Genomic DNA, 144,179 nt, shown 5'->3' with positions numbered 1-144,179 from the left:
AAGTCATTAACCTAAATTTATTTATTCTTAAATAAAATACTTAAGTACACAGACATGTTCGGGTCTGACGATCAATTTGGAGGTTTTTGGGTTCGAATTTGACAAAACGAATTTTGTATTCGGACTAAAGACGTTGAAAAACATAAAATATGACTTCTCAGAAAAATTGATTTTTTAGACAAAGTCAAATTTAATGCTGCTCGAAGTCAAAGTCAACGGTCAGATCAATGGCCAAGTCAACAGTCAGTCAAAGTCAACGAGACGACTCTATTCGAGTAAACTCAACCGGGTTGACTCAGCTACTTGACTCAGTGAGTTGACTTAGTTCGACCCAATTCTGTCTGACTAAACCGATTCCAGAAGACTCCTGGACCAAAAAAGGAGCCCCACGTGCACTTTCGAAGCGTGGTGGCACATGAGACGATGGAAAGGGTTGGGTCGGGCCAGTCGAGCACTCCGATTGTAACCTAGTCTTCAAACAACTCGAACCTATCTAAAAATAAGCAAAACCGAGAGAAAAATTAACTGGAAATTAAACTTGAGCTTACTCATGCCAACGACGAAGAAAACAGTGACAACGGTACGACCCAAGGGTTGGGTTTCGAGCGTAAGGGGTCGGTGAGACCAGCTACAATGGCAGTGAGGCGAGCGGTGACTAAATCAACAACAATCGCCGAAAATAGCGGTGCGATTTAATGTTTTTCATCTCGCATCCAAGCGTTGATTTTGCGACGAACAACATCATTACTCGGTGCAATGGTGTTCAGGTTTTGGTCGTCGATCGATGACAAGTTGAATGGAGGTGGTAGCGACGGTTGTAGAGGTTGAACGGAAGTGAATCAGGGTGGAGAGGGTGACGATTGCTAGGGATTGGGGTTGGGAATTTTTTGGTGTTATAATTTGAGTTTTAAACGTTAAAAATAATATTATACTAAAAATATCACAAATAGTGCCCTGGCCTAAACAACTAAGGCATGGGCGATCTTACTTAGGGACAGGGGTTTAAAACCCTCAGCCGCTTAATCCAATTTTTTTCTTTATCAGTAAAAAAATAGAAAATTTAGGGCTAAGTCCATGAAATTTCTACATATTTAAAACCGAGATGCAAGCTTCAAAAACTAACAATTTAATCCCTAAATTAACTAAATTAATTTTAAAATTTTCATTTTTATTTTAAAATGAGGTTGTGAAAATTCTCTCCTAGAAGAAATTTCATCCTCAAAATTTACCTAAAGCAGACAGATACAGGAATTGAGTCTTCATTGATTTCTCTGTCTCCCAGATAGCTTATGCATGACCATATTTACTCATCTAAACCTTTACCATCGGAATACGCTTGCTCCTCAACACTTTATTATCTCGATCCAAAATCTGAATAGGCTCATCATCATAGGATAAATATGGCCTCAACTCAATATCCTCTAACTAAATAATATGGCTAGGGTCTAATCGATAGAGCCTCAACATTGATACGTGAAAGACATCATGAATACGACTGAGTTGGGGAGACAACTCGAGCTGATATACAACAGGTCTTACTCTCTTCAGGATACAATATTGCCCAATAAATCTTTGACTCAATTTACATTTGCGCCCAAATCTCAACACTTTTTTCCATGGAGATACCTTCAAAAAGACATGATCTTCAGCCTCAACTCGATCTAAACAATAATAAAATCCAAACGAGTAAAGATAAAATCTTAAGTAATTGAGTGAAGTAAATGTGTCATAATCTGTATCACAACAAATCAAACATCATTAGCAAAATCAGTAAAAGTTATAAATTAAATATTTCAAATAAAGGCACGTCACCGAAATTGAAGGCATTTCGGAAGATAGAACATTACAACAAAATTTTTGTATGTGACAACTCAGGGGTGTTTATCCAAAAGTATTTGAAAAAGGAAAAATTTAGAGAGTGAGCTGGGGAGCTCAATGTGTCCCAATAGTGCAAATAAAATGTTGTATTAAAGTTTTCATAAAATGATTCAATAACGTAGCATAAGGTATTCAATGAGATTTTATAGTTTAAAATTAATATATATACTCCTCCCGTATATCGAAATGCAATCCCCCAGAACTGCATCCATAAGGACTTACACGAGCCAACCTAAGAGAACAACTTGGGTCATGAGGTCTTACCCTAGCTGAAACATAGGAGCCCACCTGGGGGTAGTGCCCCAGACCATAAGATCTTACTCAATGCATGAAGCAAATGAACCACCCTAAGGGAGTATCTTAGGGTCCATAAGGTCTTACCACTAGGCCCATTGGGCTTAGGAGCCCACACAAGGATCACCTTAGGTCCATAAGGATTTACCAGCTTGATCAAAGTTGTACCTCGGAGACTCCAGGTAACATCCCAGAAGTATCCCAATAAAGTGGTGCATAAAGTATTAGTAAAGATAATAAAATTTAAATTCATAAAATAATCATTTCTCAGTAAAATAAGTAACCAGAGAGCATGTATCATTCAAACAAGAATCATAAATCAGGATTTAAATTCAGATAGTTTATTCACAAGTCAAAACATGTAGAACAATCATATAAAAGCAATCATATAGCACAACGGGAACACACCTCGTAAAAATGGGGTCAGTTAGAGAGCTTACTGAGCACTTGCATCGCCACGCTCTGCAATAGTGCTCGAACCTAATCCATAATAAAAGTGAGTCACTATCAAAGTAACATTTTTAACCTATGAAATCATAAAGTTTATGGGTCATATGAGTAATCATTGGCTCGCGGGGTCGAATGGATTGAGAGGAGCTGGGTCGAGCTGTCGAACGGTCAGGAGAGTCTCGTGTACCTTCAAATACCAATATATTAGATCATTTATTAACCTTAATTTAATTATTTTTAAATAAAATACTTAAGTACATATGCATGCTCGGGTTTGACGATCAATTTGGAGGTTTTTCAAGGTCGAATTTGACAAAACAAACTTTAGATTCAAACTCATGACGTCGAGAAACATAAAATATGACTTTTCATGAAAATTGACTTTTTGGTCAAAATCAAATATTGGTCAAAGTCAGCTCTAGTCAACGGTCAGTCAAAGTTAACGAATCAGCTCTATTTGAGTTGACTCAACCGGGTTGACTCAACTCGAACCAATTCGTTCTGACTGGACTGGTTCGGTCTGACTCCTGGACCAATGAAGGAGCCCCACGCGTACTTTTGGTGCGTGGCGACGTGTGAGACGAAGGAAAGGGTCGGGTCGGTCGACCGAGCACTCTGTTGCAACCTAGTCTTCAAACAACTCGAACCTATCCAAAAATAAAGCAAAACCGATAGAAAAATTAATCAAAAATAAAACCCGAGCTTACCCACGCCGGCGAGAAAGAAAATGTCGACAACATTACGACCCAAGGGTTGGGTTTCGACCGCACGAGATAGTGAGTCCAGCTACGATGGCAGTGAGGCGAGCATGTGGCTAGATCGACAACAATCATCGAAAATAGTAGCGCGATTAAGGTTTTTCGTCGCACGTTTGAGCGTTGATTTCGTGACGAAATGTGACGTTACTCGGTAAGATGGTGTTTAGGTTTTGGTTGTCGGCCTATGACGAGTCAAATGGAGGTGGTAGCGATGGTTATGGAGGTTGAATGACGGTGAATCGGGGTAGAGAGGGTGACAACTGCTAGGGATTGAAGTTGGGAAATTTAGGAATTTTTTGGTGTTATAACCCGAGTTTTAATTGTTAAAAATATTATTATATTAAAAATATCACAAACAATACATGGGTGACCTTACCCAAGGAAAGGGGTTTGAAACCCCTCAACCATTTAATCAAATTTTTCATTTTTCTCCTCTATCGACAAAAAGGGTAAATTTAGAGCTAAGTCCCTAAACTTCCTATAGATTTAAAATCGACCTACAAGCTTTAAAAACTTGCAATTTAGTCCCTAAACTAACTAAATTTATTTTAAAATTTTCATTTTCATTTTAAAATGGGGTTGTGACAAATGGTTTGGTCAAATTCAGGCCATTTTTGCTAGTTTGATTAATTATGTTCTCATATCAACCTCACGAAGACACGGTGTCATTAGGGTTTAGGAAACTTTACGAAGATCTTGAATTTCATTTACATATTCAAATAAATGTTGGTATTGATCGAAATAACTGAAAACACATTAAAATTTTAATTGAAATGAAACTTAAAGTATTTTTAGAAATATATAAAAAAAATTTAATAAAAAATACAAAAATATATTTTCAATAAAAGATACATAAAAATTTAAAATTTTTAGAGGAGGTGATCACCGTCACTTGCCCCACTGTACTCATCCTTGATTACACCATGGTACTGCAAGACATGTGAAGTATGATCTAAGATACCGTAGAATTTTTATATATGCAGCTAATTAGCTACACAGCCTATGAGGCTTTAAGGAGAAGTGAGTCAAAATGAGGAGAAGGGGACAACATGGATGAACTGTCTTCAATTTTGATTGTTGTGTAATGACTTGAATTTCATTTTAATATTTGGTCTGAAAATGAAGCAAGTGGCCACTAGGACAGCCACTGGGTTTCACTCAAAACCAGTCAAAGATGAAGGCAGATTTAAATCTTGATCTTGTTTTTGACAATATTGCAGCCTATTGTTAGCTTATCCTCTTTGAAAATACACACAATGGATATTGTAGAAGCTGTCAAAACAAGTGAAAAAAATTTGGAAACAGAGACAAACGTAAAGTTTTATGTTATAAGAATGAATCTTTTAAAATTTTAGGAGGGGACATATTTATAAAATTCTAAGAGATGAAAAAAAATTCAATAGAAAATATATAAAGAATCTAAAATATATAATAATTTTAAATTTTCGGAAGGAGCGACACTCTCGTTTGCTCCCTCGATTCATCCTGCTTTGAAAAGTTTAACAAATATACCTTATTTCTACTTGTTTCCAAAATTGCAGTGACTAACATTGTCATTGGAGATTAAGCAAAGTTTATACATGTATTCATAGTCAAAATTTGTTAACTTGTCTATTTCATAAGGTCTGAATCATACATGTTATGGATCTGTCTTTTCAATAATTAGGTTAATGTAAATGTCTTGATTCATTCACACACTATAAAACATTTTAATTTTATACATATTTTGAATAATATGAGAATGAAATATATGGTTAAAATTAATTAATTATTTTTTCTGTGAATATATTTTATTTCATGCCGTAATTTCAACTGGTTATTTCACTCATCCAATTATCATAAATCTATATATTTTAAAAAAAATAGATTATGTAATTAGATCTTATCCTATTTTAAATTATATATTATATATTTGAATTTATGAAAAATATATCTAAATTCATTAAAAATAGATAATTAAGATTTAAATCTACTTAAAATAACTATATTTACTAATTTTTTAATTTGATCATGAAATCTAAATTTATAATAATCAGATTAAACATCTACAAATATTCGAATCTATAATCTAAATGGTCATCCCTACTCTTTTTGAGATGACAATGTTAGGACTTTGGGGGTTTGGAACTCAACATTATTTTTTTGGGAGTCATTTTAAAATATGTGTATATTAGTTAAAATATTTTATTACCTTCGACTGAAATGAAATTAAAGTTAAATATCTAATAATTTAATTGAAGTCCTCAACTAAAAAAAATGAATAGCCAAATAAAAAAAAAGACAAAAATTTTGTAATTTAATATCAAAAACAATACAGGAGAATATTTTCATTCATTTAAAGAAATGAATGTTAACTCTTTTTAATAATGATAACTAAATTTTAAAGCAGTATACATATTTTTTTTATAACTACTTGTAATAACGTGTTATATATACTTTTTAAGGATCAACTTAAGAATTTAATATATATTAATATATATCAAAGATAAATTGAACTAATGAGATGAAACACTAGATCCCTTAATAAGGTTATGTTTCCAAATTTTGGCGTTTGTGAATCGATCAAATTGGGTTGGGAGGGTTGCTTTCACCTATGCAGTACTTGATTCGAATTTATCAATTAGTAAAATAGATACAAATGATTACTATAAATATATATATAAACTAAAAAATAAACAAAAACTAAACTTTAAGTATGATTTTGAAAAAAATAAAAGTTTAAGTACTAAAACGGATCAAAACTGATAGTTTAAATACGAAATTTATAGTTTATCTTAAAATTGAGGCCCATGGCCCCATCTAGCCCTTTAGTAGTTCTGCTTCTGATTTCCTTGGTTGTGTTTGTTTGGCCCAAAATTAAAAATTTATGTATTAAAACGGATCAAAATAAATTTCGTTTTGTTGATAAAGAATTAAATTGAAAAAAAATACTTGTTAAAATATCCTAAAATGTTTTTAAGATAGTAAAAATCGAGGAGATTTGAATATTCTCTGACTAATTTTCTCATATAATAGTAATTAAGATAAATTATGTATGTAATCACCCATCTATTATTTTACTTCCATTTTGGTCACTCAACTATTTTTATTTTAAAATCATACCTAATGTTTGTAAAAATCTCCAAAATATTTGTTAGCACCTTAATATCTCTTAAGCAAGTTTCGAGTTCGTGGCCTCCTATATGTAGAAAATTCTCGTTGGGAGACTCACCCACCAAAGCCTGGTGTACAACACGGGTCGGTTCGAATTAATCAGGACAAAGTCCTAAAAACCATGAGGGTAACTAAAAAAGTCATACCTAATGTTACATTTTAACTATATATGATTTTGAGAAAAAAGTTAAAAGACTAAAACATAACCAAAATGATAGTTGGATGACTAAATACGTAGTTACCCTAATAATTAATGTAAGATTGAAGCAATCTTCCCTGTAGAAAAAGAAACCAAATCAAAGAGATTTTTAAATGTTCTTCGAGTATTCCTGTCTCATAACTTGTCCTCTCATCTACTTATAAATTCTAAAGAATTTGCATGTTATTTTCTGAATTGAGCACCGTATTTAACTAAAAAGAAAGAAAATGTATGAAAAGTTTGAAGGTGTATGCCATTTTCATGTTGATTCTTCTTTTGTAGCAGGTAAAAAAGTAGGTGTAGGACGAAATTCTTGTTGTACGATATAATTTTATTTGATTAAAATATTATATTCTCCTTAAAAACATTTAGGATGCGTTTGGTTCACAGAATGTAAGATTACTGGTGGAAATAGAATTACAGGCGAGAATAAGATTACTGAAAATATTGTATTTTGTGTTTGGTTCGTTTAGCAGGAATGTAAGATTACAGTGTTTAGTTAAATGAATAAAAGATTATTTGAATGTATATTTTACCAAATTGTCCTTGTTATATATTTGTTTTTTTAACAAGTTGAATTATATTATAATTTTACTATAATTAATTTATATATATTTTTTTAAAAAATTAAAATCATAAAATTTATATATATATATATATATATATATATATATATATATATATTACAAATTGAAAAGATAAATACGTTTAATGAATTGATAAAATTTATTTTAACCCCTGAACTTCATATAAATTTTTAATTATGGATTTTTTTTTAAAGTTTAAGGATAAATTTGTAATTACCCTTCTTAGAATTTTTTTATTATAGTAATGATATTATTTTAGTCAAAAACGTCGAGAATGTAACAATACCTAAGAGAAAGGGTAATCACATTCTCGGTAATATACCCAAAAATACCACTACTGGGAATAACTTATTATCAGAAGTTGAGAATGTTTACCAATCAAATGGAAGAATGGCATTCTATTCCCCCGGTAATGTGAGATACACTGAACTAAACTCCCCTTATGCTCCCGTCTTACTTTAGCATTAGAATCTAATGTAATGGCTTTAGCCTTCATTGTTATCTTAATAGAAGGAATAATCAATAATGATTTTATGTCTGAATGTACTTTAAATTATGAATAGAAAATATAAAAATATAATTAAATTATATATAATTTTAAAAATTTTAAGAAAATGATTATCTTCACCGTCCGTTGATCTATCTTCATGAATATTATATATTAAATAAATGTTTAAATATTAATGCATATAGGAAAAGAAGCAACAGGAGAGGTAACATGCCTATCCTATCAATTTTTGGTGGCTGCAAAAACTTATATTGCTTGATAAGGTGCAAAAATTCGTATGGAATTGAAGCTGTAGGACATTGTATTGGGCTTGCCACCTCCTGTCCATGTACTTGTCCTTTTTATTTTTTTTAAATGGTCTATGATTTGACCAAATTTCGCTAATAATAAAGTGAATATCCTATTAAATTCTCGGATTAATCTATTATTAATTTTTTTAAAAATTTTAAATCTAATCCTGATTTTACTTATATGAAAGGAGAAAAATGAAGAGAAGTTCTCTTAATGAATTTAAAATTCATGTTCTAAGAAAATACGTGAGAACAAAGATAAGTAATTTGATGAATCGATCAAATGTGTTTATTCTATTAAAGTTAAACTTTGTAAAATGTGAATTCATCAGACAACCTCGGTGGTTAAAAGGAAATTTATTCTCTCTTGAGGTCCTGAGTTCGAGCAATTGCATTTGCATGGTGTGTGCGCATTATCAATAAATAAAAAAGATTTTGAACATATATACTACTCTTATAATCACTCCAGACTATTAAATTCCTTTTATTGAGGTCTTGAGTTCGAGCAATTGCATTTGCATGGTGTGTGCGCGTTATCAATAAATAAGAAAGATTTTGAACATATATATTACTCTTATAATCACTCTAGACTATTAAATTCATTTTATTCAATAATTAAAATAGTACATATATATATTTTAAATCATAAAGTAAACAAATTCCTAATAATATAATTTATGATGGGGTATTTATAACTTTTTTAATTTTTTTAATTTTTTTCAACAATTAGTTTTAGTGTCCAAATAGTTTCGATACTAAAAAATATTTTAGAATTTCAGCATCAAAACTCAACCTACTAATTTCGAAACTATCTTACCTATAAAACGCATGCAAATTACTTCTTAAAACACTTTTTACCCATACAACACATGCAGACATACATACTTTAAGAACATGCTTCAACCATATAGAATATGACAAGTATATCTACAACACTTGCACAAATAATTTCTCAAAACATTTATACTCCAATACAATATCACATACTTATATCACTAATTCTTATATACATTCTATTAATACAAATAAGAAAAATAAGATAATACTCGTATTAAAATATTGGCAAAAGGATCACCTTACCCCTGTAGTAGATCCATTTTATCATTTTAGCCCCTATCATATTTTCACATCAATTTAGCCCTTGAAGTTATTCAATTGTATCATTCTATATCCAACTATTGAGAGTTTTAAGCATAGTTTAATATTTAGGGTTTATGATTTAGGAGTTATGAGGTCATGATTTAGGGTTTAGGGTAGGGTTTTTTAGAATTTAAGATTTAGGGCTTAAGATTTAGAGGTTATGGGAATATGGTTTAGGGTAGGAATTTAAGTCAGGGGTAGGTATAGAATGATGTAATTAAACAACTTTGAGGGCTAAATTGATGTGAAAATACAATAGAGATGAAAATGATAAATTAAATCTATTATAGGGACACTTGTTGTAGCTCCCGAATAATTTTTTGTATTTAACTTTTATTGAGCATCGTTGGAGAAAACATTGGACATATTAAAATGTAAAATATTAGGCACATAACTGCATATAATTAGGCATGTATAGTGTTATACATTCGAAAATCATTCTTGGAGTTCGATTTTCCTATGCTCCTCTGATCTTTCATTCTCACTTACCAGAACATCGAATGAATTCATATTCTCTGGATAAAAGCTTTCAAATCAACCTAAATATATGAACAAAACTTTTAGATTAAACATCTGTCAGACTCACGTGACCTAACAAGACAAACAGACTTGACTAATTTGTCAGCCTATGAATAGTTATTACTACCTTATATTTGACACTGTCAGCTAAGATTATAATAAATACTTTCATGCTACAGTTAAAAATAGGGACCTCTCTCCAAGTTATCACAAAGAAAGGGATGTCTTCTTCTTTTTCTCTGTGTCACCCTCATTCTAACATAGAAAAACACCGATAAACGATAAATTCTCTATTAACTACGATTTTCCATCTAAATTAAAGGAATAATTCACTAACTGTCGGCGAAACTAAATTTATTTTCATTGACGTATAATATAATATCATTAATATCGAGAGAATTTTAATTATATGACATACCAATTATAACATACATAACTATTATAAATGCACCAAACATTAATTTCTTCCTTGTTTCTCCTCCTCAAAACATCAAACGTAAATCAACTTATTCATTAAGTTATGGTTTTCACGCAGGAAAGAAAGAAGAAGCCTTTACTTAGCATCAACTTTCTAATAGATTGTAAATCTTTGATTGAATAATTCTACTTTAACTATTAACTTATAAGTGATTTTAATTTTTTAATGATATAATTTGATTAAATTAAAAATTTATATTCTATTAAAAATTAAAATTAAAATAATATAAAGTACTAGTTTAAAACAAAAATTGACTATATTTTTGAATTTTGATTTTTACATAAATAAAAAACCAGTATAAAACAAGCATTTTACCCTAATTAATGTAAAGTTGGAAACAATCTTATTAATTTGGATGAAAGCGATCAACTTATTATTATTTAAAAAAATCAGATAATTATTTTATAATTTTTTTAATAATACGATGGTTCAATATAAATAATCGGGTGAGTATTTTAAAATATTTATTAATATTTTAAATATGTTTTTAAAATTATTTTCAATATTGATAATGCATTAAATAATTATTTTTTAACAGTAAGATTATCCTGATAAAATTTAAATTTGTTGTATGTACAACAACAATTTTAAGTCGAATACAAAAAAGGCAAATCAACACTAGAATTAGGCTAAACGACGGCGTTTTAATGATGTAAGCTTCATATAGGGTTCACTCTTGTGTATATTTTTTAATTGGAGCCCAAAGGTTTAATTTTGGCGCGTTGATTTAATAGGGTTGTATATATTTTTGCCGGCAAAAAAATTGCAATTCAGCCATTGAAGAAAAAAGAAGGATTTTTGAATCCCAAAATTTCTCGGATCTAAAGCGCCTCTGAGATAGGTTAGAATTCTGCACTTATTTGCCTAATTTTGTAGTACGATTTCAATATTTTTCATTAAATTCCGTTTTTGTCCTTTCTTTTAAATCCCTTAACTTCTGTGCTTGCTTGATTTTGTGTACTGTGATGAAGTTCGCGTCACTATATTGAATGCGTTACGAATTTGTTTATTTCTTTTTTAAAAAAGTTCTATTGTTTGTCTCTCTAAATTACTTTTGCCTGCACTGGTGAAAGATTTGGGTTTCTAGGTTACAACTAATGTTAAGTGTGTTAGAAACTTTAGAAAATGGGAAAAAAGAAAGAAAGATATAGAACTCGGCTGAACCAACTAGCTTTTGCTTTATTTGTATATTTGAAGTATGTTTGACCCTAAGATGGATTTTGTTTGCTCTTTGGTTGACAGTCCTTATGACATGGGTGGAAACGAAGTGTCCTCTGATCAAGTTATTGAAAAACTTATTGAAATGGGGTTTGAAAATTCTGATGCTGTAGAAGCTGTAAAAGCCGTAGGACCATCAGTTGATGCTGCGGTTGAGTATGTTTTGAATGGTTGTGGTAGGGATACTCTTGGTTTGTCCACTAGTTCTCAATGTTCTCCAAGCGATTTAAAGAGTTCGGGTAAGAGAGTTATGACCTCTTCCCAATGTAAAAGTCAAGTGCGACAATCCACGATATGGGATCATTTTCAATCCACAAGCAAAAGTAAGCGAAGCAGAGGTAATGATACAACTGATGGGGTTGTGTCCAGAACCCAGGGGCTGCCTAGTCTTGAGGAAGAACAAAAGGGACCATTCCTCCTTATAAATAATCAATTAGAAAATGTGGCAGAACCATTCCAAGTTAGCTGTTCCGAGGAGCTGGATGTTGGATCAAATTGGGAACCAAAGGTTAACTGTTTATTAAGAAAGCATTTTGGTTATTCATCTTTGAAGAGTTTCCAGATGGAAGCCTTGGCTGCATGGCTTGCTCACCAAGACTGTCTTGTTCTTGCTGCAACAGGAGCTGGTTAATCTTTATTCTCTTGTGTTTTCTTGTTATTTTTCCCGTTCACTTTGTTATTTCATAACTTGGAGAGTACTAATAGTTTTGCCTTCTGCAGGGAAGTCTCTCTGTTTCCAGATTCCGGCATTATTAACAGGAAAAGTTGTAGTTGTGGTTTCTCCTTTGATAAGCTTAATGCATGATCAATGCTTAAAATTATCAAAACATGGGGTCTCTGCTTGTTTTCTTGGATCTGGACAACCAGACAGCAGTGTGGAGAAGAAAGCGATGAGAGGAATGTATAGTATTATATATGTTTGTCCAGAAACAATTCTGAGGTAGGTGCATACATTGCATCTTGTATGTCTCTGAACATTTTAATTCTTTATCTTGTTTGTAATTGAGAACTACTAGTACTTTTGTGCAGACTAATAAAACCTCTTCAAAGGCTAGCAGAAAACCGCGGAATCACATTGTTTGCAATTGATGAAGTCCATTGTATATCTAAGTGGGGCCATGATTTTCGGCCTGACTATGGGTATGTATTCCTTTGTATTATTTATTTGGTGCTTTCTCATTTTTAATGTCTCATATCTTTTTATAATTTGTAATTTCATTTAATCACTTCTTTTTAAGTTGTATGTATATGTTCCACTGTCAGGCGATTGTCTACTTTGCGAGAGAATTTCAGTGCTAGAAGTTTGAAATTCTTGAAGTATAACATCCCAATTATGGCACTGACTGCAACTGCAACAGTTCGGGTTCGACAAGACATTCTTGATTCTTTGTGCATGTCAAAGGAGACAAAGTTTGTGGTCACCTCATTCTTCCGTCCAAATTTACGATTCTCAGTGAGTGTTCACTTGTTTGGACGTGTGTTAATCACATTTGGTTTTTCTCTTCTGCTTTCTCCATCCTTTTTTCAAACTTACACTTATATTATTATATTTTGTTCAATTTTTTTTCTAATTCACATACTGAACTTCTCTACTAGTATCTCTTATCATGAAATCCTGTGTTTTGGTGGAACCTTAAAAAAATATTTCTGCTTTTTACAGGTGAAACACAGTAGAACATCGGCGTCTTCATATAGGACGGATTTCTGTCAACTAATAGATGTTTATGCTAGAAAGAAAAAGATTGATGGAATGAAACAACCTCCAACCTCTCATGAATTTCATTGTCAATCTGATTTAGATAATTTTTCTGCAAGTGATTTTAATGACATCGAAGAAAGTGATGATGAGAATTCAGAAAAGGAAAATGGTCCAATTTCTTCGAGGGATAGGCAAATGTCAGCGGAGTACTTAGAAAATGATGTCGATATCTTTCAGAGTGTGGAAGATTGGGACGGTATAATCTTATGAGACTTTAATTTTATCTTCTATGTATGCTATTATTTGGCTTATGCTATAGACATGAAAAGATTCCAGCTTCACAGCATTTCAGCTATATATTAATTGCTTTTATTTTTCAGTTGCCTATGGTGAATTTGGAGGACAAGTTCTTTGTGAAGAATGGAATTCACATGGGCCATCTGAGACAATTGATCCACCAAATAAACTAGAAGAAAGACGGAGTCTTCTGCAAGAGCCTTTGGAACAAGGGCCGACCATCATTTATGTTCCCACAAGAAAAGAAACACTGAGCATTGCAAAGTATCTTTGCAAATTTGGAGTAAAGGCTGCTGCTTTCAATGCAGCGGTAAATATTTATGGAAAATTTACTCTGTTTCTGCATTGATGCATATCATATCATTGCAATCGTTAAGCACTAGTTCTTTGAACTTTCAAGTAGTTTTTTGACAATGTCTTTTTTTCATCTTCATTCTTAGCAAATCACACATCAATTTCTTGCAATCATAAAGCTCTAATTGTCATGTGCTTTTGGACTGTGTGCCTGTTTGGTTCTTGTTTACTTGTTAGTATGGCATTGCTTCTCTGTCATAGATACTGTTTTCCATGTTTCTTTTTTTTACTCACTGTTCTTGCTAAGGAATCATCCTGATGTACATTCTAATAAAACTGTCTTGGAATATTTTTCTGGTTATTTGTCTGGTATTTTCACCGGTAAAATCTTGCATGCTAAGTTCTACACACTCATGATAAAGAGTTTTAATGTCTCTGATAAGCTGCTATTTATAAGTTTACCCCCTCGTTTCTTCTCAGTTGCCAAAATCACATTTAAGGCAGGTTCACAAGGAATTTCATGAATACTCCCTACAGGTAAGGTTTGTCATGTTTGACCTAGATAATTAATTGGATCTGTGTAATTCTTCTATATTTTTGTTTTATTCGGTATCTAAAATTTTCCAGAAATGCATTGCTTTTCCCAAGATTAGATTTCTTTAAAAAATTCAGTCAGTTACTTTTTTGGTTCTCAAAAGTCGAAACCACTTATTTCCTATAGGTTGCAGCCTAGATGTGATTGCATATCCAATTATAAGCTTCCTCTCTCTGTATGAAATGGTGGTTACGTAGCTAATGATGAATCCACTTTCGTTTGTTCTGCAGTATTCTTCTCTGTTTAGACCCTTTACATCCTTTTCATTTTATTTCTTGTTTTTTTTATTGGGATCAAATGGAACTGTGTAGATGAACTACTGTTTGTGATCTTATCCAACCATCTAACAGGCAAGGTTTCTATGCAGGTTGTTGTTGCGACAATGGCTTTTGGAATGGGGATTGACAAGTTAAATGTTCGAAGAATCATACATTATGGTTGGCCACAGGTTCATCTTCTGGCTTTGATGTATTTGTTCATTTTCTGTTGTAACTTTTATGCCTATTATTTTACAGGTTTATGTCATAATTGATGGGATATAGTTCTCTCTTTCTGGTCACTTGAGTTGAGCATTAAAGCTTGATTCTGCTTGCAGAGTTTGGAAGCATATTATCAAGAAGCTGGTCGAGCCGGAAGGGACGGAAAATTAGCAGATTGCAGTAAGCCTGTTTTCTAATTTAGAATATATGTCGCAGTCATTGTCGAAGGAAAAACATATGTACTGTTTTTTCTAATTGAGAACTAATACATTTTACCCTTAACAGTATTATCTGAAGCTTGTTTTTTAACAGCTTCTTTACCCTCTATTTTTGGGTACATTCTTAATGTGAAATTGACCTGTACTCTTTCTTCTAGCAGTTTATATGCAAACTTATCAAGAGTTCCAACACTTCTGCCTAGTAAAAGAAGCGAAGAACAGTCAAGACGGGCATATAAAATGTTATCTGAAATTTTCAGGTTTGCACAAAATATGTTCTTGTTTTGCTCTCTTTCTTCTTCGATGTTTAATCACAACTTTTTATTCTCTTGCAGATATGGAATGAATACTTCTTGCTGTCGAGCCAAAATACTTGTCGAGTACTTTGGGGAGGATTTCGGTGATGAGAAGTGCATCTTGTATGTAAGCTTATTTTAAGGTTTTGTATGGTACTATATGCAATGTTATTTTGGGATTTTCGTATGGATACTTATTATATATTTGAAAGGGAAATCAATCTAGAACTGTAAAAAAAAGTTTATAAATGTTTGTGTATGTGTGCATATATACATATATATATAGAGAGAGGGATAGGATCATGTTACACAATGTAATTTTTTTAATTTTACACAGATTTAGGACTGTTGAATGAGTGAAAATAGATGATTGAGATTAACAGTAGGAGATGAGAAGATATTCACTAAAAAAAAACCTAGGAGTCAATCTCAACCATTTATTTTCATTCATCTAACGAGAGTAAATCTGTGTAAAACTAAATAGTTTTACACTGATGTAGGATCAATGGATGAATATAATGGATGGCTGAGATACCCAATGATTCTCACCTATTTACACACACACATCATAATCTTTTAAATTTCAAGCAAATAGAGCCTTTTTGTGCCAAACGATAAGGTTATTCACAGACCTATATATATATATATATATAATTCTTTAGTTTTACATTGATGTAGGATCAATGGATGAATATAATGGATGGCTGAGATACCCAATGATTCTCAGCTATATATATACACACACACACACACACACACACACACAAACATCATAATCTTTTAAATTTCGAGCAAATAGAGCCTCTTTGTGCCAGATGATAAGGTTATTCACTCCAATGATGTTTGTGAGTTTTTTTATTGTTTCTCCCCCCTTGACAAAAATAAGATCTAACTGAAATTTAGTTTCATTCTGCCCCTCCCCCCCAAAATTCTAACTATTTAGTGAAATTCCTTTTCCTCAGGTGTGACGTTTGTGTTGATGGACCTCCTAAAATGCAGGATTTGAAAGAGGAGGCAAATATTTTATGCAAATTATTGTGGCTCGTTATGTAAGTGTGATTTTTTTAGTCTAATTTCTTACATTGCATTAGATACACCGGGGATCAATTGGATTTAGTTTCTGAAATATTCTATTCATGATATTCATATCAATATTGCAGGCAGAGAGCAGTTTCATGGACGGTTCATATGATGATTCTGTGTGTGGTGATATTGAACGGAAAAAATTCGTAGCAAAGCCAAACCTCAGAACTTTTGTTGGTAAAATAAGGGAGCAGGTGATCAATCTCTGTTCCATGAATCTACCTGGTTTAACATGTGGTATATATGTTACTGGAGTTCTCACATGCTATCTGATGATTGCCGTATGATGGCCATCTGCAGTCTCAAAAATTTGTAACGACGGATCTGCTATGGTGGAAAGGCCTTGCTCGAATCATGGAAGCTAAAGGATTTATCAGAGAGGGAGATGATAAGGTATACGCTTAACAACCAGCCTTCCTTGATTTTGTCCATGAACAAAATATTAGGTCCTCTTTCGTTGTTTCTTTTGCTGGTTGTTCATTTCTTTTCTTAGATTCCATAAGGCATGCATTTCTAAACACGACATGACCCGACCCGACCCGACCGTGCATTCCAATGGATTTTAAGATACGAATATATCACCTGAACACTCCAGTTTATTGTTTAACTGTGCTGTCTTGTGCAGACCCATGTTCAGATCAAATTTCCAGAATCAACAAAAAGGGGACTGGAGTTTCTCCAGTCTGAAAGTGATGAAGCTTTCTGTATTTACCCAGAAGCAGATATGCTTCTTTCAATGAGAAAGCCAAGAGCTTATTCGAGTTTCTCTGATTGGGGAAAGGGCTGGGCTGATCCTGAGATCCGTCGTCAACGTTTGGAGAAAATCCGGTCATCAAACAGGAAACCCCAAAAGCCAAGAAAAAGAAAATCAAAAAAACATTTCTCGGATACTAGTACTTCTCGGGGTAGGATATCCGCAAAAATATCGAAACAGAAATGGTGAGTTTGAACATTTATTCTTCCCACATGATAGAGTGGAGAAAGCTTAGAAGATTAAACCATTTCATGAAGCAAACAGTGGAGCAAGAGTAACAAGAAAGCAACCAAGAACTTGTTAATGTAGAAGCAAGACATCTCCTTTTCTCTACATAAACAAGACTTCATTTCTCATTCTCCAAATAAACAGAAGCGTCTCTATGGACTACGTTCGAATAATTTTCGCAATTATCGGCTTTTTCACTTCGTTCATTTTCATTCTCCCCGGTTTGAAGAAATGGCAAAGGCAACATATTTTGATAGAAAGCTAAGGATCATTAGCCAGGCATTGGAACATGCTGAAGAAAGAGCTATGAGGTTTCAAGAATGGCATGATCATATACTTGGCCAAATATGTTCTTATTATATGGTTAATCGAGACCTCGAGGACTCCTAGGCCGGTGCTCGAACTGCCATGATTGAGGCTTTGGAGTTTGCTGTTGGATTGAGGAAGATGCAATTGCAGATTCTGAGGCCCATTGATGAGATCGATGCTTTTCATGTTGGATAGATTAAAATGTATGAATAGAGGCTAGGGGGATTGAGAACTAATCATGGAGAATTAAAGTAATCTTCTTTTTCCATTTCAATTCTCTTAAATGATGATTTTGAATTATTGTATATAATAATAATTTCATCTACTATATTGAAACATTTAAAAAGTATTAGTTAATTGTATCACACGTCCTCAAAATATAGTTCTCATTCTAAATTGCTCCATAAACTTTTGAGTGTTTTAATTTCACACTCAAGCTATGACTCATTCTATATTAGTCATTAAACTTTTGAACACTCAAATTTTATCACAAAACTATAACTCTCACTCTAAATTGGTTCTTAAACTTTTGAACATATTAATTTCATCCCAATCATTGATATATGCTAATTATATCTGTTAGGTCAAGTTATATTATTATATGTTTGAAAAAATATAGGTTAAATTATGGTTAAAATAATATTATATATTAGAATGAATTTTGTGATACAATTGAAAATTTTAAAAGTTTAAAATCAATTTAGAATGAGGTCATAATTTAGGATGAAATTAGAGTGTTCAAAAGTTTTAAGATTACTTAGAATAAGAATTAAAATTTAAATATAAAATAAAAATATATAAAAATATTAAAGATTAATTCAAATGAAAATCATATTTTAAAAACATGATATGTAATTAACTCTGTAATATATATATATAGTTTAAGAATGAAATTGTTGATGAAGAATGAAAATAAATTATTTATTATTTGGAATAGAGATAGGGATGGCAACTCAACCCGAATCCGACGGGTTCCGACCCGATCCGACCTGATCGGGTCGGATTTTTTAAAAAAAAATTCGGGTTCGGGTCGGGTCGGATTTTTTTTTAAATGTACTGTTCGGGTCGGGTCGGGTTTAGGGTGAAAAAAATCCGACCCGACCCGACCCGAAAAATATATATAATTTTATCCTATATATTTAGGGATAATTACAATAATGTCCCTCCATATATAATTTTTTTCAATTAAGTCACTGTTTTCATTGAATAAAATTTTTTTTATTATTATTTCGGGTCGGGTCGGGTTTCTAAGTCATATATTCGGGTCGGGTCGGGTCGGGTGAAACCTTAATTTTGTCGGGTCGGGTCACGGGTGAAAAACCCTTTCTTCTCGGGTCGGGTGGCCCAAAAACCCGACCCGACCCGACCCGACCCATTGCCATCCCTAAATAGAGAAGAGTACCCAATACTCTTTGTTTGGAATTGAGAATTAAAATATTAGGAAATAGACAATTAGACCTCTACTTATTCCAACTAGAAAACCGCGCTCTCAACATTTCAAAACCAAATGTTTAAAGCAAGTCAACCTGTTTTCAAGGCGTGATGGAGACGACGTCAAAGCCAGCTGGAAGCCGGAAAAAGGCGGTTTCTAAGTCGGCAAAGGCCGGACTCCGCTTCCCGGTGGGTCGGATTGCCCGCTATCTCAAGAAAGGACGTTATACACGGCGTTGCGGCGCCGGCGCTCCCGTCTATCTCGCCGCCGTCCTCGAGTACATTGCTGCTGAGGTATCTTAATCTTTTTCTTCTCCATTTTCTCTCGATCAAATTTCACAATTGTTTTTTGGTTAGATAAAATTGAATTTTCAGCGATAGATTTTCACGATAGTTTAATGTTTTTTTTTCTGGGTAGGTGTTGGAATTGGCGGGGAATGTGGCACGTGACAGCATGAAGAAAAGGATCAATCCACGGCACGTGTATATAGCTCTGAGAAACGACAAGGAGTTGGGGAAGGTTCTGAAAGGAACCATTCCTAGTAGTGGATTCCTTCCCACCATTTACGCCCTCGTTTCTTCCAAGAAATCATCCTCCTTCTTATTTCTTTTTCTGATCTTTCCTTGCAGCTATATTTCCGGTTGTCTTAAATTTACGGCGATTGTGATAGTTATTATGATCAATACAAATATCATTATATAACAGTCTTATTTTAATAACGAATTATTATTTAAATTCTTGATTGTTATGGTCATTCAAGGAAATTGTTTGATCAATAATTCAGTTCGAATTGTATATAATCATTTAAGTTATTAAATTTATTAATTTTTTATAAAATAATTATTACATATTACTTAAGTAATAATAAATTTAATGATAATTTATAACAATTCGATAAGCTAAATGACTATTGTACGATAACAGTAGTTTGATAAAGATTAATGACCATAATTTTTAAAATTTAAAATTTTATCGATAAGAAATATTATTTTAGTATAACTCAATGAGTATTTGTAATAATTTGATAAAGATCAATAGTAATTTTGAAAAGGAAATGGCAGCCAATCAATTAAAAGCCCAAATAAAAACAATAATAAGTTCCCAAGGTGGCAGTTGCACCGCACTCTCTAGGAAACTGGAAAGAATTAAAAGCAGTATTGAAAGGAAACCAAACAAACAAATGAACATAATAAAAAACAAAAATAAAACTCTGGCTAGCCTTTCAGCTTCTTGCACTATAAGTAAATCTTTCAACGACGCTTCTGCAAGAAGAAAACAAGGGCTTTTCTACCTAAAGACCACCCTAATTTTCTAATATTTCCGACGTAACACATTTTTCCAATATCTCTCAAATTAACACTCATTCGGCTGATATGAAACGAAGGCACAATTTCGAAAACGTGCTTTAACGATATTTTTGTTGACAAGGTAGAAGACGTGTTTTAGGGGACGCCTTTCATGGGTTTCTATTGATTGGGCTGCTACGCGTGTAGATACCTATTTTTGTTCGAGTCTAAAAAACATTTTATCGTGTAATTATTATTTTATTATTATTATTATTATTAATATTTTTTTTAATATTGTAGGCCACATTTTCAACCCACAACAACTCATGTTAAACCCCACTATCTTCATTTGCCAACAATCTTATATGAAAGTTGAACGTTGTGCGCATAGATGGCAATTTGGATTGTTATCTTCTTTCCTCGCGATTCTCGACAGGGTCAATTAAGATTACAGTCTACGTAAAATCTCCTGCACCTATAGAAACTCTCCTGGGCTGACCTCCTATAAATACAATATCATTCATTATAGGGGAACAATAGAGCCTTCCCAAAGAACCCAACAAAGGAGTAATTTGGCACTGGTGCCGCCATGGGTGATTGTCATGTATAACACCACATTCTTCAAGAACTGTGTTAGCCATCCCAACCAGAAGAGGAACGAGTTGGACAAATTCTGCATCGATTGTCTTCAAATCATTTTGCTCTCATTGCCTTTCTTCGCATGCTTTTAACAACCACACCAAGATCCAGAGATACATTTATAGTGGCGTGATCAACAAACAAGATTGGTGCAAGCTCTTCAATTGTTCTGGCATCCAGTCTTTATCTTCAAAGACCCACCAAGGGATTCACAGCAAATGGAGATTGTTTCAAAAGGGTAAGCTCAGAATCTTCAGTTTCATCCAAATCACCCCGTTGAAGAAGATGAAGACGAAGCCCAGGTCGTCGGAGAATCAAAACAAAGAACACAATACGTCGTCTTCGTTGCTGGACTTGCTGGACTTGACCCTCGAATGCATTCTGGACCGCCTTTCGCCCGTCGGTCTGTGCGCCATGGCTGGCGTCTGCTCGTCTTTAAGGGATCGATGTACTGGCGACCATTTATGAGAAGCGGCGGAGAGAGCTAACGCGGAGAACACTTTGAAATGCTTCTTGGTTAACACTGATTACATCTCGTAATGCCAGTACATTCTCGAGAATGCTTTAACTCCTTATGCTTGGTGTTCGCTAGCTCTAGTTTTTTTTTAAAAGTCACTGATCATAGCCTCGCTTTGAATCTTGCCTCGATATCTGGAGTTGTATTTTCAACTATTTGGAGACTGGAGGACCAAAATTACAGCCTTTTGTCACTGCGTCTTTGATTCAATTATTATGCTGAATTCACTTTGAAATCTTTGCCATCAAAGTGGGTTAAATCCATGGGTAAATTGTCATAATTATGTTCTCTAATTTTTTATTATTTTTCTTTTTTATTTATCCTTATTTATCTATCTTATTTTATTATTATTATTATTATATTAATATTTTTTCTATTATTTTTTTTCATATATATATATATATTTTTTTTCTATTATCCAACCAATCAAAGGTAATTATTTCGAATTGAATTTTTAAGTTTTAATTTAAATTTAAACTTAAACTTTCGTAATTAAGACAACTAATAAATTAATTGGTAACGAAAGGGCGGTTCAAGGGTGCTAATCATTCCTTGACTGTAACCGACTCCCGAACTCGACACGTTTCTGGTACAACGCAGATCATGTAAGATGGTGTTCGACCCACCTAAATTTGTTTTAAAGTGGTTGATGGTGACTCTAACCCAATTCATCCAAGTCGAAGCCTAATTCCGGGGCCCAACCGAAAGACGGCTACGACAGCTTGGCGACTTCGCTGGGGACAGGTAAGTGAGTCAGGCCGAAATTAATTTTCGGTTGTCTTTTTATGCGAAAATGGTAAAATTAAATTTAAATTTATTTATTCGATTCCAATTATTTATCTTTGATTATTTTTCAAATAAATAGTTGTACTGACGTTTTTTAATGATTTCATATTTTTTTTCAAAATTGTCATCTCTAAGCTCTAAACCCGAGCTCCGAACCCGTTTTAAGTGGGGTGAAAGCGACACATTCGTGTGAATTTATTCACCGCATATGTCTAGCAAGTAGCCTTCGGGATTCATATACCTTACGTCTTCGTGTGAATTTATTCACCTCACAGACATAAGAGAATGTGTCATCTCGAGTTTAACTTAGTCCACACAAGCTTGTAATGGGCTTAGGACTAAGGGTCTGGCAAGCCCAAGGGGGCACCGACAAGGAGAACTCGAGTACCTTTTTAGAACCTAAACTGGGAGAGTGCAGAGAATTAGAGCCCACCCCAAAACCTCATTCCAAACCCTAGGCTACTTTATTTCCGACTTTATTTTCTGTTCAAAGCATGCGAACTAGACAAATATGCGGTTATGATTTGTTTGAAATTAGCATGCAGGATAGAGATCATGTCTGGGTAGGAATTAAAGCATGTGGGGTAGGACTTTTATTTTTCATGATTATTTTTTATCTTTACCTCACTAACTCTTTTCATTTTTATTTTCTTTTATTTTCATCACTTGCATCATTTCAAAGAGGTGTTGATCCACCAAAAAACGTGTTGGCTAAACATGAATAATCTGTATTAATGGACAAAGGGGTTGTAATACAAGAGATGAAAATGAAGAGGACATTCTACAAGGCGACTATGTGTCACATTCAATCCAGAAGACGTGGTGCCCACAATTGAAGAGTATATCACTTTGTTGCATTATAAAGGACTCAAAATGAACCGGGTCTACATGAAGTACAATGAAAGTCTATCTTTGAAGAATTGACTGCAAAGATTGTAGAGGCAAGACGAGGAAAAGGTTACTGACCCAGACACTCCTTTTTGAAAACTACGAGAACAAGATGTCGAAACCCTAGCTGAGCTAAATGGCATTGCTGACGAATTCAAGAAGCAAGCTTAGAATAGTTTTTATCGATAGAGGGCTCCAATGGTGTTGCCGTTAGGGAGCAGACTCAGCAGAGAGTGGAAGCCGGAGGTGCAGTCATTCGAGACTTCTTGGGCTAGTACAAAAAGCAACTCAATATTTGCATGGTTCATCCAGAGAAGCCAGAGCGGTTCGACAAGTTATTCAACCGATGACAGAAGAAGACAGAATACTAGTCAACATGTCAGAAGCTGTTAGGATATTTTTGTCTCTTAAAAGATAAAACACTTTTGTCCCCAATAAGGATTATTTCTAATAATAGACACATTTTTGGATCAATGCCTCGAACATTGCATGCATCATGCATTCTTGCATATTTCGTATTATTTTTCTCTTTTTTATTACATTCACATGTCTCATAAAAACTGAGAACATTTCGATCCTGTGACATATAAGGAGCTTTACCAACAGTTGTTGACACACAAGTGGTGTCACCATATCCAGAGAAATCCATGAAGCCCCCGTACCCCGGGTAGTATGATGAGAACGCTCATTACGAATATCATAGCGGTGTCCTAGGGCGCACTATCGAAAACTACTCCACATTCAAGAGAATCGTACAGAAAATACATAACAATAATTGGATCGACTTTAATAACTCAGGGGCACCCAAGTGAGGCAGATCATTTCATAATTTGAGGCATTCTGTTTGAGTTTGTTTTTTTTTTTCATTTTTTCTCGAAGTTTTGTAAGGACTTTTAAACAAATTTATGTTACTTTAAAGATGTTAAGCAATGAATCGCATTTACAAACTTGTAATTCTTTGAATATCATCTGACTTAAGAAACTCTGTAAATGGTTCAAAGTTACAGATCTTTGACGAAGTAACATGATTTAAAACAAGGACTTTGACCTTACCCATAATATACACTCAAACACCGTACCATGCTCTTGCAATTAACCAATGTAACATTTTTCTTTCATAAGGTACAGACAACGTGGAGCATCATTTTCATATGACATTACTATGCTTTTTATTTAAGACGTTCAGTGATGATCATGATCTTTACAGATGAAATAGTCGAGTAAGGGAATCTAGTTTGGTCAGTTGCTTGAAAATTGAACTCTAAAGATGGAATTTTTGACTTTCAACAACACTTAGACTATAACAGGTTCTTCTTGACAATCTTAAGAAATTAAATTCGTAAGGCTGAGCTATTCCACTAAGGCAATTGGTTATAGAGGAAACTTGAAAGCCTTGGCCTTATGAGTAGATTACGTTCAAACCATGACATTGCTCGAACACTTGGCAATTCGGTGTTTGCTCCACTGCTTTTGTCAGGCCGAAGACATTGTGATGAGATGAACCCTTCAATTAAACCTAATAAAAGTGATTGTAATGTTAAGTTGTCCCTCTAAAGCAATTGGTTAAACGTCCCGGCTTTATGGATTCAGCTAGTCAGATAACGGTACTCAAATTTATCTAAGCATGAAGTTTCGGTAAAATAGACTAAGGGAGTTAAGGAACACCTGTTATAGTCAATTTCACACGAGCACTCAAGAATTTTTTAGACGATATTTCTGCACTCCCTTTGTCAGAGGAGCTTACAAAACTTGAACAAATGGAAGATTTCAGAAGACCGAAATAAAAGGTCTAGTAATTGATCATGCTAGTTGCGTCATTTTGTTCGCACCCAATTAAAATGCCAAACTAAAAAGCATGTGGCGATATTTCAAAAAATGACATTTTGGGTGATCGAAACCTAATAAAGGAGGCCAACCTGAAGCCAACTCATCCATTTGAACATTTGTCAAAGAGCTGTAACTCTTAAAGCATTAAAAGAGCTATTGATTCCTTGAATATTCTTTGAACTCATGTTTATAATTTGATTCAATTATGAACAATATTTTACAGAATTTTGTTTTTTTTCCTCCTAAAACAAGAAAAAGGGAAAACATTTTCAAATAGAACAATCTTAGATATGAGAGGTCTGTAAATCCAAAGCTCGGAAAAGAGAATGGGGCACGATCGATTCCAGGGACCAGATTGGCAGACAAAACACGGGAATCAAGTCCAAGAGATAAAACATAATTCATTCATGTTGCATGTATCTTAGACATACTTAGGTGCATCACATTCATCATTTTAGCATTCAAGATTTTTGTAGCTTTCAGAGTCAAGTTTCGACTTCAGGATGAAGGATACTCGATTCGCAAGTGCCTTTAAATAACGATGGTGGTTGCTTAACTCAGCAGTGCGAAGCTACACCTCAACCGACTTGACATATCTACAGATCTCAGAACCAATTCAGATCAAATCCATCTCAACTCAAATTCAACCATGAGCAGCATGTTTCCAGTTAACACTTTCAAGCCAGATTTCAATTCCACGACAGATGATATCCGGATGACAAAATTTGGCGAAAGGAGCCATATACAATTCCAACTTCGCAAACAGATTGACCCACCTTCACGACGAATGAGTCATCTGTAACACCACAACACCAAAGTCTTCAAGTCAAGTTTCACCTTCACGACGAAGTATCTTGAGCCAGAAGACGATTCAGAGGCCTCCCGCGGTTTCAACTTCACGACGAAGGGAATCGTGTCCACCCGCAACATACAATACTTGGATTTCAACTTCACAATGAAGGATATTCAAGTTAAGGCTCAACTTCACGACGAAGGGGCCATCCACGATTTCAACTCCACGACAGAGGATATCATACCCACACATCCACGATTTCAACTCCACGATGGAGGATATCGTGCCATTTGAGGCTCAACTTCATGATGAAGGGGCCTCCCAATTTCAGAGCCAATTTCAACTTCACAGCGAAGGATATTGGACTCGAGACAACACAATCTCAACTTCACAGCGAAGGGGTGACTGGTTGTCAACAAACAATCTCCCAATTTCAGAGCCAATTTCAACTTCACAGCGAAGGTTATTGGACTCGAGACAACACAAGCTCAACTTCACAGCGAAGGGGCGGCTGGTTGTCATTAAACAATTTCCTAATTTCAGAGCCAATCTCAACTTCACAGCGAAGGATATTGGACTCGAGACAACACAAGCTCAACTTCACAGCGAAGGGGCGACTGGTTGTCAACAAATAATCTCCCAATTTCAGAGCCAATTTCAACTTCACAGCGAAAGATATTGGACTCGAGACAACACAAGTTCAACTTCATAGCGAAGGGATGGCTGGTTGTCAACAAACAATTTCCCAGTTCCAGAGCCAATTTCAACTTCACGGCGGAGGATGTTGGACTCGGAACAATACAACTTACTTGGATTTCAACTTCACAATGAAGGATATCCAATTTCAGGCTCAACTTCACGACGGAGAGGCCACCCGCGGTTTCAACTTCAGGACGAAGGGAATCGTGTCCACAAGCAGCATCCATCTCAATATTGGATTTCAACTTCACGGCGGAGGATATCCAACTCAGAGAAAGAGTGTATGTCAACAAACTTTCCAATTTCGAAGGCAATTTCAACTTCACAGTGAAGGATATTGGCCTCGAAACAACACATTGGATTTCAACTTCACGACGAAAGATATCCAATTCCAAGGCTCAACTTCACAACGAAGGGGTCATCTACGACTTCGACTTCACGAAGAACGATATCGTACCCAATGGATTGACTTAGTGTCACAACAAACACTATCAAGTCTCAAGAGAACCAGGCAAAAACTTGTTGTCTTTTTCATCTTTGCCCTATTCTTGTTAACACAAAAATGTGCAAAGAGGGGCAGCTGTAGACACCCGTTTTTATCCGGGTCTAAAAAACATTTTATCGTATAATTATTTTTATTATTATTATTGTTAATATTGTTTTTAATTTTGTAGGCCACATTTTCAACCCACAACAACCCATGTTAAACCCCACTATCTCCATTTTCCAACAACTTTATATAAAAGTTGAGCGTTGTGCGCACAGAGGGTAGTTTGGGTTGTTATCTTCTTTTCCCGCGATTCTCGACAGGGTCAGTTAAGATTGCAGTCTGCGTTAAATCTCTTCACCTATAGAAACTCTCCTGGTGTGACCACCTATAAATACCATATCATTCATTATAGGGGAACAATAGAGCCTTCCCAAAGAACCCAACAAAGGAGTAATTTGGCACTGGTGCCGCCATGGGTGATTGTCATGTATAACACCACATTCTTCAAGAACTGTGTTAGCCATCTCAACCAGAAGAGGAACGAGTTGGACAAATTCTGTATCGATTGTCTTCAAATCTTTTTGCTCTCATTGCCTTTCTTCGCATGCTTTTAACAACCACACCAAGATCCAGAGATACATTTATAGTGGCGTGATCAACAAACAAGATTGGTGCAAGCTCTTCAATTGTTCTGGCATCCAGTCTTTATCTTCAAAGACCCACCAAGGGATTCACAGCAAATGGAGATTGTTTCAAAAGGGTAAGCTCAGAATCTTCAGTTTCATCCAAATCACCCCGTTGAAGAAGATGAAGACGAAGCCCAGGTCGTCGGAGAATCAAAACGAAGAACACAATACGTCGTCTTCGTCGTCTTCGTTGATGGACTTGCTGAAGTTGACCCTCGAATGCATTCTGGACCGCCTTTCGTCCGTCGGTCTGTGCGCCATGGCTGGCGTCTGCTCGTCTTTAAGGGATCGATGTACTGGCGACCATTTATGAGAAGCGGCGGAGAGAGCTCACGCGGAGAACACTTTGAAATGCTTCTCGGTTAACATTGATTACATCTCGTAATGCCAGTACATTCTCGAGAATGCTTTAACTCCTTATGCTTGGTGTTCGCTAGCTCTAGTTTTTTTTAAAAGTCACTGATCATAGCCTCGCTTTGAATCTTGCCTCGATATCTGGAGTTGTATTTTCAACTATTTGGAGACTGGAGGACCAAAATTACAGACTTTTGTCACTGCGTCTTTGATTCAATTATTATGCTGAATTCACTTTGAAATCTTTGCCATCAAAGTGGGTTAAATCCTTGGGTAAATTGTTATAATTATGTTCTTTAATTTTTTATTATTTTTCTTTTTTATTTAACCTTATTTATCTATCTTATTTTATTATTATTATTATATTAATATTTTTCTATTATTTTTTTCATATATATATATATATATTTTTTTTTTCTATTATCCAACCAATCAAAGGTAATTATTTCGAATTGAATTTTTAAGTTTTAATTTAAATTTAAACTTTCGCAATTAAGACAACTGACAAATTAATTGGTACCGAAAGGGCGGTTCAAGGGTGCTAATCCTTCCTTGACCGTAATCGACTCCCGAACCCGACACGTTTCTGGTACGCAGATCAGGTAAGATGGTGTCTGACCCACCTAAATTTGTTTTAAAGTGGTCGGTGGCGACTCTAACCCAATTCATTCAAGTCGAAGCCCAACTCCGGGGCCCAACCGAAAGACAGCTACGACAACGCGGGAGAAGGCGCTTTGCAGGAGGCGCCTTTGCGGGATTCTGATGCCACGTCTAAAAGAGTGCTCCTTCCATTAATAGGGTAATTAATTTCCACCTGTTTTCTCACCTAAACCCCCCCTCATCACCTATATAAACACCTTAACCCTCATTATTCTTCACATTAAACCATTCTTTCTCTTTATTATAGCTCAAATCACTCTCTTATTTGAGTTACAAATTTCTTAATAGTTGGTGAAAAATTTATTTTTAAATTAATATATTTTATTTAAAAAGTTATTATATTTTTTATAAATAATTATTTAAAAATAATGTTATGTTTTTTATTAAAATAATATTTATATAATTATTATATATTTAAATTTATTAATTAATTATTTGTTCTAATTAGAGATGCTGCTGCGATTGGATGCAAATCATATCTCAATACATTTTAGTGATATAGTAATATTTTTTTGAAATTTATGTAAATGTTTAATATTTTTTTAATTTAAAGTTTTCATGAATTTATATTAATTTTAAATTTTTGGAATATTTATTAATTAGAAAAATGATCGTATTTTGGAAACATTTATTCGAAACACGAAGATACTGACACCAACACGTATTTGGCAGTATCTGTCTACAGCCGGGTTCGGGTATATTGCGAAAGTTGTCGGCGGTTGTAAAATCGAACCCACCCTAATTTCCGCATTAATTGAGAGGTGGAGACCGGAGACACACACATTTCATTTTCTATGTGGAAAGTGCACAATTACACTAGAGGATGTCTCAATGCATTTGAGGCTCTCTGTTGATGGAAATGTTATGTGTGGTGTGGCCGATGGTAATTGAAATTCACTATGCATGGAGTATTTTGGAGCTTCTCCGCCAGATTTCAATGGAGGTTGGATATCTTTATCATGTCTAAAAACCAATTTTGAAGATTTGAATGAAAATGCTTATGATGATGAAGCAAAAGCGTTTCCTCCACATCAGCAAATCCCGCGAAGGCACCCCCGAAAACGCGCTTCGCTCCACATCAGCCAAATGGGTGCTAATTTGGAAAATATTGGGAAAAGGGTGTTAAAACGGGAATATTAGATATTTAGGTACAAAAAGCTTAAATATTACCCTAAATATTTAATATTCCAATTTTAACACCCCTTTTCCAATATTTTCCAAACTAGCACTCATTCGGCTGATGTGGATCGAAGGCGCGTTTTCGGGGGGGGCGCCTTTGCTGGATTTGCCTTTGCTTCATCTTCAGAAGCATTTTTATTCAAATATTCAAAAATTTCTTTTAGCCATGATAAAGGTATCCAACCTCCATTAAAATCTGGCAGAGAAGCTTTAATATACTATATGCATAGTGAATGTTAATCACCGTCGGCCACACCACACGTAATGTAACACCCTCAACCCGTATCCGACCCGGATACAAGTCTGAGGTGTCACATTGACTTTTCAAACTTTAACTTTTTTACGAAAACCAAGGAAATTTAAAACTTTTATTAAAATAACATTGTTACTGTACACGAGTTAACCAAAACAAGACAAAACTGATCAGAGCATTTGTAACTAACACTTTTCTTACATGCCAACACACTATACACCATCAAAATGCATACTTTAACAGTTACTTCTGATCTGATCTTCTAGCAGTGCTACTGTTCTTGCCACTCCTATTTCTGTTCTTCCTGATTCTTGATACTTACGTGTAAATCACTTACACGTTAAGTCACAGACTTAGTGAGTCAATAAACATATAATGTAACTTTAACTAATAATTATACATAAACAATTACTACCATCATTTCACACAACTCATATATTTTTACATGTAACAAGTACATACATACATATATATATGTCATTATCATTCATATCTCTTATCTCCTATTCCTATCATATATCATATATCTTATAGATTTGTTATTATCTCATTATGTCAATCAATTATACTAATTCACATATACCTTAACATGCACTCACGTATACCATACAACATATATATATATCATGTCATGTAAAACATATATCCTATCGTAAATCAAATACACACAAGCAACTATATCATCATCTTCATTCTTATCACTATTATTGATTCCTTTTATCATATAATCTTATAATTACCATTTGTACCGTCATATATCACACATAACATTTCACAAGGAAATAACATATCATCATATCCAGTTTATTAATATTATCTTTTTATTAGCCCATAGTACACCGGTGAGAACTGTAGATACGTGAGTCTATTGAGGTTGTGCACCACTATGATGTCACCACAGCTCGTATAAATGTCCCGAAGGACCTATCCAGAGGTCATAGAGATCCTCGGTAACTATCCAGAGGTCATAAAGATCCTCGGTAACTGTCCATAGGTCCCGAAGAACCTAGGTAAGCTGTCCATATATTCCTTAGAACATAGGTAAACCCTCGACTCTTGGCATGCCAACTATTCCTCTAGCTCTCAATTCATATAATATGAGCATTTTCACTTATACACTTTCATTGCTCTTATGATCACATATTACTTTTCTTCTGTCACATATCACATATGCATATAGTCACATAGTTTACTTTCCTGTAATTCATGTCACTTTTCATATAAACATATGATTCATTTTCACGTATCACATATACTTTCTTTTTCATATAACTCATGTCTTATGATCAGGTAAACACGTATCACATAAAATAACATGTCAAATCTATCACACCACTGATATAATATTCTCATATATTCATGTAGTTCAATTTCACATATCATATGAATCATATAAATCATGTTATATATACTCATGCATACATAGAATTCACAAATCAAATAATAATTTACGAGTTACTTTTTACCATAGTAACTCCGTCACTGGCTCATCGCAAGCTAATGCTTATTCTATAACATAAGTACAATGAAATTGCACTCACCTTAGCCTTGCTTGCTTTGATTTGATTCTAATTCTTCAATTGTTCCAGAGCAAGCTTTCATTATATATCTACATAATAATAACACATTGATACATATCAATATACTAATTGATATATTCTAAGCTATCACTTCATAGGGTAGAAGAAAGCCATTTTCATCTTTTAATGGAGGCATGCATCAATGCACTACACCATGTATCGATACATCCCTTGACAGGTGCATCGATGCACTATCCATGCATCGGTGCATAAATCCTATTCGATGTTTGTATTTTAAGCAGGTGCATCGATGCACTAATTGCATTCGATGTTTATTTATTTGAGAGTGCATCGATGCACATTGAAGATGTATCGATGCACACAACCCATAAATGATACTTTGAGTACGAAAATCCCTTCTTTATTCTCTCAACTCTTCATATTTCATCCCTTTTTCTATTATGAATTCTTATACACCTATTTAAACTAATCTATACTCATTTATTTCAACTTAAACCCCAAAATCCTATCATCCTTATGAGATTCAAGAATTATATCAACTTTGCAACATAATTTAATTCCACTTTTAACACTTCATATGTCTTAACTAGATTGATGACAAGTCAAATCCAACTTCCAATTCTAATTATCAACTCTATATCAAAATTTCATTCAAGAACTCAAAATCTTTAATCTTCCCTAACTCTTTTATCTTTTGATTTTAAGATAACTTAAGCTTTCCTTAAGCTTAGTTATCATCTAACGGTCAAAACCCAAACTTTAAATTAACAAATAATCAATAGATCAGAAATCTTACCTTTGCTTGGCTCTCTTTCATGTATAAAGAAGAAGAAGAAGAAATAAGAAATCTCTGGAGAAATCTTTCCTTCCCACGTGTATATATCCTTACCATATTCCATTTTTAATTCATTTCTTGGTCAAATGACCCTTTTTTCCCTTTAATACCTTTTATAATTACTAGTATCTTTAAGGTAATATTTCTAAATAAATAGTTGAACTTTTCTACTATTTCATTTTAATCACCAAATCCTGAAATATTACAATTTGGTCACTAACCCGGTATTAAGGATGTTACACGTAATATTTCCATCAACAGGAATCCCCAAATGCATTGAGACATCCTCTAGTGTAATTGTGCACTATCCACATGGAAGATGAAATGTGTGCGTCTCCGGTCTCCGGTCTCCACCTCTCTATTAATGCGGAAACTAGAGTGGGCTTGATTTTGCAACTGCCAATAACTTTCGCAATATACCCAAACTCGGCTGTAGACAGATACTGCCAAATACGTGTTAGTGTCGGTATCTTCGTGTTTCAAATAAATGTTTCCAAAATACGATTATTTTTCTAATTAATAAACATTCCAAAAATTTAAAATTAATATAAATTCATGAAAACTTTAAATTAAAAAAATTAAACATTTACATAAATTTCAAAAAAAAAAAATTACTATATCACTAAAATGTCTTAAGATATGATTTGCATCCAATATCAAATATTAAGAAATTTTAACTCAAATAAGAGAGTGATTTGAATTATATTAGAGAGAAAGAATGATTTGGTGTGAAGAATAAGGGAGTGTTAAGGGAGTTTATATAGGAGGAGGAGGGGATTTAGGTGGGAAAACGGGTGGGAATTAATTATCCTATTAATGGAAGGAGCGCTTCCGGAAACGCGCCTTTCGACGTGGTACCAAAATCTCGCAAAGGCATCCCTTGCAAAGTTCCTTCTCCCGCGTGGCAGCCTAGTCAGCAGAAACCCATGAAAGGCGTGTCCCCTGAAACGCGTATTTCTTCTTGTCAGCAAAAATCCAATTAAATCGTGTTCCCGGAAACGTTCATTCGTTCCACATCAATCGAATGGGTGCTAGTTTGGGAAATATTGAAAAAATTATATCGATAATATTAGAAAAATAGAGTGATATTTAGGTAGAAAAGCTGAAAACAAGGAAACAGTACTTCGAGCTTTTACGAGCGAGCGATCCGGTGGTAGACTATGGAGAACAATCTGTCTTCGGTCCTCCGCCGCCTGAGCTTAAACCCTTCGTGGTTCTTCTTCGACCCACACCCGATCTAAATCGCCTTGGCCTCCTTCATGAGCGAGAAGATGGGCAGCCATGTTGCCTGAGCGAGGGGTAAACCTGAATGAGAATGCATGGAAGTTTCTCGCCCGTTGCCGAGCTTCCCACGTTAAGGCACTTATCTCCGATGAGTCAGTCTCCGAAGATGAAAGCTTTACGATAACCAATCTGGAATCCCCTTCAATGATTACTCTCGAGAAGCCCATATCCAGAGCGAGATCGATTGCACGAACCGCTGCTTGCGCCTCCGCCTGGAACACTGAGGTAACATGTCTCTCCTCTACTCTTCGAGCCCCCATAATTTGTCCAAAATTATTCCTAATTAAAGCTGTTGACCAAGCTTTCTTTTGTGCAAGCCAAAATCTGGCGTCGAAATTAACCTTAACGAGTTGAGACGACGGGGCACGCCATCGTACTTGGAGAGTCTGGAGGCGACTGACTAGTCGAGCGTTTGCTGTGGAGAAATCTGTTAGGGTAATGATCTCTTCCTGGTGGAGCCCTCTCTGTGGCACAAAACTATTACTTGTCATCCCATTGACAACAGCCGAATATGTAATCGAACTAACACAGTGACGAATGCGATCCACCCACTGTGGGGAGAAACACTTTTTTAGTATAAATTCCCACACTGTCATTCAACTCCATCGTATGCTTTACTCGTATCCAATTTCAAAGCAAAATATCCTTTTCGACCATCCCGTTTCTTCAAAAAATAGTGAAGTACCTCATAGGCAACAACTATATTATCCGAAATTAGCCTACTTGGTACAAAAGTGCTCTTAGCTTCATCGATGCATTTATCAAGTAGCCCATGCATCCGATTAACCATCATTTTTGCCACATTCTTATATAATACGTCGCACAAACTGATAGGACAGAATTGGGTGATTCTATTCGGACTATCAACCTTGGGAATTAACACTATGTGTGGATGATTAATAGATGCCAAATCAATCTGTCCCGACCTACTTTTTATACAAAAATCAGCAACTTCGTCACCAATTATATGCCAGAAACGTTGGTAAAAGACAGCTTCTAATCCATCCTCACCCGCTGCTTTCATGGCTCCCATTGATTTAATTGCCCCTAAAACTTCATCACGAGTAAATGGCCTCAACCAAGAATCATTCATTGTTTCCGTGATGCTGGGAGTAATTCCATTCATAATTCGAGCATCCATAGGGGTGGCAGTAGTAACGAATAAGTTCTGAAAGTATTCCCTAGCCAGGTTTTCGATGCCCATATTTATAATAATTTAGAAAATAATAATTTTATAACTTTAATAATAAAAAAATATTTCATATTTATGTACTTTCACCTAAAGATTTTAGTTATTTTTTTTTCATATACAAGAAAGCTATGTAAATGTAATAAGATATTTTTTATAATTTTTTTGAAAGATGTATGTCCCTTGTTAAGGCTATTTTCCCGGTATATCACCGGTGATCGATATTATTATCGATCTAACACCGGTCAGACTATATTTCCCGATCTAACACCCTTAGCAGAAAAGCGCGCCCCCTGCATCGTGCTATATGCTGATTTGGCACCACGTGGATATAGCGCGCCCCCTGATCCGCGCTATACCTGGATATCTGACACGTGGGGTATAGCGCGGTGCAGGGGGCGCGCTATACCCCTAATTACCAACCCTTCACGTCCTCATCCTCCCTATAAATACCCTCATCCTCAATCACTTTTATCACACCAAATTCTCTCAAATTCTCTAAATTTCTCTCAAATACTCTCTTTTTAAGGTATATTTTATAATATTTTTATTATTATGTTTTTACTTTATTTAATATTTTACTAATATAATTTTTTTGCAGATATATAATGGAAGGGAGTCTACTTCGCTCGGATGGAAATCATATATCTCTACACTTTGTTGATACAGTAACATTTTAACGTTTTAATTTAATTTAAATTATTAGTAATATTTAGTTGATTTATTATATGCATGATTATTAGATTAAGAATTAAATATCTCGACACTTTGCTGATACGATAACATTTTAACGTTTTAATTTAATTTAAATTATTAGTAATAATTAGTTGATTCATTTAATGCATGATTATTAGATTAATAATTAATTTTTGTAATTATTTATTTTTAGGAGAAGGACCGTGTATTAGATCTTTTTATTAGGAATCTTAAGTTAGTGATACCCAGCCGTGTCTTGCCGTATTTAGTAGAGGCTGGATTTGGTTACATAGGTAGATATCATGGTCACTGTAAAATAGAGCCAGACTTGATTTCTGCTTTAGTAGAGCGGTGGAGGCCGGAGACCCACACATTCCATCTTCCGTGCGGAGAGTGCACGATCATGCTTGAGGATGTTTCTATGCACCTGGGGCTTCCGGTAGATGGAGATATGACATCGGGGATAACTTCCGGTTCTTGGACTACTTTGTGTCGGGATAGTCTAGGACGTGTCCCGAAAAATTTTATCGGAGGTAGGATACCGTTAAATTAGTTAGATGCCAATTTTCGGGAGTTGAGCGCAGACGCCTCTGAGGATGAGGTTAAGATGTATGCACGGGCATGCATACTGCAGTTGATAGGAGGGTTGTTGATGCCGGACAAATCGCGCAACCTAGTTCACTGCATGTGGTTGCGACATCTTAACGACTTTTATCTCGCCGGATCATTCAGATGGAGCTCGACAGTTTTGGCTTTGCTATACAGGGAGATGTGTGGAGCCACTGACTACAGACATAATGCTATCGGCGGATGTCTCCTGCTGCTGCAGTCTTGGGCATGGTATCGATTGCCCTTTTTATGTCCTGTTGTGAAGAACCCATTCGTATTTCCACTACTTCTGAGGTAATTATAAAACTGATTTTGTATACTAATAATTTTATACAGCGTATAACAAATTTTTTTCCTTGAATAGATGGTCTATTGATAGGAAAAATCATCAAGAGCTACCTGATGATTTAGAAAAAATTAGGGTGCTAATCGATCAGAAGGCTGGCACACAGGTATGAATTTTAATGTTTAAAAATTGATTTTAGATTATAGTTATATAATTAGATTATTATTTTGATAAAAATTATATATTATTTGTTTTAGTTTGAATGGGTGCCATATTCTACTGATGATGTGAGGGCGGTGATCCCACCTGAGTTGAGGGGTCCATTAGATGTTTGGATGGTGATGGTCCCTCTGATCTGTTATGCGACCATCGAGTGGCACTCCACTGATCGTGTGCTCTGATAGTTTGGTTATTTTCAACCAATTCCGGAAGCACCTCACAATATGGACGAGTTGCATAGCTTAGATAGACGCGACAAGATATATACAGATTGGCTGGTGAGGCATCATGGGTGGGTCGTGTTATGGGAGGATCGACATCGGCGCCTTCCCCGTAGAGAGCCTATTTTTGATGACCTCTTGATGTATGATGAGGATTATTATGAGTGGTTCAACAGTAACGGGAAACCGTTTCTACTACCCGAGGATGCACGAGGGTAGACCTTTCCACGACGTCAACAGAGACGTTCACCGACACAGCACCATCGTCCCCCGACTCGTTGACGGAGAGCAGGTGCTTCCGATTCATCCTCAGCTGCACCAGCAGGACCTTCCCAGCAGCCACCGCAACCATATATGATGCCGTAGCCATATATTATGCCGCAGCCATATATGATGCCGCAACCATATATGATGCCGCCATCGCCTTTCCATTACCAGATGCCGCCGCCGTCGCCTTCACCTGGTTTTATGACCCCGCCACCGCCACCGTCACAAATGACCCCTCCTAGAGGCTATTATGGGTCTATGTTTGCAGATCTGACTTGGGGTTCATATATTGGATATTTGGCGGGTTCATCCTCATCACCTATGGCCGCAGCACAAACACCTCCTGTATAGTTTTCACACTCAGCGATGTTTGGGTTTTCCCTTTTTTCGCATGCCAGTGGGATAGTCAGTCATACACCTCCAGGGTCCTTATTCTATGGAGGTACTTCATCGTCATCAGCTCCTCATCAACCTGATGTACCTGCTCAGGACGACGACGATGACGATGGTGACGACGATGATGATGATGACGACGATGATGATGATGACAACGAGGAGTCAGAACCAGTGATACGAAGAAATCCTCCTCGAGACCGATGGCCACCGCCATGCGGAACACATTCTCGACGCAGGCATCGATAGATTTTTTTTATATTTGTATTTACTTTATTTTGTTTAACTGTAATTTTTTATTATTTGTCATTTAATACTTACTTTATTTTGTTAAATTTGTTGGACTTTTTCTTAATATATTTTAGTTAATTTCTTTATTACCATTTAATATCAGTTATTGTAATTTGGTTATCATTTACCATTTAATTCTTATTGTAAGTTTGTTGTATTTAAATATCAAATTGTTATTAGTTTGATAAAATTTAATAATAGTGTTCATTTTTTTAATCTTCATCAGCGATTATCGAATGACATTAACTTGAAGTAAATGCAAATTAAAATACAAGAATTATTATTTGATAAACAAATACATCATTTCCTCATCAATTGTTACTTGATGACAATAGAAGTGGAAATATTTTTTCTAGTGTGTCCTGGGTTTCTACAATGGCCACATCTTCTGTCTTGTCTAGATATTTCTCGAATATCCATATCGCAATGAATTCGATTGGATTTTGGAAGACCACGCTCCCTCAATAAATTTAGATTTGGTACAATCGGAAGCCAATCTTGAACCTCATCAGGGTCTTTGTCATTACCTATGGGGGAAACTCAAATTCGTATTCCTTAAAAAAATTCAGATAGTAGGTATACGGGATCCACAAAATGGTTATAGTCTTGACGTGTATGTGAGCAAGCTTCAATCCCTTGAAAAGGTCAGGGAAACTTTGTGACACGAAACATTTCATGCCTTCTAGAGAAGCTTGTTACAGACATTCCATTTGATGCAGCAATTTTTTTTTGTAGATCTGCAACTAATCTAGGGTGATAGACATGACCGCCTTGCATCCAGGTTTGAGCTTGTCCCCCGAGCTTCGCAAAAAGTGCCCCCAAACGAAAATATATAGTTTTTACCAAAGCCGGTACAAGTAAGTGACATGCACCCTTTAAGGTTGAATTGATTGCCTCAGCCAAGTTGGTCGTCATGTGTCCATATCGATATCCACCATCATATGCGTTCGTCCACATTTCTTTATCGACGAGGCTGATGTAATCATATCCTTCCTCGTTCTTCGCCCGCAAATCTTGAAGCATTGATTCAAACGTTCGAGGAAGTAGTTCGTAACCTGATCAAAAAATGTATAACTTACTAACTTGCTTTCTTTACAAAATTAAAATGATAAAAAAATGTATAACTTACTAACTTGCTTTCACTTACCCATGCGCATAATTAATTGACGCTCATAATTCTTCTTGTACCTTCCATGATAGTTCGCAGCAATGTGTCAGAGACAATACCTATGTTGGACAAAGGGTGGTTGCCACATTGGACCCAAAGACTCCATTGCTGCTTTGATCCCAGCTCCGCGATATGAAATGACACAAATTGTTTCCCTCGTGATAACATGTGCACGTAAATTTCGGAGAAAAAAACCCCCAAGAATCTGTATCTTCTCCTTCGACAAGAGCAAAAGCAACTGGAAGAATGTTGCAATTGCCATCTTGGACAACTGCCAATAATAAAACTTGCTTGTATTTTCCATACAAGAAAGTCCCGTCGATCTGGACCATAGGCTTGCAGTGTTTGGCAGCATTAACATACTGTGGGTAACTCCAAAAAACCCGGTAGAATTGGCATCGATCGCGAAGAACTCGATCATTATGGTATGCATAGGAGGTTTTGAAGTCCACAATTGTCCCAGGATTCAACGTCCGCACCAGCCTAAACCAACCTGGAAGTTCGTTGTAAGATGCATCTCATTCGCCATGAAGTTTGACAATGGCATTTTGTTTTGCCAACCAAGCTTTTTTATAGGAGACGGTGTACCCATACTGCGATTGTATAGCTGAAATCAACACTGCAACAGCTATATGAGAGCTTGCTTTTACCATGGGCATGATGGCTTGGCATATCACTTCAGAGTCCAAGTTCGGATGATCTTGGTTGACCCCTCCAGCACAACATGTGTGAGGACCGTTGTATACTGTTAGTTCACATATGTTGTTTTTCCTCTTCATTTTTCGATACGCGAACCATCCAATTTCATCCGTTTTCGCGTCGGGCACAGTAATATTCATATTTTTCGGTCGTCGATCGGTTGACTCTGGACTGAACAGAATTACGGATATTGTAATTTTTGATAGTCATCATCGCTTCTTCTTTGCTTGAAAACTCCATGCCTAAAGATAACTCACTATTATTTATTGATGAGTAATATCCATAGTCACCGAGATGAGGCATATCCGCAAATTCTGCCTGTACATTGCACCATAATCAGCTTCATACATGTGTGCATGAGGGTCAGTTTGTGCCACATTTCCTGGAACTTCGTCATCATCGGAGTTGAATTGCGGTGATTCTGGGTGAATGAATAGTTCAGTCTCAGCACCATCCGCACCAGGCTCACGAAGCGGTTCTTCTGGTGGAGATGATGGTTCCTCCATACTCTCCACATTTAGGTCGAAGAACCTACTACTTGCACGCCTTCCCCTTGAACTGGAAGGCATATCGACATTGAGATCGAAAAAGCTCGCAGTCGAATGCCTCCCCCTAGAGCTTGAAGTCATCGTGTCAAATGGAAACTGCGTTGCGTCGATGACATCTCCATATGGTCAAAGAAATTTGCAGATGAATGCCTTCCCCTTGAACTGGACGCGGTGTTGCCATACGGATTATTGGTGGACCCACCTCGGTACATATCGTAAGGAGTTGCGGATGAATGTCTCCCCATTATGGAATTAAAATCTTTACACATTATTGTAGTCGGGCTGTCAACTTGAACAACTTGTTCAACCAGCCCATAGTGTGAGCTTAAAGATTGACCCCCGAACAACACGCACTTGAACAAAATGTGCATACATCTCAATAGCGGTGTCTGAATAATTACTTTGAGCTTCAACCATCATTTGAACATCATCATTGTTCGAAAGTTCGAACGCTGTATAAGTTAATGACAACAATGATGTTGGAAATCTGTACTGCAACGACGACATTCTTCTGTTACTTCCAACATGAATCTTCCTCGAAATCTTCGTTATTAGCTCCTCAAGAGTTATGTTTCTCTTGAATGATATTTTAACACGCTCATTTGATACGAGAATAACGCCGGTTTCATCTTCTCGAATTTCACCATCATAATATACAATAGCTGAAAGTCGCGCCATTCTTTGAGTTTAAAAGTGCGACAATATTATATCTGCAAAAAAATAACTTAAACAAACCTGATTAAATAAATAAATATATAAATTTTTACACATCAACGTAAATAATTTAATAATATAATTATATTATTACCTGCACCGCAAAACTATTTCGACGTATGCTCTCGCTTTTCAATTTTACAAACATAAAAATTAATTGAAAATAATTAGTATAATATTTTTTTTCAAATAATGATAATAAACAATAAGTATAATTAAAAAATTATAACAAAATTACCTTATAACGAAAAATCGCACGAACTTCTAAATCAAATTTGAGAAGATTGCGAGAATTATTACTCGTTGACGGAATTGTTGTATTAATTTATAAGAGAGGAGAGATGCGAGGAGATGTGAGCCGGAGGAGTGTATTTATAAGCATATAAGGCGCGGTACCTGCACCGCGTTATATGTAATTATTCAGATAAAAGATATAGCACGGATCAGGGACCGCGTTAAATATAATTTTGGCGTATAGCGCGGCCCCTGATCCGCGCTATACCCCTACTTGGCGTATAGCGCGGATCAGGGAGCGCGCTATACCCACATGACGCCAGATCACCGTATATCGCGGGGCAGGGGGCGCGCTATACCCTCGTGATGCCAAATCAGCATATAGCGCGGTGCAGGGAGCGCGATTTTCTGCTAAGGGTGTTAGATCAGGAAATATAGTCTGACCGGTGTTAGATCGGTAATAATACCGATCACCGGTGATATACCGGGAAAATAGCCCCTTGTTAATGCATATTTATTTTTTCACATTTTTAAATCACAACTTTTTTTATAGATAAGTGACGACGTCAATCTTATTGTTGATTTTCGTCGCCGGTATTTCTTTATTTTCTTTTCTCACATCCTTTTTTGTTTCCAATAATTTTGTTTTTATGGAATGATTTTCTTTGTTTTATGTCACGATTTTTTTTGCCTTTTGGCATATTTTTGAGTTTTTCTATTTTTGGCAGTTTTTATCATTTATATTTTTAGAGTTGATCAAGTTGGCGTTCATTTAATATTCTGTTAATTTTTACTGTTTTGGATCATCGAATTGGATTGGACATGCAACATGGGTTCGTAGATAATTTTTTCACGATGCTTGACTCTGATTTACATTTGCCGGTGACCTTTCAGTAGTTAAATTCTCTGTTGTAGTTTGTTTGTCGTAACAGTCAAATTTATCGGTAGCTACCTATTTTTCAAGTTTTTTTTGATGGATTTTTCACATTTTCATTATATGATCATTATATGATTATAAGCGACTAAATTTTTGTGTTGATAATTATGAGAAATATCTTAATTATGTGTTTAGTTTACGAATCTAGTTGTAAACCTTCATTATAATTTTGGATATTTTTTAATAAAATTAATTACTTTCATTTAAAAGAATAATAATAATAATAATAATAATAATAATAATAATAATACATGCTAATAATCAAAATTCGGTTTAGAGATGAAAATAAAAGGTAGAGTGGCTATTAATCTTTATATGTGAATAGAGTGCCTAATACTCTTTCTATTTCCTCAAAGTCAATAGAATCCAACCGTTAGATCGATACTCTTATTAGCTACCAAAGGCGCACATCCAAGTATAAAAGCCCGCAAATCAAACGAGTTTTCCACACTCTGCAGCTCAACTAAATTATTTCTGCAGTTTTTTAATCTTTCAATTTTTTTATTTGATCCGAAAAGGTTTAAATCAAGTCAACGTGTTTTTAAGGCCTGATGGAAACGACGTCAAAGCCAACGGGAGGCCGGAAAAAGGCGGTTTCTAAGTCGGCAAAGGCCGGACTCCGCTTCGCGGTGGGTCGGGTTGCCCGCTACCTCAAGAAAGGCCGTTATGCACAGCGTTGCGGCCGTGGCGCTTCCGTCTATCTCGCTGCCGTCCTTGAGTACCTTGCTGCTGAGGTATCTATCTTGCTCCTTTTTTTTCCCTCAATTTTGTTTTCCATTTTCTCTCGATCCGATTTTACAAATTTTGTTTAGTTACAAAAAAGAAGAAATTTGAATTTTCAGCGACAGATTTTACACTAAAAAATCAGCTTGTGAGATTTAATTCTTCTATATTTATTTTTCTGTAACTGAAAAAATTGATAGCTCAATTTTCTTCTTCTTCTGGTTAGGTGTTGGAATTGGCGGGGAATGCGGCACGTGACAACATGAGGAAGAGGATCAATCCACGACACGTGTATATAGCTGTGCAGCGGTTAAAAAATGGTGTGATCGGTTAAAATTTAGATCGATTATGTTATATCATTCAACCGAAAATATTATCAAGTGAAATAACAAATTAGGTAACGCTTATATAATAAAATAGGTTAATTATTAGAAACATTATCAAGTACAAGGTAGTGTTTATATAATGTAATAGGTAGCGCTTATATAATAAAATATGTTAATTACTAGAAACATTATCAAACACAATAACATATTAGGTAGTGCTTATATAATGTAATAGGTAACGTTTATATTGACCTATTCTATCATAAACCGATATATTTATACCGGTAACATTATAAATTTATTTTAATAAAATATAATAATCATAAATTTTTATTTATAAAATTATAAATATAAATATTTTAATAATAATATTGACATAGATAATATTAAATAAATTATTTTAATATTTTAAAAATAATATTATTATTTTGTTAATAAATAATATTATTTTATTGTATTTAATGCTTATAGTTATATTGTAATTATGAATATTTTCCATCACTTCATTTTGATTATTTTTTAAAATTATATTGTAATTATATATATATATATATATTTTTTATTTTATTATTAGAAAGCTAATATCGAAATAGAAATACCGTGTCCTTTTTTCATTAGTTATATTGTGACAACTTACAAACTAAAAAATTAAAATTAATTTGTATAATTTGTGTTTACTAATTTTATTATTAAAAAGTCTATTTTTACCGATTTTGTTATTGTTGGACATAATAAAATCAATAAAAAATACCTAAAAATTATTATTTCTACCTAAAACATCAATGTTTTTTAACATTTTCGGTAAAACCGGTAAAAAAATAACAAAACCGGTAAAAAAATAATAAAACCGGTAGCGCTTTACCAAATATATTGAAAGTATCGATCCTTTTATAAAAAGGATCGATACTTTACAATATAACCAGTAAAAAAATAACAAAACCGGTAAAAAATAAAAAAACCGATAGCGCTTTACCTGATATATTGAAAGTATCGATCCTTTTATAAAAAAGATCGATACTTTACAATATAACATGTAAAAAAAATAACAAAACCGGTAAAAAAATAACAAAACCGGTAGCGCTTTACCTGATATATTGAAAGTATCGATCCTTTTATAAAAAGGATCAATACTTTACAATATAACAGGTAAAAAAATAACAAAACCGGTAAAAAAAATAACAAAACCGGTAGCGCTTTACCTAATATATTGAAAGTATCGATCCTTTTATAAAAAGGATAGATACTTTATAATATAACATGTAAAAAAATGACAAAACCAGTTTTATTATGACAAAACCGATAAAATTTACCTGATATGTTGAGAGTATAGATACTTTTTATAAAAAAGAATCGATATTTTTTTTTGAAAGTTATGTAATTTATGTTTCAAATTTTTTTAATAGTATTTCATATTTTCCACATACAATATTAATTTAATAATTTCATTTACACAAAAAATTATTTGATTACTTTGATATTTTATAAAATATTATTTAGAATTTAAATTTAACAATATTAACCAAAGATAATAATAAATATGTAATATATATGTTTATTGTTTTTAATTTAATAATAATATATACCGTAACATAAAAAATAAATCATTAGGCGCGTATAATTACTAAATTGATATATCTTAAAACTCACTCAAAAGATAACTTTAAATTAATGTTTTCCACAGTGAAATAAGTATGAACACTTTTATAAAAAGGATAGATACTTTACAATATAAGCGCTACCTATTACATCATATTTTTACCTATTACATCATATTTTTACCTATTATATTGTAAAGTATCGATCTTTTTTATAAAAAGGATCAATACTTTCAACATATCAGGTAACATTATGAAAAAAAGGTAAAATTTACCTGATATGTTAATTTACCTATTACATTATAATTATTGGTTTTGATGTTTTTTGGGTCGATACTTGTAGAAAATGTATTGACACATATTTAGGTAGTTATTGTACATACCTAAATATGTACTGCGAATTTAATGTTGTACCCACCCTTTAACTACCACTACCAATACCACATCCTATTGAAAGCAGCACGACTGAAACATGTTCAAAATGAACCTTTACTTACATCTCCATCAACTCCGGGACCACTGAACTTGCACAACAAAATTTTTGCCATAGATCATACAGATGTAGACAATGATAAGCCAACCGAGGAATGCCATGAAGTACATAATGTTAATGAATCTGATAGATTGGTTGGTCAGCTCTTTTGTTCACGTGATCAAGCTTGGTACTTTTACAAGGGATTCGCACGGGAACATGGGTTTAGTGCACGTAAGGGAACAACACGGCTTGACGTGGAAGAGAATGTGAAGATACAAGAATTTTGTTGTTCCAAAGAAGGGTTTCGAGTATCAAAAGTCAATACTGTTGATCGTCAACGTGCTCATACGCCAATCACAAGAACATGATGTAAGGCTAGAGTCTTAGTTACAACAACAAATACAAACGATCAGTGGGTTATAAATAAGTCTGATCAGAAACATAATCATGCATTGTGCACACCTGCTATGACACCATTTATGCGTTTTAATAGAGCTGTAAGTAAGGTTGATATCGATGAGGCAACAACAATGAAAGAGGTCGGTGTTGGCACGTCACAAGTAATGAACTATTTAACGCAGCAGGCAGGGGGCTATCATAATGTTGGATTTACATATAAAGACCTTTACAATGCACTTCAAAGAGGTAAAGCAAAGGAAATCGTCGATGGGGATGTGAATGCGCTTATTGCCTACTTTGATTATAAGAAACATGATGATCCCGGGTTTTTTATGACATACTCGGTAGACGAATCAGGGGCATTGTATAATCTTATTTGGTCGGATTCTACATCGAGATCGGATTACACATGCTTCGGTGATGTAATTGCGTTCGACACAACGTACAAAGATAATTTGTATGGTTGACCAATTATGCCTATTGTCGGTGTCAATCATCACCATAACACAATTGTGGCTTACGAGATCGTTTAATATTCACGATCGATCCCACTCTCCAACAACCTATATTCAAATTGTTAGAACGTTAAGTATTGTAAACTACAGTGTTGAGTTAATCGATTGACGGAATTGGCCAAAAGGGGGGTGAATTGGCAATTAAAAATTTGGTGGAAGCTTTTGCAGAAAATTGAAAGTAATTGCACAACGATTTAGAGTGGTTCGACTTTCTCAATCAAAGTCTACGTCCACTACCTTAGCTATCCACACTAAGGATTTTCCAACAAATTCACTAATTTGTTCTTTCTTTTGAGGCCAAAGAGATAACCTTACAACACCCTCAAGAATATACCCCAATTCTTGAGAACACTCTTTCCCAAAGAGAAGATTACAAATTTGCAAACTTACAAGGAAAATCTCACAAGGTAAAGAAGTTTGCACAATTCTAGAACAAGAAAAGAACACTCAAAGATAATTACAAATGAGCACAAATGGTGTTCTTGAAAGCAAAATGAATATTGAAAGGAAAATTGGCTTGATTTGCACAAACTTGGTGTTTGATGCTTTCTCTCTTGTTTCTCTATAATTTCTTGTTGATCAAGGGCTTTAGAACTTGTTTAAATACACCTTGAATCACTTCTGAACGTTGGGGATGATTAGTGAAGATCATATAGCCGTTTTAGTGTGAAAACAATTAATAAAACAGCTTGGAGCGTGGGGGGAATCGGTACCCCCTATGGGGAATCGGTTCCCTAAGTGTAAAATTCAAATATTTCGACCGTTATACAAGGGGGAATCGGTACCCCCTGGGGGGAATCGGTTCCCTCCGAGCATACTGGAATTCTTGGAGCCAAACCATTCAGGGGGGAATCGGTACCCCCTTAGGGGGGAATCGGTTCCCTCTGAGCAATCTGGAATTTTTGGCTTTGAAATGGTTCGAAATACTTTGTAAAATTATTTTGAAAATGTTTTAAGATTAAAACTTAATTTTACACTTTGAGTAAGGATTAAAAATGATCTTTGAAAGATTTGGAGTAATGTTTTGATATTCGAATAATTCTATTGAATATACTTAGAAAATCATTTGGAAAATCTTAAAATTCATTTAACTTAATTTGTTATATCGAAATATCAAAATGTTTACAACAATCTCCCCATTTTTGATATAACAAAACATTTTAGTAATTTTAAGATTTTTAAATCAAGTTTTGAAATTACTCCCCCTTACTTTAACACTTCTCCCATTTATCATTTAAAAACACTTTTAACACTTCTCCCCCCTTTTTGTTAAATCAAAAAGACATTTTAAAGAATTTAAACAAGGTTTTGAAATCATTTAGCCAATTGATTATATATAATATAAGCTACTAAGATCACAAGCAAGAGAAACGTTAGCCATTAGTTTCATAATCAATATTCATAATTAATGTGAAATGACAAAATTGGTCATATATCTAATCATGAAGTAAATGATGCAATAATAAATAAATTTAATCACACCAAATAGATAATTTCTAACCATTCATGAATCCAAACAAATTCAAAGTCAATCAATCCACAAATTCAAACATTCCAAAATATTCAAAATGTTAAAACAAGAAGTTTGGAGTTCAAAGCAAAACATTGAATCACATATCTGGATCAGGAGGAGAAAAACGAGCTTGCATAGCGGCCATTTCGTTAGTGAGGTCATTAATACGTGTGTTGGTTGCTTCATTATTTGCACGCATTTCCCGAAGAATTTCTAATTGTTGAGCTCCCCATTATGGATAAATGGGACTCTATAGAAGTAAAGCGCGAATCCATAGTAGCGTATCGAAAATCGAATGTCTCCATAAAGGATTGGAAATATGGAGGCATTGGATGCGTTTGTTGTGCTTGCTCTTCGGGATGCTCCTCAGGCTGCTCAGGTTCATCTTCGGCTTTATCGATGTCTCGCATTAATTGCTCAAGCTCGAGATCTTCGTCAGCTTCGGGTGGAGCTTGTGAAGAACTAGCTCCCGAAGTATTTGCAGAAGATCGAACCCATTAACCGGTTTCCTTATCCTTAATCCATCCCGCTCTCGTTAAGGAAAAAAGATTAATTTGTTTCTTAAGGGGAAAAACGGCATCTAGACCGACTCTAAGCCCAGCTTTGGAAAACAGATTACTCAAAATGCAACCGTAAACAAGAGATGAACAGAGTTTTTTGTTAGGAACAAGATTTACGGTTTCAACAATTTCAGCAAAAATAATCTGAGGTAGGTTGATTTTAATATTGTTTTCGAAACAATGTAACCACCAAAGATCTAAGGCTCTAAGAGTAGAATAACGACCTCCGGATGGTCGAAACCACCAAGAAATCATTAGATGAAGAAAACGTTCATGAAGGTCTAGGACACTTGCACTATCCCTTCTTTTATAACGAGATCCTAAAACTTGTTTTTCATTTGAAATCCCATCATTATCTAATCCGAATATATTGGCTATGTAAGCCGAGTCAATATATAAGAATTGTCCTAGAAGGTAGGAACGAATTCCTATGGTTTCGGTTTCAGTTTGGTTTTTAACACAAACGGTATTAGAATAGAAAATACGAACAAGTTGATGGTAAACGATGGGTTCAAGGTCAAAGAGTTTATCAAATTTCCACTCTTGTAAAAGAGGAAGATATTTAAAATTGATAGCTAACATAGCTTGACGATAAGGAATACATTCTTCCCGGATTTTGTAAGAGTCGAAATATTGATAATACCAAAAACGATGATTTCTAGGACCAGGATGATTGAAACACGAATTTTGGATAGTCAAATTAGGATCAATAGGATTAGGATTAGAAATTGGAATAAGTGGAGGATTTGGAGGTGGATTTGGTTGACGGTGTGAACGACTAGATGAAGACCTAGCACGTTTAGGATTGGACATGGTTTAGGAAATCAGAATAGAATTGGTAACCTGCAATTTAGAAAACACATGTATGCAATTCAATCAATCCCACAACTCAATTGAGTCCTCAATATTTCAAGGTTCTCTAAATCAATCCTAATGGGCAAAGTTTTTGAAAAACTTTTGAAAAATATGGTTTTGAGAAACAATATATGTATAGTTTTCATAATAACAACATAATTTAATCAAAACACAATAATTTGAAAATTAATTTTTTTTATTTCGAAAATTTAGAAAATTTAGAAAAAAAATCTTGTGTTTTTGATGAAATTAGTTGTAATATCTAGTTTCTAATTACTAACTAATTAATGCCTGATCAAAAATTCAACTTAGAACTAATTAAAACTAGTTCTATGTTCATAAATTGATAAAAAGAAGTTTTGGAAAAATACCTTGAATGATTTCGGATTTGAGTGAGATTAGATGAAGTTTGAATGTTTTTTATGATTCCAACAGGTTTAGAGGATGATATTTGAAGTGAATTCCGATTAAAAACGTTGATTTGAGGCAAAGTGGAGATATGGAGAGCGTAGAGAGGAGAAACGGCGTAAGAGAAGAGAAGAGTTTTGGGCCAAAACCAAGGGTTCTGCCCGATAAAACCAGAACCCAGGGGGGTATCGATTCCCCTGTGGGGGAATCGGTTCCCCTTTAAAGGGGAATCGGTTCCCTCAAGGGGGGATCGATTCCCTCTGCACCAAAATGCTAAAATCCGATTTTAAACACCCAAAATGCTAAATTAATTTCCTCTAGTGGTATTGGCAACTCATATATTGAAAATTAATCATGTTCAAACAATTCAATTAATCTTTAAACGATATTTGAACATAAAATTAATTTTTTATCAAGAATCATAAACTCCCCCTAACTAATTGCAATGAATGCAATCAAAAAACTATTATAAGCATTTTTTATTTATTATTAAAAGTGCTAAAATTATTTTAAACACTCAGTGAAGATAGATTGGTCAAACCTAATTCTCTCCTAAGTGTCCAAAATCGTTCCTTGTCTAAAGGTTTTGTAAAGATATCCGCTAATTGGTGCAAAGTATCAACAAATTCTAGAACTACATCTTCCTTAGTGACATGGTCTCTAATGAAGTGATGTCTTATTTCAATGTGCTTAGTTCTAGAGTGTTGGATTAGATTTTTAGTGAGACAAATAGCACTAGTATTGTCACACTTGATAGGAATGGTACCTACTTCAATTCCATAATCAAAAAGTTGTTGTTTCATCCATAAAACTTGTGCACATCAATTACCAGCTGAAATGTATTCGGCTTCAGTGGTAGATAATGCAACACAATTTTGTTTCTTTGAAAACCAAGAAATTAGCATATTTACAAGGAATTGGCAAGTACCGGAGGTGCTTTTCCTATCTAATTTGCATCCTCCATAATCCGCATCAGAAAAAGCATGCAAGCTAAAGCTAGAGTCTCTAGGATACCAAAGTCCTAAACTAGGAGTGTCCTTAAGGTATCTAAAGATTCTCTTAACAACTAGTAAATGTGATTCCTTAGGGCATGATTGAAATCTAGCACATAAGCAAACACTAAACATAATGTCTGGTCTACTTGCAGTTAGATAAAGTAGAGATCCAATCATTGACCTATTTAATTTAACATCTACACATTTACCTCCTTCATCTAAGTCAAGCTTTGTTGAAGAGCTCATTGGAGTGTCATGAGGTTTGCCATTTTCCAGTCCAAACTTCTTGAGCATATCTTTGACGTACTTAGCTTGATTGATGAAGATGCAATCTTTTATTTGCTTGATTTGGAGTCCCAAGAAAAATGAGAGCTCCCCCATCATGCTCATCTCAAACTCACTTTCCATTAGCTTAGAAAATTCTTGGCAAAGAACATCATTAGTAGAACCAAATATTATATCATCAACATAAATTTGAACTACTAATAAATCTTTACCTTTATGCTTCAAAAACAATAGTGTCAACCTTCCCTTTTGAAAAACCTTTTTCAATTAAAAAATTTGACAATCTTTTATACCAAGCTCTAGGAGCTTGCTTTAAACCATAAAGAGCTTTTGTCAATTTTAAAACATGATCCGGAAAATTTGAATCTTCAAAACCTGGAGGTTGTTCCACATACACTTCTTCTTTTATAAAACCATTTAAAAATGCACTTTTAACATCCATTTGATATAATTTAAATTCATTGAAACATGCAAATGCTAATAACATTCTAATTGCTTCCATCCTAGCTACGGGAGCGTATGTTTCATCATAGTCTATGCCCTCTTCTTGAGTATACCCTTGAGCAACAAGTCTAGCCTTGTTTCTCACTATATTACAACTCTCATCAAGCTTATTCCTAAATACCCATCTAGTACCTACAGTAGATTTATTACTAGGCCTTTCAACTAATGTCCATACTTTACTTCTCTCAAATTGATTTAACTCTTCTTGCATAGCCATAATCCAATGTTCATCATTTAATGCTTCTTTAATATTCTTAGGCTCTATGCATGAGATAAATACAACATAATTACAAATATTTCTAAGAGAAGATCGAGTTGTTACCCCTTTTGATGGATCACCTATAATTTCACCATCCTTGACATAGTTGTACTCTCTTGGATAAGATATTTCCCTTTCTTCAATGGTTGGATTCTCAAGAGGATCATGAGTTTCCTCATTTTTCGTTTTCCTTTGATGATGGTTCTCCAACGTCATGTCTAACGTCATTTGTATTTATAACACCTACATCATCATTCACACAAGAATCCTTTCTCGAAAGGGGATTATCATCGAAAACAACATGCATAGACTCTTCTACAACTAAAGTTCTTTTATTAAATACACGATAGGCTTTAGAATTTAAGGAATAACCCAGAAAAATTCCTTTATCACTTTTAGCATCAAATTTGCCAAGGTTTTCTTTATTGTTGTTTAAAACAAAACATTTACATCCAAAAGGATGAAAATAACTAATGTTAGGCTTTTTATTTTTGAAAATTTCATACGGAGTTTTCTTTAAAATTGGCCTAATCATTACTCGATTTACAACATAACAAGCGGTATTTGTGGCTTCCGCCCAAAAATATTTTGGCAAATTATTTTCACAAAGCATGGTTCTAGCCATTTCTTCTAAAGTTCGATTTTTCCTCTCAACAACTCCATTTTGTTGAGGGGTTCTAGGTGCTGAAAAATTATGGCTAATACTGTTAGAGTTACAAAATTCAGTAAATCCAAGATTTTCAAATTCAATTCCATGATCACTCCTAACACTAGTTATAGAGTAACCTTTTTCATTTTGGATTACTTTTGAAAATGTGATGAATTGTTCTAATGCTTCATCTTTAGTATTTAAAAATAGAACCCAAGTATATCTAGAATAGTCATCTACCAAGACAAATGCATATTGTTTTCCACCCAAGCTAGTAGTTTTAGTTGGCCCAAAAAGATCTAAATGGATCAATTGTAAAACTCTACTAGTTGATACATCATTAATAGATTTAAAAGAAACTCGCTTTTGTTTTCCTTTAGCACAAGCATCACAGATTTTATCATTATCAAATTTAAGCTTAGGCAACCCTCTTACTAGGTCTCCTTGAATTAACCGTTGCAAAACACTCATAATAGCATGTCCTAATCTCCTATGCCATAACCAACTATCATGTTCATCCTTAGCAACTAGGCATAAATTAGTCATATCAAAAGAATCTAAATGCACCATGTATATGTTTCTTATTCTATGACCAACAAGCACAATCTGATTAGATGCAATGTCAATGACTTTACAACCATTAATTTCAAATAAGACATTGAATCCTTTATCGCATAATTGACTAATACTCATAGATTATGCTTTAATCCATTCACATATAAAACATTTTTAATTTGTATGGAAGAGGTATTACCTATTGTACCATACCTTCAATGTGACCTTTTGAATTGTCTCCAAAAGTCACTTCTCCTCCATTTTTGGCGTTAAGCTCAATGAACCGGCTTTTGTCTCCGGTCATGTGTCTTGAGCATCCACTATCAAGGTACCATGAATTTGAATTTGTTTCCCGTGCCTTGTAGCAATGCTCATTTCCCTACAAACATAGATTAATTTTTGATTTTTGGTACCCAAATTCTTTTGGGTCCATATTCATTAGTTTCCAAAATCCTAGTCCCCTTAGGTATCCATTTGTGTAGGATATTTTTATCTTTAGTAGTAATGAGTTCTTTAGGAACCCACATACTTCTAACGATTTTTCTATTAGAGGTTCTTTGGGGACCTCTATGATTGTAGTTTCTAAAACTTTTTCTAACAAAGTTGGATTTTGAATTTCCACCTTTTTCAAAATGTTTGTTCCAACTTTATCAAAAGAAGTTTTAAGATCATCAATTTTCTTTTGATGATCATCATTGATCTTTGAAAGTAAATTTTTCAAATCTAAATTTTTCTTTTCAAACTCTTCTAGTTTGATTTGCAAATCTTTGATTTTACTTTCAAGATCGTTGTTGGTTTTGGATATGAGTTTGTTTTTATTTTTCAATTTTGAAACATCATTTTTATATTTTAAAAATAATTTCTCATAATCCAAAGCCAACCCATTATATTCCTCTAATAACTCATCATAGGATAAATCATCAAAATCGGATGAGTTAGAGGTTACCTTAGAATCTTCCCCAAATACCATCAAGAACAAGTTAGCTACTTCTTGTTCCTCTTCATCGGAACTTTCTTCATCGCTCCATGTAGCCACATGAGCCTTGTGCTTATTCTTTGATTGACCCTTTTTCTTCAATTGTGGGCAATCATATTTGACATGCCCTGGCTTTTTGCATTCGTAGCAAATGATTGGGTCCTTCTCTTTCGGTTCATTTTTGAGGCCTTCATTTCATTTAAATTTTCTTCCTCGATAAGGTCTCATTATTTTTCTGAACCGTTTGGCAAACAATGCCATTTCCTCGTCATCGTCATCGTTATTCGAATCACTCTCATCTTTTGTGGATTTGGGAGCAACTCCAATATTTTTCTTCTTCTCCTTTGGTGTCTCATCAATCTTGTCGAGGTCCACCTCATCTTTGAGCATCATTTCATGAGTGAGGAGTGACCCAATTAGCTCTTCAAGAGTTAAGGAGGTTAAGTCCTTAGACTCGATGATTGCCGTCTTCTTTGATTGCCACGATTTTGGGAGGGAGTAGACTAACTTCCTCACAAGCTTTTCATTTGAAATGATCTCTCCATATGATTTGAGACCATTGACAATCGTTGAAAATCTATCCGTCATAGCTTTGATATCTTCATTTGGTTTCATCCTGAAATTTTCATAGCTATGCGTTAGAATACTAATTTTAGATTTATTTACCTCATCGGTACCTTCATGAGTGACTTGAAGTTTGTCCCATATTTCTTTGGCGGTTGTACACGATGAAACTCTTCCGTATTCATCTAGTCCAAGAGCACAAAAAATGATATGGATGGCTTTGGAGTTGAGCTGGAACATTCTTGTCTCTCCTTCACTCCACAACATTGGATGAGTGAGAGGTTTGATGTATCCTTCTTCTACAGCATTCCATGCTCCCATGTCACTTGCTTGAATAAAGTACATCATTCTATTCTTCCAATAGGCATAGTTAGCTCCATTGAAGAAAGGAGGCTTGTTGACGGGCATCGAGTCGAGACCGGAGTCGAAGTTTGAAGCGGAGGCCATTGATGACTTTGATTATCGATATAACTCTTCCCGAATCGACTCAAGAGGCGATTAAACCTTCAAATGAGTTAGGCTCTGATGCCAATTGTTGAGTTAATCGATTGACGGAATTGGCCAAGAGGGGGGTGAATTGGCAATTAAAAATTTGGTGGAAGCTTTTGCAGAAAATTGAAAGTAATTGCACAGCGATTTAGAGTGGTTCGACTTTCTCAATCAAAGTCTACGTCCACTACCTTAGCTATCCACACTAAGGATTTTCCAACAAATTCACTAATTTGTTCTTTCTTTTGAGGCCAAAGAGATAACCTTACAACACCCTCAAGAATATACCCTAATTCTTGAGAACACTCTTTCCCAAAGAGAAGATTACAAATTTGCAAACTTACAAGGAAAACCTCATAAGGTAAGATGTTTGCAAAATTCTAGAACAAGAAAAGAACAATCAAAGATAATTACAAATGAGCACAAATGGTGTTCTTGAAAGCAAAATGAATATTGAAAGGAAAATTGGCTTGATTTGCACAAACTTGGTGTTTGATGCTTTCTCTCTTGTTTCTCTATAATTTCTTGTTGATCAAGGGCTTTAGAACTTGTTTAAATACACCTTGAATCACTTCTGAACGTTGGGGATGATCAGTGAAGATCATATAGCCGTTTTAGTGTGAAAACAATTAATAAAATAGCTTGGAGCGTGGGGGGAATCGGTACCCCCTATGAGGAATCGGTTCCCTAAGTGTAAAATTCAAATATTTCGACCGTTATACAAGGGGGGAATCGATACCCCCTGGTGGGGAATCGGTTCCCTCCGAGCATACTGGAATTCTCGGAGCCAAACCATTCAGGGGGGAATCGGTTCCCTCTGAGCAATCTGGAATTTTTGGCTTTGAAATGGTTCGAAATACTTTGTAAAATTATTTTGAAATTGTTTTAAGATTAAAACTTAATTTTACACTTTGAGTAAGGATTAAAAATGATCTTTGAAAGATTTGGAGTAATGTTTTGATATTCGAATAATTCTATTGAATATACTTAGAAAATCATTTGGAAAATCTTAAAATTCATTTAACTTAATTTGTTATATCGAAATATCAAAATGTTTACAACACATGCTTCGGTGATGTAATTGCGTTCGACACAACGTACAAAGATAATTTGTATGGTCGACCAATTATGCTTATTGTCGGTGTCAATCATCACCATAACACAATTGTGGCTTACGAGATCGTTTAATATTCGCGATCGATCCCACTCTCCAACAACCTAAATTCAATTTGTCAGAACGTTAAGTATTGTAAACTACAGCATTCAATCTACGACTTTTAACAATTTTAACACAAATGAATTTTTCTTTCCACTTACAAAATCACCAGTTGTCCCTGTAGAACCGATCGATTCCATCCACATCATCACATACATGCCGCAATCATGTCTGTTACAAAATTTGAAAACCAAACATATCAATTATGATGAATCCTGCATAAATTAAGCTTTCTATTTATGATAACATCTCATACCCATTCAATTGCTTATTCTTCTTATGCTCCACAAATTTGAAATTTTTCAAGGGAAACTTTCCTAGAGATCCACAGTATTCAACCCAAATGCATTTCTTATTATAAAAATCTAATAATTTAATCTGCATTAAAAAAGAAGAAGTTATGATCCAAAAAAATTATGCATTATAATTTACATAATGTCCTTTCATACATACATACATACATACATACCAATCTCTTAGCATCTTTCACTCCCTGTTTAGCTGCTTCAGATGTAAACATACTATCATATATTGTTGCAACACGATCTACCATATCTAACACCAACAGATACCAATGTGAATTATGGTAGTTTATTGTGATCATGATCTGCAACAAATTTCACACCCAATTTGACAAAATTCAACATTTTATATCTGAAAACATCATTTGCAATTGGTATGGTGTCTTACCTTCTCACAGTCGGTGAATTTCACATAGTTATCCAATATGGGACCCCAGAAGGTGGCAATACTCTAAACACTTTCTTTGTTGTTGGCATCCAACGCCTGTTGCTGCTATTACGCAACAAACATTATTAATTTACCGTCTATAACACTACTTTTCAACATTTATTAATTTAACTCACCGCTAAGAGGTATGGAAGGTAGCCAATCCTCCGGAGTGACTTTTGAGAATCGTAGCATATTGTCCAGGCGAGCAAATCAACAACCTAACAAAATTAATTACACAATCAGAACATATTCAATAAGTTTTAACATTTTCTACTTTCTACTTACCACACCGCCAACCCATTCCGTAGGCTTCAACGTTGCAACGTCGTATATAGTAGCGAATTGATTTACCATTGAGATTACAGAATATCTGTATGAATCATTAGGATTAATATGTTGTCATGAAATATTTAAATATCACTCACAAAGCAATATATTTCACTTACCCCGATTCTAACTCACTATTCCATAAATAATCACAAATTGCAGCTTCGATGTCATCAATTCCGCTTGGAATATCCGCTTTTTCAACCTACAATTTTGCATACAAATTTTTGTCACAACAACATAATAAAGATCAAATTAAGTTTTATTTTATTCAACTTACCTTCTGCTTCTTCTTCTGGGGTGCAGGTCATTCCGAATCCAAATCTGCTGCTATAACACTCTCCGGTGCATAAATGACATCGACTTCCTTCATCCTCATTTCTTCTATCTCTTCTTCTTCCTCCTCCCTCTTTTCTTCCATCTCTTCTTCTTCTTCCTCCCTCTTTTCTTCTTCATATTTTTTCAGTTCATCGTATTTTTTCTCTACATAGCTCTTCATCTCTTTTATTTCACCCTTCAATTGATCTCCTTCATCCAAGTATTTATCAACCACCCCCTTCACCCCTGTAAGTTCACTCCTCAATTCCACAACCTCCTTCACCACTCCCTCAAATTTTTCACCCGTCACCATCTTAAAATCACCCCTTAACACCTCAACTTCTTTAACCACTTCACCCCTCAACACCTCTACTTCTTTCACCACTCCATCTATTTTTCCTTCTACTACCCCATTATGCCTCTCAAGTGTATCTTCGACTCTCTTAAGTTTCTCTTCGACTCTATCAAGTTTCTCTTCGACTCTTGATTATCTTTGCATGATATAAATTTGGATTTTTTTGATATCAGCCAATTCAGACATCAAAATGTCGAAGTTACTCTGTTTTCCCTCACCGTCGTCCTCCTCACTGTCATCCCCCAATACAACCATCTCTCATTTCTTCTTTTCTGCCTCCACTACCTCCTCTACATCCTTGCCAATAACCTTCAAAATTAAATTACAATATTAAGACATTGATTATATTCTTAATATTATTTAATTACATTTATTACCCTTTCTTGCTTCTTCGCTCTATCCAACTTCAACTTCACCATCACTCTAACCACCTCTTCCTTCCCCCATGCACGGATGCGTGCCACTCCGGTTCTTTCATAAGCCGGCACTGCCTCACATCCCGACCAAAAATCGAACAGTGCAACCTGCATTTATAATAAAATTTATATTTTTATATAATAACTATACTATCATTTTATATAAAAACACAAAAAAGGTCTTCAACTCATTTACCTCTAAGATTGCTATGCACCCTTTGAGGTATCTCTGACTGCCCTTTTTAAAGGTGATTATTTATTCAATCAATCTCGAATGGATATATTCAGCCCAATTGAATTCACCCTTCAAGCCTTCATCGCAAATGAGCTTCATATATTCCTTGTACATTGACGTATCACCCGTTGGACAAAGAAAGATACCGACAAGGTATAATAGAACTCTGGCCTTCAGCTCATCCCCCCCGTAAGATCCATTTTTTATTTCCTCTTCAATTTCAGCATATGTCACCTTCTGCTTCAAACCATATTTGAAGGCAAGTGCTTTCCAGTCCTTACTCTTACAGACTTCTACAACACTTTTGCCTTCATTTTCTACCCCCAATACGGCTGCAACACATGGGATCCCGAGAGGAAATGAAAAATCACCATACTTAGCAATACATTGTCTGACATCAAATTGCGCCATCAAGGATCAACACAATTCCCTCCGAATAGGTCGATCCCTTACTCCTACCAACGATCCAAAACCTATTTCTCCCAGCACATTCAACTGACTCTTCTCCTTAAGGTGTTTAATTAATGAATTCACCCTTTTAATACTGCATCTTGTCGAAACTTCCTACATTTTTTAACAATATATAATGTTATAGTTCTTATATATTTTGTATCAACGTATTTACAAGTTTAATGAATACCTTATTTTCATGTGCTTTCCTTCGTTCTTTGTATTCTTTACTATCATTCCTTGACTGTGTGATGTAAGGTTCCTTTTCAGCATCACTCATCGAATTCCATTTGGACCTCACATCTTTTGTCACCTAATATTAAACATAAACGTTTCTTAATCAATACATTAACACTAAATAATTCTCAATGTCAATTTCATTTTACATACCGAACCGCTCTGTGTGCCATCTTCCTTCATCCTTTTGCATTCGGCCATACTGTCAACATTTAAAATTTGTAATCAATTTAAAGTTTATCGATACTTTAATCCAATTACCATTTCAACAATAATAACAAAAAGACATTGATACTTACTAGAAGTACATATATCCACCCTTTGGTTGCTTTCGAGTCTCGGCCTCAATTTCAAAGTCATATGCGCCACCAACAATTTTCCAACCCATTGACTCCATTTTTCCTTCATATATTAGTTTACGCAAATCAAATTATTTTGTTACATACACTTTATTCAATATACAAATATAGATAACTACTCTTGTAGTAAAACGGTTTTCTTCAAAAGAATTTGAATGGCCACTACAAAATGTGTCGGCACATTTATACAACCTATAATATCATTTTCTACCTATAATATTTAATAAAAGTATCAACATTTATATTTTACCTTGAATATCACTTTCTATCTGCAATCGGTCTCAAATGCTTCTTTACTCCAAAACCCTAAACAACACATAAAAACCCTATTCGCGATTACTGTAATAATAAAAAACTAGGGTTTCGACAACATACTTTTCGATTCGACTGCAGCAACAAACAAACAAACTTCGCTTTAGAAACACCATCTGAAATGCAGTAATAATTACGCTTCGATTTCAAAAACTCGTCCGTTCTATCTATTTTCAAAGGATATTTAGCTATGACCTTTATATTTTCATCTGATATGTTATTTATATTTAATTGATACAAATACAAAAGTGTCGATACTTTTATGTCAGGTGTCGATACTTTCGAAAGGATAATTACGTATTTCTTTGAAAGTATCGATAATTTATTACACATACTTAAGAAAGTATCGACACTTTCAATATATCTTGTAGCGTTTTACCGGTTTTATCATTTTGATACCGGTTTTATCATATTTTTACCTGTTATATCATTGTGAATCGATACATTTTTTTAAAGTATCGACACTTTATAGGCGCTAAAACTGCTTCTCTTTTAAATTCACAAAGTGTCGATCCTTATATAAAGTATCGACACTTTCAATATATCCGGTAGCGTTTTACCGGTTTCATCATTTTGATACCGATTTTATCATATTTTTACATGTTATATCGTTGTGGATCGATACATTTTTTTAAAGTATCGACACTTTATAGTTGCTAAAACTGCTACTCTTTTAAATTAACGAAGTGTCGATCCTTATATTAAAGTACCGATACTTTAAATATATCTGATACCGCTTTACCGGTTTTATCATTTCAATACTGGTTTTGTCATAGTTTTACCTGTTATATCGTTGTGGATCGATACATTTTTAATTTGGATCGACACGAACCGACAAGTTAAGTTTGTCGGTTGCACAATTTTTTAATATTTCTTCATGACTTAGACCTACTACATTATTATTAGTCAACATTTCCGGTAACGCTAAACCGAATTTGTTAAATATCTTTTAATGTATCCGGTAACGCCGTATATTAACCGTATATTAACCCACATTTCCTAAGACATTCCCAAGAAAACATCTTACTCGTAATCTTCTAAGCCAACTCTTCTAAGACGTGTCTAATTACTTGTAAAATAATTTGAGTGAGAATCATTTGGGCACTTCTACTGTATAACCTTGAATTTAAATATAAAAATGGCGGAAATGAATCACAATTGAAAATGTGATAAAAAAATATATAATGTTTTAAGTTAGAGATAACTTAAAATGCGATTTTTTTTTGTAATATTTTCGGTTGTAACTTAAAATATTATTTTATTCATAATATTTTCAATTAATAATCGGAAATGTGATCTCCATAACATTTTAGGATACAATTTAAGTTGTGTTTAATCTAAAATGTTATGTTTTGTTATCACACTTTCGGTTGTGTCTCATTTATGCCGTTTTTTAACCTTAAATTAGGTTGTATGTTTTTAGAATTTTGTCAATCAATTGTTGTATGTTGGTCTTGGCAATGGGAGTTTGTAAAATAATTCAATTCTTTCAAATTCAAAAAGAAAAAAATAGATATTTAAGCTTTTGTGTTTATTAATTTCATGAAAATAATGTCTCAAAGAATCGAAAATAAATTATAATTTTTAAAATTATTTGGATTAAAAAATGTATAGGAACTTATTTTTAAGTTTTCTCTCAAAACTTCGAAAATGTTTGAGATAACTTCGAATATTGATAAAAATTTTGAAGTCTTTAATGTGTTTCAACAAAAAAATATATTATGATTTGATATAGATCCAGGATCCAGGATCGATTATATGTTTATTTAACATGTTAAATAGGGATAATGGACTATTAAGGGGAATTATATGATTTCCATGATATACTTGTAAAATGTATGTCTTATACAATGCTTATGTTTATATCTTATGTATGAGATGTATAAGGTATAAATATGATTAGTCTGTGAGATACGACAATTGTATATATGATGATATTATGATTATATTGTCATTTGAAAGTTTTAATGTAACCTCCAATCTTTCCTAGATTCGGGTGTGACATTTAATAATGATAATGATTACATATCTGAATAAATTATTAAGTATAGTTATTATCTGAATAAATTGTTAAGTATACTTAACATGTCACATCCCAATTTAAAGGCTAAAATTTTTAGATTATAAAGTATTAAGTTCAAAAGAATTATGGAGAAAATTCATGGACTTTAGTTATAATTTTTCCTCCCTTGTTTATTATAAATTTAAGAGAATTATAAAATACGTTAGTGTGTTGAGTTAATCGATTGACGGAATTGGCCAAGAGGGGGGTGAATTGGCAATAAAAATTTTGGTGGAAGCTTTTGCAGAAAATTGAAAGAAATTGCACAGCGATTTAGAGTGGTTCGACTTTCTCAACCAAAGTCTACGTCCACTACCTTAGCTATCCACACTAAGGATTTTCCACAAATTCATTAATTTGTCTTTCTTTTGAGGACAAAGAGTAACCTTACAAACCCTCAAGAATTATACCTCAAATTCTTGAGAACACTCTCTCCCAAAGAGAACAATACAAATTTGCAAACTTACAAGGAAATCCTCATAAGGTAGATTGTTTGCATAATTCTAGAACAAAGAAAAGAACACTAAAAAATGAATACAATTGAGCACAATAAGTGTTCTTGAAAGCAAGATGAATATTGAATGAAAAATAGGCTTGAAATGCTCAAACTTGAGGTTTGATGCTTTTTCTTTGATTCTCTCTTGATTCTAGTTGCTTGATATTTCTTGTTTTGGATCAATGGCTTCTAAGCTTGCTTAAATACACCTTGAATCACTTCTGAACGTTGGGGATGATTAGAAAAGATAATATAGCCGTTTTAGTGTGAAAACAATTAATAAAACAACTTGGAGCGTGGGGGGAATCGATACCCCCTATGGGGAATCGGTTCCCTAAGTGTAAAATTCTAATATTTCGACCGTTACACAGGGGGGAATCGGTTCCCTCCGAGCATACTGGAATTCTCGGAGCCAAACTATTAAGGGGGGAATCGGTTCCCTCTGAGCAATCTGGAATTTTTGACTTTGAAATGGTTCGAAATACTTTGTAAAATTATTTTGAAATTGTTTTAAGATTAAAACTTAATTTTACACTTGAGTAAGGATTAAAAATGATTTTTGAAAGATTTAGAATAATGTTTTGATATTCGAATAATTATATCGAATATACTTAGAAAACCTTTATTGCACAATCTTAAAATTCATTTAACTTAATTTGTTATATCGAAATATCAAAATGTTTTCAACAATCTCCCCCTTTTTGACATAACAAAACATTTTAGTAATTTTAAGATTTTGAAATAAAAAACTGACGTTTTTAAAAATTACTCCCCCTTACTTTAACACTTACTCCTCTTTTAAAACATTTAACACTTCTCCCCCTTTTTGTTAAATCAAAAAGACATTTGTAAAGAATTTAAACAAGGTTTTGAAATCATTTAGCCAATTGAATATAGTTTAAGCTGCTAAGATCACAATCAATAGAAATGTTAGCCATTAGTTTCATAATCAATATTCATAATTAATGTGACATGGCAAAATTGGTGATATTGCTAAAATGATGTAAATGATGCAATAAATTTAACTAAGCCAAATATATAAGCTCAAACGTCCAAACAAATCCAAAGTCTAACAATCCTCAAAATCAAAATTCCAAAATATTCAAAATGTTCAAGCAATAATCTTTTAGTTTAAAGTTTTAAAACTAAGCATAGAATCAAACATCCGGATCGGGAGGAGGAAAATGAGCTCGCATAGCGGCCATTTCGTGAGTGAGTTCATTAATACGCGCGTTGGTTGCTTCGTTGTTTGCACGCATCTCCCGAAGAATTTCTAATTGTTGAGCTCTCATTGTGGATAAATGGGACTCTATAGAAGTAAAGCGCGAATCCATGGTAGCATATCGGAAATCGAATGTCTCCATAAAGGATTAAAAATATGGAGGCATTTGATGCGTTTGTTGTGCTTGCTCCTCGGGCTGCTCAGGCTCATCTTCGGCTTCATCGATGTCTCGCATTAATTGTTGAAGCTCAGGATCATCGTCAGCTTCTGGTTGAGCTCGTGAAGAACTAGCTCCAGGAGTATGTTCAGACGATCGAATCCATTCACCGGTTTCCTTATTCTTTATCCATCCCGCTCTCGTTAAGGAAAGAAGATTAATTTATTTCTTTAGAGGAAAGGAGGCATCTAGACCAACGTTAAGCTCGGCTTTAGAAATTAGGTTACTCAAAATGCAATCGTAAACTAGAGATGAACATAGTTTCTTGTTAGGTACAAGGTTTACGGTTTCAACAATTTCAGCAAAAGTGATCTGAGGTAGGTTTATTTTAATACCGTTTTCAAAACAATGTAACCACCAAAGATCCAAGGCTCTAAGAGTAGAATAACGACCTCTAGATGGTCGAAACCACCAAGAAATCATTAGATGAAGAAAACGTTCATGAAGGTCTAAGAAACTTGCACTATCCCTTCTTTTATAACGAGATCCTAAGATTTGTTTCTCATTTGAAATACCATCATTATCTAATCCGAATGCATTGGCTATATAAGCCGAGTCAATATATAAGAATTGTCCTATGGTTTCGGTTTCAGTTCAGTTTTTAACACAAACGACATTATAATAGAAAATACGAACAAGTTGATGGTAGACAATGGGTTTAAGATAAAAAAGTTTATCAAATTTCCACTCATGTAAAAGAGGAAGATATTTAAAATTAATATCTAACATAGCTTTGACGAGAAGGGATACGTTCTTCTCTAATTTTGTAAGAGTCGAAATATTGATAATACCAAAAACGATGATTTATAGGACCAGGATGATTGAAGCACAAGTTTTGGATAGTCAAATTAGGATCAATGGGATTAGGAATAGGAATTGGATTTTCAGGAATAGAATGAGGATTTGGAGATGGATTTGGTTGACGGTGTGAGTGACTAGATGATGACCTAGCTCGTTTAGGATTGGACATGGTTTAGGAAATAAAAATAGAATGGATAACCTGCAATTTAGAAAATACATGTATGCAATTCAATTAATCCCAAAACTCAATTGAGTCCTCAATATTTCAAGGTTCTCTAATTCAATTCTAATGGGCAAAGTTTTTGAAAACTATTTGAAAAATAAGATTTTGAAAAACAATATATGTATAGTTTTCATAACAACAACATAATTCAATCAAAACACAATAATTTGAAAAACAAATTTTTTTATTTCGAAAATTTTAAATATTTTGGAAAATTCTTGTGTTTTTTATGAAATTAGTTGTAATATCGAGTTTCTAATCACTAAACAATCAATGCCCGATCTAAAGTTCAACCTAGAACTAATTAAAACTAGTTATATGTTCATAAATTGATGAAATAGAGAGTTTAGAAAATTTTACCTTGAATGATGAGATTGAGTGGATTTTGATGTTGTTTGCACAATTTTAATGACGATGGCAAGTTTAGAAGATGATATTTGAAGTGAATTCCGATTAAAACCGATGATTTGAGGCAAAAATGGAGATTTGAGAGGTTAGAGAGGAGAAACAGCGGAATGAAGAAGAAGAGAAGGTTTTGAGGATTTAAGGGTTCTGCCCGTGTTAAAATCCAGAACCCCAGGGGGGTATCGATTCCCCCTGTGGGGGGAATCGGTTCCCCTTCAAAGGGGGAATCGGTTCCCTCATGGGGGTATCGATTCCCTCTGCACCAAAATGCTAAAATCCGATTTTAAACACATAAAATGCTAAATTAATTTTCTCTAGTGGTATTGGCAACTCATATATTGAAAATTAATCATGTTCAAATAATCAAGTTATTCTTTAAACGATATTTGAACATAAAATTAATTTTTCATCAAGAATCATAAACTCCCCCTAACTAATAGCAATGAATGCAATTAAAAATTAGTATTTTTCATTTAGTCTTAAAAGTGCTAAAATTATTTTAAACACTAAGTGAAGATAGGTTGGTTAAACCTAATTCTCTCCTAAGTGTCCAAAATCTTTCCTTGTCTAAAGGTTTTGTAAAGATATCCGCTAATTGGTGCAAAGTATCAACAAATTCTAGAACTACATCTTCCTTAGTGACATAGTCTCTAATGAAGTGATGTCTTATTTCAATGCGCTTAGTTCTAGAGTGTTGGATGGGATTTTTAGTGAGACAAATAGCACTAGTATTGTCACACTTGATAGGAATGGTACCAACTTCAATTCCATAATCAAAAAGTTGTTGTTTCATCCATAAAACTTGTGCACAACAACTACCAGCTGAAATGTATTCGGCTTCAGCGGTAGATAATGCAACACAATTTTGTTTATTTGAAAACCAAGAAATCAGGATATTTCCAAGGAATTGGCAAGTACCGGAGGTGCTTTTCCTATCTAATTTGCATCCTTCATAATCCGCATTAGAAAAAGCATGCAAGCTAAAGCTAGAGTCTCTAGGATACCAAAGTCCTAAACTAGGAGTGTCCTTAAGGTATCTAAAGATAATCTTAACAGCTAGTAAATGTGATTCCCTAGGGCATGATTGAAATCTAGCACATAAGCAAACACTAAACATAATGTTCGGTCTACTTGCAGTTAGATAAAGTAGAGATCCAATCATTGACCTATATAATTTAACATCTACACATTTACCTCCTTCATCTAAGTCAAGCTTTGTTGAAGAGCTCATTGGAGTGTCATAAGGTTTGCCATTTTCCAGTCCAAACTTCTTGAGCATATCTTTGACGTACTTAGCTTGATTGATGAAGATGTCATCTTTTCTTTGCTTGATTTGGAGTCCCAAGAAAAATGAGAGCTCCCCCATCATGCTCATTTCGAATTCACTTTGCATTAGCTTGGAAAATTCTTGGCAAAGAACATCATTAGTAGAACCAAATATTATATCATCAACATAAATTTGAACTACTAATAAATCTTTACCTTTATGCTTTAAAAACAATATAGTGTCAACCTTCCCTTTTGAAAAACCTTTTTCAATTAAAAAATTTGACAATCTTTCATACCAAGCTCTTGGAGCTTGTTTTAAACCATAAAGTGCTTTTGTCAATTTAAGAACATGATCCGGAAATTTTGAATCTTCAAAACCTGGAGGTTGTTCCACATACACTTCTTCTTTTATAAAACCATTTAAGAATGCACTTTTAACATCCATTTGATATAATTTAAATTCATGAAAACATGCAAATGCTAGTAACATTCTAATTGCTTCCATCCTAGCTACGGGAGCGTATGTTTCATCATAGTCTATGCCCTCTTCTTGAGTATACCCTTGAGCAACAAGTATAGCCTTGTTTCTCACTATATTACCACTCTCATCAAGCTTATTCCTAAATACCCATCTAGTACCTACAGTAGATTTATTACTAGGTCTTTCAACTAATGTCCATACTTTACTTCTCTCAAATTGATTTAATTCTTCTTGCATAGCCATAATCCAATGTTCATCTTTTAATGCTTCTTTAATATTCTTAGGCTATATGCATGAAATAAATGCAACATAATTACAAATATTTCTAAGAGAAGATCGAGTTGTTACCCCTTTGGATGGATCACCTATAATTTCACCATCCTTGACATAGTTGTACTCTCTTGGATAAGATACTTCCCTTTCTTCAATGGTTGGATTCTCAAGAGGATCATGAGTTTCCTTATTTTTCGTTTCTTCCTTTGATGATGGTTCTCCAACGTCATGTCTAACGTCATTTGTATTTATAACACCTACATCATCATTCACACAAGAATCCTTCCTCGGAAGGGGATTATCATCGAAAACAACATGTATAGACTCTTCTACAACTAAAGTTCTTTTATTAAATACTCGATAAGCTTTAGAATTTAAGGAATAACCCAGAAAAATTCCTTCATCACTTTTAGCATCAAATTTGCCAAGGTTTTCTTTACCGTTGTTTAAAACAAAACATTTACATCCAAAATGATGAAAATAACTAATGTTAGGATTTTTATTTTTGAAAATTTCATATGGATTTTTCTTTAAAATTGGCCTAATCATTACTCGATTTATAATATAACAAGCGGTATTTGTGGCTTCCGCCCAAAAATATTTTGGCAAATTATTTTCACAAAGCATGGTTCTATCATTTCTTCTAAAGTTCTATTTTTCCTCTCAACAACTCCATTTTGTTGAGGGGTTCTAGGTGTTGAAAAATTATGACTAATAACATTAGAATTACAAAACTCAGTAAATCCAAGATTTTCAAATTCAGTGCCATGATCACTCCTAACACTAGTTATAGAGTAACATTTATCGTTTTGGATTACTTTTGAAAACGTGATGAATTTTTCTAATGCTTCATCTTTAGTACTTAAGAATAGAACCCAAGTATATCTAGAGTAGTCATCTACCAAGACAAGTGCATATGTTCCACCAAAGCTAGTAGTCCTAGTTGGCCCAAAAAGATCTATATGGATCAATTGTAATACTCTACTAGTTGATACGTCATTAATGGATTTAAAAGAAACTCGCTTTTGTTTTCCTTTAGCACAAGCATCACAGATTTTATCATTATCAAATTTAAGCTTAGGCAACCCTCGAACTAAATCACCTTGAATTAGCCGTTGCAAAACACTCATACTAGCATGTCCTAGTCTCCTATGCCATAATCAACTATCATGTTCATCCTTAGCAACTAGGTACAAATTAGTCATATCAATATAATCTAAATGCACCATGTATATGTTTCCTATTCTATAACCAACAAGCATAATCCGATTAGATGCAATGTCAATGACTTACAACCATTAATATCAAACATGACATTGAATCCCTTATCACAAATTGACTAATACTCAATAGATTATGCTTTAATCCATTCACATATAAACATTCTTAATTGTATGGAAGAGGTATTACCAATAGTACCATACCTTCAATGTGACCTTTTGAATCATCACCAAAAGTCACTTCTCCTCCATTTTTGGCATTAAGCTCAATGAACCGGTTTTTGTCTCCGGTCATGTGTCTTGAGCATCCACTATCAAGGTACCATGAATTTGGATTTGTTTCCCGTGCCTTGTAGTAATGCTCCTTTTCCTACAAACATAGATTAATTTCTAATTTTTGGTACCCAAATTCTTTTGGGTCCATATTCATTAGTTTCCAAAATCCTAGTCCCATTAGGTATCCATTTGTGTAGGATATACTTATCTTTAGTAGTAATGAGCTCCTTAGGAACCCATATACTTCTAACGATTTTTCCATTAGAGGTTCTTTGGGGACCTCTATGATTGTAGTTTTTAAAACTTTTTCTAACAAAGTTGGATTTTGAATTTTATCCACTTTCAAAACGTTTTGTTCCAACTTTATCAAAAGAAGCTTTAAGATCATCAATTTTCTTTTGATGATCATCATTGACTTTTGAAAGTAAATTTTGCAAATCTAATTTTTTTCTTTTCAAACTCTTCTAGTTTGATTTGCAAATCTTTGATTTTACTTTCAAGATCGTTGTTGGTTTTGGATATGAGTTTATTTTCATTTTTCAATTTTGAAACATCATTTTTATATTTTAAAAACATTTGGATATGAGTTTATTTTCATTTTTCAATTTTGAAACATCATTTTTATATTTTAAAAACAATTTCTCATAATCCGAAACCAACCCATTATATTCCTCTAATAGCTCATCATAGGATAAATCATCAAAATCAGATGAGTTAGAGGTTACCTTAGAATCTTCCCCGAATGCCATTAAGCACAAGTTTGCTACTTCTTGTTTCCTCTTCATCGGAACCTTCTTCATCGCTCCATGTAGCCACATGAGCCTTGTGCTTATTCTTTGATTGACTCTTTCTCTTCAATTGTGGGCAATCATATTTTGACATGCCCCGGCTTTTTGCATTCATAGCAAATGATCGGGTCCTTCTCTTTTGGTTCATTTTTGAGGCCTTCATTTCGTTTGAATTTTCTTCCTCGGTAAGGTCTCATCATTTTTCTGAACCGTTTGGCAAACAATGCCATTTCCTCGCCATCGTCATCATCATCTTCATCCGAATCACTCTCATTTTTTGTGGATTTGAGAGCAACTCCAATGTTTTTCTTATTTTCATTCTCCTTTGGTGTCTCTTCAATCTTATCAAGGTCTACCTCATCTTCAAGCATCATTTCATGAGTGAGGAGTGAACCGATTAGCTCTTTAAGAGTTAAGGATGCTAGATCCTTAGACTCGACGATTGTCGTCTTCTTTGATTACCACGATTTTGGGAAGGAGTAGACTAACTTCCTCACAAGCTTTTCATTTGAAATGATCTCTCCATATGATTTGAGACCATTGACAATCGTTGAGAATCTATCCGTCATAGCTTTGATATCTTCATTTGGTTTCATCCTGAAATTTTTATAGCTATGCGTTAGAATACTAATTTTAGATTTCTTTACCTCATCGGTACCTTCATGAGTGACTTGAAGTTTGTCCCATATTTATTTGGCGGTTGTACAAGATGAAACTCTTACGTATTCATCTGGTCCAAGAGCACAAAATATGATATGGATGGCTTTGGAGTTGAGCTGGAACATTTTTGTCTCTCCTTCACTCCATAATCTTGGATGAGTGAGAGGCTTGAAGTATCTTTCTTCTACGACATTCCATGCTCCCATGTCACTTGCTTGAATGAAGTACATCATCTTATTTTTCCAATAGGCATAATTAGCCCCATTGAATAAATGAGGCTTGTTGATGGGCATCGAATCGAGACCGGAGTCGAAGTTTGAAGTAGAGGCCATTGATGACTTTGATTATCGATATAACTCTTCCCGAATCGACTCAAGAGGCGATTAAACCTTCAAATGAGTTAGGCTCTGATGCCAATTGTTGAGTTAATCGATTGACGGAATTGGCGAAGAGGGGGGTGAATTGTCAATAAAAATTTTGGTGGAAGCTTTTACAGAAAATTGAAAGAAATTGCACAGCGATTTAGAGTGGTTCGACTTTCTCAACCAAAGTCTACGTCCACTACCTCAGCTATCCACACTAAGGATTTTCCACAAATTTACTAATTTGTCTTTCTTTTGAGGACAAAAAGTAACCTTACAAACCCTCAAGAATTATATACCCCAAATTCTTGAGAACACTCTCTCCCAAAGAGAACAATACAAATTTACAAACTTTCAAGGAAATCCTCACAAGGTAGATTGTTTGCACAATTCTAGAACAAAGAAAAGAACACTAAAAAATGAAGACAATTGAGCACAATAAGTGTTCTTGAAAGCAAGATGAATATTAAATGAAAAATAGGCTTGAAATGCTTAAACTTGAGGTTTGATGCGTTCTCTTTGATTCTCTCTTGATTCTAGTTGCTTGATATTTCTTGTTTTTGATCAATGGCTTCTAAGCTTGCTTAAATACACCTTGAATCACTTCTGAACGTTAGGGATGATTAGAGAAGATAATATAGCCGTTTTAGTGTGAAAATAATTAATAAAACAACTTGGAGCGTAGGGGGAATCGGTACCCCCTATGAGGAATCGGTTCCCTAAGTGTAAAATTCAAATATTTCGACCGTTACACAGGGGGGAATCGGTACCCCCTGGGGGGAATCAGTTCCCTCCGAGCATACTGGAATTATCGGAGCCAAACCATTAAGGGGGGAATCGGTACCTCCTTGGGGGGAATCGGTTCCCTCTGAGCAATTTGAAATTTTTGGCTTTGAAATGGTTCGAAATACTTTGTAAAATTATTTTGAAATTGTTTTAAGATTAAAACTTAATTTTACACTTGAGTAAGGATTAAAAATGATTTTTAAAAGATTTAGAGTAATGTTTTGATATTCGAATAATTATATCGAATATACTTAGAAAACTTTTATTGCACAATCTTAAAATTCATTTAACTTAATTTGTTATATCAAAATATCAAAATATTTTCAACATAATACATTATTATAAATGATATGAAGTGATTGGCAAATAATGGTTCAATCGTACTGTTATTTTATTAAAGAAATTGAGTACCACTCAATAAAATAAAAGATATTTGTTTTAAGTGAGGGCAGTTTGGTTTTTATTAAAAAAAACGCTAGAAAAGAAGCTATAACTTATACACACATCATCAACTTGTAATAATGGCTACATGCACCGCACCTTTATCCTCATTGATGATAGCACACGCCACCTCCACCTTAAATCACTCGGACCTCATTCTTTCGGTTTTATCTTTCAAGTCCAACAAGAGTTTGCTTTATCATCGTCCCTCCCTATTATTTCATCTTTACGCACAAAAGAATGAGTATGCTGCTCCTTTTTGGCCATGAAAGGCGTTTCCTCAGGTTGGTAACTCTCTACAAAATTCAACATCTTGGTCTCATTTTGAATTGAGCTTAATACGACCTTAATGGCCTTGATTTCACGTCCCATTTTGAGACCTTAAGCAAGCTAGTTTGAGCTTGGGAAAAAAACGTGTACCTCTCTCGTCAAATTGTTCCCACTCATCTGATATTTTCTCAATGCTTCAGTAAGGATGTCATCTAAAAGGTCATCAGCATCATAAAGTGCATCTTTCAGTTTTTCAAGACAGTCTTTGACAAGATTGTTGCTCACAGTTTGCTCCTCAGCATCAAGAAGCACAACAGAGATCGCAGAGACGATGCTTATGAGGTCCTGCAGGTGGTCTTTGAAATTCCACATAAGCCAAGTTTTTTAAGAAGAGGGGAGCTCAGTTTAGTGATGATGTCGAAAGCAATTGATTCTGCCATTGCTTGGTGTTGCTGCTTCGAACTGAAACTAATGCAAAGTGTTGGGAAGTGATTTGGAGAAGATGAAATGCTCTTTGCTTTTGTGTATTAACCCATGAGTAGTTCGTTGTTTTTGTATCGAAAACATTCGAGCATGTTCTCATCCACTTCTTTAACTTCGTCGTTCATGAGCAACAAACTAATGCCTCGTACGTGTTCATCTTCTTATTTCAAACGGTTACAATGCTCGCACCCCAGTAGCTTATGCGTAGGAGGAGATAGTTGGCGAGCCTGTGGAAGGGCGAAGATTGGCGGATAATATTTCAATTACGATTCGGTTTCGGCCATGGAATGAAAGAGAATTTCTAAGAGGGGACGAGATCGCGTGGTATGCGGACGTGAATAAGCTTGTTAGAAATGAGTATAATCCTGCTACAGAGCACACTGGTAAGACTTGTTAAGCATGAAAGAAGGGAGGAACTAAGAAAAGTATGAAGGTTAGAGAGAGCACGTGGATTGTAGGAAAAAAAATTAATAAAGGATGAAGGGTAAATCACAGCAGGAGTCATTCAAGTTTGGTAAAAACTTAACCTTGTCTTTTAGCCTCCATATTATTATGATTATGGCATAATGGTTTAAATAAGATCAATTTAGTGCATGATGTTAGTAATTAAATATTATTGGCTCTTCAAGTTTTTAGTTATACAAATTGGGTTTCCAAATTATTAATTAGATTCTAATAAGTTATATTTTTTTATGGCGAGGAAAATTATTTGAAGTCGTAATTGTACGATAGATTGTCCGTGTTCGTTAGAAAAAGATTTCGAAGCTAGAAATCAAGTTGGTGAGCTGGAATTCAAGAGTAATATTTTGGGTTTTGTCGACGTTCTGAGTCTGATTACGAGGTTCGTTTCACCAAATTCGAACCCGATAAACTATTTTTCACTGATTTATCATCCGATTCGATTTGTTTTTCGGAATTAAGCTCTGTTTTTTATGTAATTTCTGTTGATATAGATATGAGGAAATATTGGAAGTTGAATTAAAGATCAAAGGCATTCGAATGGAATTTATATGTGTTAGGATTTTCGGAAGCTCAAATCGACAACCGGAATGGTTTGCAAAGAGGGGTCGGAACGGTTTTGTGTTTAGGGAGTAAGGAGATTGAAAGATAGAGAATTGTACAACGATTTATAGTGGTTCGACTTTCTCAACCAAAGTCTACGTCCACTACCTTAGCTCCTCACCAAGGATTTTCCAACAAATTCACTAATTTGTTCTTTCTTTTGAGGATAAAGAGTAACCTTACAAACTCCCTAGTTTTTTCAGGCTAAACTAGAACATTTCCCTAGCTTTTACACGAGATTAGCTAGAACCTTTCCCCTTTACAAAATGATAAGAAATGTAAACAAGAAAACCTCTCTAAGGTATGTGTTTACAAGATTGAGCTCACAAGAACAAAATATATACAAGAGAAAGATGAAATAAGAATGAAAAACTCTTCTCTTGTGTTTTATTGTTTGGATAGTTCTTATATTGCTTCTTCAAGTGTCCTTAGCTTGTATTTATAGCTTGGAATGTGTTTGAAGTCGTATATAGTCGTTGGGGATGTTTTAGAGCCGTTTGGGGATGAGAAACAATTAATAAAACAGCTTGGAGCATAGGGGGAATCGGTACCCCCTCATGGGGAATCGATTCCCTAAGTGCAATCTGTTTTTGACTGTTAGACAGGGGGGAATCTGTTCCCCCTGGGGGGAATCTGTACCCCCTGGGGGGAATCTTTACCCCCTGGGCAATCTGATTTTTCTTGAAACCCTTTAAAATGAAAATAATTTTGGCTCGATTAAGGCTCGAAATACTTTGTAAAATTGTTTTAAAATAGTTTAAGTATAAAACACAATTTTACACTTTAGTAATGATTAAAATGAACTTTGAAAGACTTGGAGTAATATTTTGATATTCGAATAATTACATTGAATATATTTAGAAAATCTTTTGTAAAATCTTAAAATTCATTTAACTTAATTTGTTATATCAAAACATCAAAATGTTTTCAACAATCTCCCCCTTTTTGATATAACAAAACATTTGAGTAATTTTAAGATTTTGAAATAAAGTTTGAAATTACTCCCCCTTACTTTAACACTTCTCCCTTTTAACACCTTAACACTTCTCCCCCTTTTTGTTAAATCAAAAAGACTCTAATCTTTGAAGTTCAAAATAACTTTGGAGAGTAAGTAGTAAATTTGACATTTTAAAAATCATTTGAAAAAAATCAAAGCTCCCCCTCAATAAATGCATTCCAAATAAAATTTTGCTTTTAGGATCTTGACACTTAAACAAAATTGAATTTCAACAAAGAATAACAAACATGTTAGTAGCATATGAAATTCAATATATCCAAGACTAAAATACTTTATGCAATACCAATTGTTGAATTTAAGATCATATGCATAAAGTTTTCTAAAAATGTTATGCATTTGAAAATTTTTGATATCAATTATTAGAGGGATATCATTTTTATTTAAACCACATGCATAAACATTCAAATTTAGGTCAATTTTTTTTAAAGATTTATAAAATCAAAGTATTTGAAAAGTTGATATCAATTGTTAGAGAGATATCATTTGCATTAAAATAAATTTTGACCAAAAGTTTATTATGATGAACTAAAAATTCTGAAAAATCATTACAATTTTAAAATGTTCATCATAATCATCTTTTCAACATACATGAGATTAAAACAATGATGCATAATCATTTAAAACCAAAACTCATGCATGCTTAAAATCAAATGAGTAACCAAATAATCCAAAATTAAAAGTATTAAGCTTAGAGGTTACTCATTCCTTTTTTATGTGTGGCTAGAGCATCTTGAATATCATCATTTTCATCACAATTGCTTCCACACACCTACAAGAGACATTTAAGTAGATTTTGGTATCCAAATTGCTTTGGATCCTTGAACGTTAGTTACAATTCCCCTTGTTCTTTTTGGAACCCATACTTGCCTAATTTTAAAATGTTTTCTTTTCTAAATCATTTATTTTGATTTTTGAAAGTTCTAAATCATTTTTCAAATTTTCATTTTGATTTTCAAAATCAACTCTAGCTTTCAAAATCGATTTATTTTCAATTTTGAGTTTTGAAATTAATTTCGTATATTTGGAATCCATGGTCTTAAATCCCAAATACACCATATTATAAGCATCTTGTAACTCATCAAAAGTAAATGAATTAAATTCATTAGAGTTAGAAGATACCTCGAATTCTTCTTGAGTGGTTATGAGGCATAGGTTGACTACTTCATCTTCATCATTGGAATCATCTTCATCACTCCAAGATGCAACAAATGCCTTCTTCCCCTTTTTCTTTAGAAGAGGACATTCATACATGACATGCCCCTTTCTTTGACAATCGAAGCATACCGGGGGACTCTTCTTCTTGGTTGATTCATGTTTCACTTCCTTGGAAATCATGAATCTCTTGAGTTCCTTCAAGAGCTTGACCATCTCTTCTTTTTGTTCATCATCGTCTTCATCCACCTCATCACTTGAATCTTGATAGCTTTCATTGATGCCTACGTCCTCATTCTTCTTCTTGTTTTTCTTCTCCTCCCTTTCTTCATCTTCCTTCACCATCATCTCATGAGTGAGAAGGAAACCAATTAGCTCGTCAAGAGTGAGAGACTTTAGGTTTCTTGCTTCGATAATGGCCGTCTTCTTTGATTATCACTCCTTTGTAAGAGAGTAAATCATCTTCCTCACAAGCTTCTCATTTGGGATTACTTCTCCATATCCGTTGAGACCGTTGACAATCATAGAAAATATATCCTTCATAGCTTTGATGTCTTTATCGGGTTTCTTCTTGAAGTTCTCGTAGCTATGGTTGAGAAGACTTTTCTTTGATTCCCTCACTTCGTCGGTTCCTTCATGAGTGACTTGGAGCTTATCCCAAATCTCATTGGCATTGGAACAAGATGAGACTCTTCCATATTCATTTGGGCCTAAAGCACAAAATAGAATATGTACAACCTTAGAATTAAGCTGAAAATTTTTCTGCTATTCTCTACTCCAATCGTTGTACTTGCCGGGTGGAGAGGAGAAACCATCCATGATTGAGTACCAAGCTCCTAGATTGTATGATTGAATGAAGTACATCATCTTATTCTTCCAATGTGCATAATTTGCTCCATTGAAGAATGGTGGCTTGTTGACCGGTTGTGAATCCATAATAGGATATTCTTCAAGATAATAAGCACCGGAAGAAAAAGTCATTTCTTTGTCGGTTGCGTCGGGAATTGGTAGAGCTTCTTCTAGGATCGTCTCAAGGTGGTTAAACCTTTTTAACAAGTTAGGCTCTGATGCCAATTGTTAGGATTTTCGGAAGCTCAAATCGATAACCGGAACGGTTTGCAAAGAGGGGTCGAAACGGTTTTGTGTTTAGGGAGTAAGGAGATTGAAAGATAGAGAATTGTACAACGATTTATAGTGGTTCGTCTTTCTCAACCAAAGTCTACGTCCACTACCTTAGCTCCTCACCAAGGATTTTCCAACAAATTCACTAATTTGTTCTTTCTTTTGAGGATAAAGAGTAACTTTACAAACTCCCTAGTTTTTCCGGGCTAAACTAGAACATTTCCCTAGCTTTTACATGGGATTAGCTAGAACATTTCCTATTTACAAAAGGACAAGAAATGTAAACAAGAAAACCTCTCTAAGGTAGGTGTTTACAAGATTGAGCTCACAATAACAAAATATATACAAGAGAAAGATGAAATAAGAATGAAAAACTCTTCTCTTGTGTTTTATTGTTTGGATAGTTCTTATATTGCTTCTTCAAGTGTCCTTAGCTTGTATTTATAGCTTGGAATGTGTTTGAAGTCGTATATAGTCGTTGGGGATGTTTTGGAGCCGTTTGGGGATGAGAAACAATTAATAAAATAGCTTGGAGCATGGGGGAATCGGTACCCCCTCATGGGGAATCGGTTCCCTAAGTGCAATCTATTTTTGACTGTTAGACAGGGGGAATCGGTACCCCCTAGGGGGAATCTGTACCCCCTGGGGGGTAATCTGTACCCCCTGGGCAATCTGATTTTTCTTGAAACCCTTTAAAAAGAAAATAATTTTGGCTCAAAATACTTTGTAAAATTGTTTTAAAATAGTTTAAGTATAAAACACAATTTTACACTTTAGTAAGGATTAAAATGAACTTTGAAAGACTTGGAGTAATATTTTGATATTCGAATAATTACATCGAATATATTTAGAAAATCTTTTGTAAAATCTTAAAATTCATTTAACTTAATTTGTTATATCGAAACATCAAAATGTTTTCAACAATATGATCAATCAGTATGGCACGGGAATCGAGGTAAACATTACTACCTCTTTATGCTTTATAGAACATGTTGAAAATGAAAAAATGCATGGATGTATATGATTAGACTATTATGCCTGTTTGTTTATGGATGGAATCGAATTGAATACGGTTTAAGCGATAAATTATGAGAATACTTCAACTAGGTAAAATTACAAAAATACCCTTATGTTGTAAAAAGATAAAAAATGACTCTGGGAGTTGAATAAGAAAACTTTGGCTTTATCTGTATAGTTAGGTAATTCTTATATTCAGTCCGAATGCGGTAAAAAGTCAGTAATTGAATGTAATTATGATGGTTCGTACAAGAAATTAGAAGTGGTTAAGGAAAAAATTTAAGGTTCAGAGATTATTTGGAAAATCATTTAACTCTAGGATCTCTAAATTCTATTTATCCTTGTTAAGAGTTTTTATACCGAAGTTACCTGGTTAAGGAATTATATAAATGCCTTTTAGAGGTAAAAATAGTCCGAGTTGACTCTGAATGGGAAAGAACCCTGAGAATTCGTTCTTAAATTGATAAATTACTTATTTAATTGTTGAGATCCTATTTTTTTATGGAAAATTCCTGATAATTCGTTAGTAACATTTGAGAAGGCTTTTAACCTGGAAATCTCTGAGTTGAGTAAGTACATGAAGAATATTTTACAGATGGTGTTATTTTGTCAAAATTGATTAAAATACCGTAGATCTGTAAAATGACCAAAATATCTCTGGAATGGAAATGACCCAAGAATATCACCAAGCTCAGGAATGAATAGATACCTCAAGCTATGAAATGAATGGAATAAAACTGAGCACCAAAATAACCAAAATACCCTTATGTCCTAGACTAAGTAAATATTTTAGATTAATTAAGGAATCCAAGTAAATATGGGTGTTGTACTACCCTTAAAAGTTATGGAACACAACTTAAGTGAGTCGATCAACCTTAATGATATGTTAGTACCTGAACGACATAGATATTACTTAAATGCGTGTTCGTCTTCTCAAGTTTGACTCGATGATAATTTTGGAAGTATTCAGCTCAACTCTAGATCGCATTCAGTACTAAGAATTAGATATTTGTTCGACAAATCAACCACGAAGACTGAATTGAACGAAAGTACAATATGTATCCGAAATTCAGAAAATGTTCGATTTACTCTGGAAAACTCTGAAGTAACCGGGATAGACTTGACTGTTAAATGAAATAAGTAACCTCAATGACTGAGGATTAAATAAGTGATTTGGATGAGTCTGGAAACGTTAATGAACATACATGATTAAATGTTTTTTTATGGGTTATGAGCTATAAATCAAGCATGACAGCATTTCATGATATCGTGGAAGCGTGAAAATGAAATAAAGAGCATTGGAATATCTATGGATAAGAATGTTAGGTATAAAAAAAATAGATACCCTGGAAGGACAAAGAATTGACCAGTCGATAAGTATTAGTTCTGGGAACTATTCATATCGAGTAACTCGTTAATCCGATCAATCGACAAATATTGTAAAATTTCTGAATCGTTGTTCTCCCTTATCAGCTCAAATTAGTTAGGTTATATATGAAAATACAAGTAGCTCAGATGTAAAGGATTCTGAATACCCTTTTGATTATGTAAAGCTTCTAAAAAATGTATGAATAAGATATGATCTCGATAAGTCTCAATATGAATAACTTATGATTTCGTCAGTTATTGAATTCTTCCAATAGTGATTCTCAATCCCAACATTCTATCAGTATGCTGAAGATTCGTATTTCTCTACCTGATAAGATTATTCTATACTTCTGAATAATATTTGTAAACTCTGGTGTGTTCCCTACCCATATGACTATTTTATCTGATTTCCAATTTGAATTCTGTTCTGACATTTGATCTGAAATCTATTCTGGTTCCTGACCTGGATTTTGTTTTGATATATGATCTGAATTATGTTTTGTTTTCTGATATCTTCGTTTATTGACGGTAAATGTTTTATTTGGGGGTATTGTTGGAGGGAGTATATATATATGCAGGTTCCTCGGCTTTATGCTCAGGGCCTTACTTGGTGTGTAGGTGGGTGCATGGTTCTAGGGAACCTACACATTATGGTGTGTTCGGTTGGAGGGATAACTATGGTTTTTGATAAATGTTTTATGGGAGGGTGTTGTTGGAGGAAGTTATCGTTACCGTTACTGCAGGCTCCTCTGCTTTGTGCTCAGGACCTTACTTGGTGTGTTGGTGGTGTATGGTTCTGGGGAACCTACACATTATGGTGTGTTCGGTTGGAGGGATTAATATGGTTTTTGAATAAAAATATGTTTTGAACTGCCACTGTTTTAAAAGAAAAGATATGTATCTTTTCACTGGTTTTGTGGGAATACACTAGATAACCTATTCTGATCTCCTAAACTCAGTCATTCGAAATACTTATCTAAACTGAACGCTCATTATCCGTTACCACCTGAAATATCAGTAGGATCTCCGCTCAACATAAAAAAATATGTAGATGTTTGGAACCAATAAGGAAATATATGTTTATATGTATCTGCCCGTTCTTCAACATCATCTGGTAGTTCTGTATTACTGAGCTTTCCAAAGCTCACTCTGTTACTCACCTTTTCAGGTTAAAAGAATTGTACCAGTGTAGATATCGACATCAGTAAGGGAGTTCTTCCGGCGTTGTTTGCAAAGTACGGTATATGTGATTAGGGGGCATGTAATTGTATTTTGTTTTATATACAAGTCTGAAAATATGTTTTATTTTTAAATAGTGACAAATGATTTTATAAGTTTACATGTTCTGATAAAAATTTTTAAATTTTCCGCTATTTTTACAGTGGGTCGCTCCGGTGGCCCTAATGTGACTTCCCGAATCGGATCGGGCTACCCGCATCAGTCTGAGGGGGTTACATAACATCTAATAGAATATATAAATATTTTGTTTACTTCTATATGTTGTGAGAGTGATTTCTGAATACCCAAAAGTATAGTAGTCGATTAATCAATATATATATATATACGAGATAAAATCTTGTTATACAAGGTAAAAGTCTTTTAATTTTATATATATTTAGGATTATTGAATGAGTGGAAATAGATAGTAGAGATTAACAATAAAAAATGAGAAGATATTCATTGGCAAAAAAAAGGTGTCAATCTCAGCTATATATTTTCATTCATCTAACGATCCTAAATTTACGTAACACTAAAGAATTTTACACACACACATATATGTTGGTTGATTGCATCGATTTTCATGGTGATTGATTGGATAATATATTATGTTTTTAATAGTTTAAGATGATTAAAGGTAATATATATTATGTGATCAAATTTGATCATATCTCATTTAATATATTAACATTTAGCTTAAACGGTTGCTAATTTTTCAACATAAAATGATAAGTTTTGAACATATGAATAGTCAGGTAACAATTTTAAAACTTTAATAATCGAATGACTCAAAAAAGTAGTTTCCTATAGTCAGAGGATTATTTTATAATTTTTAAAAAATCAGAGGACACAACAAAGTAATGCCACTATAGTGAGGGGACCATTTATGTATTTACCCAATATTTTAATTACATGGTTTAGATAATGCATATTTTAGATTTGGGCTTGATTGGATAATGTTATTAATGGTATAATAATAATTACTATCCACATTTTCTTTTATCAATTTGATCCAATTCCAAACTCTTAGTAGCCTAAACCTAGAGACATCCATGATCCAACCATAAAACACCCGCTCTCCACTATCACCATCGCTCCACAATTCAAAATCCAAAAAAAAAGTTTTCCGCACAGATCAAATAAAAAAAAATCTTAGATTTTTGTTTTTTTTGTTTGGTTCCAAAAAAATTAAAGCAAATTAACGCCTTTCAAGCTGTGGAGCTGACGTCAAAGCCAACCGGAGGCAGGAGGGGAGGAGACCGGAAGAAGGCGGTTTCTAAGTCGGCAAAGGCTGGACTCCAGTTTCCCGTCGGTCGGATTGCTCGTTACCTCAAGAATGGACGTTATGCACAGCGTTACGGTGGCGGCACTCCCGTCTATCTCGCCGCCGTCCTTGAGTATCTAGCTGCCGAGGTATCTGATCTCTTTTTCCTTAATTTTTATTCGTTTTCTCTCGGATCCGATTCCAGAAGATTGTTTTTTTGTTTGATAATAGAAAATTTTGAAAAAAAATTGTTAAATTATGCATTTGTTTGTAATTCTAAATGAATCTCAAAATCGATTTTCCAGTGATATATATTCATGATTAGATCCTAAAAAATAGCTTGTGTCTCGTGAGATTTGTTGCTTCGGCATATTTTTTTTTGTAACGGAACAGTTGATCATTATTATTATTATTTTTTATCGGTAGGTTTTGGAATTGGCGGGGAATGCGGCACGTGATAACAAGAAGAACAGGATCAACCCGCGACACGTACTGTTAGCGGTGAGGAACGACGAGTAGTTAGGGAAGCTTCTTCAAGGAGTAACCATCGCAAGCGGCGGAGTTCTTCCCAACATTAACGCCGTGTTGTTGCCCAAGAAATCGTCCTCTTCATCTGATAAGGATCATGCTTCCAAGCCCAAATCTCCTAATTAAGCCTTTCACAAATTAAGGTAATGTAAATACCATTTTAAACTCCTTTTCCCCCCTTTAAAATATATTCAATTTTCAATTAAGTTGAATCATTAGTCAAATGTTCCCTCATCGAATCCGTTTTGTGAAGTTTTTTTTTTTAAATTTCGATGTTAATGTATAAAATAATTATATATTTTTACAGTTTCCATGTATTTAATCCATGTATTTTAACTTTCACTTTATTTTTAAAATTTTTAATTCTGATCTGAATAATATAAAGATAAAATAACTAAATTAAAATGATTTAAAATAATCAAATTAAACATTTTTGTTTTAATTCTACAAATTAAAGATAATCAACATAATTTAACTTAATGTTTCTTATTAAAATTTTAAATCAATTAACAGTTTAACACATTTTAAAAACAATAAATTTTTAATTTAATCTGATCATATTTTGAAAGAAACAAATCATTAATTTTAATAAAAACCTTCTGAAATTTCTAAATTTAATTATAAATTGAAATACATTTAAATATAAGTACATTTGATTTAAAATTTAAATTTTTATAAACAATTTAATAATTAAAAACCATAATCAAGGCCATCTTCAACACCAGCTTCATAAGCATCCTCAACCATATCACCGATCAACATTCCGCCCAATAATCCGCCAGCTATCCCCAATCCCAACCCTGCTCCCATCCCTCCTTTCCTCGCCTTCTGCGGTTGCTGCACCGGAGGCGGGTACCCATATCCACCGTTCGCCGGATACACATACCCCTGAGGTGGTCCCTGTTGGTACCCATACGGCGGCGGAGGATAGCCACCGGATGGAGGATAAGCATACCCCGCCATTCCCTGTGGAGGCGTCGGGACATGATGCCCAGAGCTCGGCCCCGGATAACCAGGCGGCGGCGGATACGCCATAACCAGCTTCTCCCCGTGTTTGTTACTCATATTATTGTTTCTATCTACGTACATGGATGAGGACCCCGTGATCGGAGGCGGCGCGACGGCGGGCATGGTGAACTGTTCCCCGAATTTGTAAGAGAAATTCAACACCCCTTTCGTCTTCCCGTTCGGCAACCTGACGCTGTAACTCACGTTCTGGTACCCGACCTTTGCGTTCCCGTCGTTGTGATCGAGCAGGTCCTTAATCGGAACCTGGACGGTTCCGATCTCTTTGTCGCCCAGCATGCGTCCGGACTTCAATCGGATAACGAGGTTGTGGTGGTTCCGACGGGCGATGGCCTCGTCGATGGTCATATTCATGGTGTAATTCCAGTTCGGGTACGCTCCGCACTCCTTGTCGATGGGGGTTTTCTGCGCCGTGCGACGGTCGCCGTTGATTGAAACGACGGCGTAGACGTTCATCTTGGTGAAAATATTGACGTTCTTGAGGTCTTTGGCACAATGGAGATTGATTTCTAATGGCGTGAGATCCATTGTTGGAATTTTGGGGATGAGAATGAAGGAGAGAAGGGAGAATGGTGATGATTATATACAGGGATACGAAACAGAATACGAATTAAATAAGGGGATTTTTTTAGCGGCAAGAGGTTTTTTTTTTGATGGATTAATTCTCCAACCAATCCTTTTGGTTTAATTTTAGTTTTAGTTAAATTCGAGATTTTTTTGGTGGGATTTAGTTTTGGTTAAATATTGGCACCAAATTCGAGACTTAATTTCTCTATTTTAATCTAACATAATTTCTCTTTTATTTTTATAATGTTATCAATAAGTCTAAATTGATTATATTATTATTTTTCAAAGGTCAATGTGATGCCAATACTTTTAACAAAAAAAAGTTAAGTACTTGATTGACACGTAAATTTATTATTGATCTAATATAATCGATTAAACTTTCATCTTATTTTAATTTGTGAATAATGAAAAAATATCAAATCATCACTTTAATGGTAACAACTAATAGTGTTATCAATTCATATTGTAAGAAGAGATTAAATTGTGCTCAATTAAAGTACATGGATTGCTTGTAAAAAAAAGGCAGAGGAGTTTAATCCAAATTTTGACATAAAGAGACTAAAATTACAGTTAGACTATTTTTATACTCTTGATTTATTTGTCTTTTAAAGTTAATAGAGTACCACGGTTTATTAACTTCTTATTCTTTGTTTAGCTTTTAGTTTTCTCTCTCTCTCTCTCTATATATATATATACACACGTTACGAAAAAGTGTAATTTTATGTTGAGATTGTTTGGGAAGTTATTTGTTTTGTATTATTTTGGGGTAAAGAAAGAAAAAGTCTCAAACTAAGTTATATTTATAAATAATTTTCTTGTGCCGGAATTCATTATTTAAATTTTGTTTGGGTAAGGGATAAGGAAGAAAATTAAATTTTAAAAATAAGTCATTAATGAAAATCAATTTTCACTCAAGTAACCAAAGTATACTACGAACACAAATTCTGATACGACATTGCCAAAAAGAAAACTATTGGATCCACGGCCATATATGTAAAGACTATATAAACTGAAACTAGAATCTACGCAGACATGCAAAAAAAACCCTCGACGGTTGATTTGGGTTTGGGCTAACTAATCCCATCATAGTAAGAACTTTGATTTAGTAGAAAACTATATGTATTTGAACTAAAAATGGATCAATCTGTTTAATTAGGCTTCTCAGGCATCGTCGGCGGCATTTTGCGGAGGGCTGCCTGCGAGCCAACCCCATACGCCACCTGATCCTTGCCTCTGCTTTGCATTTAAGGCTTGTTCGGATGCAGCTTTCTGTCGTTGCAGGAGTTCGAGTTCCTTTTGTAGTGTTTCTATAGTCTGAAGCTTTTGTCGCAGTTCCGCAACATCAACCTGCTCATTGAAGAGTATTATAAAGACAATTAGAGGCTTTCACCCTACAACAACCAAAGGTCGGTACTTTGGAGGCATACTATCGAAAAAGTTGAGCAATATTTTGAATTCATCCGATATGCGTCATTACGTAATTGTGAACCTTAACTGCATTTTAAGTTCTCGTTTAAAAACATCAGACAATGGAAGCATTAAAGGAAATCAGAGTTCGAATGGCCCATTCAATGAGGAAACAGATAAAAAGGTATACCGTAAGCGATGACATTGTTATCTGGATCTAAATGTTATATACCTCTAATTTGAAACATCTTGATTGCTCGGCAGCAAGGTGACCACGTACGGATTGGAGCTCCTAAAATATAGATGGAATGCAGTGAGAAAGAAAATGTCTAAGCTTGTAGGCACCACTGTCTTCAGACTTGCATATGAAACGATGAACTAACTACATGACCAGACATCACATAAATAAATAAAAAATTACCTTGTACAGGTCCATGTTTCGAGTTTCAGCTTCAGTTAGTTCTTCCTTCAGCCGGAGAGATTGCAATTTCTCCTTGTTGAGTGATGATTCTAGTTCTTCCTTCTCCGCCTTGAGCGCTGCTGTAATGCGCTGACTAGTCTCCTCACATTTGAATTTCTGCATATACTTTAGTGGGAAAGACAAATTGACAATCAAGACACCTTAAAACTTCAATACTTCTTAATTATTGAACCATAACTGGTAAAAGATGTTATTGCATGTAGATTGTAAATAAACTAACTATTTGCTTATAAGTTTCGCCACATTGGGACATGATAAAAGCAAATTTCTGATGTTACTTCTGAAAGTTATGAACTACACTAGATCCACCATATTACATACCATGGGCTCCGGATCATTGTTATCCATAACAATTTCTCGTATTTTCCTTCCTGACCAACTTCAAGCTCAGATTCCAAATCTCTGGTAGGATTTGTGGCATTATGCACAGCAGAAACACTGTTGGGAATAGGGGACTCCATGATCTTTGATTGCAAAGTAGACTTATGACTGGGCTTAAGAACATTAACCTGGAAGAAAAACAAATGATCAAATATAATCGAAACGACCAAGCAGTATAATAAAGTGGGAAAATTGTCTACCTCGTTGTTATAACGCCCATTATATCCTCCAAAAGATACAAGTATATCTTCCCCATTGATGGATCCTACAACCAGACTTGGGCCCTAAAATAGGAGACAATTAAATGACAATTTCGCAACTCCCATCATTGAAACTGGATGTTATCTCTTGTTTATAGTGTAACATCATATACTGCTAAGACATGCATTACATACAACTAAATAAATGAAAGAAAAGAAGCTATATTACATGCCTATTGCAAAAGAGCAATAAACATATGATGAAACAATCTAGGAGAGGTTAGCCACATGCGTAGCATTTTACAGGCTACAAGCATTTGTAAAAATGTAAAATACCTCACTAGCAAGAGGAACACGCCCTTCAACTGATGTGACAACTGACCAAACAAGGGTTGACATGTTAAGGACAACAGTTTCTGATGCACCTGCAAGATGAGAATAGGGCAATCAATTAAGAATAAGGAGAAGTAACGATAACAACTTTTCCATGCAAATTAACAGATCCAACTAAGCTTTTTCTTATTTTAACATGTGACGGAGGCATTTTACAATCCATTGACACTAAAAGTACGCATGGCCTGGAAAAGTCATCCAAGGAACAATAATGATCTTCTATTTGATTTGAAGACATTTACCGCTTTTATTGTCTCCACCACCAACAATAAACCAGTTCTCCCCAATAGTCACACCTGCATGACCAGCCCTAGGAGTTGGTATCTCCCCTTGTTGTGTGGGCCTCGACCATTCCATCTACAGATCCAAATATATAAAAGATCAATATACTACTTCCTCAATCACATGCAAAGAAAGTGAGCAGTAGTTATCTTACCGCTTGCAAATCTAGGACATGCAATTCATTGAAGCATGTTGCATGTGAACCCCCACCAAAAATAAGAAGATAACGCTCTGCATGTACAGCAGCAGCATGATCAGACCGGGGTGATGGAGGTACCCCCCTGCATGACAACGAAGATAAATGAATATTAAGATTTACTGAGTAATATAAATTTCAAACGACACTTCCAATCTATAAAATAATAGGGTATAGGAGACTACTCAAAATAAAAGTGCAGTATCAGGATTCTATCATGCTGGATTTCACTTCATACATGTAGACAGTACTCTTGTAAACAGGTTAGATTTATTATACCAACCTTGTAGAAACTAAGCTCAAATCTAATACTAGAACGGTTTGAATTCAAGCACGTGCAATACCACAACTTCAAATCAGATTCATAAAACATTTCTTTTGGAAATCTAACTTTTAAGTTCTTAACCGAAATGAAGCAGACCACATTATGAATGATCACAAGCTAATCTTATGAACCAAAATCAGAATCTTAGCTGGTACGATAAGTGAACTTTAATTAGGTCAAGACTAAAAATGGATCCTGCCATTTTTTCTGTGCAACAAGACCCTAGTTCAAAGCCAACTTTTGGGAATTGGAAGGCAGCAAATGTGAATTCAATTAAATTTTAATGTTAAATGCTATAGGATCAGTTGCACATCTTTAACAAAGAATTCAGACATCCAAAAACAGGTGTGGAGGGATATTGCATCAATAAAATTGCCAAAAAAATTATCTTACACAGCATCAAAATCATCCCAGGTCATGGTTTCTAGGTCAAGTATATGTAGATCATTCAAGAGAGTTCGCTTTGCATCCTGTCCACCAAATATCACTAGTGTTGATTCAACAAGGGTCACAGATTGACCTCCGCGAGAGACCTGCAAGGCAAATTGGACACATTGGGAAAGAAAAATACACAAAAATCAAAGAAGCTAGTGTGGGAAAAGAGTGGGACACAAGCTTATATAAGCACACATGCAATCTACATTTTGCTTCACAAGTTCTGTTCCCAGACTTTGTTGAATCATACCAAGATGCTGATAAGGTTTCAATAAAGCTTTGTCCAGCAATCAACACTAGGATATATTTGGATTTCAGCATTTTAGATAGCATATTCAATTGCGCAAGAAAGGTTAAAGCAAGCAGCCACCATTTGCCGCTATCAGAGATATTGATCTAATTCTTTGTGAAGAGCACAGCAGACCATTACTGTAATTGTCCAGTTGATACAAGGGTAGAAAGGCAGTTGAGAGAAAGAACAGATACCGGTGCTTTCCCATAAGTCTTCAATATTGACCATGAACCAGTTTGTGGATCAAATGCCTTCACTGTCATAAGAATACAGAACAACAGAATAAGACATCAAGAGAAACAAAAAGAACAGCTGAGTACTAATTTTTTTTAAAATTGATGTAAAGGGCAGAAACAAGTACCCTGGATAGTTTCAGAAGGATCCTTTGTGTGGCCAGCAATTGACAGAAGCTTGTTCTCCCAAGTGATCTATGGGGAAAATAGATGGGGCAGAGAAAGAGAGAGATGGTTAGATGATATAACTGCAGTCTGTAGAAAGATAACCATAACAAATACAAGAACTTTATGCATACAGATTCTAAAGAATTGTGCATTTATCATTAGAGAATTTCACTATTGAGAAACCAAAGGAAAATAGAAAAGAAACTCAGTTCTCTACTAACCAATGAATGACCAGCACATGGGGTTACATTTACGGGAGATGGTGATTCCACTGACTTAGATCCAATATTAGCTTCAACCTTTGACCAAGTCCAACTTCTCAAATCTAGAACCTGTATCAATCCTCACATTAGGGGGAAACCTATCATGTATGGTTGAACTGATACATGACTATGCTATCAGATTAGAATTTCCAGCAATGGGCTGGAAAGTGAGAGTTGCAATTTAGTAATATTTCATTTCAGGTAAAAAAATAAATTAAAAAAAACATACAAACAATAAAATGAATTGTATTAAGGATTCGGGATATTACAAAGGTAACTTGTGGCATAAAGCATGTGTGTTGCATGTTGAAGTAAATAATTTACTTACATTAAGGTCACTCAGGTAGCGACCATTGTGGTTTCCACCATATATACATCTTATCCTGAACAACTGCCGCTCCATGCTAACAAATAAGATTAAGGATTCTTTAGATAAGGAAAAAGGAAAGAAGAAAGAAAGAACTGGTCTTTAAAAGATAGAGATGCCAATACCTCATATCGGGCTTTAGGACGTTGACCAGTTATTGGAGGTGAAACCCATTGATCATATATGACAACTGAACCAAGGCCTTCTGATACAACATCTTTGTCCTGAGCTTCCATCAGGTTTCCAATTTCAGCAGAAACGGTCTTTGTCTCCGCAAAGGAATTCCCATTCTCAATGAAAGGCTCAACATTTGAATTATTCTATGACCACACAAACAAGTTGAGAAGGAAAAAGTGAGTACAGAGAACAACAAGGCTAAATACAAGCATCTCGCGGTAAGCAACTTGGCTTCACTCATTCAAATTTTAAGTAGATGCAGATAGAAAAATTATGAGGAAACCAACTTCTTCAAAACTTGAGAACAAGATCAGGAACAGAATTACATGCCCTTGAAAGGGTAGTCAAAGAACCAAAACAGGGAAAATGTTAAATCACATAACCAAAATTGTGTAAATAACAGCTTGCTCACATTCATCGGTACGTCTTTAATAGGCTCAACAGAGTTAGATACCCTTGAATACCATCCTGGATCTTCTTCCTGAACAAGAAATCAAAGAACAAGGAGTAAAAGACAAAATAATTATATTAAGCTAACTGGAACTCATCAAAACAAACAAAAGAAAAACAGAAAATGTTATTGGCTTTTACCTCCAATATTTTCACAAAGAGACGCATAGCTTCTGTAGAAGCCATGTTTCCAAGCTGCTGCCAGCTGTATAAAGATTGAAAAGCTTTACTATAAGAATAATTATCAAAAAGGACGAAAATATTATCCATCTGAATTCTGAAGTAATATATTAGTATCAGCCATGTAAATCCTTGTGCGCATGTATAAAAGCATGCATATATGGCACAGAAAGTTGGACCAATCAAGGCTAAATAATATAAACTAACAAAGAAATACTTCACCATTCTTTTTCCACAAGAATTGAGCAATATCAACCATGCAGAACAGGGCTGCAATTCCTACTAAAAGAATCCAACCCATATAAGTAATTGATACCAATATGTGACCTACCCATTCACATCTCAATATATCAACTTTATTATCTTCAGCATTGCTATTAAACAAATATCATAACACTACCACCCTAAGCATATCAAAGCAAGCTAAAAAAGCAGAGTATAAACACGAAATGCAAACAGATAAGAAATTATCCCAGTTAGAGTGCAAACAACAAGAAGCACCAGAACGGTAATACACAACAGTAAATGAGCATGTAGACCTTTTCCATTTGCCTTGCTCGACGGGACTCCAAGAACTAGGTTTTGGAACATTACAAGGACCTACAGTAGCCTGTAAATCACATATTCACATTATAAAGCAGAAAGTTAGTATACTAATGAAAGATGAAGTTCCAAATTCAAATGATGAATAAATACGTATTTGATCATCTGAGAAACTAAATTTCGAATTGCCTTAAATTTAGTGAAAAACCAGATCTACCTAAATTACACTTCAAAAGACCAAACCAACACATGAATTAAATTAAAAAACCAAAAAAGAAATATAATATGAATAAAATTGAAAAACAAAAAAGCAATCTAACACATGAAATCCTTGGCTGGAATAAGATAAACATGTCATTGCTCAAAATCCTCAAAATCAAATCCACGTCATTTGATAGATAAACGTTAGTTTCCTAATTCAAATGATAAATAAATACGTATTCTATGATCAGAATGACCAAAATTCGAATCTGACTTAAATTCAGTATAAAACCCAATCAACCTAAATTATACTTCAAAAGTCCAAAACAACATCATACAAACTATAAAAAAAAGCCTTTCAGAAGAAAAAACTATAAAAGAAGAGGCGAGGTAACATAAAAAATCCTTAGCTGAAAGAAAATAAACACGCATTGCTAGAAATTGCAGAAGCAAATCCCTTTGCTATGGAGCAGACAGAAAACGTATTCAATTGATAAACATGAGGTTACTAATTCAAATGATAAAACTACGTATCAGATTATCCGAGAGACCAAAACTCGAATTGCCTTAAATTCGGTGTACAGTTAGATCTAGCTAAATTACAACACAAATTAAAAAATTGAAATCCTAATCTGAAATAAGATGAACATGACATTGCTCGAAATGAAGCAAGCAAGATCCGATGAAAATTGATAGAGAGGAAGGAGAAAGGATAAATCACCTGCTGGTATAAGGCGTAGAGGATCAAAGAGACTTCGTTGGAGAACTTGGAGGTGATGTCTTTGTTAGCGGAATTGGGAGATCCGTCGAATCCAGCAAAAGAAGCCGCCGCGTAGAACCGGTCAGGGTAGGCGAGGCCAGTGCTTGTCCTCGCCATCGTCGCCATTTTCTCTTTTGCTTTTTTTCCCTCTTTGTTGTTTGTTCTTCCTGCAGATTTAGATTTGTTCTAAGATTTATATCTGTATTAGATTTGAGGCCGGAGAAATGCTTCTTTTTTTCCGGTATAAAAAGAGATGCTATAAGGTAGTTTTTAAGGCGGAGTTTTTTGTTGTGGCAGTTGGCCTGTTTGGTTTGGAAGAATGGATCTCTCACTCTCGACTCTCAACTCCGGTCTTGTAAAAGAAGGGAAATTTCACTTGTATCCCTTGAAATTTCTTTCTTTCTTCAAATTAGTATGAGAATTTGTTTTTTAGTCCAATTTGGTACTTATAGATTTTTATAATTAATTATTACCTATAAAACAAAAATATTTGTATATTATAAAATTTCAAAATCATTGGAATTCGTATAAGTTAGTCCGATCTAAACGGATTTAATTTGAATAATTTTAAAAAATAATTTCAAATATCTAATTGAACAAGAAATACAAATACCAAATTGAATCAAAAAGTAAAATTTAAGTAGCAATTTGAATCAATAAACCAAATTTAAGTACTTAGTTTTTGGTCAAATAAAATTTTAAGTCCTTATAAATTTAAATATTAGTTAAATTAAAATGTGACTCTAATTTTAAGGTTTAAATACTCAATAGATCCTTGTTTCTTTGTAGTTATTCCATTTTGATCATTTTGACTATTTATACAACCAATTGCCCAAGGCATCATATTGCAGAACCTCAACAGCCTTTGTTAGAAGGAAAAAAGAATACAAGCCAAGCAGAAAGTTCCATATCAAGAGGTGAGATTAAATGAGTTAGCGATTCTATAGAACACCGGCTTCAACTCCAGCCATGCCGATTCCGCAGCTTGAGCATTCAGGGTGAATAGCCTACCCCCACGAGCACAACAAACGGCGACGTTTTGCCGGTTGAACGAGGGGCTTTCGACCTTGAACTCCAGCTCGTAGTTCTTCACATTCTTGTTAGGATCCTCTCTGACCCTTGATTCGATCAAGGTCCCTTTCACGTCGGAGCGTTGCCCTGTTACGGTCCGAACCACAGCTTCTCCCACCTCTTTCGGCCCTCCAAATGTTTCAATTCTAAGTCAAAAGAAAACAACCAAATTATATCAAACTAAAGTTAAGGGATTACATTGCAAATTTTAGCATAATAAAGAGATTAAACCACAACTATACCATAGAACTGATGTAGTAGTACTCACGAGAAGTCTAAGGGGACCGGTGAAACAATGACACTAACATTGAGCTTACCACTTGAACCAGGCGGACCGTATGCGACAATCGGCTCGTTCACATTCTTCCGGGGACGGTTGCCGGATTTCGGACTGTTGGTGGGGAGCGGATCAAGTGATCTCTCTAGTTTCTCAGCTGCTCTATATAGCAGCCTTTGATCTCCAACCCAATTAGCCGGATATATAAACTCTGCAGCGTTGAACTCAAGGAATAAGTTACTTGAGGAATAAGTCAGGTCGTATATCGAACGTACTAACCGAATCCTTCGTTGTTTTCGATACGCCGGCCGTATCCTCGGATCGGATAAAGCACATCCAGCTTCAAACTCCGACCGCCCTCCGGTACCAACCCCAGTAGGAAACTCGTTATGCCACCGAAATTCGCGCCCACAGCTACCAGAGAAGCCGAACCGACGCCGAAAAGCAAGCGGCGGTTGAATGTGGCGGCGAGCGGCGCGAATTCCTCGGCCGGAGACTTCCCCGCCCTCGTTTTCACATCTCGGAAAGTCTCCTTTGGGCCGTTGTTGGATGATTGTGTCGTGTAAATTCGGGTCCGAGAGTCGCATTTACAGGCATGAATTTACTGCTGCAATGCCATTTAGTATTGAGGGTCCAATCTGGACGCTTAGATATGCTACTTTGTCCGAGTGTTTCAGCTGTGAGAGTGAAGCGTTTGTGCATACGAATAGCGTATCGATTGCTTGAATGTGCTATCAGGTTTCTGTGGCTATGTTTTATTTGGTTTCTTCAGGTGCTCAGAGCCACAAATGTGCGATAGGGCTAATTGTTTTAATTTTGGGCCTCTTTTGATCGTTTACTTTTAGGTTTGATATTTGGGCTTCATGGGTACTATACGGGCATGCATGGTTGTTTTAATTTATTTATATTAAACCATTTATTTAAAATTTGAAAGAGTTTAAATAAAGTTATCAGGTTCAAACAAAAAGAAGGGTTCCTTTAAATTATGAGTTGGGACTTGGGACTGCACTCCTGCTTCAACATTTAAAACTCAACCCAACCAGATTTTTATGTTTATAAATCTATTAAAAATAACATATGGGTCAATTTTAAATTAGACCTCATAATTTTTAGTTTATTTTAGTTTCGTCCCTATTTTTTTGTAGTTCATTATATGTTATCCCCTTGAGCTGGTATCCTAGTTATGTACTTGTATCTATTACTCATTTATTTTAATATATTATGACCCAGTCGAAAACAATCTTGAGTTTATCATTTATCAATACATAGTATAAATTTAGATAATATTTGAGATTCATATTTCGAGTTGAACTTGAACAAGCATAAAATAAATAAAATAATTGCTTACATCATTTAGCCCAATAAAGAGAATGGCTTTTTGATTTAGCCCAATAAAGATAATGGCTTTTTTATTTAGTCCATTAGGACAAGTCAAAATTTATTTTGAGATTTATGGCGTGCGAGTTCTAAAAAAATATTTTTTATTAAAATTTATCACATCGAAGTTACAAGTTAGAATAAAAAAAATTTATTGGAACTCATCACCTCGACATGACGAATTTTATATCACTGTAGAAAATGTCGTAGATACCAAAATAAATTTTAACTTGCGCTAATGGGCTAAATAAAAAAACATAAAAAACCCATATACCTTAGTAATTTTGCCTACATCTTTAGCCGAAGTTTAGGGATGACAGTGAGATAAGAGATGTCAAATTTATCATTGTTCTTTCGTTGACATGCTTTGCCTCTATCGTTAATTTTCTTTTAGTAATTATTTACTTTAATAATTGTCTTTATTTTAAAAATTTATCAGTGTTCATCTCATATGAATTTTTTATGTTGTTAATGTTCTCAAAAATATTTTTAGATCTATCGAGATCGAAGGGAAGATACCCAATATATTTAGAAAAAAAAAACCTTAGAAATCCATCGGTGTAATGCATAACATCTTGCCCTTTAGCGAGAATATTTAGATTTATCTCAAACATTAATCCATGGCTACAATTACAAGAATATACTTCAAAAAGAGAAGTGATAAAAGAAGTTAAAGGCAAAGGGGAGATAGCTAAGCTCTCTACTTCTATTTTTAAACTTTCCACATTGGTTTCTCCAACACTGCATGTTGCTGAAAATGACTCAACCCTAGAACCCTACCTTCCCCAATTCCTCCCAACTGATCCAAATCTTGTTGTTGCTGCTGCTGATGATGCTGTTTCTCAAGTACATTCGTCGGTCTCGATCCCCCAATCCCTAAGAAATCAACAGTCATCATATCAGCACTGAAACCTGATAAACCAAAACTACTTGCATTGTTTTGCTCGAAAATCCCGGAAAAAATTTGATCAATCCCTCCATTTGCATTGAAAAAATCCGATTGATTGTTGTTATCCCGAGTTTGCATTGAAACAAACGATGGTGGTGCCATGGTACTTGTGGTGACCAAACTTTGGTTAATCAACGGAGTGTTGAGGCTGCTGCTACTTGCGGTTGCACCCATTTGAGCTGCTTTCTGCAACAATGCAGTGGCGGACACGGAGGCCGAGCCGGAAAAGAGGTGACCGCTGTTTCCGTCAAATAACCTCGTCAACGGAAGATTGCCGGGTTTCACTCCACCGAACAGGCTTCCGTGACCGTTTGAAAACATGGTCCCCGCCATGTTTAACGGCTGCAAAGAGCTTTTAGTGTCATTGCCGAATGGATCTGATATGTTGGGATTGTTATTGATGGGAATTGCAGGTATGAGTTGATCAGCGGCAGCGGCAATAACTTGGCCTTGTAGATTTGTCGGTCCACTGTTTGGTACTACAAGTTCTTGGCTTGCTTTGTTGTTTTCTTCGGTTAGGGCATCACAAAAAGCTCTATGCGTTATAAAACTGTCCCTTCTGCAAAATAAAATAAAATAAAATGTTTTGGTTAATCAATTTATCACTTAACATTAAGATTATAGACGAGAACCATGGTTAAGACCTTGAACATTGACTAACATTATTGATGTGATGAGATCATCATTATTAAAATAACAATTCTATGGGTCAAACAAAGACTTTAACTCTTTAAGCTTCATATTCAACACCCCAAAATACAATATTATATGTTGAACCAATCTAAATGATATGAAGCATATATATATATATATATATATATATACCTGGAGAAAATGGTGCCACAGTCACATTTGTATTCCTTTGTGCCACAGGTCTTCGAATGAGCTTTCCAATCAGATTGCACGGCATATTTCTTCGAACACTTATCGCATTTCCATTTCTTCTCGCCATGTTTTCGACAGAAATGTTTCTTGATCCCCGTGAGATCGCCTAGTGCTCGAGCCGGGTTGTGGTGTACGCACGAAGGCTCCGGGCAAACGTAAACCCTTTTCCGAATCTCAGTTGTGGTTCTTTGCTTCAGCTTCCATGGCAGATTATGGCCCCGACGATGGAGCTGAAGGTTCTGATCTCTTTGGAACCCTTTGTTGCAGATTTCACACACGAATCGATTCGTGGCTAGAAGTGACTTTGGTGATAAAGCAATCACTTCTGCATTTGGATCTGCACATCAAAGAAAAGAAACCATGCAAGCCACTATGATTTCAGTCACTTTGGGTTACTTTTTTACCTTTAAACAATTGAAACCAAAAGAAAGGAAAGAACAAAAGAGTGAGAAATAAGTAGGGTTGTAAATGAGACTATATATACCAATTATTCGAGTTTCTTTGATCAAAATTCAAGCAACACTTGAATATAATAGATTTTACTTGAGTTCGAACTTAATTCGAGTTATTAAGGAGTCAAAATGAACTATTTGACCCGATTAGAAAAGTTGACGAGTAACTTGAAAAAATAATATATTAAAATTTTAATATATCATTCACTTTGGGCATGAGGGAGTGAAATTTGACTAAAAAATAAAATTTTTGACCTGATTTAACGTTAAAAAACTCGACTTGATTTAACTCGAAAAAATTCAAATTTGATTTGAGATATAAAATGAAACTCAAATAACTCAAAAATTTTAGTCATGAGTGGATTAGTGTTCAAGTTTAAGTCGAGTATCTAAACTCTGTACGATATATATGTATATTATATAGCTATAAAAACTGTTTAAATTGAAATCAAATAGTACTATAACCTAATAAATATTTACAATTAAGTTTAAATGTAAACTTGAATAACTTGAATTTCATAAATTCAACTCGACTCAAAAAAATTTAAATAAAATTTGAGTTATAAGATAGTATTCATCAACTCTATCAACTCAAAAAAAATTAATTTAAATCTACTTCGAATACTCACCTCTTTACCATTAAATAGTTTTAAGCAAAAGAAATGAAAGAACAAAAGGGAGAGCAACTAGGGTAAGCCAAACTGTTTATACTGCAATGATTGTGATACTCAACCAATAATTGAAACCCTTTTCCTTTGCACAGCATAAAGAATGAAAACTTCAATAATTCAACCCAGATCTGTTCTTAAAAAAACTAATATTTTTTCCCGAGAAAAAGTACTAAGATCTTGTTCATAACAAGACCAGCTTAAAAAATGTTTTCCTTTTTGTGTTTGATCCAAAAACTTTCCAAATCCAGCAAGTAAAAGCCAACAAAAACAACTTGAATTGTTTCATCTGCTTAATTATATTCTGATAACTTATCAGTAAAACATTTTACCAAACAAAACACATGAATCATTCCTCCATTCCCAAGATCTTCAAACCCTTTTTCCGATAACTTACCAGGAGTGCCCGGGAGGCTCCGTTTCTTCTTCGCAGGCGGAGGCACCGTGTGCGGTTGGTCTTTCGGAGCAGTCGAGGCGTTGCTGTTAGTCGGAAGCAAAGAGTTGGAGCCATGGAAGCTGTGTTGAGCTTCAGAGGAGAAGCCGTTACCTTCATCAACTTTGATATTTGACATTGAAACAGAAGGAAGAAAAAAACAAAAATAAATAAATAAAGCTTTTGTTTTTCTTCCCAAATCAGGCTCTCTTTCTTCTTTCTTTTGTATTATTCCTAGTTCTGGGTGCTCATCACACACCAGGAATTTTAATTATTTGTTTATATTAATGAAGAGTAAAACAAAAAGCTGGGGATTTTTGTTGTAGCTAAAGGAAGACAAGAACCATGAATTTCTGCTTTCTTCTACCTGTAGATAAGTGAATAACATATATATGAAGCCAACCCAACCATCTTTGGCTAGAGTCTATTATTAATATTACTACTAGGTGCTGCTTGTATATATTTATTTTCAAGACTTTTGACTAATGCTATAAGAAATTGCCCTAGTGTTTTTTTGGTGGGGTGGGGTTATAATAAATTGTTCTTATCCCAAAAATTTTAATTTTTTTTGGAGTTAGTTACCCTATATTAGTTTATCATTTCAAATCTACTCCATGCATTACCACTCCTTTTAAAGGCATATTGTGATTTGAATTTTATTTGTTTTGGTTCGAAAAAGTTATAGTAAGATTCGTTTGATGAAGAAATAAATTAGAAGAAAATTAAATATATGTGATGAATGTGAAATCTAACAGTGTGATGCAGTTTAGCGAAATTAGGATTTATGTGAGATTCATTAATTGGTCGAATGGTTGATGATGTTCATGTTGTCCCACTTTATGTGGTTTGAATTCTGACATTTATCTTAAAAATATAATATGTCTCTACTTAATAAAAAATATTTATTTTTTTTACAAATATATATATAAATAATATTCTACAATCTGAAGTATTTTTGTGAAATCTTCTTGTATTTATCGCCAATATAATAAAATTTATATTCATGATTTTTATTGTTTAATTCTTTATGTAAGTTTAGTGTTTTTGGTTATAATATTGTTTATTTAATTGTTGATTTATCGTATAAATCTAAAAAACACAAGCAGTAAAGCAGTAAAAATTATTATTTAAGTTATCTAGTAGTGAACAAGATTTCATCCTTTTGAGGATTCGGATCATAAAATTAACAATGTGACGTGTGAATTTATTTAATATAACGATATTTATTTTTATAATCTTTCATTTGTCTTTATTTGAATAACATACTCATAATCTCACTAAGAATTTTAACTACTACTCTAGTGATTATTTTGATGTATAAAATACTCAATATATAATAAAATAAATAAATGTGTACAATTTGTATTAAATGTAATAATTAGCAATTAATTTTATGAATTTTAATATATTGAAAATAATTATGTAATATGATAGCTTTTTTATTATATAAAAATATTTACCAGTTTCATTAATAAAAGCTTTTAATTGAATTACTGCACATTACTGAAAAGAGTATTTTTATGAGCTTTGTTACGATAAAAGAAAAAAATTAACAGAGTTGATTATACGATAATATCAGTTTATAATTTTGTTTAACTATTGATAGTGCATATATAATTACTTAAATCCAAAATTTATAGAAAAACTACATTTTTTTTCCATTGAAGACGTTTGATAGGTTTATTAAAGGTATAATGTCAAAAATATCCCCCAACGTTTACTAAAATTGTCATTTTGTTTCCTATTCTATTTTTTTTGAAGTATTTTAGCTTCTAACATTTTATTTTAGAGTAAAAAAACTCATAATATTTGTCAAAATAATCACTTTTTCTCTTATTTTTTTTCTAGAATATTTTAACCCTCAATATTTCATTTTAGGGTAAAAACTCATAATATTTGTCAAAATAATCACTTTGTCTCTTATTCTTTTTTTAAGAGTATTTTAGCCCTCAATATTTTATTTTAGGTTAAAAATATTTCTATTTTAGAATGTTAATCATGTGTTAACTAATAGTTTCCATCTATATGGAGAACTTTTTACCTCAAAATAAAACGTTAGGACCAAAATACTCATAAAAAAAATATAGACTAAAATAATTATTTTAATAAATATTATACGTTATTTTTGGCATTATGACTTTATTAAGCAGTACTTCATAGACATTGGGGGCCACTATAGAGATTTTTACTTGTTAAAGATCCAATACAACTACACAAGCTATTTTATTTCAAACGATGCTGGCGGACGACAGCTTCAAGTTGAAGACTTCGTCGTTTTCCAGCGACAATTTTACAAAAGCAATTTTATTCCTGAAAAGCCCCTGCATTTGACCGAAAACCACGAGACCGACACTGAACTCGCAGCCGCCGTGAGCGAGTGAAGTGACGAAAATAGCCTCATCTCGGTTCACGGGTGCACTGATCGAATCCTTATCGAAAAGGACCCGACAATGGTACAAAAATTCTCAACCTTCACGTGCACCTAGGGCATAGGGTTTTTCCTAGGTGCCAGATCTCACAAGGGTGTTCTACATATTTTGATGAAAAGTAGGGGTAATTATGTAATTTAAGAGTCTGTCGAATGATGATGGGATGGTGATGTGTCATACGTGGTTGTAAGAATTTTTTTTATAAATTGGCAATTTTTTAAAATTAAGGTAAAATAAACGAGAGGGACATTACAATATTTTTATTATTTATTACTCCTAATTTATACTTAAATTGCGCTGCACGACAAAAAGGGTCTGCAAAGATTCTCAATCGTCATTTTCGACACAAAACCTGGGAAAATGTTTTGGTTTATTTGATTAAAATATTATTAAAAAATATTTTCTAAATTAATATCTATTACATATTAATATATTAATTTTTATAAGTAATATATTTTTATGTCCGTTACAGAGTCATATGTGATGTTTATAGTTATTTTTTTCAGTAATAATAATTTTAAGGAACAAATTTATATTTTTTTATAAATTACTAATGTATTAATGTTGATGAAAATTATTAATTTAATGAATGGAGAGTTGAAATCCATTAGTTAGCATGGTATCATTGAAAGTGGAATGTCCGGTCACAGTGCATGAAAGTGAAAGTAGAATTGTACTTTTAAAGACAGAATCTGAGGGTGTTGGATCGACAAGCATAAGAATCTAACTCATACATAATATAAATACACATAAACATACTATGAAAAAAGAAAGACAAAAGTGGAAAGCTCGTAAGCTCTGTCACTTTCCTTAAGCTTCCTATTTCCATGCAAATGTAGCAATATGGATCTCCTTTTTGTTACAGTAAACAAGATATAAAGTGTTGGTAATGTTAAAAAGCATAGTCATCATCCCGGGTGAAAACTTAAAAATAAATCGTTATAAAACGAGAGTATATTCTAGTAATTTAAATAATTAGTTTAATACACATTAATAAGTTATAGAAAAACAATTAAATTTTGTCAAATGTTATTTTCATCGTTTTATTAAGAAAACACCTTAAATATAATTAAGGGAATAAAAAAATAGTCGTGGGTATGATATGGAACTTGATTTTGAATAATAAATTAAAAAATAAAGAACATTGTATTGTTTTAGTGTTAGATTGATATTAGAGAAAACTGAGAGTAAAAGAATTGGTAAAATGAAGAATGATATTTGAAGAAAAGATATGATTACATTTAATTCAAAACAAAATGAGTTAATAAGAGAAATGGAGAAAGGGATGCAATCGCTTAGACTGCTATTCCTATTAATCGACTCTGGTTAAAAGAGCATAAAGCATGTAATCTTATATAGAGAAGAGCTGTCGTCGTTCAGCCGACTCGATTTGTGTTCGTGTAGCGCATATGTATAGACATGAAATTTTTAATCACAATTATAATTGTGGTTGATTGTCTAGATCTGAAATTACTGCGACTCTAATCCATATAAGATCAATCTTAATTTCGACTGTTACAACGGTTGTTATAGCATTTGATGATACAACTATTTTTACTGTAACATTATAGTTTTAACTACAGTTGTCAGTTTACAACTGTTGAGTTCAACTTATAAATACTAAATTTTCAGTATTTTTAAATTATTCCAAAATATGATTTCTCTCTCAATGTTTTGTGTATTTTTCAAAGTTCCTTGATTCTTCTCGAGTTCCTTCGTAAGAGAAGAGCAATACTACTATAGTACACTCTAAATTTTAGGTGTATGATTTTTGGAGACCGTGTTAATTTTAGAGTACATTGTTCAATGCAACGATTATAATAATCGGACGAATTTATTTCTAAAACAGTAGTTCTTCACGACATAATTATTCATTTCTTTGTTCGTTTTTTTTTGTCCAGAGAATGTAAATGACAGATTTTATAATAATTTTACCGACATAAAGTAATAAAAAAAATCTCTATGTAGAGTAATAATCATACATTTGTAGGCCAATTCACCGTACGTAACAGTTAAAACTTGAAATCATGCATTTGCATGGATGAAGAAGGTTGACGGGACTCGTCTGCATGGCTATACAAATTTTGTAGGCAATTATATATCATGCGAAAACCCTAATAATATTATTTACTTTTATTAGTTTCGGATTATTATAATAAGATAGTATATACTCGAAAGACTCTTAATTATTTGATAATAAAGCTAAAATATATTATAGACGTCGTGCTCAAATTCAAAACTTCTATAGATAATAACCACCTTTTAATCACCCATGTCATTTGATTCGTGCCCTTAATAATATATATAAATGTATATTTATGTTATTAATTATTAGTTGTCATGCAACTAATAATAGTTGCATAATGCATTGTAAGTTGACAACAATAATGGTTCATAGTTGGCACTAATAATGATTGAAAAGTGACATGGTAAAATTATATATTTTAGTCATTGTATTTTAGGATATTTACAAAATTAGTCCTTCAGCTTCAACTATAAATACCCTAGCTCATTTAGCTTCAAAATCATCCCAAAACATTCTAGCTTTCTTCCAATACTAGAGAGAATTTAGAGAGTTTCTTGAGAGTTGTTTTTTTATCAAGAGAGAATTATCATTGTTTTCTCCTTGGTAGATCGAGAGAGGTTGTAATTCCGATTTTCTCATAGTGAAATTCTTCTACCGTTGCCCGTGGTTTTTACTCTATATTATTTAGGGGTTTTCCACGTAAATTTTGTGTATTCTTTATCTTCATTTTTATTTTCTCAAATTATCAGTTACGATTTTGCTCTATTCGATAGCCGTCTTCCGCAACAATTGGTATCAGAGCTAGATTAGAGTGTGTAATATCTGTTTATTGTCTTTGTGGTTGCCACCAAAAGATGGATCCTCCAACATAAGAAAGTAAGAAGTTATTACCCATTCTTTAAAGGTTCTAGAGAACTATTCACAATAGTGAAATAGTGGGAGCTATCCGTAAAAGAAGCTATGACAATAAAATATGATATTGAAAAATTCAATGGGAGAAATTTTTCATTGTGAAAATTGAATATAAAGGTCATCTTGAGGAAAGACGGTTGTCTAGCAGCTATTAGTGAAAGACCGGTAGATTTCACAGATGACAACAAATGGATCGAAATGGACGGGAATGCTATGGCAAACTTTCATCTAGCATTAACAGATGAAGTATTGTCAAGCATCGATGAGAAGAAGACAACTAAGGAGATATGAGATCATCTCACCAAATTGTACGAGGCCACATCGTTACATAATAAAATTTTCCTTAAGAGGAAATTGTACACTCTCCGGATGCCGGAATCTACTTCAGTAACGGAGCACTTAAACACGCTGAACACTTTATTTTCTCAGCTTACATCTTTAAGATGTACAATAGGAGAACAAGAACATGCTGATCTTCTACTTCAAAGTCTACCTGATTCGTATGATCAACTCATTATCAACTTGACAAACAGTAATATCACCAGTCTAGTCTTCGATGACGTTGCAGATGCTGTTCTACAAGAAGAAAATCGGAGCAAGAATAAGGAAGACAGACAAGTAAATCTGCAACAAGCAGAAGCGTTGACAACGATGAGAGAGAGATCAACAGAACGTGACCAAAGCAGTAATCACAAACATGGTAGATCAAAATCGAGAAGCAAGAAGAATTTAAAGTGCTACAACTGTGGAAAGAATGGTCATTTGAAGAAGGATTGTTGGAGTCTAAATAAAAACTCCAATTTACAAGGCAATACCGCAAACATTTCAGATGATGGAGATGCTCTATGTTGTGAAGCGTCAACCACCGTGGAAGGTAGAAAAATATTTGCAGATATATGGCTCATTGATTTGGGAGAAAAATATCACATGACCTCAAGAAGAGAATGGTTCCATCATTATGAACCTATCTCAGGAGGATCTGTGTATAGTTGCAATGATCATGCCTTAGAGATCATTAGCGTGAGAACCATTAAATTGAAGATGTATGATAGAACAATTAAAGTTGTTCGAGATGTGCGGCACGTGAAAGGTCTGAAGAAAAATTTATTATCCTACGGATTGTTGGATAATAATGCAAGCAAGATTGAAACACAAAAAGGAATCATGAAGGTGTTCCGTGGAGCGCTTGTGGTGATGAAAGACGAAAACATAACAACAAACTTGTACATGCTGAAGGGAGAGGCTTTGCTAGAAGCAGAAGTCTCTGTTGCCTCATGTAGTTCATATTCTGTAATGCTATGACATCAGAAACTTGGACACATGTCAGAACAAGGAATGAAAGTCCTTCTGGAGCAAAAGCTACTTCTAGGCTTAACAAAGGTAACATTTCCTTTGTGTGAGCATTGCATAACAAGTAAGCAACACCGATTGAAATTCAACAAATCAAATTCTAGAGGCAAAAGTGTTCTAGAATTGGTTCACTCTGACGTATGGCAAGCACTAGTTACATCCCTAGGCGGAGCAAAATACTTTGTCTCATTTATTAATGACTACTCCAGGAGATGTTGGGTGTACCCTATTAAGAAGAAGTCAGACGTGTTTTTAACTTTCAAAAACTTCAAGGCGCTAGTGGAACTTGATTCTGGAAATAAGATCAAGTGTTTCAGAACAGATAATGAAAGAGAATACACAAGTGAAGAATTTGATGACTTTTGCAGGAAAAAAGGCATCAAAAGACAGTTCACAGTGGTGAACACTCCTTAACAAAATGGAGTGGCAGAACGGATGAACAGAACCTTGTTAGAAAGAACAAGAGCAATGTTGAGGGATGCAAACCTAGAAAAATCATTCTGGGCAGAAGCAGTCAATACCGCATGTTATTTGGTGAATCGAGCTCCATCAACTGCAATAGAGTTGAAGACACCAATGGAGACGTGGACTGGTAAACTAGCTGATTATTCAAACCTCCATATTTTGGAAGTATAGTGTACGTGATGTACAACTCCCAAGAAATCTCAAAACTGGATCTAAAATCCAGGAAATGCAAATTCTTGGGGTATGCTGATGGTGTAAACGGGTATCGCTTGTGGGATCTCACTGCCCGCAAAGTGATCATCAACAGAGATGTTATCTTTGTAGAAGATAAACTAAAAAAGAAAAGAAGAAGATGGTAGCGTTGAAAAGTCAGAGACTACACAGATACATGTGGAAAAAGATGTTGAACAAGGAGATTCTTCTGAAGCAGAATCAGTACATGATGAACAAGAACCAGAGAGTTCTGAAGCTCCAACAACTCGTCAATCAGATAGTGTGAGAAGACGTCCCAATTGGCACTCAGATTATGTTATAGAAGGAAATATTACATACTGCCTTTTAACAGAGGACGGTGAGCCATCAACATACCAGGAGGCAATAAACAGCTCAGATGCTTCACTATGGATGATGGCGATGCAAAAAGAAATTGAAGCCCTTCATAAAAATAATACATGAGACCTTGTGCCACTACCACAAGGAAGGAAGCCAATTGGTAACAAATGGGTCTTCAAAATCAAGCGAAATGATGACGATCAAGTGGAGAGGTATCGTACAAGACTGGTGGTCAAAGGATATTCTAAAAAAATGTATTGATTTCAATGAAATATTTTCTCCTATGGTTCGACTAACAACAGTTCGAGTAGTCTTGGCAATGTATGCTATATTGAACTTACATCTAGAGCAGCTAGATGTTAAAACAACTTTTCTTCATGAAAATCTTGAAGAAGAGATTTATATGCTCCAACATGAATGTTTTGAAGAAAAAGAAAAGAAGAACTTGGTTTGTAGGTTGAACAAATCTCTGTACGATCTAAAGCAGGCGCCGAGGTGTTGGTATAAGAGATTTGATTCCTTCATTATGTGCCTTGGATACAACAGACTTAATGCAGACCCTTGCGCTTATTTCAAGAGGTCTGGTGATAACGATTTTGTTATATTGTTGTTGTATGTGGATGACATGTTGGTTACAGACCCAACAAAGATCATATTGAAGAATTGAAGGCACAACTGGCTAGGGAATTTGAAATGAAGGACTTGGGATCAGCGAACAAGATTTTGGGGATGCAAATTCACTGAGACAAAAGTAATAGGAAGATTTGGCTTTCACAAAAGAATTACTTGAAGAAGATATTATCACGATTCAACATGCAAGATTGTAAGTCAAATTCTACCCCTCTTCCTATTAACTTCAAATTATCCTCCAATATGAGTCCTAGCAGTGAAGAAAGAGGATGGAGATGTCTCGAGTACCGTATGCATCAGCAGTGAGAAGTTTAATGTTCGCTATGATATGCACAATACCAGACATTGCACAAGCAGTGAGAGTGGTTAGTCGGTACATGCCGAATCAGGCAAAGAATATTGGAATACAGTAAAGAGGACATGAGATACATCAAAGGGACCTCAAATGTTGCATTATGTTATGGAGGATCAAACTTACTTATCAATGAGTATGTCGATACTGACTATGCAGGGGATTTGTATAAAAGCAAATCTACAACAGGATATGTGTTCAAAGTTGCTGATGGATTTGTAAGCTGAGTTTCTAAGTTGCAGTCAGTTGTGTTACATCCACAATAGAGGCAGAATATGTAGTAGCTACACAAGCCAGTAAAGAAGCAATTTGGTTGAAGATGCTATTGGAGGAACTTGGGCACAATCAAGAGTATGTCTCTCTGTTTTGTGACAGTCAAAGCGTCTTATATTTAGCAAGGAATCCAGCAATTCATTCAAGGACAAAGCACATACGAGTTCAGTACCATTTCATTTGTGAAAAGGTAGAAGAAATGACGATATATATGCAGAAGATCCATACCATAGACAACATAGCAGATTTCATGACGAAAGCGATCAATGCTGATAAATTTACTTGGTGTCGATCCTCTTGTGGCCTGTCAGAGACGTAAGCAACATGATGGTACAAGGTAGAAAGAATGGTGTGAAGATATGATTGTTTCAATCAAATCTTCAAGTGGGAGATTATTAGTTGTCATGCAACTAATAATAGTTGCATAATGCATAATAATGGTTCATAATGCATTGTAAGTTGACAACAATAATGGTTCATAGTTGGCACTAATAATGGTTGAAAAGTGACATGGCAAAATTATACATTTTAGTCATTGTACTTTAGGGTATTTACAAGATTAGTCCTTAAGCTTCAACTATAAATACCCTAGCTCATTTAGCTTCAAAATCATCCCAAAACATTCTAGCTTTCTTCCAATACTAGAGAGAATTTAGAGAGTTTCTTGAGAGTTGTTTTTTTTATCAAGAGAGAATTATCATTGTTTTCTCCTTGGTAGATCGAGAGAGGTTGTAATTCCGATTTTTTCATAGTGAAATTCTTCTACCGTTGCCCGTGGTTTTTTACCCTATATTATTTAGGGGGTTTTCACGTAAATTTTGTGTCTTCTTTATCTTCATTTTTATTTTCTCAAATTATCAATTACGATTTTGCTCTATCCGATAGCCGTCTTCCGCAACATTAATGCCATATTATCTGTTGTTATGCCTCGAATTAATTTTGTCTACTTTATATTCACTATTACAATGCTGGTTTTTGTCCTCCAAGTAGAAGAATCAATCACCTTTTAAAGAAAAGTTATCCATATATATATATTTAGAATTTAGAATTTTAATTTATTTTGATTTTGTTTATTATATTTTTTACTGTTAATTATATTTTGTACTAGAATCCGTACTTTATCTTTAGGGAGAACATGTCTGGTATTGAAATCCAATGACAAATCCATAACTTCCTGAGAATAAACATAACTTCCTTTAGAGAGCAAATGAGTTAAATTATTAGCTCATGAAAATAGTGGTCTTATTAAATAAATTTAATAATTAATGAACTAATAATATATATTTTTTATAAATTAAATATTAACACATCATGTTTTATCATATTTCAACAACTAAACTTTATATATATACATATACACACTAAAATCCTCCCAATAATATATATAATGTTGATCCATTGGAAGTCATATCCAAAAGCTACCCACATTCAAAGAATGAATTTTAAATCTGCATGGGAAAATAATTAATCTCCCTTCATTAAAATATCATTAATTACTTCATTAACTATAATAATCTGATAGGGATATGTGCTGTACCCTACACCTATAAAGATTAACGTGTTGACAAATCCATCAATCATGTGTTTTTCTTCTTCTTTTTGTATGTCGTCTTTTTAATTATCAATGTGTAATAAAATATTAATGCACCAATCAAAGGATTTATAAGTTTGTTTTTAATTCTATTTGTGTTTTTAATTATATTTTTTCGGATTGGGTCTGGTATTTTTTATCCTAAACCGAATTTGTCCAAACATAACCTTTAAAAATCCAAACTGAACCTAATTTAAAAAAAAATTCGACTTGATCAGTCGGAACCCGTCGAATTCGAGTTACATGCCCATCCCTAGATGAGACTCATCAATTATTAGATTCTCGATGAGCTTGTAAATCAAATGTAATCTCTTGGGATCAAACATGGACGTGGCCGAAAAGCTTTTGACATGCCACATACATTTACCAACCAAAATGGTCCCCATCTATGAAAACAACTGCATGCCCACCGCTTCATCTTTCAATTTTAATTATCATATCATATATTATTTTGACACCGACGAAATTTTTAATTTAAATTATCCAATCATAATTAAAATTAAGTTGTAGAAATGGAGGCAATAAGATTATAATTGATGTCCTACTATTAATAATATGTATAATTTAATTGGTTCATGTTATTGTTTTTTTAGAAGGTAGATCTTTCGAGTTTAAGTTTGAAGACAATAAATATGCAGATTAATATTTAATGCATGGGTAATATATAGTTTTATCTCTTATCAATAAAAAAATAATGATATTACTAAAAATTTAATTAGATGAATCTATTTTTAAATTTTTTTTGATGCCATACAATCATTAAAAACTATCGGTAGATCACTTATAAGAAATATGATTTTCTTTAATTCATTGAATGACCTTAATAGTAAAAAGGAGTGTTAGTTCTCCCTCAGTGTTACGCTTGTATGGTGTGTGTACGTTGTTAATTACTAAGAAAATATTCGAACATATATTATCTTGTAATCGTCTCATACTATTCAAAATAGTAGGTTTTGAATTTTTAAATTCAAAAAGTAGAGGGACTGAATTTCAAATGTACAAAGAGTAGATGTACTCAAAGCATATTTTAACCTATTAGTAATATAATCATAATAACAAAATAAAGAGTTTCCTCTTTTGAGCCATTGACAAAAAGAGAGTCTCGAGAGCAAGGAATCTAAAGATAGATCTCCATGAGCTTATTAAGTTGGAAATGAGCTTTCACTTGAGCTTTTTGGTTTTCCTTTTTGTGAAAAAAGAATGCAATTAAGGCAAAAGCTACTTTCAACCAGAAATCAAAGATTCTCTTGTCTCTCGAAAGGATGATTCTACCCATAGGCTCTTACTTGAATTCACTTAACTTTTACCCTCCAACCCAAGAAATAATTAACACTATCGGAGATGAATCGAGAGGGACTGACGGGACGATCGTCCTTGAAATTTTAAATTCTCGTATAATTTAAGTAGTTTCGTTTTTTTATTGATAATATGTTTTCGCTCCCCTTTCATTTTATAAGTTCGTCTCCCTTTATCAAAAAAATCATATGCCCGCCCGACATAATTTAGAAATTAAAAAGAAAAGGGAAGTTGCATGGTGGGTGTGTTGGTGTAGCGTAGCCCCACCTTACATTATTTGCTATGCAAATTCTTTCAAAATAACAATCATTTGAAGTATGATGGCATTGGATTATTCATATCAAAGTTACCTTCATCAATGCAACTCTTAGATGTAAATCTTTGATTTCCTAGTTGGATGAAGATATAGATAGAGCCCTAAACCATCATGTAGAAATGGGGTCTTGTTTTTTTTGGACCTAAAGTACATCGATTTATATTAAACACCGAATATAGATCATAAAACAGATGTGAAATCTGAATATGCTTAGACTCATATATCGGTAAAACTACGGTTCGATTTAAGAATGATATTGAAAACAATGGTGGATAGATGGTTACAGTCTAGGTCAAATAAGTAAAACCTTCAGCATTAATGGAAGGAGATTGTATTGATCAATGCTATATTAGTTATAGGAACAAAATATAACTGAAGTAGAAACATTGATTAAACATTAACATCTGAAACAGATTTCTTAATAAGGAGGGCAAAATTACCATGTAAAGATGTTTGTTGTGCTAATCCAGATATGGCTTCTGATCGTAACGAACCAAAAGCTGATGTTTCATTTTTTTTCGGAAAGGGTTCACTATGTGCAAAGAAAAAAAAATGGAAGCTAATACCTCTCCATAGGAGATGTTTGAGGCATCCATCAGCCAATGGACCACGCGACATGTCGGCAGATGAAAGAACTTGATGATATTAGCTAGCTATTCACTTGAGGAGGATTGTTCATAACATCTTTGGAACAAATAAACACACCATCGGCGCCTTTTCCTTCCTCTGTATACTCGTTTTTAGTGCTTTGATGTTGCTTTGACTCTACTGCATGCCTTTCAGGAAGGAATTGAAAATTGGGTTGCTTGTGCTAGCCCGGCTCTAACTTTTTGTTGCCTGCGCATGTTGAAGAAGCCACTCTCAAGAGCTTCCAACGCTCTGGTGGTCGATGGTCTGCTTCTTTTGCTTTGCTTCTGGCCGTTCATGATAGGTTGTTGTTCTTTGGCACAAACATTAGGAGCAGTTATTGACAAATCTGCATGATTATTGACAATGTTGAACTGGCTGCCATTGGCTTCCATCGTTCCTGGTTCACCATTCTGCGCTTCCAGAGGAAGCAAGGGTGGGCTTGAACTAATCGATAAAAGGGGGTGGAAGCTTCTTATTACTCCCTTGAGGAGTCTCCATGGATTCTGGATTGCCTTCGGCGGAAGAACTAACAGATGATACTTTGTCATGGAAATGACTCGTACCGAGAACACCATCGCTGCATAGCCCCATTTGTTCACTAGTGGCGGAGGAAAACTTTTCAGTGAGGCAACGTTGCTCTGTCTTAGCACAAGCATTTAATCGCTGTCTCTTTACAGGAGAAACTAAATGAATTGGATTACCAGAGATATTCCAAGTAAGGTGACTTCTATCTGTCTTCGAACAAGCGGTTAAGTTTTGTTGTTTCACTCGAGAAGCTAAGCCAATTGACAAAGCAGAAGATTTCTCATTAGCTTCTGTATTAGAAAATACAGCTAATTTCTTTCGTTTTTCCGGGGGAACTAAACTAACAGCATGACTAGATTTAGCTCTTCTACTGAACTGGTGCTTTATTTTCCGCTTTGACCTGGTATCGTCCGATTTATTGGTCTTCTCATCCTGGTGAATCAACAAATCATGGTCTGCAATACATGAGATCTTTAGTTTTTTATTCGAACTGTCATTATCATATTTACCCTCACTGTTTTTCTTATCGCATTTCAACAGATTAATAGCAGTAACTAGCTTGCTACTAGGCTTCATATACGTGGCAATTGAACCATGACTTGATAGTATATCAGTAAACTTTTGCTCCTGCTCATCGGAAGAATTGCCACTTGAATTGTCTTCATCTCCTCCTGAAGAGTTGCCAACTTTGGAAGAAATTTCAAACTCAACTGGTAAACATCTGAGTTCTCTCACCCGGGATGATTTTCCTCCATGGAGCAAACTGCTATCTACAATGGAGAATTTACTGTCGCTTGCAGTAGAGCTAGCTATTTTGCCCTCGCGATGGTGAGCATTAGTAACGTGCTTGTCGCCTTTTGACAGCATTCGATTAGCATTACCTTCCGTGAATCTTGAGCATTCTTCCGCATTGGTTTTGATATAAACATCAAATCAACTGGTGAATATCTCAGTTCTCTCATCTTAGATGCTTTTCCTCCATGCATTAAACTGGAATCAATAATTGTGAACTTCATGTGATTTGAACTAAAAATGGAGACACGGGGCTTGAGATAACAAGGCTTATGATTAGGAGGATCGCCCTCATCCGATGACTCTCCCGGAATGCACCCATTTTCTTCATTGCAGCTCCCTATACCGTTTCCTTCAGCATCAAGCTCGATAAGTGTTGGCTCAGATGCAATTTTGCTCAAAACATCACTCTAACAGAATCGAAGTAGTGATTTCCCTCAACAAGTTTTCTTCTTGAGAACTTCTTCACTACGGGCATAAGAAAGACTAGGAAATGGTTGGAACTGACAGAGCACTGATTCTTAGGTTGCTCGGAGTGCCACCCTCTTGCAAGCAGGCGTGGCCAAACTGCTTCCCAGAAAATATCATCGCATTGAGCTTTGCTCAGTCGAAAACCTCCAGTTAAGAACCTGATAACATCACCAGATGTAAGAAATGCACAAGCCTTCCCAGATGGTATTTCGGGGGACACTTGAGTGGTCCTCAGATGCTCCATGGCCAGGCCAGCAAGATCTTCCTTCCCCTTGTTAAGACCTACAGCTTCTACAAGAGCACATATGCCGACACTAGTCTTTAAATGAAAGACATAATCTTCAAGTGAAGTTCTCCCTTCCACAAATGATTTAGAGACCTGCAAATAGATGATGAAATAGGAATGACGGATATGTAAACTCGGTCAAGCAGGATAAAGGCATCTACAAGAGTAATGATTGCACAGCCTTAGTTTACAAATGTAATCAATTAATTTTCGGTAACCAACTAGAAGACTATACTAATGTCTTCTGATTGTTTATCAAAACTGACTAAAGGATCATGTCAGACGATTCTCAAGAAAACTCATAAGCATATCTGTTTTGATAAATTGCAGCCACCAGTACAGGAGAAACAATAACTGATTATTTTGAAAAGCGGGCATGAATCTTGCATTGAAACCATGGAACCTTCCTAATTCAGATTACAGGACTGAAAGAGTTAAATTACGTTCGAAAGTGTTTCCTAATCCACAATAGATTGGAACAAATTTGGATTTGCTTAAGCAGTGGAGGGCTAGTCCTTAAAGAATGGCCTAGTAGGACATATTGAAAAGTTAAGCATAGAAAAATTGATGTCCTACAATAATCAGCAAAGTGCATACGGAATCAAGTACGATATATTAAACTAGTACTTTATTCGTCGACATGCAGTTAACGTACACTTAGTTGAATCTGTGTGGTTAGTAAATAAGCACATGTTGAGTAAATCAGGTTTACCTCCTGCAGATCATTTTGTATTTCTTCAGGGACATGGGTGAGCAACCGAGATAACAGTTCCTGCTGCCTCCATCCCGTAAAGATTTTTCGTCCATATACATTTTTTCGAGTTCGTTTCTTCTGGCCATCTGACCATCTGCAGTATCTGTCAGACCTATAAAATGCACCATAGTAAAATGACAATATATCCCCCATTTCCTTGCTTTCAATGAATCGTTTTATCAGCTGGAAATCCTTTCCAAAATATATATAAACAAAGAAGAAATCCGTCCACTTCTGTATCACTCCAGGAATGGTCTGATGAACCTGGAATTAGATGAGACCTTTTACCTTCACATGGTCGAAATAAGTTAGTTTTACTTGCGATTCCACATTCAAGGTTCTCAGCATTCGACTCTTTTCATCGACCAACCTAGCATCCGGCTGTTCAGCACTTAGTTCAGAACTTTTCTTCCTCTTACAAATCTGGCCCTTTCTGTTCTTTCTAGATTTGTCAGACTTGTCCAACTTACTTCCATCATTGAGCTTACTAAGACCTCCCTTGCCTTCATCCTCGAAATCAGTATCTTGTTCATGGGTCCAAGTGACAGGCACAGGTCAGCCTAACAGAAAGGAATGGGCAAGATAAGGAATGCCTTCAGAGTCAAGAGGGTCCATCAAAAGCCGAAGATGATCAGATCCTGTTATTATGGGAGGAATTTCCACCTGGTATTCATTGCCAACTCTCGGACTTAATCGTGGATCGCCGAATATATCAGTTATATCGGGAGAATCTGGGGGAAGAAACAGCCCGGGAGATGCTTTCTTCAGCAAGGTTGCAATTAGGATCCAGCCGAACTGTTTCCATCTGTGAAAAGTAGGAAATAAGAGTGAGATAAACTCAACTGCAAATAGCTAACAGATAAAGATCTGACATACAAGCACAAATTAACCAGGAATCTGTTATGTCCTCAACAACAAATCACCAAATGTCAGATTCATTAAAACCCCAGTGAACTTTAAACCATCAGGCAGAAAAAAAAAATGTAACTTAGAGATTGAAACCCGTGTCTAGAAATGAAAGAACATCGCTCGATGAAGGTGAACTTGATCGAACCATTAGACGGTGCTAATTAAAACTTCCAACAGATGAATGCATAGCTGATGGATTTGCAGATGAATATTAAAACAATCGAATACTAACAAAGAAAACACTGGCTACGAGGGTTTTAAATTGCGGTCACGGTCGCGTTTTCGGTCATTTCGAATTTACCGTGATTGTGGCCGTCGCGGGTACTATTGCGGGTGTAGAAGGTAACTCGAACGACGGCGAAACCGCTATTTCGCGGGCACTATCACATTTTCGAACCGTGATTTGAAGCCCTAGATTTTTAGTTTAATTTAAAATATTTCATATCATCTTTATCGAACGATGCTTGATCCATTTTTTAGTTTTGTTGGTTGGCGGCGAAACCAACTTTGGTATTGATGTCCGATTATCGGTATTCTTTATTTTTAATCTATTTTCTTATATCATATATTTATTTTTCATTGTTTTTTAATTTCTAATAGCTTTGCCATCATAACAAGTTTTTCTCTATTTTTATAGCATATTTTTTTCTACCTTTTGGCACGTTTTCAATTTTCTCTATCGGTTGTTTGGTCGTTCTTTTTTATTTATTTTTCATAGAATGTAGTTTGACTATAATACTCGACAGACACAAGAAGAGATAAAGGAAACAAGGCAGAAACAAGAAGCAAGACTACTGAATTCACTTTATTATATGATTGTTATCCTCTCAATCACAAAGAGCTATATTTATACAATTGATAGAAGCAATTCTAGAAACTCTAGTAGAAGCTCTAGCAGTTTCAACTGTTAACAACAACCTTAACTAACTCTAACAAATTAACTATGAGAAGCCAGCTAAGCAACCAACTCATTTTAGATCATTGCACACTAACATTCCCCCTACTACAAACACCTCATTGTTTAAGAGACCGACTCCACGAGACCGAGTCATTTCACACTAACATTCCCCCTACTGCAAACACTTCCTTATTTAAGAAACCATCTTTACACGAGACCGAGGTATACGCAACACCATGCATTAGTACTCCCCGTACTGCATATTCTACTTGTTTACTCCTCAACTCTTGAAATCTGAGACTTTTCTGGAATTTGAGACACAAGTAGCCTCTGTCGATGTTTAAGAAACATAGGAGCAGACAATGGTTTAGTTAGAACATCAACCACTTGTTCAAAAGCAGGAACCTCCTGAACAGAGAGTTTTCCAGCAGCCACCATCTCTCTAACAAAAAACAGATCAAGCTCAATATGTTTAAATTTGGAATGAAGAATTGGATTCACACATACTGCAACAACACTAGAATTATCATACCACAAGACAGATTTGCCATGAACAGTCACACGTAGTTCACTTAGAAGGGACTCAAGCCATTTCATCTCAGCAGCAGCACACGCCACACTGCGATACTCAGCTTCTGCAACCTGCTGTTTACGAGAGTCCCAGGAAACTAAATTCCCCGCAAAATAAATGCAGTAACCGGAGGTCGAACGTCTGTCATCTGCATCTGATCCCCAATTTGCATTAGCAAACCCTGTCAAGGACAAGCGAGGTGATGCTAAAAATCAAAGACCAAAGTCGACAGCGGCCTGTAAGTATCTTAATATGCACTTTACCACTTGAAGATGAACATCACACGGAGACTGTATGAATTGGCATACCCTATTCATTGCGAAGACAACATCGGGACGAGTGATAACAACATACTGTAACTCACCGACTATACTCCGATTCTGTGTAGCATCCTTAACCAGTGACCCGGTATCAATAGTCAATTTGCAACCCATAGCCATAGGCGTGGGGAGTACTTTAGCATCTTCGAGGCCACTCTTGCACATGAGATCACGTATGTACTTCTGCTAGCTTAGAATGATTTCACCACCTGTTCGACATACCTCTATTCCAAGAAAAAAATTCAAACCCCCAGATCTTTTAAAGCAAACTGACCATTGAGTTTATTAATCACACCATGTACTTCTTGTTCACAACTTCTAGTAACAATGATATCATCTACATACACGAGCAAATATATAATGTTGCCAGCAGTTTCCCTGACAAAAAGTGAGTCATCCGACCTTGACAAGACAAATTTTTGATCCTCCAAATACGGCTTGAGTTTATCGAACCACGCTCGAGGAGCCTGCTTCAACCCGTAGATGGCTTTGTTGAGTTTGCAGACCAAGTTACCATCACCTTGCTCATACCCTGGGGGTTGCATCATATATACCTCCTCAGCTAAGACTCCGTTTAGAAACGTATTATTGACATCAACTTGCCTTAACGACCACCCCTTCGATAATGCAAGTGACAGAACAACACGTACAGTCGCTGGTTTGACCACAGGACTGAAAACTTCATGGTAATCAACTCATGGCTATTGTAGAAAACCCTTGGCCACAAGTCGAGCTTTGTGCCTTGCTATGGAACCGTCAGCATTCCTTTTGATTTTAAAAATCCACTTGCAACTAACTGGTTTTGTACCACTTGGGAGAGAAACAAGTGTCAATGTGTATTTTTACTAGTGCATCATATTCGGCTTGAGCTGCAACTCTCCATTCCAAACTGTTCATGGCTTCTCGAATCGTCCTTGGATCTTTATCAAAGCAGGCCACTTGAAAAACTTTAGGTTTTTAAATTCCACTCTTACTTCGGGTTACCATAGGATGAACGTTACATTGCTCTACACCACATTGTTCTCCATCAGGTTGTGATCCTTCACAGAATCCTAGCTTATTTTCAACAACATTATTACTTGATGCATGAGACTCAGGCTGTCCTGGATCAACTTCCTCAGTAGACGCTATTAAACCATCATCAGCATACACACTATCCTCTACAGCAGCAACTGCTGGTGACGGATCAGGCAGACACGTGCCAGGATGCTACCTACAGTCACGGGCTGAATTTGGTGTTACGTTGACAGTCTGATCTGAACCTTTAATTGACTGTATTATAGGTAAAACGCTGACCTAGGGACTCGTGTTACCATGGCTTTGAACAACTGACTTTCCCTCAGAATAAGGGAACACTTCTTCATCGAACACAACATGGTGTGAGATTAAAATCATCCCATTCTCATCTAAACACTTGTACCCTTTGTAAGAAGAGCTATAACCAAGAAATACACATTGTTTCGACCTGAAATCCAGCTTGTGTTGATTAAACGGTCTCAAAAAAGGGAAACAAGCACACCCAAAGACTTTAAGCATGGAATAATTTGGAACTTGCTGGTAAAGAACCTCAAAGGGTGATTTTCCATTCAACACTTCAGTTGGCAGTCGATTTATCAAGTGTACTACTGAGACAAAGGCATAACTCCAGAACTTCAAAGGTAGTATAACCCCAGCTAGCAAAGCTAAACCCTTTTCAACAACGTGTCTATGCTTCCTTTCTGCTTTCCCATTCTGTTCAGAGGTACTTGGACACGAGACCCTCTGTTGAACACCATTTGCTAGAAACCAGCCTTTAAGGGCTTGATATTCTCTACCTTCATCGGTCTGTAAGACTTTAATTTTAGAGTCAAACTGAACTTCAATCATCTTGAAAAAATTAAGGAAGCATTGCATAACTTTAGATTTTCTTTTAAGCAGATAAACATCTATGAAAGAGACATAGTAAGCAAACCTATCAGCAGAAACAATTGGCGCTGGACCCTATACATCTTAGACAACCAACTAAAACAGTTTATTATATTCAGTTAAAGATGTACAAAATGGAAGTTTATGAGCTTTGCTTTGTGTTGGGATTTTTGGAAGCTCGAATCGACAACCGGAACGGTTTGCAAAGAGGGGTCGGAATGGTTTTGTGTTTAGGGAGTAAGGAGATTGAAAGATAGAGAATTGCACAATGATTTATAGTGGTTCGACTTTCTCAACCAAAGTCTACGTCCACTACCTTAGCTCCTCACCAAGGATTTTCTAACAAATTCACTAATTTGTTCTTTCTTTTGAGGACAAAGAGATAACCTTACAACTCCCTAGTTTTTTGGGGCTAAAATAGAACCTTTCCCCTTTATAAAAGGATAACAAATGTAAACAAGAAAACCTCTCTAAGGTAGGTGTTTACAAGAATTAAGCTCACAAGAACAAAAGTTTTACAAGAGAAAGATGAAATAATAATGAAAAACTCTTCTCTTGTGTTTGATTGCTTGGATAGTTGTTCTATTTTTTCTTCAAGTGTCCTTAGCTTGTATTTATAGCTTGGAATGTGTTTGATGTTGTATATAGTCGTTGGGATGTTTTGGAGCCATTTGGGGATGTTTTGGAGCCATTTGGGGATGATTTTTCTACTCAAAAAGGCTGCCCATAACATGGTGCATCGGTGCACTATCATGGTGCATCGATACCTATTCATTAAATTTAAATAAACTAGTTGTTACTAGCTGTTGGAGCCTTCGTGCATGGATGCACAACAAGGTGCATCGATGCATTAAGTGCATTCGAAATGGAGTGCATGGATGCACTGCAGGAGTGCATGGATGCACTGCAGGGGGTGCATGGATGCACTGCAGGGGTGCATGGATGCACTTTGACACCCTTTAGCATTTTTTCTCAAATCCAAATTTAATGGACTTTGAATTATTTTTGAAACCTTTTTTAAACTTTGAATAAATTCAATTCAAGTCCAAAAACATTTTGCCTTTAAATTTGTTATATCGAAACATAATTCAACACTTTGTAAGCAAGTTGTACAAACACGATACAATTTATTTTCACTAGGGACAATTTTACACGCCTTCATTACAGCTCGAACAGCAGCTATCGAGGAGTGACCAAGACGTTTATGCCACAAATCTAGTGAGTTGGATGCTTTCGAGATATGGTTCAACTGCCAGCTGGAGTCCCTTGTAGTGTGTGGCAGCAGTTGATATAGTCCATCACGCGTGAGCCTCTCTTTCAACAGAACCTCCTGAGTCTGTATGTCATTCACAAAGCATTCAAACGGGTGAAACTCGATAAAAACCTTATTGTCACAAGTGAACTGTGACACGAACAACAAATTATTCTTTATACTCGGCACATGCAACATATTTTGTAATAACAAGGGCTCCGAGTTGCTTAGTAACATGATTGTCCTATATGAGAGATCTTAACACCCTCTCTATTTCCCATAAGCAGTGTATCTTTACCTGTGTAAGTAGTACCAGAGTTAAACACAGATAGATCATTGGTGACATGATGTGTTGCTCCTATATCCGGATACCAGATTGTGTCAGCAGTGTTGATTGAAACATTACCAGAAGGTACTGTGGAGACAAAAGCTGTTGGTGAGGAGGACATTGAAGAACTAAAAGGGTTCTTCCCAGCACTGGGGCCAAATGAAGGATCACCAGAAACTGCATTCATAGGAACCATTGACACCGGATACGTGACCTGAGGAGGGAACACGTGACTACCCTGATAATAGGGCACTGATCCAAACGACTACAAACCGGGAAAAAACTGAGTTAGTAACAGGATGGTAAAAAACATAGGAGATTGAGGAAACCCAGGACTCATCGAGTGAACATATGCGTGAACGCTAGCAGTAGTCTGCTACTTGTCACCTAAGACACTGCGAGACTGTTTCAACCCATCATTAACTGACACAGAGGAGTCAGCCACCCCAGAGTACTCGTGATCAAACTTTGATAGCACTTATGAACTACATGGCCAAAATTTCCACATAGTTGACACCGAGGTCGATTAGAGTTATTGAAGTGACCACGACCTCTATCACAGAAGCTGTCACTTTGTTGACTCCTTACTGGATTAGAATACGATTGAGATTGAGTATTGCCAGCCATGGAACTCGATTCTTGAGAATCCTTATCACCAGAACGATTTGCCATATTAACAGATGCACTCTCACACAGAAAAAGTTTATGTCGAGCTTCACAGTCAAGAAGAATTTCGGTTAAAACGTCTAACGATAAAGAATCACACGAGGCTATAGCAATGATAGACTCAAATTCCATGGATAATCCTATTAAGAGAATACTGACGTATTCTTGTTCAGTTACTAAACTTCCTGCAGCATTCAGCATGTCACAAATGGATTTTACCTTGGCTAGATATTCGCTTACGGTCGAACCAGCCTTCCTTTGCGAATGAAGACTATGTCTAAGAGTAGTCACCTTCGCACTAGACCTTGCACCAAAAAGTCTTGTGATGGCACTCCAAATGGTGAGTGTGGATGTCAGACCAGTGAGGTGAGGAAGGACTTCCGTACTTACTGTGGTTAGGATCCAAGACGCTAACGGCTTATCTTGCTGCCTATAAACCACAGAGGCGGGATTTTCTTCTTCCTGTCCTGACTCGTTCATAATAGATTCACTAGGAGCAGAAGCATCATTAGACACATATTTCAACAATCCATATCCATCAATAATCAACATTACTTGATGTTTCCACAAGAGATAAGTGCTCTCAGACAACTTCACAATACCATGCTTAGAAATATGCTGAACTGTTAAACTAGCCGAAGAGGAGGCCATAGGGAGGTAACGAGCAAGAAATCAACAAGAAGCTGAGTAAAAAACACCTTACCACCTACTTACAACGCTCCAAGAGTTGCAACTACCTTGCAACCAGCAAAATCAGTTATCAAGAAGAACCAAGCTTCCATGCATCACGTAAGGTAAAACGAGAGAAATATCGAGCAACGGATAGCAAGATACTCCAGATCTTGGCGAATGATACATGTTATCCTCTCAATCACAAAGAGCTATATTTATACAATTGATAGAAGCAATTCTATAAACTCTAGTAGAAGCTCTAGTAGTTTCAACTATTAACAACAACCTTAACTAACTCTAACAAACTAACTATGAGAAGCCAGCTAAGCAACCAGCTCATTTCAGATCATTGCACACTAACATTCCCCCTACTGCAAACACCTCCTTGTTTAAGAGACCGACTCCACGAGACCGAGTCATTTCACACTAACAATTTGTTATTATGTTGATTTTTTTTCTACGTTGGACCATCGGGTTACATTTGGATATACGATTTGCGTTCGGAGATAGTTTTCTCATGATGCTCGACTCTGATTTATGATTGTTAGTGATCTTTCAATAGTTTGATCTCATGTTGTGGTTTGTTTGTCGATTCAGTCAAATCTATTTGTATATATTTTGTTTGAGCTTTTTAGATGAATTTTTAATCTTTTCCTTATATAATTCTTAAATGATCTCAAGTGGCTAATTTCTTGTATTTATGATTATAGGAAATGTCCTAACTATGTGTTTAGTAAATCTTTATTGAAAATTTTACTTTTTTTTTTAATAAAATTAGTGGATTTCTATTTGCATCAAAATATGTCATGCCATCGGATTAAAATATGTGATGTACTGATAAAAGCATCGTTTGAATCTTGTTTCATATTAGATTTTGAATTAGATTTTGAGCACTCCTTTCTTCTCCTCTTATTATATATATGTATATATATATCGTATCTGAATCTAAATATATATTGAGTGTTGTCAAATGATAATTTAAGCCTTTATAAGTTTAAGTAATATTCAAATTAGATCTTAATATCTTAATTTTTGAGTTTATATACCTAATAGATATTAATTTTTCAAGTTAAACAATTTGATCCCTTCCAAAGTTCAATCTTAATTTTGCCCTTGAATATGTAGCATTTTAAAACATGTAGATTAAGTATAGATAATGTCATTACAATTTACGTTAAATCTAACAATTTGATCCCTTCCAAAGTTCAATCTTAATTTTTCCCTTGAATATGTAGCATTTTAAAACATGTAGATTAAGTATAGATAATGTCATTACAATTTACGTTAAATCTAAAATGTTTATATCTTAAATACACATATTTGTCATTTAATTTACGTTTGTTAAATATGTTCTACGTTAGATTTGAGTTGACATTTAACGTCCAAGCTAACAATGAAGTTGACAAAATGACCTGATTGATGCATAACTAACACTTTGATGACTCAATCAGACTGTTTGGAATTAAGCGATCAATTTAGAATATAAGCCATAGTTTGAGGTTGTCTCATGAGTTTAACCCAAATTAATTTCAAGAATTGTTTATGGGCTGCTTAGATGCGGATTGAAGTTGTCGGGTTCCGGGTCGGGGTTAGAACCCGAATCTGAATTTGGAAAGACTAATTAAATTTGGGAGATTTCAGAGTGACTGGAGGAATTGTTTGCCTAGCTGCGATCGAATTGCTGAGTCAGGGCTACCGAGTTGCTGAGTCTAACCATGGCTGATTTTCATACATCGACTCACAGAGTTAAGTGGATCTTCTCTCCTCAAGAACTGGTAAATACTATGAAAAAGAAAAGAATTTTTTTTCGTTGTCTCGTAAATGTAAGGAAAAACCAATTACCTTTCATATCAATGCCTTTTTCTCTTCTTCTTTTCACTGTTTATAGGTTGAGAAATACAAGGCTGCTAATCAAAGAGCAATACAAACACTGGAGAAGGTATGGCAGAGCCTTTGGTTTTCACTTGTATGCGTGTTTGTGTATGCACGAGCTCGAGAGCGTGTTTGTATAGTAAATTAGTTAAAGTTGGTGTTGAATTCCATTCATTACTTTCCATTAGAAGCATTGTTTAATGTTATCAGTTACAAATACCTGCCATTGAATGCATTCCTTGTGGATTTTTTCTCTCATTGCTCATCTTATTGAAGCTGATTTGCTTGTTTGTTCTGAAGTATGGAACAACACAAATGGAAGTAGACGCAGAAGGTTCGATGTCGTACCCTGAACCAATTGCGAGGGATAATGGTAAACTTATTTTCTTATTTCATTTTAGCTCCATAGTGAGGTGCTTGGTCATGGAGCTTACGGTATGGTATTTTGATTTTTCGTGTTAGCCGACAAGCATTCTCGTCCAAAACCTCTTAACATTGAAGAAGAACAATTCATGCGGGTGTTTTATGAGAACAAACTTCGAGAAGTTTGTAGTGCATTCTACTTTCCCAATAAAATTCAGGTACTTATTCCATTTTTTTTAAGATAACATACTCATGAATAAGGACAAGGTCATGATTGATGTGCTTCTATTTCTGGTTAACGTTTTGCAGGCGACAGCACTAATTTACTTCAAAAGGTTTTATCTGCAGTGGTCGGTCATGGAACATCATCCAAAACATATAATGTATGATTCTTATACTCTTTCAGATATATATATATATATATATATATATATATATGTTCTAATGCTTGTTATCTCTGCATGTGATATGCTGTATGCACCATTCTGATATGTGCTTTAGACTATTGTTAGAAATATGCATCATGAACTATGTTGATATATCCATCCTCACCTACCTTCCTTAATTTGGGTCAAGTGAAAGTGTCTTTTGGATCTTTTTCTTGTCACTGATTTTGCCTTTTGATATGTGGTGCTAGATGATACGTTCTTTTGACTGATAATCACAATTGATTAGAAAGTTTATTTTGAAAATAATACAATTGTTCTTTTGATCTGTAGGTTAACCTGTGTGTATGCAGCCTGTAAGATAGAAGAAAATCATGTATCGGCAGAGGAGCTTGGTAAGGGGATTTCTCAAGATCATCAGATGATTCTCAATTACGAGATGGTTGTGTATCAGGCATGGCTACCATTCTTCTTCCTTTTTCGTTTAGTCTTTTTGTTGTGGCTTGTGTTTGTAAAAAGTACATATATTGACTTGCAGAGTCTGGAATTTGATCTCATTGTTTTTGCACCCTATCGTTCAGTTGAAGGTTTTGTCAATGACATGGAGGTGGGTTCAGTTTGCAATTATTGTTTTGTTTTTCCTTCTATTGTTGTAAAATACTTTTACAAGTAAACTTTAAGTTGTTATTTGGGAAATCATTTGCTTTGCCGCTTATTTGTTTATGCAATTCCATCTTTATTTCAGCAGTTTTTTAAAAAAAATTTGAAACTCTTAGTATGTGGTCAATATAATCATGATCCCTATACTGTTGCCAAGCTCATACCTTTACTACTAGTATGGCTAGGAAAATAACCTAATGTCGGCGATATCTAGCCTCCAAAATAGTAAATGCATGACTTTATCTTCTTAAATGTATTCCAAGTAATATATGTTTTGTTAATATTGCATAGGATTTGCAAGAAACTGCTAGGATGGAAGTTGACAAAATTATGCTTACTGATGCTCTACATCTGTTTCCTCCCGGCCAGGTGCTCTTTCTGATTCAGGCTCCGTTCTGAGTGTATCTTTTTGCGATATTTTTATTCGATTGATAGTCTAGGAGAATATCTTTGGGAATGGCCTTATTGTAATGCGCCAACTGTTATGCATCTTCATATTTGCAATGGTCAAATCTGTATCATGGATCGATTAAACTTCCTATAATATGATTCTCATGGCTTTGCTTTGTATGTTGCTATGTTACAGTTGGCACTGGCTGCCTTACGCAGCGCGAATGAGATGCATAGAGTTCTCGACTTTGAGGGGTATTACCTGATTCTTAATTCATGAAGTTCTCATAGGATTATTATAAAATAATATTTTACAATTCATCCAACTTGTGTGTCATGTCCTTTGCAGATACCTAAGAAGTCTTCTCGCACGCCAGAATTCCGAGCACAGCATTTTGCAGTTTATAGAATCACTAAATGCTATAGATGTTTGGGTATAGTTTCATTGTGATCTGATTTTTGACATAAATCCAGTTCAGCAATATATACATGCTACGTTTCACTGATTTATTTATATACTTTTGCTGGCAACATATATATAGGTTACGAAATACAAGTTCCCCACAGAAAAGGATATGAAGCACATAAACCGGAAACTGAAATCTTGTTGGGGGCATAGCTCGCACGACGAGTATGTTCCATACAATTCGTTCTATTTAGATACAAGATTATCTGGTTTTATACCTACTTTCTATGTGGATTCATGCTGATAATCAGTTTGTAACGACAGTAAGAAGCGGGAGAAGAAAAGGCACAAATCCCATAGGAGTTCAAATGAAGCTCAGAATGGACCATCCCTTGCTTAACCGTATATTTTCGCATGCACATTGGAGTTGACCTTGTTTGATCAAGTCAGTGGTTTGGTTTAACTCCTCTCAAGATTTGTTTATAGCCCAGATTATCGTGATAGCAGCAGTCTGGTAGGAGGCCGGGAATAGCAAGGTCAAACCGTTAACAAGGGCTATCGAAACAAGATGTTTACGGCAGAGTCAGTTCGTGTTGCAGACATCAGTACATTCTGTATGGTGATCAGACCCTTTGGGGAAATAGCTAAACCCTGTTTGATATGAGGTTGCTGACCATTGGGCTCTGGTTTCATATGATGGAACATAGGTTTTTGTTACTTGAAAGTGAATTCTGGCTTGAATTAAAACTTTTGGCAACATGGGACTTGTTTGTCTGTAATTTCTCTCTCAAATCCATCACACAACATCAAAGATGCTTTGTTCATTTCTATTACATTGAAGAAATGATTACTTTTTAATTGCCAATTTCTGATTTTTTTATGATTTAGTCCCTCTATTTTTAGAAATTTGAAATTTTGATTAGGAACCTAATGAATAACATGACTAAAATATAAGAACTTAAAATAATTAAATTAGAGAATATGAACTAAATATACAACTTACATATAGTACAAAAACTTATCATTCAGATTAAAAATTACTACATTAAAATAAAGAAATTAAATTCACAACTTTAACGTAGTAAATGAACTGATAGAATAATTTGATAAAAAAAACAATATGATATACCTCAACCATCTGACCTAATCCGAGTTTATGGATGTCTCATTTGATTTAACATCTGAATTGAATTTTGGGAGTACAAATATATTTCATCTTACACAAATATATATATATATATATATATATATATATATATATAATTTTATTTTTACTCGATCAAATAGATACCTAATTATCTGTAAATATATAAAAGAAAATGATATTATTATCTCCAGTTGGGCCGGATCAAATTTTTTTCACCATGATTTTGAATCCGACCCGACCTCACCCTTTATAACCCACCCGACCCGAAAATGATATTTTAATAATAAAAATTCGACCTTATAATATCAGATTAAAACCTATCAAATTCGAATCGAATTGTCATCTCTAAGAAGAGGTCCCAGACCAAAAAAAAAATATTGGAGACACTTATCTCAGTTCACAAATCTGCTAAACGTTGTCGTTTCGGGAGCTTCTTTGTTTTATGGAAATATCATATTTCTTCAACCTTAAACCCAGAAATCTCTCTTAACTAATTCTTCAAACAGAAGCTTTTGAATGGCGTGCTTCGTTTCGTTAAGCCTCTCGGTTCCTCTTTGTTCCCTTCAAAACCCACTTAAGGTACTCCCTCTTTCGAATGCCACACCCCTTTGTTTCCTCTCAATATCTCTCTTTGTTGTTTAATTGTTTTTATTCAGGGTAGATATATAAAGGAATCAGCTTTCTGCAGATTTCCAGGCTTGGCAACTACCAATAAAGGTCATTTTATAGTTTTTTATTTTCCTTTTTAGCTTGCAGGGTATCTCATTTTTCAGGAACTTGAAAACATGGTTCTTTTATATGATTCTATGTTGTTTTTTCCATAATATTAAACTAGCAGTGAACATGGTATTTAAAATTAAGTGAATTCAGATACTGGGTTTTCACAGCTGAACTAGTGATGAACTTCTTCCATGGAAATGTTTATTTGTTGAAACCTAAATTTGTGTCTAGCTTGCTTGAGCCCTTGTTGAGTTCAATAGATTTGGCATTTTTTTTATTGTTCCAGGGTTTTCATGTGGATTGGGGATAGATTCCTTAAAAAATTAAGTTTTAATGTGATCGAAAGTTCAAGTTCTCTGCAATCATTAATGTACTCATCATATCTCAACATCATTAGCCCACTCCAAAATGCATACTACATTTTTTTACAAGCTTCCCTTGGTTTCGAGTGGAATGGAGCTCGATGCTCTGTCTTGGTTTCGAGTCTTATGGATGAAGAAATAGTATTGGGAGAGCTTTGCTCCTCTATTTAGGGGTCTGGCCTGGCTTAACTCTTGATATAGTGAAGTTCCACGCGGCTATCTACACCGAAAAAAGAGTAAAAAGCAGCAAATGTGTCACTTGAATTACCAATTTGATTTGCAAGAACAGTTATTGGGACTGTGTTTATGATTGTTGCTATGTTGAGAACAGTACATTTGGCCTTATGTTTATGATTGTGTGCTTATAATGCACCTGATATTATGGATTTCTATTTTGCAGCATCATATTTTCTGACCCTCTGCAGCTCAAACAAAAGCATGTCTTCTGCCAATGGTGAGCATTATCTGACTGCCATGTCAAAGCGTTTCGATGAAAATGTTTCGATTAGCTCGAATGCAAGTTCTTGTACTCGTATTGATGTAATCGGTTATTGGGTAGGGCCTGATATTGATGATGGTTGGGGATTTGTAGAAGCTTCTATATGTCGACCGGAATAGTCGATTCGTTCCAAACTTTGCATGAATGGTTTTTGTATGCAACGGTAAAACGATACAAGTTCTCCATGATTAGTTGATGAATATGGTGATTTTTTCAAAGTTGTTCATCCTTTCCAGGAATGTCATGGTTGGAGTTGCCAATGGCATCCGCAGTAAAATTTAACCTAGCAATCATATTTACCACAAAATCTTTCACATAATACAACTTTGATTTACTTGGTCCAGAGAAATAGAAGTTTTCGAGACCATTGATGAATGCCTCTGCGGAGTAATACTTCATGACACAAAATTTTGGAATATTTGGTGCATTTACGTGAAGATTTGAATTGCATTTTCACTTTACTCGTGAATAGGCATGTAAATGAATCGAACGAATTCAAACGAAGGTATTTTTATGTTCGTTCATTTGTGTTTAGCCGAACAAACGAACGAACATGAACTTAACGAACAAAATTTATCGTTTGTGTTCGTTCGCTAAGGAATGTAGGTTGTTCGTGTTCGTTCATTTTTTGTTAAAATGATAAACAAACACAAACGAACGAGCGTAAACAAACACAAACGAACGAGCGTAAATAAACACAATCGAATGAGCATAAACGAACGAACGTAAAATTAATTGGGTTTGTATTTGAGAATATGATTTTTCTTTTCAAATAATTTTAGGATTTATATTTTCTTTAACTTATTTGGGTATTTTTATCTGGTTTAAAATTAATTGAATTTTAAAATATTAATGGGTTCAAGGTTAAAATTTATTACATCTTAATATTTTAAATGAGTTTGGAGATTGAGTTGAACATAAACAAACAAATATAAACAAACAAATATAAACAAACATATTATTGAATGTTCACGAAAGTAAATGAACATAAAATTTTGTTTATGTTTGTTCGTTTAATAAATAAACGGACATAAACGAACTTACCGTCGAACTGTTCACTTAACGTTTGGTTCGTTTACAGGCCTACTCATGAATTGTGAAACAATAGTTAGAACCATCCGCGTTTCTATTTAAGTGATCACTTAACTATAGAGTTGGTGTCGATATGACCATCATACTTTCAATTTTGGCAATATGACCACATAACTATTTAAGTGGTTTCAATCAAGCCACTTGTCATTAGCATTTAACGGAAGTATTGACGCGGTAGTTAACAAAATTGGTATAATTACACATTTGGTCCTTAATACTTATACATTCAATCAATTTGATCTTAATTTTAATTTAGTTTATTAAAAAACCCTTCAATTTGGTGTTGACACATGTCAATTATGACATAGGACACAAGCAAATATTGACATGTGTTTCCTCCTAATTGAAGGATTTGAGAATCAAATGTATAATTATATTAATTTTGTTAATTGTCACGTCAATACTAGTTATGTGGTCATATTGCCAAAATTGAAAGTATGATGATCATATCGACACCAACTCCATAGTTAAGTGGACACTTGAGTAGTTTATCATATATTCTATAGTGTTATAGGAGCATGTGATTCAAATTCGGTCAAAAATAGACTTAATACAACAAAAGAATTAGGGACAAGAGGAATTATGGAGGAATTAAAGTTGATTCGAGTTAGTCGAATTGACAAGTCATATTTCATCATCTAAACTTTATTTGAAACTTTTTAAGTCGATTCAAATCAAATTTTCAAATTGAATCAAGTTTTACTCGCCCCTAACTTTAACTTTTTTTAATTGACCCCTAACTTCAACTTTAATTACATCCAGATAGATAAAGAGATAAAAAATTATCTTAGTTCAAACTATCAAAGCTTAAAAGAGATCGATCAACTAGTCACAAGCGAAGTAGTAAATGACTTGTGTTAATCAAGTCTTCACAAGCACTAGGCCCCCTATTTAAACCTAGAAAAAAAACATGTTTACAATATATATCAGTACAATACAATATAAATATGTTCATCAATGGAGTCTGAGTTTCATTAGCCTGTTGAGATGGTTGACCACTTTGATCCAGTTATTCAATATCTTCATCTCGAGAGTTGTTTGTTTCTTTGTTTTGGCTAGCTATTACTCTCTCTCTCTCTCTCAGCTTCCCTATACTTATACAAGTACCTCACGATGGCCTCGACATAGTTGTCAAGCCTTAGAGCGCTCAACGCCTAACATACATCGTCTCTGTTCATTGTCTTCTGATTCTCCTTCCGACACTTGTTGGATGCCTCGCTCGTCACGAAGCTTATGAACTCGATTGCACACTCTTGCATTATTTGTTTAGCCTCAGATTAAAAGCTTGGCACTAGGTGTTGCGAAATACGGCTATCGGATAGAGCAAAATCGCAACTGATAATTTGAGAAAATAAAAATGAAGATAAATAAGACACAAATTTTACGTGGAAAACCCCTAAATAATATAGGGTAAAATCCACGGGCAACGGTAGAAGAATTTCACTATGAGAAAATAGAAATTACAACTGCTCTCGATCTACCAAGGAGAAAATAATCATAATTCTTTCTTGATAAAAAGGAGAAAACAACTCTCAAGAAACTCTCTAAATTCTCTAGTATTGGAAGAAAGCTAGAATGATTTAGGATGATTTTGAAGCTAAATGGGTTAGGGTATTTATAGTTGAAGTTTAAGGAGTAATCTTGTAAATACCCTAAAGTTCAGGGACTAAAAACAATTTTTCCATGTAAAATATTCAACAAAAACTGCACCTAATTCGGTGCATACCATTACGTTTTTCAAAGTTGTACTTTCGGTGCAACTTGTATTTTCAACAATCTCCCGCTTGAAGATTTGATTGGAACAATCATATCTTCACACCATTCTTTCTACCTTGTACCATCATGTTGCTTACGTTTCTGACAGGCCACAAGAGGATCAACACCAAGTAAATTTATCAACATTGATAGCATTCGTCATGAAATTTGCTATGTTGTCTTTGGTATGGATCTTCTGCATATATACCGTCACTTTTTCCACCTTTTCACGAATGAAATGGTACTGAACTTGTATGTATTTTGTCCTTGAATGAAATGTTGGATTCCTTGCTAGATGTGAGGCGCTTTGACTGTCATAAAACATAGAGACATACTCTTGATTGTGTCCAAGCTCCTCCAATAGCATCTTCAACCAAATTGCTTCTTTACTGGCTTGTGTAACTGCTACATATTCTGCTTCTGTTGTGGATATAGTCACAACTGACTGCAATTTTGAAACCTAGCTTGTAGCTCCACCAACAACTTTGAACACATATTCTGTTGTAGATTTACTTTTATCCAAATCCCTTGCATAGTCAGAATCAACATACCCATTGATAAGTAAATTTGATCCTCCATAATATAATGCAACATTTGAGGTCCCTTTGATGTATTTTAGGATCCTCTTTAATGTATTCCAATGCTCTTTACCTGGATTCGCCATGTACCGACTAACCACTCCCACTGCTTGTGAAATGTCTAGTCTTGTGCATATCATAGCGAAATATTAAACTTCCCACTGTTGATGCATACGACACTCGAGAAATCTTCATCCTTACTTCTTCACTGCTAGGACTCATACTAGAGGATAATTTGAAGTTAATAGGAAGAGGGGTAAAAATTGGCTTACAATATTACATGTTGAATCGTGACAAGATCATTTTCAAGTAATTCTTTTGTGAAAGCCAAATATTCCTATTACTTCTGTCTCGGTGAATTTGCATCCCTAGAATCTTGTTTGCTGATCTCAAGTCCTTCATTTCAAATTCCCTAGCCAGTTGTGCCTTCAATCCTTTAATATGATCTTTGTTGGGTCTTGCAACCAACATGTCATCCACATACAACAGCAATATAAAAAAATCGTTATCATCAAACCTCTTGAAATAAGTAAAAGGGTCTGCGTTAAGTCTGTTGTATCCAAGGCACATAATGAAAGAATCAAATCTCTTATACCAACACCTCGACATCTGCTTTAGACCGTACAAAGATTTGTTCAACTTGTAAACCAAGTTTTGTTTTCTTTTTCTTCAAAACCTTCAGGTTGGAGCATATAAATTTCTTCTTCAAGATTTCCATGAAGAAAAGTTGTTTTAACATCTAGCTACTCTAGATGTAAGTTCAATATAGCACATATTGCCAAGACTACTCGAACTATTGTTAGTCAACCACAGGAGAAAATATTTCATTGAAATCAATATATTCTTTTTGAGCATATCCTTTGACCACCAGTCTTGCACGGTACCTCTCCACTTGATCATCACCATTTCGCTTGATTTTGAAGACCCATTTTTTACCAATTGGCTTACTTCCTTGTGGTAGTAGCACAAGGTCCCATGTATTATTTTTATGAAGGGCTTCAATTTCTTCTTACATCGCCATCATCCATAGTGAAGCATCTGATTTGTTTATTGCCTCATGGTAAGTTGATGGCTCATCGTCTTATGTTAAAAGATAATATGCAATATTTCATTCTATAACATAATCTAAGTGCCAATTGGGGCATCTTCTCACACGATCTGATTGACGAGTTGTTGGAGCTTCAGAACTCTCTGTTTCTTGTTCATCATGTGTTGGTTTTGCTTCAGAAGAATCTCCTTGTTCAAACTCTTTTTCCACATGTATCTGTGTAGTCTCTAACTTTTCAACGCTATCATCATCTTCTTTTCTTTGTAGTTTATCTTCTACAAAGATAGCATCCTTGCTTATGATCACTTTACGGGTATTGGGATCCCACAAGCGATACCCCTTTACACCATCAGCATACCCCAAGAATTTGCATTTCCTGGATTTTGGATCAAACTTTGAATTTTATTGGGAGTTGTACATCACATACACAATACTTCCAAATACATGGAGGTTTGAATAATCAGTTGATTTACCAGTCCACATCTCCATTGGTGTCTTCAGCTCTATTACAGTTTATGGAGCTCAATTCACCAAATATCAGGCGGTATTGACTGCTTCTACCCAAAATGATTTTTCTAGGCCTGCAGCCCTCAACGTTTCTCTTGTTCTTTCTAACAAGGTTTTGTTCATCCGCTCTGCCACTCCATTTTGTTGATGAGTATTTGCCACTGTGAACTGTCTTTTGATGTCTTCTTTCCTGCAAAAGTCATCAAATTCTTTACTTGTGTATTCTCCTCCATTATCTATTCTAAAACACTTGATCTTATTTCTAGAATCAAGTTCCACCCGCGCTTTGAAGTTTTTGAAAGTTGAAAACACATCTGACTTCTTCTTAATAGGGTACACCTAACATCTCATGGAGTAGTCATCAATAAATGAGACAAAGTATTTTGCTCCACCTAGGGATATAACTGGTGCTTGCCATACGTCAGAGTGAACTAATTCTAGAATTTGATGTGTTGAATTTCAATCGGTGTTACTTACTTGTTATGCAATGCTCACACAAAGTAAGTGATACCTTTGTTAAGCCTGGAAGTAGCTTTTGCTCCACAAGGAATTTTATTCCTTGTTCTGACATGTGTCCAAGTTTTTGATGTCATAGCATTGCAGAATCTGAACTACATGAGGCAACAAAGGCTTCTACTTCTAGCAAAGTTTCTCCCTTCAACATGTACAAGTTTGTTGCTATCTTTTCGCCTTTCATCATCACAAACGCTCCATGGAACACCTTCATGATTCATTTTCGTGTTTCAATCTTGCTTGCATTATTATCCAACAATCCGTAGGATAATAAATTTTTCTTCAGGTCTTTCACGTGCCGCACATCTCGAACAACTTTAATTGTCCATCATACATCTTCAATTTGAAGGTTCTCACGCTAACATTCTCTAAGGCATGATCATTACAACTATACACAGATCCTCCTGAGACAGGTTTATAATGATGGAACCATTCTCTTCTTGAGATCATATGATATGTTGCTCCTGAATCAATGAGCCATATATCTGCAAATCTCTTTCTGCCTTCCACGGTGGTTGACGCTTCACAATATAGAGCATCTCCATCATCTGAAGTGTTTGCGGTATTGCCTTGTGGATTGGAATTTTTGCCTAGATTCCAACAATCCTATTGTACATCTTAAAGATGTAAGCTAAGAAAATAAAGTGTTCAATGTGTTTAAGTGCAACGATGTGGCCTCGTACAGTTTGGTAAGATGATCCCATATCTCCTTATATGTCTTCTTTTCCTCGATACTTGGCAATACTTCATCTGCTAATGCTAGATGAAAGTTTTTCATAGTATTCCCGTCCATTTTGATCCATTTGTTGTCATCTATGAAATCTACCGGCCTTTCACTGATAGTTGCTAGACAACCGTCTTTACTCAGGATGGCCTTCATCTTCAATTTACACAATGAGAAATTTCTCGCATTGAACTTTTCAATATCAAATTTCGTTTCCATAGCTTCTATTTCGGATAGCTCCCACTATTTCACTTCGTGAATAATTCTCTGGAACCTTCAAAGAATGGGTAATACCTTCATACTTTCTTAAGTTGGAGGATCCACCTTTTGATGGCAACCACAAAGACAATAAGTAGATATTACACACTCTAATTTGGCGCTGATACCAATTATTACGGAATACAACTATCAGATAGAGCAAAATCGCAACTGATAATTTGAGAAAATAAAAATGAAGATAAAGAAGACACAAATTTTACGTGGAAAACCTCTAAATAATATAGGGTAAAAACCATGGACAACGGTAGAAGAATTTCACTATGAGAAATAGGAATTACATCTGCTCTCGATCTACCAATGAGAAAACAATGACAATTCTCTCTTGATAAAAAGGAGAAAATAACTCTCAAGAAACTCTCTAAATTCTCTAGTATTGGGAGAAAGCTAGAATGATTTGGGATGTATTTGAAGCTAAATGGGTTAGGGTATTTATAGTTTAAGCTTAAGGACTAATCTTGTAAATACCCTAAAGTCCATAGATTAAAAAACAATTTTCCCATGTAAAATATTCAACAAAAACTACACCTAATTCGGTGCCTATCATTCCCTTTTTCAAAGTTGTACTTTCGGTGTAACTTGTATTTTCAACAATGAGTGGCAGGATTTGCTTCATGATCCGACCCACGTTGGCTATTGGCAGCAATCGATTTTGTTCTTCACCCTTTTTTAGTAACTTTTGATCCTAAGCTTAGATACGTACCTCTTTATATTACACAAGCTTTCTATATATATCATTTGTATGAATTACGGATTTTATTATATTGATCATTCACGTGATATCCAATTGATTAACATCGAACAATTGATTTAAATTTTGAGGATATACATTATTTTTTAATCTAAAACGTATCGAATTTGATGTAAGTTGTTTGATCAAACATTTTATATATATATACTTTTATACATAGTGAAAAATGAAATGTAACAAAATGAATTTTGAGATGAATTTTTATAGGATTATTTCAATTATTGGTCCCCTCCACCCACTATCCCCATAAATTTCTGAAAACGTACCCTACCCTGATAATCTGGGTTTGTATTGCCTTTTTGTGGTATCCAAGTATACTCTCTTTAGCTTAAAATATTGTTTGTCTTACTTGAAACAAGTGGTGGAGATTCATGCACGTCTGTATATTTTAGAATCGAGAGGACATAGTTTGAAGATAATAGGGTTTTAGTGTTTGATTACCTCATTGTCACTTTATTTGTCTGCAAATTACAACAGAGTGTTCATTTCCGTCCCTTGAAGTTATAACATGAGTAGGGGTTAATAAAATTCGACTAGACTCAAATAATTGATTTTTTTTTCAATTTCAAGTTATTCGAGTTATTTGAGTCAATTTGAATTATAATTTGGTTTTCGAGTTCAAGTCAAGTTGAAATTTCAAAATTTTGAGTAACTCAAAAAACTGAAAATTTAGATGAGTATTTTGATAGATTTGCGATTTGGTCCCTAATTTCCTATTCCTTCAATTCCTCCTTTATTTTAACTCAAATTTTCATCAAATTTGAACCACATGCTCCTAAACCATCATAGAATATATATGTATTTTCAATTCAAATTTTGATAATAATTTTTTTATTTTTTTCAATTCAGCCCCTCAATTTGCATGATTTCCGTATTTCTTCAATTCATCGTTCATTTTAAGTATGTTTTGACCAAATTTAAACTACATGCTCCCCTACCACTATAGAATACATATGTAACTTCAATCTTATTTTTTTTACTATAAATATACTCTATTTTTTTTAATTTAGTCCTTTAACTTTACATTTTACTCAATTTAGTCTTTTGAGTACAATTGTTTACAAATTCTTTTTTCACATCAATTGTTTGACTCTTTATTCTCTCGCCAATCTTTTATACTCAAAACACCTTCTTTGAAATATAATATTGTAAATATATTTTATAATTTTAGATTGTATGTGATGATATATTAAATAACATTGTAATGTGAAAATAATATGAAGAAATATATATATCTTATATAGTCAGAGAAAGTAAAAAAAAAATAGAATAAATCTGTATTATAAAACTATAAATAATTACAATTAAAATTGTATAGAAACTCAAATAACTCGACTAGAACAACTCGACTCGACTCGAAATTTTTTAAAGTCAACTTCAAGTTGTAAAATACGACTCGTCAACTTGAATAACTCAAAATTTTTAACTCGATTCGACTTGACTCGATAGAATGCTCACCCCTAAACATGATGGCATAATCACTCCATTTATAGAAACATCATTGTTTTGATGTGTAACATCCCCAACCCATATCCGACCCGGATACGAGTCCTAGATGTCACATTGACTTGTCAAAACATTTACTTTTATAAAAGAATAAAATTTCTAACTTTTATTAAAACAAAATGCATAATTCATACCATTTAGATAAAAAAGTTTACAAACTTATCAGAGCTGATACAATTCAAACCTTTTATTTACATGCCAACTACTTTCTTATAACAAAATACATATTATTCATATACTTTTCTGATATGATATTTATAAAGGAGAAGCTGACCTGCCTTGCCTTGTCTATCATTGCTTTGCTCCTCTTTTTGCTTCTCGAAACCTACGTGTGAAACACTCACACGCTAAGTTGATGACTTAGTGAGGCATTAAACTTATAAAGGTAATTCTAACTGCTTAACCATACATGAACATGTCATACAATTCTATCACCCAAAACAACATAACATTACATATAATCAAATGTACACATATACATATCTTGTCAAATTCATCAATAACCTCATTTCATTATCAATATTATATTCATTCATATCTTTTAGTTATATATTCTTATACTTAAAATTCTTAACTATCATACGATTCATTTAACCAAACAACATATTTCATATCACAAAGCATATACATCACATATATGGTATTTATTATTATCCTTTTATTAGCCCATTTACACATGTGAGAACTAAAGATATGTGAGTACATAAAGTTTGTGCACATATGCTGTCACCATAACTCGTATAAAGGTCCACTGAGTGGCATGTGAAATTTGTCCCAAATGACCTCTGTATATGTCCCGAAGGACCTCTGTATATGTCCCGAAAGACCTGTGTCATTATGTCCCAAAGGACCTGTGTAACCATTGACTATTGGCATGCCAACTATACCTCTAGATCTCATGACACATAACATGGGCATTATCATTTATACTTATCACATAACTTGTATCACATATCATATACATATAGTCACGTAGATCACTTTTCGCATAGCTTATATCAACTTCTTATGTCATTCCATATTTCCTGTTATATTGTTTATATCTTATTCTTATGTCTTCTACATATATTCACATGTTCATATATTCAACCATTTCATCACACACATATATATACTCATTTCCTTTCACATGTAGTCTCATAACTTATCCCTATATATATCATATAACATTCTCATAGCTCATAGTTATATAACATATTACATATACTTGTATTCACATAATTTATATTCTTCTTTTCATAATCACATATGTCCAGTTTAATAACATATATCATATATGTATATAATAACTTATATCATATCCTATAGTTTATGCTTCAATCTCTTATATTCACATAAATCACGTAACTTATGCCATACTTATTCACATTTATCACTTCTATTATTTCATTTGTAGACTAATTTAATCTATTTATTTAATTCAATTCCATATAATTCCTATAAGCTTCTCATATGGCTCTCTCTCTCTATATATATAATATAATCCATATGTCACAATTTTATTAAACACATTAATTTTCCCAATATAGAGTATCTTATATGTTCGTATCATCCCTTACGTTCAATTCTCCTAATTGATATACTATTCTTATCATCATATATGTCACTTTTATTTAGCTTATCTTACTTCTCATTTAACCATATAATTCTATTATACTAGTTTACATAAATAATCACATATCTCATGTAGTACATCGATCACACGACTCATACAATAACATGTCAACACATATACTCATGCACACATACAAATCATAACAAATACATGCTTGCATTCATGAATTCATACACTTTAATATGGAAATAGACTCATCGCAAGTTTTATTTCCATAAAACTTCATATATCTAATAGTAAGCACTCACATGGCCTCATTAATCAATACCGATCTATTATCTCTTTCTCGATGACTACTACTTGGTTGACTTGTCCGGACTTTGCTCTCGATCATTATCTACACGAATATACAATCTAATAAATATCGGAATTCTAATTACTTACAAAGGTTCTTACTATTTCAATCTAATCAAAGCACTAATCTCTAATTTCCCGCTCAAGTAGTATCGGTACTACAAGAACAATACCGATACCCCTATGCTTGTAGTATCGATACCCTTCCACGGTATCGATACCCTAATTCGATTTTGCTATCCTTATTTCAAAATGGTATTGATGCTTGCTAGATGGTATCGATACCCTCAATATCAATATTGTTCCTTTGGTATCGATACTCTATGAACAATTATATGAATTTATGCCTTATGGTATCGATACTCATTCAACCAGTATCGATACTCAAACACCAATTATTACTCATTTTCTCTTTGAAGTATCGATACTTGATGAACATTACTGATACCCCTTGCCCATAATTCATTTATCTTACCCAAAAATCGTACCAAACTCACTTAAATTTTCTACCATAACCTCATTTTAGTCCTTTATGCTTAACTACACTTATTCTAACCAACTTAGATCACTTTAACTCATCCTAATATCCAATATTTCATCTACATACTTTAATTCAACAATCAAACCAATAAATCAACATGTTCCAAATTCATTTCTAACACTTTGAATTTCTTATTTCAACTTATGACAAGACAAATTTAACTTCCAAATCCATCTACTCCTTATTTTTCAATAATTCACTTAAAAACTCCTTTTACTTAATCTATCATAACTTGTTCATCTTTGAGTTTTTACTTATCTTTAAACTTCCTTAAGCTCTCTTATTATCCCAAGAATCAAAACCCATCATAAAATTAAGAAATAGTCAACGTGTAAGAAACTCACCTTTTAAATGAGGTCACAGGTAGGGCTGTAAAAAGCTGACCCGACCTGTAAAACTGACTGAAACCGACTCGAGTCAAAACTGTTTTTGACATGCACTGTGGTGATCTGAAACCGACTCGAGTCGGAACTGGTATTGACCTGAACCCGATTTGGACCTGGAAATTATGGATCTGAACTCGACCTGCATCCGACCTGAGAACGATCTGAACCCGAATTGAACCGAAAATATGATACCCGAACTGCATCCGACTGATATGAACCTGAACCCAAGATTGACCTGGTAAATAACTGGTATTACCCGACCTGTTTTCAACCTGACATGTTTTCAACATGACCTATTTTTAACCTAACCTGTAAATGATCCGACTTGTTAATGACCTGATCTGATATTTATCTGACTTATATATTACTATGGAAATCTTATAAATTATCAATTTTTTAACTTATGATGTAATTAAAATATTAATATGATTACTTTTTATATGTTATAATAAAATATTTATTATGATAATTATATTAATAAATAGACCTATTATATAAAATTATTTAATAAAATTAATAAAATTATTTAAATTATTTAAATGTAAATTAGATAAAACACTATTAATAATGGAATGGAAAATTAATATAGTTTAATTTATATAAAGAAAAAATAATATTAATAATAAAAGTATTTATTATGTAATATATATTAATGGTTTACATTAATAATATAAATAATTTTGGCAATAAAATAATAATTAATTTGATAATAAATAAATATTAGTATGAAACGTGATTAATTATCTAAAATATAAATATAAACTATACCGTTTAATTTTTGTACAAAAAATTATCTAACAATTATAACATAAATGAAAAATAATATAAATATAAACTATACCGTTTATATAAACTATATACTTTATTACTTTATATAGTTTATGCATAATATTTCTATAAATTGTATCGAATTGAAAATTTAAGAAGATATTTACAATTAAACCATAACTAAAATGAAAAAAAAATTAAAAATCAAATACAAGTGGAAAAATGATGATTGTTGGAGGAGCATGAGTCTAATTAACCCAAAATATCTTGTTGGACATTATATTTGGCGCCAACTTCCCAAATTTTTCTATTCCCTCTAAATTCCCCAATTTCCCTCTAAATTCCCAAATAAAATAAAAAAATTTCACACAAAAATCTTTCTTTTAAAAAGTTTTCACCCACCACTCACTTTGAATAATATATATATATATATAAAAGTATATACATATATATATATATATAATTAAACATAAGTGATTAAAATAAAAGATTCTAAAATTAACATTAACATTTAATAATTAGCCTACATGTATTATAAATATATGCATTTAATAAATAAAAAAACAAAAAACCCTAAACTACTCCTAACCGCTGATTTTTATGGTGTAGAAGGGAAAAATTTTGACTTTGGTTTTTGAAAAGAGACAAAGCACTAAATGTAGACCTAACTTTTTAGGTGGTGTGATGTCATTGATCCATGGCTAAAGGTACCAACAAATTCCAACCCTTAGATCAAAAGTAGATCTAATGGCCAAGATATTGTCTTCTCCAAGAAGACTCCAAGCTTCATTAACGTCCTATATATAAATTCTAATTATTTTTAATTTTCCCTTCTTTCTTTAATGTGCATAATTATTAAATGTTAATATTAATTTTAGAATCTTTTATTTTAGTCACTTATGTTTAATTATATATAATTAATATATATATATATATATATATATATATATATATATTATATATATATATATATATATACTCAAAGTGAGTGGTGGGAGAAAACTTTTTAAAAGAAAGAACTTTTTGAAAGAAAGATTTTTGTGTGAATTTTTTTTATTTTATTTGGAAATTTTGAGAATATAGGGAAATTGAGAAATTTAGAGGGAATAGAAAATTTGGGAAGTTGGCGCCAAATATAGTGTCCAACAAGATATTTTGGGTTAATTAGGCTCATGCTCCTCCAACAATCATCATTTTTCCACTTGTATTTCATTTTTAATATCTTTCATTTTAGTCATGGTTTTAATTGTAAATATCTTCTTAAATTTTCAATTCGATGCAATTTATAGAAACACTATGCATAAACTATATAAAGTAATAAAGTATATAGTTTATATAAACCTTAAACCCTAAACCCTAATATATATATAAACCATGTATATTATATATAAACTATATATAGATATACCTATATATATATATAAACTATATAAAGTAAATTACTTATATAGTTTATAGAAATACTATGCATAAACTATATAAAATAATAAAATATATAGTTTATAGAAACCCTAAACCCTAAATAAACTAATGCATACATATATATAATATATTAATATAAATTATAACATATAAACTATATATTTTATATAGTTTATACATATATAGTTTATATATATATATATATATACTATATTATTATAAATAATATTTTATAAACTATATACTTTTTATAGTTTATACACTTTTTATAGTTTATATACATAGTTTATATATATAGTTCACATAAACATAATTTATATATATAGCTTATAATAATTATATAGTTTATAATATAAATATAGTTTATAATTTTATATACATAGTTTATATATATAGTTCACATAAATATAATTTATATATATAGTTTATAATATAAATATAGTTTATATATAATTTTATATTATATATATATATATATTATATTTTTTCAATTTTTAAATGAATGCAAGTTAGTATATTTTTCATTATTTCTTCACATTTTGCATTTATTTTGATTTAATCCTTTTGTGTTTTTTTAATTTATTTCAATTTTAAGTCTTTCATTTTTATATGTATTCAATTTAGTCCTTAAATTTATATTTACATATTCCATTGTTAGTTGTTATTTATTTATATTTTTATAATTGGCCCATAATTTTTTAAATGTGTTTAATTTAGTCATTTTTTATATTAATTTAAACCTCACATTTTAAATTTATTTCGATTTAGTCCCTTACCTATGTATTGTTTAATTTATATTTTAAGATTTTATTTGTAATTTTACATTTCTTCAATTTTGTCATTAAATTTATATTTTTTATAAAATTGATCCATGAATATTTATATTTTTCTCTTAATTTACTCGAAATCATATACAATTACAACTTGCAATTCAACAATCACGAAAGATGACAAAATGATTAACCAAAAAAATAAAAACGACCCGACCTGAACTCAATCCGTATCCGATAAACATCCGACCTGAATTTTATCTGTCAATGATGTGACCCGATCTGAACGAGATCCGACTGAAGTCCACCCGAACATGAATTAACCTGGTCTTTATCTGCTTCGGACATGAACTGTTTTTACCTGAACTGACATCGATCCGAACTGAAAATGACCGACCTGAACCCGATCTGGATCTGGTGTCAAATCAACCAGAAAATAACCCGAACTAATTTGACCTGACCTGAACCCGATCTGAATTTGGTGTCAAATCAACCTAAGTTGACTTGTACCCGATTTTGCCCGACTTGCCAAGATCCGACTGAAATCTATTCGATTACCTGATTTTACAGCCCTACTCACGGGAAGAAGAAGAAGCTAGCTGAAGCTCTCTATATTTTTCTTTTCTTTTTCCCCATCTCCACGTGGTTATGTCTTTATAAAGGGAAAAAATAAAAATATTTCTTATGAAATGACCATTATACACTTAATTCATTAAATATTTACTGAATAATCCTACACAAAATATTCCCAATTTAGTCCCTAAACTTTTTAATCTTTTGAAATCAAACCTCAAAGTTTAAAAACTTCTATTTTAGTCACTAGCCCTGATTTTGGGATGTTACATGATGGATATCAAAAAGTTAGTTGTTATTCGTTATCTGTTGATGTACAATATGTGAAGAAGTGATTTAAGGTGGTCTTATTGATTGAAAATAATAGTGGGTTGAATGGTTATTATGAGTGTCGATATATCTTTTGAAGCCCTCCTCATTACTTTTACCAAGGTAAATATGTCTTCATCCGTCAATCAGATTTCTCTGAAGGTATCGAGATGTATTCTATCTGGTAGAGAGTGCGAAGACATATCCACCTTAACCTAACTTAAGAGATAATATCGCGATCTTTCCATATTCCAAAAAGAGTCTAGATGCCTCTACTAAGGCTATAGGAATTTATCATTGACTTTTATAAAGTGTTGATATGTTGTCATTATCTCGTCGTAGTGTCGAGAATCATTCGTTGGATATATAAGCGTTGAAACAACTTCATCCAATCTAAAAACTGTCAGCTCAATTTCTAGAAAAAATAAGATAACAATAAGACCAAACTGTTGATTTAGGCAAATTTATATTAACGTCGAGATCCTCCACAACACGTCTATGGTAGAGACACTTTTATTCGTTCTCTTATTTAAAAACCTTAAGAATGGGAATAAAAATTTACAACTCATTCGACTAACATAACATACGAACGAAAGTCACAAACATCAAATGCGATTAAATTCAAATGGAAAAATAGAGGATATTTTTCCATTAAGATAGAAACTTTACAGAATCCTAATACCTATTACAATAGGCCATGTTGGAGGATTATCAGAAGGAATATCTGATAACTCCATAAAAGGATAATATTTGGGACCTTTTCACTTAAGTTATTGATTGTTTAAGAGCTCATATAGGATCATATAGATGCATTTAGGAGCATATAGTTGCATGTGGTAAAATTCTGTTTGTCGCGATATTTTATTTTGTAATCAGTGCTGCTTTATGGGAAATGTGTTTGTCTGG

At 34.2% G+C, this 144,179-nt stretch overlaps 10 protein-coding genes and 1 pseudogene across 10 annotated transcripts; 6 read left to right on the top strand and 5 right to left on the bottom strand.

Annotated features, from left to right (window-relative positions):
- Window positions 1–11,014: 11,014 nt before the first annotated feature.
- On the top strand, window positions 11,015–17,940 carry LOC120163323 (ATP-dependent DNA helicase Q-like SIM). The gene is given in 17 exon segments (XM_039173291.1): window positions 11,015–11,095; window positions 11,497–12,098; window positions 12,193–12,412; window positions 12,502–12,612; window positions 12,736–12,925; window positions 13,133–13,427; window positions 13,552–13,778; window positions 14,243–14,299; window positions 14,725–14,805; window positions 14,953–15,020; window positions 15,216–15,314; window positions 15,390–15,473; window positions 16,313–16,371; window positions 16,374–16,399; window positions 16,511–16,627; window positions 16,734–16,826; window positions 17,059–17,940. Coding segments are annotated over 16 exon segments (2,637 nt in total). The 5' UTR covers window positions 11,015–11,095; window positions 11,497–11,506; the 3' UTR covers window positions 17,377–17,940.
- Window positions 17,941–19,229: 1,289 nt separating this feature from the next.
- On the top strand, window positions 19,230–28,133 carry LOC120163305. The gene is made up of 4 exons (XM_039173274.1): window positions 19,230–19,449; window positions 19,574–19,819; window positions 21,262–21,504; window positions 27,852–28,133. Exons 1-4 carry the CDS (start codon window positions 19,267–19,269, stop codon window positions 28,131–28,133), a joined length of 954 nt encoding a protein of 317 aa, XP_039029205.1. The 5' UTR covers window positions 19,230–19,266.
- A 14,728-nt stretch (window positions 28,134–42,861) lies between these two features.
- Window positions 42,862–43,401, top strand: LOC120163304 (probable histone H2A.5). The gene is made up of 2 exons (XM_039173273.1): window positions 42,862–43,078; window positions 43,294–43,401. The coding sequence occupies exons 1-2, from the start codon at window positions 42,896–42,898 to the stop codon at window positions 43,399–43,401; spliced, it is 291 nt and encodes a 96-aa protein (XP_039029204.1). The 5' UTR covers window positions 42,862–42,895.
- Window positions 43,402–81,787: 38,386 nt separating this feature from the next.
- LOC120163336 (probable histone H2A.5) lies at window positions 81,788–82,588 on the top strand (the record flags this gene model as incomplete). The annotated part of the gene is made up of 2 exons (XM_039173306.1): window positions 81,788–82,051; window positions 82,329–82,588. Coding segments are annotated over 2 exons (357 nt in total), but the record flags the coding sequence as incomplete, so codon positions are not given.
- A 532-nt stretch (window positions 82,589–83,120) lies between these two features.
- On the bottom strand, window positions 83,121–84,004 carry LOC120163335 (protein SRC2-like). The gene has a single exon (XM_039173305.1). The coding sequence runs from the start codon at window positions 83,982–83,984 to the stop codon at window positions 83,121–83,123; it is 864 nt and encodes a 287-aa protein (XP_039029236.1). The 5' UTR covers window positions 83,985–84,004.
- Window positions 84,005–84,922: 918 nt separating this feature from the next.
- On the bottom strand, window positions 84,923–92,081 carry LOC120163334 (acyl-CoA-binding domain-containing protein 4-like). Its single transcript, XM_039173304.1, is given in 20 exon segments — window positions 84,923–85,370; window positions 85,663–85,722; window positions 85,852–86,007; window positions 86,233–86,273; window positions 86,276–86,420; window positions 86,493–86,576; window positions 86,829–86,917; window positions 87,128–87,242; window positions 87,322–87,448; window positions 88,082–88,221; window positions 88,610–88,671; window positions 88,777–88,843; window positions 89,038–89,148; window positions 89,408–89,450; window positions 89,452–89,483; window positions 89,572–89,766; window positions 90,036–90,104; window positions 90,215–90,278; window positions 90,793–90,863; window positions 91,719–92,081. Coding segments are annotated over 20 exon segments (2,022 nt in total). The 5' UTR covers window positions 91,884–92,081; the 3' UTR covers window positions 84,923–85,184.
- Window positions 92,082–92,644: 563 nt separating this feature from the next.
- Window positions 92,645–93,739, bottom strand: LOC120163308 (annotated as a pseudogene).
- Window positions 93,740–95,191: 1,452 nt separating this feature from the next.
- LOC120163307 (zinc finger protein GAI-ASSOCIATED FACTOR 1-like) lies at window positions 95,192–105,405 on the bottom strand. Its single transcript, XM_039173276.1, has 4 exons — window positions 105,378–105,405; window positions 97,834–98,025; window positions 96,257–96,653; window positions 95,192–95,990 (listed from the first exon to the last, which is right to left on the bottom strand). The coding sequence occupies exons 2-4, from the start codon at window positions 98,006–98,008 to the stop codon at window positions 95,195–95,197; spliced, it is 1,368 nt and encodes a 455-aa protein (XP_039029207.1). The 5' UTR covers window positions 98,009–98,025; window positions 105,378–105,405; the 3' UTR covers window positions 95,192–95,194.
- A 5,730-nt stretch (window positions 105,406–111,135) lies between these two features.
- LOC120163303 lies at window positions 111,136–114,293 on the bottom strand. The gene is made up of 4 exons (XM_039173272.1): window positions 113,478–114,293; window positions 112,517–112,858; window positions 112,079–112,418; window positions 111,136–111,986 (listed from the first exon to the last, which is right to left on the bottom strand). Exons 1-4 carry the CDS (start codon window positions 113,670–113,672, stop codon window positions 111,136–111,138), a joined length of 1,728 nt encoding a protein of 575 aa, XP_039029203.1. The 5' UTR covers window positions 113,673–114,293.
- Window positions 114,294–122,661: 8,368 nt separating this feature from the next.
- On the top strand, window positions 122,662–125,978 carry LOC120163315 (cyclin-H1-1-like). Its single transcript, XM_039173282.1, has 12 exons — window positions 122,662–122,815; window positions 122,929–122,979; window positions 123,213–123,285; window positions 123,375–123,493; window positions 123,585–123,658; window positions 123,995–124,115; window positions 124,200–124,313; window positions 124,613–124,690; window positions 124,908–124,966; window positions 125,061–125,145; window positions 125,254–125,342; window positions 125,442–125,978. The coding sequence occupies exons 1-12, from the start codon at window positions 122,756–122,758 to the stop codon at window positions 125,515–125,517; spliced, it is 999 nt and encodes a 332-aa protein (XP_039029213.1). The 5' UTR covers window positions 122,662–122,755; the 3' UTR covers window positions 125,518–125,978.
- Window positions 125,979–126,738: 760 nt separating this feature from the next.
- LOC120163314 lies at window positions 126,739–128,045 on the top strand. Its single transcript, XM_039173281.1, has 3 exons — window positions 126,739–126,843; window positions 126,921–126,981; window positions 127,747–128,045. The coding sequence occupies exons 1-3, from the start codon at window positions 126,781–126,783 to the stop codon at window positions 127,962–127,964; spliced, it is 342 nt and encodes a 113-aa protein (XP_039029212.1). The 5' UTR covers window positions 126,739–126,780; the 3' UTR covers window positions 127,965–128,045.
- The last annotated feature ends 16,134 nt before the right edge of the window (window positions 128,046–144,179 follow it).

The sequence above is a fragment of the Hibiscus syriacus genome, unplaced genomic scaffold (assembly GCF_006381635.1).
Source record: "Hibiscus syriacus cultivar Baekdansim isolate YM2019G1 unplaced genomic scaffold, ASM638163v2 tig00111440_pilon, whole genome shotgun sequence".
Taxonomy (NCBI): domain Eukaryota; kingdom Viridiplantae; phylum Streptophyta; class Magnoliopsida; order Malvales; family Malvaceae; genus Hibiscus; species Hibiscus syriacus.
Note: the sequence above shows the minus strand (reverse complement) of the source record. Positions and strands in the feature narration are given on the sequence as shown.

What these genes read in the sequence shown, in the direction of transcription:
- LOC120163303 (XM_039173272.1), bottom strand. Translation starts at nt 113,672, where the DNA reads ATGGGGGATATATTGTCATTTTACTATGGTGCATTTTATAGGTCTGAC. An exon ending in AACCTAAGAATCAGTGCTCT is followed by an intron (nt 112,419 to 112,516) that starts GTCAGTTCCAAC and finishes CGATTCTGTTAG; the next exon opens with AGTGATGTTTTGAGCAAAAT. An exon ending in GGTAATGCTAATCGAATGCT is followed by an intron (nt 111,987 to 112,078) that starts GTCAAAAGGCGA and finishes TCTCCATTGTAG; the next exon opens with ATAGCAGTTTGCTCCATGGA.
- LOC120163315 (XM_039173282.1), top strand. Translation starts at nt 122,756, where the DNA reads ATGGCTGATTTTCATACATCGACTCACAGAGTTAAGTGGATCTTCTCT. An exon ending in TTGTTTTTCCTTCTATTGTT is followed by an intron (nt 124,314 to 124,612) that starts GTAAAATACTTT and finishes AATATTGCATAG; the next exon opens with GATTTGCAAGAAACTGCTAG. An exon ending in TAAATGCTATAGATGTTTGG is followed by an intron (nt 125,146 to 125,253) that starts GTATAGTTTCAT and finishes ACATATATATAG; the next exon opens with GTTACGAAATACAAGTTCCC.
- LOC120163314 (XM_039173281.1), top strand. Translation starts at nt 126,781, where the DNA reads ATGGCGTGCTTCGTTTCGTTAAGCCTCTCGGTTCCTCTTTGTTCCCTT. An exon ending in CCCTTCAAAACCCACTTAAG is followed by an intron (nt 126,844 to 126,920) that starts GTACTCCCTCTT and finishes GTTTTTATTCAG; the next exon opens with GGTAGATATATAAAGGAATC. An exon ending in CTTGGCAACTACCAATAAAG is followed by an intron (nt 126,982 to 127,746) that starts GTCATTTTATAG and finishes TCTATTTTGCAG; the next exon opens with CATCATATTTTCTGACCCTC.
- LOC120163304 (XM_039173273.1), top strand. Translation starts at nt 42,896, where the DNA reads ATGGAAACGACGTCAAAGCCAACGGGAGGCCGGAAAAAGGCGGTTTCT. An exon ending in TTGAGTACCTTGCTGCTGAG is followed by an intron (nt 43,079 to 43,293) that starts GTATCTATCTTG and finishes TCTTCTGGTTAG; the next exon opens with GTGTTGGAATTGGCGGGGAA.
- LOC120163307 (XM_039173276.1), bottom strand. Translation starts at nt 98,008, where the DNA reads ATGTCAAATATCAAAGTTGATGAAGGTAACGGCTTCTCCTCTGAAGCT. An exon ending in GAGCCTCCCGGGCACTCCTG is followed by an intron (nt 96,654 to 97,833) that starts GTAAGTTATCGG and finishes TTTGATGTGCAG; the next exon opens with ATCCAAATGCAGAAGTGATT. An exon ending in TGTGGCACCATTTTCTCCAG is followed by an intron (nt 95,991 to 96,256) that starts GTATATATATAT and finishes TTTATTTTGCAG; the next exon opens with AAGGGACAGTTTTATAACGC.
- LOC120163305 (XM_039173274.1), top strand. Translation starts at nt 19,267, where the DNA reads ATGGAGACGACGTCAAAGCCAGCTGGAAGCCGGAAAAAGGCGGTTTCT. An exon ending in TCGAGTACATTGCTGCTGAG is followed by an intron (nt 19,450 to 19,573) that starts GTATCTTAATCT and finishes TTTTCTGGGTAG; the next exon opens with GTGTTGGAATTGGCGGGGAA. An exon ending in GTCTTAAATTTACGGCGATT is followed by an intron (nt 19,820 to 21,261) that starts GTGATAGTTATT and finishes TCTGGCATCCAG; the next exon opens with TCTTTATCTTCAAAGACCCA.
- LOC120163335 (XM_039173305.1), bottom strand. Translation starts at nt 83,984, where the DNA reads ATGGATCTCACGCCATTAGAAATCAATCTCCATTGTGCCAAAGACCTC.